We start from the raw sequence: 114,558 nt of genomic DNA on the forward strand, positions 1-114,558 counted from the left end.
ATTTCCACTGTTACCTGTAGCACAATATTACTTATAATGTCATATTTTATTTCATAAATTGCTTGCTGGTCATTGACCGTATTAAAGATATTTGATTTGATTTTTGATATCTGGAGAGCCGAGGTGCCTGGTGTAGCAGCAAAGCAATCCATATACTGTAGTGTACCTCATCCCTGCAAAGTACTGATCCCCATAAAGGTCAAGGACTAGCATAGAAAACCACACAACATCACCTTAGATGTTATAATTATACAATTTATAAACTGTTCATCATTACAAAGTGGTCGTGGAAAGCTCTTTGTTCATTTACAGTTATATTGTTAGATTATTAGACTCATTAACTTTTGCAAATAGCGTATTTATTTGACTGCTGCATAATCTCATCTTTGATAGCTGTGACTTGATCTTCCAGTTGTCTCAGCTGATCAGCCTTGTTTTGTTTAATCCGGTTCAGCTCCTGTATCTTATTTTCTAAATCTGAAATTAAAAAAAGAAAACACCAGGTGGTTACGTATAATTAAGTAAATAAAATCCTTGTAAATCACTGCACCCCCCCCCAAAAACCTGAGTTTCCAAACTTTCTTTTTTGAAGCACCTCTTTTTCATATTGGCTTGGCAGTCAAGGAACCTCTGCATTAGGGCTGCCATCTTGCAACCCAGACACCAAATATGGGCCTTTAAATCTCCTGGGGCAAGGAGGGAGGCGGAATAATGCAGCTATAGTTCCTTTTCATTTCGCAGTCCTGTCTTCCACACCCGCTTCCCTCCCTTGGTTAGCAGAAACTCTGATCTGAGGACATAAGAAGACTGGCATGTTCTCTCCCTCCTGGTCTTTCGTTCGGGAGCTTCAAAAGCTTTCTTCTGCCCAAACATCACAGCAACCAATGCCAACAGACATCGGCACACTTAGGGATCTGCAGAGTTTGCGCAGTTGTGTTAACAGACCTCAGCAACTCAGCATTTTGGCTAATCTACTTTATTTACATATAAACACACACAGAGCACTGCAACATCTCTCTAGCATCAGACAGCAAAGAGAGAAAGAACAAAGGACAATAGTCTCACTTCACGGAACACAGTAACACAAACATCCTGTCTCCGTCACTTCCCACTCTGTGGAGTCAAAACATACACCGTCATGTGATAGACAAAAATCCCATGACTGCAATCACAGAGCAGGAATTCTAACAGTGGTACTTTGGTTTACGAACTTAATCCGTTCCAGAAGTCCGTTCTTAAACCAAAGGGTTCTTAAACCAAGGTGTGCTTTCTCATAGCAGCGGGGGACTCAATTTACAAATGGAACACACTCAACAGGAAGCGGAACATGTTCTGCTTCCAAGGCAAAGTTCACAAACTTAATCCAAGTTGTTCATAAACTAAGCTGTTCTTAAACCAAGGTACCACTGTAATTGGCTTTTTCCACTGAGCCACTATTTTGTACCTGGCTTGTATTGGTGCATCTCAATATATTGCACAAGCATGGAATCTCCCTACCCCTGACTCAGAACATTCCCTGTGGCCGTGTATTGTAGGAAAAGACCAGTGGTGGAAGACAAGCTATATTTCTGGAATGTTTTTCCACCACTACTGATATTCTCATTGAGGGACCCCCGATAATTCACTGAGGAACATGCAAGAATCCTTGAGTGGATATGTAAATTCAATATATATACCTGCTATTCTTTTCATTTTCTTTTCAGTCTCTTTAGCCAGTTTCTCAGCCTCATTTCTCAACCGATTCAGTTTCTCTAAGGTTTCCAAAGGAAGGCCTTTGGCTTTGAGCTTTTCTTGTAAACTGGCATATTCTTTTTTAAGATTAGCAAATTCCTGTAACGAGAATATTTCCCAATGAAAAGTGTTGTTGTTTTTTATACCTCTGCTACGAAATTTAGTTGTCTGGTTTTTCTTGCTTGCTTTTTAAAGGTTTAATCAAGTAACAATTTTTATGGCCAAAAAATAAACATTGTCACTGAAGAAAAAATACCACTAGGGAAGAAAAATAAACATACTATTTCTGGCAGTAAAAATAAATAAATAAATCTCAGTAAGTAATCCAACATGTTCAGAAAGAGGGAGAATCCCACTATCCTATTTGACTTTCACCTTCAGACTTCATTAATGCTGTTATTATACATACATTCAAAACAAAAAACAAAGCAGAATACCCTTCTGACTTTTATTCTTGTGAATTCCAACAAAGAGAGTAAAGATCTCAGGTCAATCAGAATCTGAATGAAATTAAAGTGGATTAATGGCACACAGCTAACATTTTATTCTTGCAGGGGTCCTGGCTTGCTTGCAAGGCCCATGACAGATGTAGATTCTCTTCCTTTCCTGTCCTCTGCCATGATGATAACAGGTTGAGATTATTACAGCATGGGATTGGTTGTACTCTACTCAAATATGGTATCCCGGCTTTTGCACTTATTTCTTTCCACTAGGGATTATACAAGAGATGCTTGAGCCAATGGTATATTTGCCTACTTCATGAATTGATTAAAATATTTTATTTGCAACAAACCAAAATGGTGTTAGAGATAGGACAATATATTGGCTTAAGGCCAACTGAGATGTCAACCCCCACCCCCATTTTAGCCGCAAAATGAGCCCCTCCATTTGACATGTCATGATATGGTTTACTCTAGTCAATCCCATACTGAGACTATGCTTGTGTTGAACTTGTGATATCAGAGATTTGCAACAGCTTGAGGTCATTGACTTTTTAAATTTCCTTCAGCCTAGGTTCGCTAGTGATCTGGATGTAGAGTAATTCAGTGCCTTTAAACTGTAGCATTTGTCTGTTTTTTTTACACAGTTGCCAGTGTGAAGAACACAATTTTGGGTGTTCTTTAGGTGGGATTCTCAGAACATAAAGGTAAAGGGGACCCCTGACCATTAGGTCCAGTCGCGGATGACTCTGGGATTGCGGCGCTCATCTCGCTTTACTGGCCGAGCATGACTAAGCTGCTTCTGGCGTACCAGAGCAGCTCACAGAAACGCTGTTTACCTTTCCGCCGGAGCGGTACCTATTTATCTACTTGCACTTTGACGTGCTTTCAAACTGCTAGGTTGGCAGGAGCAGGGACCGAGCAACAGGAGCTCACCCCGCCGCGGGATTCGAACGGCCGACCTTCTGATCGACAAGTCCTAGGCTCTGTGGTTTAACCCACAGCCCCACCCGCGTCCCTCTCAGAACATAACCCCTGCGTAAATTGTGAGCTTACAGCATTACCTTATTAGTTGCTACAGCTTGATTCTGTGCTTTTTCAGCCTCTGATTTAGCATTGGTGACTTGGCCCCTGCTCATCTGCAGTTTTGTCTTCAAGGAAGCGATTTCATCTTCCAGCTCTGACTGCTTTTCTGAAAAGTCCACTAATTCATCATCTGTCTTGTCCATGTGGTTCTCAGCCTGCAGAAGAATCATCATATAATCAATGGGATACTTCTAACTCATTACCCAACAAGACAATTTTGGAGGAGACCAAGTGAAATCAATCGGCTTAAGTTACTTAGGGTCAGTGATTTCAATGGGCCTGGCTCCTTCAGATGCACAAAACAGACTAAGCAAGGATTCCATAGCTATAATCTAGTGTGAATGGGAGGTACATTGTTTAAATAGCAAATCAAGTTAGCAAGTTAATAAATAAATCAACAGGGCATGGGGGGGAGGTATCCTAAAAGCTGGCATGCTTTTTAAAAAATGCATTTTAAAATTGTTATAACCCAACCTGGTACCTGCTGGTGAAGGATTTTTAAAATACAAAAATCACAGATTTATGTAGAAATGGGATAATTTATGTAGACTTATGGAGGGGCACATATAAAACTGTCCTGGTATAAAAAATGCTTTTCCTCTGTCAGCACCAGTTTGGGAAGGAACATTGTTATCTAAGCAACTCATTCCACCAGGCTATTCCCACCCACCTGACTGATATGGCCCACAAAGCTGAGACAGGAATAAGCTCCAAAATGGGAATGGTAGGGCTTAATCAACAGGAGCCATGTGGGAGTTGGCGCCTGGTCCGCCCCACTACTATGCTGAAGTTCAAAGTTAAGAGAATTAACTGTAATAAAGGGAGTCTTTTGAAAGCGGAAAATACTTGGCAGCTTCATTCTGCCCTCCCCCCTTTAAGACAGAAATATGTGAAAACACGCAGCAAAAAGAACAAGAGCAATTTTGTTATTTGCAGAAGCTGACAGGAATATATTGATGCAAGACATCAATAACATTAAAAAGAAAAACCCACAGACTGCTTTGATATTGGGTTGAAATAAATGTTAGTGAAATTCTCTTGTTGGCACATTCTCTTACTCGCTTTTGACAAGTCTCTGATGAAAGTTAACTGTAAAGAAGATACCTTTGCGATTTTTGTTTTGGTTTCTTCTATTGTTCCATTTAACTTTGCAAAGTCATCTCTGGTTTGCCGTTGAATATTTTCAATGTCTTTCAAGCTGCTTATCAATTCATCAGGTGTTGGGAGACTTTTTGCTACTTTCCTAAGTAATAAAAAACCCCAGATCTTCAAAAGTATAAAAACGGCACTGAGATATAGACGGTTAGATATAGATATGCAACACACACACACACACACACACACACACACACACACACACGGAGCTCTAACAAACAATAGGTTTTTGCCACAAGGAGCTTACAATAAAAATAGAGGATGAAAGAAAGAGGCAAGAACATTAGTATAAGAGTACATTTATAGAATGTTTAGATGACTTAGTTCACATCGGTCTACCCATTGTGGGGCTGAAAATGCACTTCAGAATGTAAAACAAAGGCAGACCGATAAACAATTTTCTATGATTTAGGGATAGTTTCCAAATCACAGACACAACACAGTGGTCCAAAAGTTAGCCAAAGGCTACTTGAGAGATTGTTGGGGGTGGCATGAATGCTGTTCATGTTATGACTGGGTCATAAGCGCAGCATTTATGTCCACCCAATATACCAGTGCAAAACTCACTGGAGTACATGGGCATGTTGAGGGTGCAGGATGGGGCTCCCTTGGGTTTCCAGGATCCCAAACACTCTTGTTCCTCTGATATTCCCGTGAATCAGAACTGAATGTATGTCCGGCCTGGAGATGGCATAGCTAATTTCCCTCCCCTTACAGTCAATGGGGAGGTGGAATGGGAAAAGGGACAAGTGAGGAAAAGCTACTCCTTCATCTCCAATTCAGCATGGCTTTGCATTCAGCATGGCTTTGCATAGCAGTTGCTCAGCCGCATCCAATCTCTCCCACCCAATGGCAGGACTGTAAAGGAAGACAATCTTGTACTTACTCAGCTTCTTGTGCTTTCGCCAATAGTCCCTGTGCCTCTTCCATTTGCTCACTTAACCCATTCACCTCTGTCGGGGAGACCTCGCAGTGTGCCATGAGGCTCTTGAGTTTGTCGAGCACCATCCTTAGCTCTTCGGGAGACCCTGGCAACTGGAGGCCCAGGACGTAGTTTGCAACTTTCTCTATGTCTTCTGGTGGGGCACTCTCCTCTTGGAAAAGTGGAGAAAGAACTGTTTAAGCCCCAATATCCTTGGTCTAACATATAATATGAATATACAGATATATCTTGGGAGAAAAGCAATGACAAACCTAGACAGCATCTTAAAAAGCAGAGACATCACCTTGCCAACAAAGGTCCGTATAGTTTAAGCTATGGTTTTCCCAGTAGTGATGTATGGAAGTGAGAGCTGGACCATAAAGAAGGCTGATCGCCGAATAACTGATGCTTTTGAATTATGGTGCTGGAGGAGACTCTTGAGAGTCCCATGGACTGCAAGAAGATCAAACCTATCCATTCTGAAGGAAATCAGCCCGGAGTGCTCACTGGAAGGACAGATCCTGAAGCTGAGGCTCCAATACTTTGGCCACCTCATGAGAAGAGAAGACTCCCTGGAAAAGACCCTGATGTTGGGAAAGATGGAAGGCACAAGGAGAAGGGGACGACAGAGGACGAGATGGTTGGATAGTGTTCTTGAAGCTACCAGCATAAGTTTGACCAAACTGCGGGAGGCAGTGGAAGACAGGTGTGCCTGGCGTGCTCTGGTCCAGGGGGTCATGAAGAGTCGGACATGACTAAACGACTAAACAACAACAACAGATATATCTAAGACAGGTGGATCAAAAAATGGGTTTTGAGCATACTTGCCTACGAGAAAGTTCTTCAATCTCTTGATGAGCAATTTGATGCTTTCTCTTTCCCTTTCTATTTGATCTTTATTTTTCTCCAGCTCTTCAGCCATCAGCGAGGCTTTCTTTTTGGTATCCCCAGTCATTTTCCTTATGCCTTCAATCTGTGAGTGTAGATAGATATGTAGACAGATATTTAAATAATGAACTGATCTCTTTAAAGTTTAACTTTCCCTGACAAAGCAAATTCATATTTCCTAAACCTGTTTCTACATTTCACATCCCTAACTGATAAGATGGTTCCATTGGGTGTAATAACGCTATTTGTTTTTGTAACTTCTGGGCCCATCTGAATCTGGAACTCTCTAAGCCATACTTAAGGAGCCTAAGGGTTGGGTCGTTCATTCATTTTTATTGGTATGCCATTTTCCCACAAAAAACAACCATGCTCAGAAGTGGCTTACAACAAAGAAACGGATGCATTTCAAACACTACGAAAACAAAGTCATAATAAGATGGCAAAACGAAAATGTAGTAGCATACAAAAACCTACATTTCAATACTGTAGATATAATAAGATACTGGCATATCTTGGGGAAAATTAGAATTTTGTAAAAACCTTTCGTAGCTCAAAAATAAGTTTACATTGAAACACACAAGATTGCTGTTACATGCGGTACCTTCTCTTCAGATCCTTGCATTTGGTTGGTCAAGTTATTTAACAACAGGACTGTCTGACGTCCTTCTCTGATAGCATTTGTAGAAAGAGGGAGTGCTCCATTGCAGTTTGGGCCGCCGCAATGTCTGTTTCCCTTGCTATCTCGGCATAAAGCCCCACCGCAATCTGATACACCACAAGGGAAGTTTCCTGGTAACCCACATATCTGCATCGAAACAAATGTACTGGTTGAAGGAAGCAATAATACAACATGATATTAATGAAATGTGCTAGAAGAGAGCTCGAAAATGTTACATTTGTATGCTCTTCATCTACCTCAGAAAGGTGAAATATGAAGCCTTCTTTTAAATTAATGGTTTTTCAAAAACTTTCTACCTTGAGAGAACCCTCCCCACATTGATTTGCAAAGCAATCTGAGCTATGGATTAGGGAGGGCTGCCATATGTCAGGATTTTCCCGGAACTTCAAAGGCGGAATTGACGTCTGGGTGGGAAGTTCCGCAAGGCGGCGCTTTGTCCTGGATCTTAGGCAAGTCAACCACAAAGATTGCGTTTTTGTAGAAAAAAGCTCAACAACTTTCAGGGTGTGCACAAGGCACTAACTAGGCCTGTTGTGCCTCACTGTAATCTAATGTGAATTGAGATTTGCTGTGCAGCTGCATTTTGCAAAAGAAAAGAGAAGAAGTGTCACATTTAACTTGGCCCTGAGAACACACTTTGGAACACAATCAAGTTTCCTCTGCAGCAGAAGCTGTATGGTGGTAAATGCCCATTGTAGACCCATTGAAGTTAACAGACATGACTAACTTACGACCATTCATTTCAATCGTTCTAGGACGAGTGTTGGATACAACCCATAGGCCCAGATTCAACTAACCTAGCATGCTAGCGGAAGCCAGTGCAACAGGGCTTTCCCTTTCCGCTTCTCCCCACACCTCTCCCCACTCTGCTCTGGGGGGTCAGGAGAATCCACAGAAGAGTGCATTGGTAGAGGGGACGGGTGCTAATTCAATTTTGCAAGCAGAAATGTTTGCACTGACAGAACAATCGGAAAGACTGTGATGTTGAATTCCTCCCAAAGTCTCTAAGGACAGCATTACTAATGTTTCCAATGAGGAACCCTTAAAAAAGTTTTTATGGCACTCCAGAACACTGGACACAATGATAAACGCATTTTCTTCTCTTGCAGACGTTAAACCCTGTCCACACCAGACATGCATTCCCAGTAGTAACTGTGAAGAAGCATGTTTCTTATTTATACATATCAATATGAACCACATTTACTACAGAATATGACTTGTTGGGGTTTAATGGGGCTCACTCTCAACCAAAAATGCAGAGTTCTGCCACTGTGGTTTACAGGTTGGCTTTCTTCGTTTCCACAATTTATGCCCCTCTCTATCGGGTCAAAGCCTTCCAAACTGCCTAAGAACATATATTTTTTCAGGGCAATTTACACAATAAAACAAATACGTATGATGTCTCACCAGCCATGCTGTGATGGCTGAATTATTCATTATGAGCAGTAAAGTTATACCTTCTGCAAGGAACTAAGACTTACCTTTTCATTTAGATGTTGAATATCTGAAATGTTGAACAACTTCAGCTGCCCCAGCGCAGCACTTTCTTTTGAAACTAAATCATCTAACATGCGAAATGTATTACTCCTGGTTTTTCCTCCGTGTGTTAGGACAGACTTTGAGCCACTGATCCTCTCTCCGGCCGACAACGTTATTTGGTAATAGTTATTTATTTTGTTGAGGGAATCTGAATCAAATGACAACATTACTTTGCCTTGTTTCACTTCATATATTGAAGATGGGACCCACTGAAATAAATGGGCTCTCCTCTTTGAGATCCCAGCTCAGGGTGTGTGAGGTGTCCTGTTGCCAGGATCATGGTATGTGAGGAGGGAGTTTAAATCCTTTCCTCCTCTATCACAGATCTGATGGAAATGATTTATAATGAAATTAAGAAGGTGCTTAAGTGTACCTTTCATAAGAAACCAGAGGCTTTTCTCCTGGGCATGGTAGGCCAATTGGTGTCAAAGAAAGATAGGACGTTTTTTATGTATGCTACAACAGCAGCAAGAGCTCTACTAGCAAAGTATTGGAAGACACAAGAACTACCCACGCTGGAAGAGTGGCAGACGAAGGTGATTGACTATATGGGACTGGCAGAGATGACGGGCAGAATCCGTGACCAAGGGAAAGAGACGGTGGAAGAAGATTGGAAGAAATTCAAATTTTATCTTAAAAATTCTTGTAAAATTAGTGAGTGTTAAAATGTTATGGGTAAAGCATAGCAGATTTGCAGAGATAAATGATTGGACAAGAGGAAAGAAAAGGGTTAAAGAAAGGAATTTATAAGTAATTTAGATCAGGGGTTGCTGAAAAAGTTTAAAATAGGGATGCAGAAAAGGGAGGCATGGGGAAGTCGTTGAAATTGGGTACATGAAAAAATTTATGAAATTATACATGTTTATATGTTTGTCTGTCTGTGTTTGTTGTTTGTAGTGTCTTATAATATATGTTGAAAAGCCAATAAAAATTTTATTAAAAAAAATAATATCACAGATCTGATGAAAATCATCCAGCCCCTACCCAAAGCTGCTATCAGCCCAGAGATGGAAGTTTGCACTGGCACTCATGGAAATTCTCACTCCTGGGGTAATAGCAGCTTCAGAAAGAAAATTTCCCCAATTCTGTGGCAGGAGGAGGAAAGAGTTAATCCACTTTCCCTTGCACCACGGTTCTGACAAAAAAGGGGTCCGACAATAGCCATGTGGGATGCAGGTGGTGCTGTGGGTTAAACCACAGAGCCTAGGGCTTGCCGATCAGAAGGCCAGTGGTTCGAATCCCCGCAACGGGGTGAGCTCCCATTGCTCAGTCCCTGCTCCTGCCAACCTAGCAGTTCGAAAGCACGTCAAAGTGCAAGTAGATGAATAGGTACCGCTCCAGCGGGAAGGTAAACGGCGTTTCCGTGCGCTGCTCTGGTTCGCCAGAAGCGGCTTAGTCATGCTGGCCACATGACCCGGAAGCTGTACGCCGGCTTCCTCGGCCAGTAAAGCGAGATGAGCGCCGCAACCCCAGAGTCGGTCACAACTGGACCCTTTACAATAGCCATTGAGAGCGAAGCACACACATACGCTTTTGTACACTTTATCTGCTTAAAACATAGGCTAGGTCATGCTTCCCCCCCTCCCCCAATTCAGAGAAGAATGCGTCAAAACATAGTATTTCAATAAAAAATGACAGGATAGATGTGGATTGTGTACACTGCTTCCGAAACTGGTGGTGGATTCAAAGTAAACGGGAGTGTGTACACAGCCCTGCACACACAACTTCAAGTGATGCATTTAAACTAGATGCATTTAACACATATGTAGGCAAACTAAGGCCCGATGGCCGGATCCGGCCCAATCACCTTTTAAATCCGGCCTGCGGACAGTCCAAGAATCAGCATGTTTTTACATGAGTAGAATGTGTCCTTTTATTTAAAATGCATCTCTGGGTTATTTGTGGGGCCTGCCTGGTGTTTTTACATGACCAGAATGTGTGCTTTTATTTAAAATGTATCTCTGGGTTATTTGTGGGGCATAGGAATTCGTTCATCCCCCCCCCAAAAAAAATATAGTCTGGCCCCCCCATAAGGTCTGAGGGACAGTGGACTGGCCCCCTGCTGTAAAAGTTTGCCGACCCCTGATTTAGCATTTAGTTTATACAGTAGTCAAACATAGAAACACAGAGCAGTGTTTGCGTCCATGCCTAGTGCTGCTCTCACGGTCAAACAGAAATTGATGTGCATGATCATCACATGTCATTCCCACTTCTGTGGGAATGACAGAATAATCTGAAACTATTATTTTGCTCTCGACCAAAACTCTTCAGGGGAAACTGAAGCTTACATGGGTTTCCCACCCACACACCCCAGTTCCAGTTGTGGTCAAGTGGAATACACTCAGAGCTGCTGACTTCTTTTGCTTTCAAAGGAATTCACTTGCAATGAAGGGTGCAGTCCAGTGCCCAGTTTCCGAGAAGGAACCCACACTGAACACAGTGGGTCGTAAGGAAAAGGTAAAGGGACACCTGACTGTTAGGTCCAGTCGTGACCGACTCTGGGGTTGCGGCGCTCATCTCGCTTTATTGGCCGAGGGAGCCAGCGTACAGCTTCTGGGTCGTGGCCAGCATGACTAAGCCGCTTCTGGCGAACCAGAGCAGCGAACGGAAACGCCGTTTACCTTCCCGCTGGAGCGGTACCTATTTATCTACTTGCACTTTGATGTGCTTTCAAACTGCTAGGTTGGCAGGAGCAGGGACCGAGCAACGGGAGCTCATCCCGTCGTGGGGATTCGAACCGCCGACCTCCTGATCGGCAAGCCCTAGGCTCTGTGCTTTAACCCACAGCGCCACCTGCGCCCCATATACAGTGGGTCCTACTTCTAAGCAATTATGCATATGATTGCATTGCATGGTTCCTCCTTTGCTCCTCTGTTAAATGGGTTTGCAAAGGACTAAACTGGATTGACATTAATTGCATGAGTGCAATTAACATGCACGTTAAAAAATAATAATAAATGAAACATGAGCTGCAGAAGGGCCTGAGCATTCCTGGGATTGCAGGACCCAGGCAGACTTCTCAGATTTAGCTTGCTTTCTGAAACAACGCAACTTCGTTAAATTTGGAATGACTGAAACTATATCGCTATGGGACATTCAAGCTGCTCAAGAAGACTAGCAACCGAGTTTTCACCTTGATAGATTAAGTGTTTCAATTTAAATATAAATTCTGAAGGTCTGAAACCTCTGCACTACAAGGGCTTGTGGTGATGTTCCCCCCACCCCCATGTAATTTAATAAAGTTTAATTATTGGCCCTTCCTACCTTGGAGGTGAATGTAATGATTCTTTTGATGCAGCTCAGACATCTTTTGCAGGGTTTCAGACAGATGGTCAGCATCTTTCCTAATGCCTTCTATCATGCTGTTGAGGTCAGGGAACTGGTCCAGAAAGCCAGGTTGCCGATACATTTCCAAAACCTTTTGTCTAGAAAGAACAACAACAGATCAGCAGCCATCTAAGATTTAGGGTTAAACTTAGCATCCTAACCTAGTACACTGATGGGTTTTTACTAGTCTTGACTATATTCCTGGGAAATCACAGCATCTTGAACCCAACAGTTTTTGGACAGGATTCCTGCTTTGAGCAGGGAGGCAGCTGCACTAGATGGTTTCCAACTTCCCTTCAAACTCCTAAATTCTAAATTTTCTGTTACTGAATCTAGATGCACATCACTTTAGCTTGTTACGAGGATGGCATTCTTTTTTGTACTTTCTGTATTAGGCAGATTCTACATTAATATGGGTATGACATTAGGGATGGACGCATCTGTCGGTTTCAGTCTTCTCAGTTTCTCATTTATCTTATCTTCTCATTTACCTTAAATTCAGCTCTCTACATTTCTGCAGCAATCTGCGATTTAAAAATAAATCCTCGTGAAAATTATCCAGCATTTTAGTGTTAATTTCTCCTAATAAACACATCCTTGTATGCAGTTTTGACAGATGTGCAAATTTGTTGAGCAATTTCGCCTAATATGGGGCATGTATGTTATTTTCATGAATATATTCATTTTTAGGCACAATTTCACCTAATATATGTATTTTTTTTAACACTGGTTGGAGAACTGCACCGCAAAATTCAGGAAAGCGCAAATTTCAAAGGATGGCCGTGTTTCAGGTTCTAGTATTGTTTTGGGAATTGCAAATTTGATTGATTCAGCTTTAAATGCAAAAAACTGAACTGAGTTCCTCTTTTATCCCTATTGCACATTCAATTTAGCAATAGCTGTCTAATTCACTTTGGTAATATTTACAATTGATGTATCCCAGACTAAAAAAATCCATAGCATCAGTTGGAAAGGCAGCACATGCTAAACGTAAAGGAAATGCCAGATTGTGGTACCACAGCTACCCTAAGATTGGAGGCAAGCCCCAAATATTTATAGGTCTGTTTCTGGAAGTGTGACATCCTCTGACGACAGGTGGAGTTAAAAGCAGCACTGGGGGTGTGTGGGAACCCCATAAAACTTGTATGTCAGTCTTCCATCATTTGATGTTCCAGGTAGACCACAAATGAATTGGTATTTCTGGGGCATCTTTCCTTCATTTTGTGAAAAATAATGATTTTATTTATTTTACTCTTCTGGCCTTTGGGTCAGTTCTACCCCAGTTACAATGAAAGTGAAAAAACAAAATTGACCCTGAAAAAAGGTCATCTGAGGTTATGTGTTATCATGCTTAGCTCATGTCAAGGCCCAGATGCATTCTGGGGAAATAAAGATGATGGCAAGTGCTGCGGCTGCTTTCGTCAGAGCACTGGGCCAGCAAAGAAGTTTTTATTAATGTAAAGAAAGGCCACTTTCAGCTGCAGTGGGCCATATGGGGCCTAGCATTTTAGCCTACCATATAAGGGACGCGGGTGACGCTGTGGTCCACTCTGGGCAGCTTCCAACAAAGGCCAAAAATACACTAAAATGTCACACATTAAAAACTTCCCTGAAGTTTTTTTAAACCACTGGGCCTCTTGGGCTTGCTGATCAGAAGGTCAGCGGTTCGAATCCCCGTGACGGGGTGAGCTCCCGTTGCTCGGTCCCTGCTCCTGCCAACCTAGCAGTTCGAAAGCACGTCAAACTGCAAGTGGATAAATAGGTACCGCTCCGGCGGGAAGGTAAACAGTGTTTCCGTGCGCTGCTCTGGTTTGCCAGAAGTGGCTTAGTTAGTCATGCTGGCCACATGACCCGGAAGCTGTACCCCGGCTCCCTCAGCCAGTAAAGAACGATGAGCGCCGCAACCCCAGAGTCGTCCACAACTGGACCTAACAATCAGGGGTTCCTTTACCTTTACCTTACTGGGTGCTGTAAAGGTAAAGTAAAGGTAAAGGACACCTGACAGTTAAGTCCAGTCGCGAATGAATGTAGGGTTGCGGCGCTCATCTCGCTTTACAGGCCAAGGGAGCTGGCGTTTGTCTGCAGACAGTGTTTCTGGGTCATGTGGCCAAGCATGACTAAGCCGCTTCTGGCGCAATGGAACCCCGAAACCAGAGCAGTGCACGGAAACGCTGTTTACCTTCCCGCCGGAGTGGTCCCTATTTATCTACTTGCACTTTTTGGCGTGCTTTTGAACTGCTTGGTTAGCAGGAGCTGGGACCGAGGAATGGGAGCTCACCCTGTTGCAGGGATTCAAACCACCGACCATCTGATCAGCAAGCCCAAGAGGCTCAGTGGTTTAGACCACAGCGCCACCCGCGTCCCCTGGGTGCTGAGGTCTGGTAAAAAGAGAAACTTTGACAGAGTTCTTCCTCTAGGTCCCTCAGTTGTTCATTCCCATTTACCTGTACCTTAGCTTTTGAACTGAATGAGCAACTGATGTAAAAAGACAAGCAAAGGACCCTGCTGGAACTTTTGTTATTGTTCTTGCTACAGGATGGGTGGATTAAGAAGCCCCATTTATGCCTCAGCATGGGTGAAAGCAGCTGAACTGAGTATTATTGGAGGAGAAACAAGATGTGCAGCATTTTAGGGAGCTGAATCTGGACCCCAAGCTTTCAGTAGCTTCTCCACAGCCTGTGACCTGCTTAAATAAATATCTGTTAAATGATGAACAAATGAGCAACTCCTGTCTAAGGAAACGCATCTCACCGGATGTAGCCATGCTCCTTCTTCATGCTCAACAGCACCTCTGGCAAGAGGGTGGGGCTTTTTAGGATTCTTTCTATTTCAGAAATTGTATCTTCATGGCCTTTGAGGTCTACATCACAGCCAGGCATTGTCTGTCTCTTATCTCCCAGCGTTGCGGCAAACCTCATTAATTGTTGGGTTTTCTGAGACAGGGAAGTAATGGCGTTATCCCACTGATCAAAACAAACGTGGCAGCGACGGCAGGAAGGAAATTCCTGCATGTAGCCCCGAGCACATTGGTCACAGAATCTTCCAGTGACCCCAACACGGCAGTTGCAGGCTCCAGTGTCTTTATCGCACCCGGGTGTCAGAGTGCCGTCCGTGCTACACTTACACGCTGGCAAGGGGGGGGGGGTGAAAGCACAGTATGTTATAACTGCTGATAATTGACGAATGAAGTTATTACAATTATAATTACAGTACATTTATATGCCACCTAATTTCCAATATGGTTTCTAAGCAGTTTGTACGTGCAGAACAGATTTCAAAAAAATATACAGTCATACCTTGGAAGATGAATGGAATCCGTTCCGGAAGTCCGTCCGACTTCCAAAATGTTTGGAAACCAAGGTGTGGCTTCTGATTGGCTGCAGGAAGCTCCTGCAGCCAATCGGAAGCCCCATTGGATGTTCGGGTTCCAAAGAACATTCGCAAACTGGAACACTCACTTCCGGGTTTGCGGTGTTCAGGAGCCAAAACGTCCGAGTACCAAGGCGTTCATGATCCAAGGTAAACATGCATAATTAAAATACACAATAAAACAATTTCACCCAGACCTTAAAATAAATAAATAAATGAAATGAAATGTATAAGTTATATGTTAGAGAAATAGGATAGAAACAGAATAAGGTCATTCATTCATTCATTCATTTAATGTATATCCTGCCTAATTTTTTGAGGAAACTCAGGGCAGTTTACTCATCAAAATCTGACAATATAAAAATGCAATCTCTAGAGCTAAACTCAATCAGAAAGTCAAAGCATTAACATAAAAAACCCTAAAAGAACAATACAAATTCTAAAATAGTCATCAGAATAATTATTAAAAAATCAGAGTAAACTAGCAAATAAATAATCAGATTTTAAAAACCAATATACGGAAGAAAGAAGTCCTTAATGTACCCAGGTCCCAAGCTGTTTAAGGCCTTAAAGGTCCACCAGTACAGATCACACAAAACTAGCATGATGGAATAAAAATACATAGCACGTATAAGCATGTTGTACTGGTTGTCATTTCTGAATGATTTTCATGGACAGTCCCTTCTGGAGTGCAATACAGTACTCCAGTCTGAAGGTTCCCTGAGACCATTCCTTATGTGGAAGCAAGATTGGAAGGAATTGAGATAATCAATTTCATCTGCAGCTTGCATTACAATCCACTCATTCGCTTGCCCCAAAAAAGAGTTTCTAGACATTAATAATAATGATAATTTATATCTCGCACTTCCTCCCAAAGGAGCCCAAGGAGGCAAAATCAAAACAACTAAATAATACAATTAAAAATAAAATAAAGACATCTATAAACATCTAAAACATTGCAATGATTGTTCAAATCTGAGGGGTACAAATATTCTGTTTTCAATTAAAAGAATGTTAGGATTTCTGCTACATACTACTACAGTACTTACAGAAACAATGGATTTGAGAATCACCAAAATAATTTTCATCGCATGCGTCGCAACGTCTTCCAGTATAGCCCACTTTACACAGACATTGACCTGTGAGCTGCAAAAAGAGTCTACAGTGAGAAACAGGCTTAACCGACTCCCTGGCTTTTTTGCAATCCCCCCCCCCCCAATGCTACTTAAACTGCCAACTCATATGTATGTCAGCACTTCTTTTCAGGGTTTTTTTCTGATCTCTAGCTCTGAAAAAAACCTTAAAACTTGCTCTTATTTTTGCATTTCCATCAACAAAGCAAAAATAGTTTCTTTTCAGAATGTGTGAGTTTTCAGATTACTGTCTTAAAGAGCAGGGTTTTTTAAAAAAATAATTAAAGATTTTCTTTGTTTACAAAAGTATGTGCATTGTCTCTTTTCTCAGGTTGCAAAGTCTTTTCTGTGTGCAGATGCAAGTAATGGACTACATGGAAATGGCAGAAATGACCAGCAGAATACGAGATCAAGGAGAAGAGCGGTTGGAGGAGGATTGGAAGAAGTATAAAACCTACTTACAAAAACACTGTAAAATCTTTGAATGCTGATGACATTGAAATGAAATGAAGGGGTTCTAGTAAATAAGGGAAACAAGAGTATGAAAGAAGGGATAGACATTGGATGAAAATCGGGAAAGTATAATACGTGAGGGAAATTACTTAAGGATAAAACTAATAAGAATGAATTTGCTGATCAATTTTTAAAGTGGAATACAAGAAAGGGAGGCGGGTGGAAGTCAGGAAAATAAGGCAATGAATGATAAGAATCTGAAAAGAGGTTCTTCTCTTTTTTCTTTTCTTTTTTTGTGCTAAATGTTTTAATAATTTTTTCCTTTTTTCTGGCTTGTTATATTTTTTCCCCTTTTTTCTATTTGTTGTGTTTTAATTGTTGGTATTTGTTGGTGTTTTAATATGTATTGTTTTTCTTCTGTATGGTATTTTTTTGTAAAACTTAATAAAACATTATTTTTTTTTAAAAAAAAGCAAAGTCTTTTCTGTATATCAGTTACATATGATGTGAGGCGTTAGTGTTGCCTACCTGAGACATCCCTGCCCCGCTCCTGCTTGCACGCAAATAGGAGTTGGCAGGCTGCTCCGATAGGCGGCATGAAGCCTCCCTTCACAGCTTAGTTGCTGGGGTCAGGGAAGGTGGAGGCAGCCCGGAAACTGCATCTTTGAGCTCCTGCACCACCACCATAGGGCGACTTCCAAGCAGTTCCTGAAGCCAACCAGAGCCAACTGCTCTGGGCTGCTGAGACTGCCACTGCTGCATTTCCCGGGGACATTAGATGAAATCCGGGGACATTCACCACCGGGATGAAATTTACGGCATGTAATGCCTTAAGAGAAAATATTATGAAGATGATCTATAGGTGGTACATAACCCCAGTCAAGCTTGCAAAGATTTACCATTTGCCTGACAATAAATGTTGGAAATGTAAGGAAAAGGAAGGCATATTCTTTCACCTCTGGTGGACGTGCCCGAAGATTAAGGCATTCTGGGAAATGATCTATAATGAACTGAAAAAGGTATTTAAATATACCTTCCCTAAGAAACCAGAGGCCTTTCTCTTGGGTATTGTCGGCCAAGGGGTGTTAAAGACGGATATAACTTTTTTTATGTATGCTACAACAGCAGCAAGAATACTCATTGCAAAGTACTGGAAGACACAAGATCTACCCACCTTGGAAGAATGGCAGATGAAGGTGATTGACTACATGGGCCTGGCAGAGATGACGAGCAGAATTCGAAACCAGGGAAGAGAAGCAGCGGAAGAAGAATGGAAAAAATTTAAGGACTATTTAAAGAAATATTATAAAATTAATGAAAGTTAAAATGATGTTGGATTAGAAAATAAATGGTTACTATTGGTAATGGATAAGACAAGGAGAATAAGTAAGATCAAACTAAGTTAAAATAAGGGAAGATTTGCTGAATAAATGATTAGAAATTGGAATACAGAAAAGGGAGGCATGAGGAAGTCGGAGAAGTAAGGTACAAGAAAATAAGATCTGAAATTGTACTTGTTTTTTTGTTTTTTTGTTGTGTTTATTGTATTGTATTGTATTGTTTTGTTTTTGTTGTTATAAAAAAACCCTTTAATAAAAATTAATAATAATAAAAAAAAAAGAAATCCGGGGACATTCTGGGGTTGGAATTTGTCCAGGGACTTATTCGCAAATCCAGGGACTGTCCCTGGGAAACGGGGATGTCTGGTAACCCTTATCCTGGCCCACTGTTTGAGAAACAGCGGGTAAGAGGAAATCCTTAAGACAAGGCATTAAAATTTAGCGACATTATAATTTATAAATGGAGACTCAGCTCAATAGCCTTGCCTGATCACATAAGTTGTTCTGGGAATGTCTTGGATTGCAGTCACAGATGCGACATCCGGTTCCTTGGACCATGTTCCAGTAGCCAGCAGCGCACTGATCACACTTGGCGCCTACCACATGAGGCAAGCAAGGGCATATTCCCGTCATCTGATCACACATGCAAAAGCCATTTCCAGATGGGCATTTCACTGGGTCCACACCCAAAGGATTGCAGTTACATTCTGTAAAGAGAACAGTTAGTTATGGAAATATTCCCTTTATTTAAAAAAAAAAGGAATGTTCTACCAGGAATTTAAGTTACCTTACATTGTAAACATCAATTTATCTGTAATAATAATAATAAATTTTATTTATACCCTGCCCTCCCCAGCCAAGACCGGGCTCAGGGCGGCTAACAATCAATAATAAAAACAAGTTTATTAAAATACAACATTAAAACATTAAAATGCAGCCTCTTCACAGGAGGAGGAAGGTAAAAAGAAAGAGGGGGAGGGAATCAAACTGGCTCCAAGCCAAAGGCCAGACGGAACAACTCTTGTCTTATAGGCCCTGCGGAAAGAAATCAGATCCCGCAGGGCCCTGGTCTCATGAGGCAGAGCGTTCCACCAGGCAGGAGCCAGTGTTGAAAAGGCCCTGGCTCAGGTTGAGGCTAATCTAACTTCCTTAGGGCCCGGGACCACTAGGGTGTTGCTATATATGGACCTTAAGGTCCTCCATGGGGCATTCCGGGAGAGGCGGTCCTGTGGGCACGAGGGTCCAGGCCGTGAACTCTGTTCTCAGCTTGTTTTCTTCCTGTCTGTCTAGTAGTTCTTTGTTCTTTACTTCCATCAGGAACATGTTCCCCTCTGCTTTCATCCCTTTCTAGTGGAGTTCCTTGGGCTTCATTTTTTGGTCCCTCTGCTGTTTTCTCTGCCTCAGAATAGCACTCCTGCATCTTCTGTCCTTGACCAAAACCCCTTCCCCTCTGCTCAATCCTGAATCCACATCTGCATCTCAAACATTTACCACCTCAGCTGCAATATGTCCAAGACTGAAATTCTCTGAAACTTTCTTTCCCAGAGTGCCCTCTGTGTCCTTTGTTGTCATCACTATCCAGTCTGTCAACTAGGCATGAACCAGGTCAACAGGCTTCATCTCGGAGTCTTCCTGTCCTGTATTTCTTATATATCTGTCACTTTCGTTGTAATAGTGCTCCCTCCATAACAGACAAATTTGTTCCCGTGGCGCTGTGGGTCAGTGCATCTGGCTATTAACCAGAATGTTGGTTGCTTGAGCCCACCCAGGGATGGCTATAGTCAGAATTCACGTATTGCTGGGGGGAGGTGGACTAGATGACCCTTGGTCCCTTCCAACTCTACAATTCTGTGAACTATATTAGAAACTGGCAGGAAAGTGCCTATCCTGCAATGTCACTTCGAAGTAGGTTAGGGATGGTGTCTTAAGCTCACAGCTGCATGTGTAAACCAGGTACCATATTTTTCACTCCGTAAGATGCACCTGACCATAAGACACACCTAGTTTTTAGAGGAGGAAAACAAGAAAAAAAATATTCTGAACGAAACAGTGGGTGCGTGATTTTTGTGGTTCATGCTGTGGCCATAGACATGTGATTTGACAGTGAGTTTGGGGTAGCCCAATGCAAAAATCCTGAGGATCCATGTGGATTCGTGCTTTGTAACCACGTTTTTGCGCCATTGCGGCCCCACAAAACAGTGGATGCGTGTTTTTTTGGGTGTAGGCTGCAGCCATGTACATGCTATGTGATCTGATGGTGAATTTGGGGTGACCCAATGTAAAAATCCTGAGGATCCATGTTCTTTTACCTCCCCCCTCCCAGGCAGCCTCCTTTATCGCTAGCGTCCCTTATCTCCCTCCCGATCGCTTAACGATCAGCTGCTTCCTTTCAACACTCCCTTCCCTCTTGTTTGCCTTAGTGTCTTTTCCTTAGCTGGAACAGCTTTTTGCTCCTCCTTTTCTTCTAATTTCTCTTCTCATTGATTTAGTCTTCCTGTCTCCTCTCCTTGCAAGTTTGCTGTCTTTACCTCTCCCCTCCCAGGCAGCCTCCTTTATTGCTAGTTTCCCTTATCTTGCTTCCGATCGCTTGTGATCAGGAGCTTTGTTTCAACATACACTTCCCTCTTTTATATATATATATATATATATATATATATATATATATATATATATATATATAATGATCTGCTTTTTGCCCCTGGGCAATTCGGCTCCAGGGACCACGCATGCGCTCCATAAGACGCACAGACATTTCCCCTTACTTTTCAGGAAGAAAAAAGTGCGTCTTATGGAGCGAAAATTATGGTATTTTCAAAACTGAATTCTCTGTACGTGCCTTTTGACTCTCCCTATCAGCATTGGTCCTAGAACACCTTTAACCAACTGTGTAACCTTCTTTCATCTTGCCATCAATTGCTCTACTCCCAAACATTCCACCTTATGCAATAATATTATAGCCAGAATAGATCATGCTACTAAGGAGAATCCATTATGTTTTCATTAACGTGCATAATTCATTCTAGCCACACATATTTTATTTTCCTTTATGTGCTCAGTCCTTGATTTGTAATCTATAAAAGTTGTTTGCTTACTTCTACAGTTTTGAAGGAATGCAGATCCAAAGTAACCTGGTTTACAGAACTCGCAGCTTGGTCCATGGGTGTTGTGCAAGCATTTCAAACACTCCCCAGTGTCCTTGTCGCAGGAGTCTGGATCTGCCACATCAATGTTATTATTACAGGAGCATGGAAGACATTGGCTGGCTACTGCATCTGGATTCCTGTAGAACCCACCAGGGCATTCATCACACCGATCACCTAACAAACCAAAATTCACACACAATTGCTGGTGACAGTCAGACACGGCTCACCTTTCCAGAAATAACATTACACCAGCAGATTCCATAATATAAATATAAAGAACCCTAACTGTTAAGAGTTAAACAGATAAATAAATAAATATAGGTTAGTTCTATCCAGACATATAGAAGTTACATGTGTTTTATTGTTTAGTTACTATTGATTTCAATCATCTTTTGAATTTTTTAAAAAACAATATTTTGTTTTATATTGTTGTAAATTGCTCAGAGGGACGCGGGTGGCGCTGTAGGTAAAAGCCTCAGCGCCTAGGGCTTGCCGATCAAAAGGTCGGTGGTTCGAATCCCCGCGGCGGGGTGCGCTCCCGCTGCTCGGTCCCAGCGCCTGCCAACCTAGCAGTTCAAAAGCACCCCTAAGTGCAAGTAGATAAATAGGGACTGCTTACTGGCGGGAAGGTAAACGGTGTTTCCGTGTGCTGCGCTGGCTCGCCAGATGCAGCTTGTCACGCTGGCCACGTGACCCGGAAGTGTCTCCGGACAGCGCTGGCCCCTGGCCTCTTGAGTGAGATGGGTGCACAACCCCAGAGTCTGTCAAGACTGGCCCGTACGGGCAGGGGTACCTTTACCTTTACCTTTAAATTGCTCAGAGGGTTTTTTTAAACAATCGAGTGGTATATTAAATTTTGTTAAAATAAAACCCACAAAGACACACAAATAATAAATATTTGGAAATACTTGTGCTAGTGTTTCCTCAAACTTTTAAAAATGGGTTCTCCACTACCATACTTGGAAGGAACTTAACTGTGCATTCCTATGCTGAACTCAGAAGTGAGTTCAGCAAGAGTTGTATAGGACTGCAGTCTTAAATGTCACTGCCCCCAAACCTAGAAACTTCACTGAATATTGCATCTGTTTAGTTCCTCCATCAGTACTTGGGAATCTTTAGCCAGTGGTCCACCAGGCCTCCCAATCTGGCCTATATTTTGGGAGTTTGGGCCAAACCATATCCTCCTACCCTATATCCCACAACGCAAACTTTTTTTAAAAAAAAGGGATACAGACAAATAGCCAAAGTTAGAATGGATTGTGATTTTCCTCAGTCTCTGACAACATAAAACAGAAATTGTGAAACTCATAGAAGATGTCATGGTTCCTACCTGAATAGCCCACAAGACAGTTGCAGACTAGTAGCAAAGTCCAAGGATCTTGGTAACAGGAATGGGCAAAGTACCTACTGCTTGTTGGAGAGTCTGGGCACATGCATGGACGACACGGCTCTCCTTTGAGAGGGTTTCCATAATAACCATCTACACATCTGCCAAAAAGAACAGTGAATATGGAGAATAAGGCTATTGAAGGCTCCTCGCCATCATGGCTATAATCTTCTTCCAAGGTTTGAGGCAGTAATGGTTCTGAATACCAGTTGCTGGAAGCCACAGGATGGGAGAGTTCCCTTGCGCTCGAATCCTGCTTACGGATTTCCCACTGGCATCTGGTTGCCCACGGTGAAAACAGGCTGCTGGACTACATGGCCCATTGGCACGCCCACGGAGAGCCTCAAGGTCCATAAATAGCAACACCCTAGTGGTCCCGGGCCCTAAGGAAGTTAGATTAGCTTCAACCAGAGCCAGGGCCTTTTCAGCACTGGCTCCGGCCTGGTGGAATGCTCTGCCTCATGAGACCAGGGCCCTGCAGGATCTGATTTCTTTTCGCAGGGCCTGTAAGACAGAGTTGTTCCGCCTGGCCTTTGGCTTGGAGCCAATTTGATTCCCTCCCTCTCTTTCTTTTTCTTTTTCTTTTCCTTCTCCTTCTGCGATGAGGCTACATTTTAATATTTTAATGCTTCAATATTTTAATGTTGTATTTTAATCTTGTTTTTAAGTTGTATTCATTCAACTTGTTTTTATTATTGCTTGTTCGCCGCCCTGAGCACGGCCTTGGCTCGGGAAGGCGGGGTATAAATAATAATAAAAAATAATAATGATGATGATGATGATGATGATGATTATTGCGTTTTTATGAACCTATTTCAAAATGGCATCAGAAGAAGGCAAGAACATAAGAAGAGAGAGCTCTTTCGGATTTTGCCAAAAGGCACACCCAGCCTAGCATTCTTTTCTCAGAGTGGCCAACCGTCTGGTAAGATTGCAACCAGCCCTCTCTTGTATTTGATTCATACGGCCTCTGAACCTGAAAGTAGCATACAGGGTTTCTATTCCATAAAAAAACGCAGCAACGGTTCGCCTTTCCTTGTTTTGTGGCTGTGGCACTACTGATGTAACTGATGGAGTGGACCCACTGCCTATGTATGAGCATGTGGTCCAGCTACGCCCCTATCTGGACAGGGATAGCCTAACTACTGTTGCCTATGCTCTGGGAACCTCAAAGTTAGATTACGGCAATGCGTTATACGTAGAGCTGCCTCTGAAGATGGTTCATAAACTTCAGCTAGTACAGAATTCAGTGGCCAGGTTGTTCACTGGAGCAAGATAGTTTGAGCATATTACACCAATCCTGGTCCAACTGCACTGGCTACCAATTAGTTTCCGGGCCCAATTCAAAGTGCTGGTTTTCAACTCTAAAGCCTTAAATGGCTCAGGACCGCAATACCCCAAGGTCCGCCTCTTTCCATATGAACCCACCCGGAGCCTGAGATCATCTTCTGAGGCCCTTCTTTGTGTGCCTCCTCCTCAAGAGGTCCGGAGGGTGGCAACACGAGAACAGGGCCTTCTCTGCAGTGGCTCCCCCGTCTGTGGAATGCTCTCCCCAGGGAATTTTGCCTGGCGCCTTCATCAGACACCTTTACGCGCCAGGCAAAAACAATTCTTTTTAAGCAGGCCTTTGGTTGATCTGATTGAAATCCTATGACCTTTTAAAACGTTATTATTGGGTTGTTGTTTTTATTTTGATTATACATATTGTGGTTTTATATGTTGATCTTGTTCTGTGAAATGCCCTGAGACCTCTTGGAAAAGGCAGTATATAAATTCAATAAATAAATAAAAATGTGTGTGTGCATTTACACATAAAAAATAAATGTGTGCATGCACAATGGCAGCACAAAAGCCATCGTGGGGAATGTGAAGTTGGTCTGTACCCCTATGGCCATCAGGTCTACCCATAAACATTATTTGCCCCCCAACCAAAAACCCCATCTCTGCTATTTTCTATCCCTGCCACTTAAAGATGTGCATTAAATTTGCATCTTCTCAGTGTCCACCCATCCATACCTTTCACAGTTGGCTCCAGCTGTAAACCCTCTGCAGTCCAAGCATGCTCCAGTCTGAGCGTCACACAGTTCCGCAAAGCCATTGCAAGGGCAAGGCCGACAATGGGGAAATCCAAAATACCCAGCCAGGCATTGACTGCACCGTCGGCCATCTGTTTCTGGCCGGCATGAACATTGCCCTGTCACCTGGTCACACAGAGCACTCACGGATCCTTGAGGATGGCAGTCACATGCTTGACGGAAAAGAAGCAGAGATGATACTTAAATGACAAATTCTTGTGTTATCTTAATATAAAGCCCTCAATGTGACATGACCAAGATCTCTGTATAGACAGGTGTCTCTTGCTCTTTGTTGACCATATGATCAACAGTCCATACCTATTCTCATAAAGGGCAATGGGAGACCAGTCAGCCTTCTCCCCATTTTACAGATGAGGAATGTTTGACGTGAAATAATGACTTGCCTAAGACCACCCAGAGTGTTCACATTCATCAGGAGATTTCAGTTCAGGTTTCCCAGGTTCAAGGAAAACAAAAGTCTGCCCACATGACTTAAACATTGTTGTTTTTTAAAAAGGAAATAGCTTAAAATTTTAAAAGCACAAAACAAACAAACAAACAAACAAACAAACAAACAAACAAACCACAACTGAAAGCAAGTGGCAATCGGTACTTACAAAGACAACCTTGAGACCCAAAACTATGGCTTCCGGCTGAGCATTTATCACAACAGCGCCCCATGACATTCGGTTTGCATTGACATTGACCTCCAAGTTTCTCGCAGTTAGAGTTTATTGACCCTTGTGGATGGCACCTGCAGGCTTTTAACAGAAACATGCTTTTTCATACAAACAGATGATTGCAACCAAACTCTGCATTTATTAATTTAAATTATTTGCATTCTCCTCTTCTTCAGGGTAGTAAATCAAAAGGTAAAATACCGACAACAAAACCTGAATATTTTTTTTAAAAAATAATAAATAGCAGGAAAGCCGGAAAGCCAACCAAGACTGTTCTGATCTTAGATTAGTTGAAAATGTGACACTGCCTCCACCTCTCAGTCCAGCTTTATTAACTATGAACCCTAGAATTTGGGATCCCCTCCAAACTGGTGCCAAAGTTTTGTACTCATTTTGCACTGTCCCCTCCAAACTGAGTAATGGGCAATTCAAACCGAGGTTAACCCCCAAACTCCCAACATTGTCCGATTCACGCCAAACTGGGGGCAAAGTTTTGCAATCGTTTTGTATCACAAACCATGCACAAACCCTCCAAAAAGTAAACCCCCAAGTGACCACAGGCCACAGGTATCCCTCCAAAACCCAAGATTGTCTGATTCCCTCCAAACTGGTGCCAAACCTTTGCAATCGTGTTGTACTGTTTTGTACTGCAAACCTCATGCTTTGTGAAAGGAAACAGCAAATGGTCAAAGCAAAAGCCAGTACATTACAGAACTCTGCTATATACTGTGGTATCCTACCCAGCAAGAAACAGGCTATTGAAATTTTGTACCATTTGCAAACATCTTTCAATGGCATGGAAAACAGTTTTAGTGTCTCTTAAATTTTTAAGTTTATTTTAAGAAGTGAGAACAACAAAAGATACTTTCACTTTTGCTATTCCTTGGAAAATATTGGCAGCATGCAAAAGCAGGAAGAGGCGATGGTACTGATACTTACAAACTGCTCCATTGTGAATACGGGCAGACAGACTTGCTATTAGTTTTTCACATGCTTCTGGTAGGATATGTGGTCCAATTTCTGAAGCTATTTCAATGCAGTGATACTGCTGGTACTCTTCTAAATCATTTTTGTCGCAAAAGTTTTCCACTGAACTGATTCTAGGAATAAGTCCAAGCTTCAAAATTGACAAAAGCAAAGAAGTTTTAAACAACTGCATAGAGAAGTATAGTTCAGGGCAGGGGGATCCCTTTAACAGCTGAACTGGATTAATAATATATTTTTACACTGGAGTTGTTATTATTATTGGCCTAAGCAACCTTGAATTGCTTCCTGCTTCCTTTTCTAGTCTGCCTTCCTTTAGTCACTTACACTCCCCGCTGTCTTAAAGGCACACAGCTTCCAAAATCAGCGATGCCCTATCCGTTTTATTGATTAGTGTCTGTAATGGCGGTTGCTGGCCACCTGACAGGTAGGATATAAATAAGGGAACGGGTAGACAGATGGATGAACCAACCAACGTCCCAAGAAAATGTGATCAAACACAAAAGAAAAGTTGCTACGCAGCACAGATACTTACTGAATCAACCAATATGGATGAACGGGTCCCTGGATCAGAGGCGGAAGACTTGGAAAAATAGACATCTACAAAATATTCTGTTCCTGGTTCGAAGCATGCAGCAGCAGGTAGCAGCTCCATTCTGTTTAATTGAAAAGTCAAAACAAATTAAATAATTCTGTCATTCTTTCCACCAAGGTTTTATGACGCTCATTTGCTGGAGCTATTCGTGTGCATGAGTAATAGAACAGTAACAGAACAGAAATGACCAAGTGTTGGAAGACATAAGGGGAAAGGATGGCCCCTCTTGGGTTTCTCCGCCAATATATCTTCTTTGAAGAAACAAACAGATAATGACCGCACCCCACATCAAATGGGGGGTGCCTTTTGCATGGTCACACGCAGCCCCCCTGGATCTTGAAGCATCCCAGCATCCAAATCTACAGGAAGGAACTCGACATTTGTTGTTGTTTAGTCGTTTAGTCGTGTCCGACTCTTCGTGACCCCATGGACCAGAGCACGCCAGGCACTCCTATCTTCCACTGCCTCCCGCAGTTTGGTTAAACTCATGCTGGTAGCTTCGAGAACACTATCCAACCATCTCGTCCTCTGTCATCCCCTTCTCCTTGTGCCCTCCATCTTTCCCAGCACCAGGGTCTTTTCCAGGGAGTCTTCTCTTCTCATGAGGTGGCCAAAGTATTGGAGCCTCAGCTTCAGGATCTGTCCTTCCAGGGAGCACTTAGGGCTGATTTCCTTCAGAATGGATAGGTTTGATCTTCTTGCAGTCCATGGGACTCTCAAGAGTCTCCTCCAGCACCATAATTCAAAGCATCAATTCTTTGGCAATCAGCCTTCTTTATGGTCCAGCTCTCACTTCCATACATCACTACTGGGAAAACCATAGCTTTAACTATAGGGACCTTTGTTGGCAAGGTGACATTAGGCATGGCCTTTTGGAATGGATGTTGGATGGCAAAGGGCCTTTTCATGTGTAGGTAGTCTTGGCGGCGAGACCGCGATTTTGTGGACTCGGGTGGTGATTTCAGGCTTGGGCGGAATCCTTTAATCTATCTTCCTAAATGGGGGGTGTGTGTGAAGCAGCGACCCACGCCCCCCTTGCAGCGGTGATCCCAGGGTTCCCCGTTAAAGGGGTCTTGAGGGGAGACATTGGCCATACGCCGAGAGGTTGTCATTGCTCGTCCCTGCGACGGCAGTGAAACGGGAGGCTCTCTGCTTGAACGTATGTTCTCCAGAGCCAGCCCAATCCCCGCACATTCTGGATAACCCTGATGTCTCCCAGATCCCCGGCTGGGGACTGGGAAGGATAAACGCCCAATGCCTGAGCCAAGGTCTCCCTACATCTGATACTTAATAAAGTTGTGGCCAATTTTAATTCCATAGCACGTTGTCTTGAGTCATTATTCTGCTTGGGGGTCGCCTGGGGTCAGGGGGACTCCACCTGTCCACGCAATATACAAACCTTGATGTATATGGTAGAGCAAGTGAGTGTGGTTCTTGCAGGGCCGCTGTGTTCCCGCAGTGTTCGCTTCCTCTAGAACCTGAAGTCTTTACAGCAATGCTTGCTATCCAGTCTTCTAAAGTCTATGTGTTTGGGAAGAAAAAAATAAGTTGGTTTTCATACAAAGTTGAAACATGCTTGATTCTTTCCGTGCCTATAAACAAGAACATCGTGAGTTTAATTGACCAGGGAACAAGGAAATCCAACAAGAGTTGCATAAATGCTCTTGTTCCACCAGAAATTTACACTTATAGTCGGTGACAATCCCCTTCTGCAATACACATATATGGCATCCATACAAACGCAGATCCTAAGATTTGGGCATTATGCAGTGTCTGCATCTACAGTTCTACGATTTTCATACGTTGAGAAATGTTTGCACCACAAAACTAATGAGGGAAAGTCATGTAGTGGTGACTATTAACATGACAAAGATAAATCTGAAGATCAGGATAAGTTTTGTGTGGTTTTGTTCAATATATTCCACATACACAATTTTAATATGGTCCATATTTTGCTTTACTTTAAAGTCTTTGCTCTTTTTTTGAGGATTTGAATACGAGTTGAAACCACCGTGGAAAAAGTGTAAGAATTACCTCTGGCTCATAGCGAATGATGATATTAAAATCCATCGGGAAAGGGATGTTGTTGACGGTAAATCTTAACCCCGCTCCATTCCGAACTCGTGCAAAACCCGGCCCTGACCATGTCACAGGTTTTCCAGGAACAGACTCTCTAATAACAACATCCAGAGCTGGGTTCCTGCCAAACAGAAGTGAATCCTGAAAGGATAGATTTGCGTTTTAAATATCACATTTATTCAGGAAACAAAATGAATCCTGTCTTGCTAGGTGTAGAGCAACACACACCCTTAGCCAGGGTAGCCATGAACTCTTTCATTTCCCCTCTTCAGCCATCATTTAAGCCTACTCTTGAGTGGAGGGTCCCTACCAGTCCCATAAGTCCTTTGTGAAAAGGGAAGATGAGTTAGGCCAGCTTCAAGTTCAACAGTAGTATGAATAATTGAAGTTAGGCCACTAGGGCTTTCTTACTTACAATCAGGGCGGATCTACACTCTTAGTTTATAACGTTAAAAATGTGTTATTAAAATGTGACACCAGAGAGCACTGCAGAGCAGTGAGCCACCACCAATGGGAAACTGCATTAAGCTTTTTAAGCATTATTAAATATAACGTTCTAGAAGATCAATGTAGATCCAGCCACAAATAAATACCACTCATTTAAAAAAAACCCCAGCATCTAACAGTTAAGTTAGTGCTATATAACATTCACAAATATACTCATACCTTGGAAGTCGAATGGAATCCGTTCCGGAAGTCCATTTGACTTTCAAAATGTTCAGAAACCAAGGCACAGCTTCTGATTGGCTGCAGGAAGTTCTTGCAGCCAATTGGAAGCCGCAGCAGCCCTGGCGGATGTTCAGGTTCCAAAGGATGTTTGCAAACTGGAACACTCACTTCCGGGTTTGCAGCGTTTGGGAGCCAAAACGTCCAAGTACCAAGGAGTTTGGGATACAAGGAAGACTGTACTCATTGAGTGTTGCAGAAACCTGGCTACTATCTCCATCCAGGTTATCAGCAATATCCCTTATATCTCAGCAGACTAACACATAATCAGGAATATGTGTGAACTATGCAGAACATAAATAGTTTTTTAAATTTTACTTTACACCCTTGATATCTTAGTATTTCAGGCCAACATGTCAGTGCATTATGACCAGATTAATTACATTTCTTTGAGATATCTTAAATCTTTTGGAAATGTTAACAGCATTCTGAAGCCTTTCTTGGTGGGGAGGGGGAATAATTGCATAGGATTGGGATGGATTAGAGGAATGTCCCATTCATGAAGACTGCAAAATAGGAGAAAATTGTGTACACAAATTGTGTAGACCAATGGTCCATCTAACCAAAAAATGTCAGTCTTGACTCACAATAGTGAAAGATCCACAGGCTCCTAGTCCAGAGATCCAGGAATTGAATGCGGAACTTTATACATACAAACCAAGCGCCAGGAAATTCTCAAATCCTCTCACCAATAACCTAAGAGGTTACTCATTGTTTTGCACAAGCCATAAGCTACAGATAATGCGAAGTGACTCAAATAAGGCACATATATTACAGTTCTCCAAGGATCCTACTCCAGACTTTTAAGAGATGGGTTTCCCTTCCTTGAAATCCCTTACAACCCAATTAATGGGACATTTGTGTTACCTGTCCAACGGCTGCTTTTCTTATGCCTCGTTTCTTGTTTCTGTTCAATACGATCTTTCCATTTTCAATTTTGAAATCATAACCTTGTTGCCGAAAATAGACATCACACCATGGTAAAGCTGTGGGCTGAACCTTACAAACAGGTGTTTTAAGTGGTTTAAGTGTCAAAATGCTGGTTTTCTTTGGTTTTTTAGTTGACACACAATCAAACAATGGACAACTAGGAAAGTAATGAATCTGCATAATTAATAGTCTAAACCATATATTATTCTCCATGTCAAGGAACTTTGTACTACTAACCTACTTACAAAGAGAACTCTGCTTAACTTGGGGTGGGGATCTAAATCCAAGAAAATCAAGCTTCTAATTCTTAAACTGTAATCATGTTAATTAAGGAAGGGAATAAAAAGAGAAAATTAAGAAGTGGGCACAACTATTGATTAGCTATGAAGTTTTATAACTTTAGGGCAGTGGTGCTGGTGGATAATTGTGCTGTTTCTATTGTTAAACAATTGGGAGAAAAGAAAAGAAATAATACTTGCCTATTTATTGCCAGTCAACCAGAGATTTACCAGTAGATCCAGATCTACCTTCTGTCCACTGCCAGATTCCAGCATGCAGGTTGCTCACCAGGGCAAGACAATTTGAGCATATAACGCCAATCTTGGCCAACTGCACTGGCTGCCAATTAGTTTCTAAGCCCAATTCAGACAGTTGGTATTGACCCATAAAGCCTTAATGGTCAGGACTGCAGTACCTCAAGGACCTCCTCTCTCCATGTGAACTGACCCTGTGATCATCCTCTCAAGCCCTTATTCATGCGCCCCCTCAAAAGGTCTGGAGGATGGCAACATGAGAACAGGGCCTTTTCTGCAGTGGCTCCCCATTTGTGGAACGCTTTCCTCAAGGAGGCTTGCATGGCGCCAACATCATTTATATTTAGGCATCAGGCAAAAACTCTCCTCTGTAATCAGGTCTTTGGCCTTTACCTATCTATGACCATTTAGAAGTGTGCAGGATGTTTTTAATGTATTTCCTTTCCCCTTGGTTTTAATGTATCTTGTGTGAGGTTTTCTGTCTGTCTGTTTGGTTGGCTGTAAGTCGCTTTGGGTTGCCCTGGACAAGATAAAGAGACTAACTAACTAACTAACAAACAAAGAGAAACACAACCGTGCTTAACATCTTACTACATCCCATACATGGACGGACTTTTGTGATAACATCGTCTATAAATATTGTAAATAACATAAAATATACTGCCATTCGATCGACGTCTTTCATTCTTCCCCTCTCACTTCTGTTTCTGCTCTGACTCCCCTCTTTAGGTTTGATCTATATTACCACAACTGCACTTTGAATATGGGAAAGGTAAAGCTAAAGGACCCCTGACAGTTAAGTCCAGTCGCGGACGACTCTGGGGTTGGGCGCTCATCTCGCTTTACAGGCCGAGGGAGCCGGCGTTTGTCTACAGACAGTTTTTCCGGGTCATGTGGCCAGCATTACTAAGTCGCTTCTGGCACAACGGAACACCAAAACCAGAGCAGTGCACGGAAACGCCGTTTACCTTCCCACCAGAGAAGTACCTATTTATCTACTTGCACTGGTTTGCTTTCAAACTGCTAGGTTGGCAGGAGTTGGGACCAAGCAATGGGAGCTCACTCTGTCGCAGGCATTCAAACCGCCGACTTTCTGATCAGCAAGCCCAACAGTAGTTTAGACCACAGCACCACCCGCATCCTCTATGAATATGAATATGGGAAGTAACACCAAATAAAATACCAAAGGTGAAGATCCTGGGAGTGGCATCGAGTCTTCAGCTTCATATATATAATAGTCCAAAGGTAAGAAGAAGTAGCCTGGGGCTGGCTCAGAACACTGACGGCCCACGATGTTCGGAAGGCACTCACACTGACCATTAGTAGGTGTGCACCTAGCAGAAAAGAGAGGAAGACGAAACAGTACAAAAACTGCACAACTATGGACAAATCACAATACATTCTTTCTTTATGTTTGTATTATTGCCCTATATTAGCAGAGGAGTCTCCCAATACAGCTAGTAGCCTGTTGCACTGATGCTCGAATCCAATCCATAAATTCACTCTTGCCATTTCCAATGACTCTAATGGCAAAGGAAAGAAGGGCAAAAATCTGCACCACTTTCAGTGGGAGCTGGTGGCCCAACATTTCTTAGATGTTAAAGGAAGCATTTGAAATGGGAATTCATAGACTTACAAGTTGTTGTGGGCGCCACCAATGTCGCAGCCACAGGGAGAACATCCGTGTAGATTGCTCCCAAGGCCCCAGTATCCTTGCTGCAGTAAAATAAAAACGGAAACCGGTTAACCCCATTTGACATTAAAAACCGTTTTACTTACTGAACCTTTTGATTCCGTTCCATTCTCCGGGGATGGAGAACCTGTGGCACTTCAGATCTCATCGGGCTCCAGCTTCCATAAGCTCCAGCCAGTATGGCCAATAGGGCTGAAAGATGGAAAATGAAGTCCAGCAATATCTGGAGAGTCATAGGTCCCCTACACCTGCTAAGGAACATTGAGCGTATCAACAGATTAACATGGAAAGGGGTGCAGGTGGGAGGACCTTGTTTCAAAAATGGAAAAAGGCTAAGTAAAGAGTTGGGTTGAATTTTCCTGCTTTCAGCCCTAGAACGGACTCCCACCCTCTCGAAAAGTGGCATGTGCAACACCCAGATGGGCTTTTCCTGGGCCTGTAACCTAGCAGCAAGCCATGTTTCTTGGGTTCTCCCTATGGCAGTACACTAACTCTGATCCCCATTTCCTTAAAGGTAAAGGTAAAGGTACCCCTGCCCGTACGGGCCAGTCTTGACAGACTCTGGGGTTGTGCGCCCATCTCACTTAAGAGGCCGGGGGCCAGTGCTGTCCGGAGACACTTCCGGGTCACGTGGCCAGCATGACAAGCTGCATCTGGCGAGCCAGCGCAGCACACGGAAACGCCGTTTACCTTCCCGCTAGAAAGCAGTCCCTATTTATCTACTTGCACCCGGAGGTGCTTTCGAACTGCTAGGTTGGCAGGCACTGGGACCGAGCAATGGGAGCGCACCCCGCCGCAGGGATTCGAACCGCCGACCTTTCGATCGGCAAGCCCTAGGCGCTGAAGCTTTTACCCACAGCGCCACCCGCGTCCCCATTTCCTTAGCAATTTGTAAAAGACAAAGAATTCTCAGCTGAATACCACGGATTGCCACTTTGACCTTTGCTTCATCACTTCCATAGCGGAAGAGATTTTTCAAAAGGTAAAAGACAAGCCCATGGGAACTTTTGTCAACGCAGAATACTGCAGTATCTGTCTCCGAACCTCTCGCAGGTACCTACAGGGCATTCCTCGCAATGTTGTCCAGTGGCAAACCGCTGGCACAGACACTCTCCAGTCACTGGGTCGCAAGCAGAGAAAGACAAGCTTCCTGAAGGGTTGCAGCTGCAGGCTGAAAAGACACAAAAGCAGAATTGCCATCTCTGTGAGGCTCCCTTCACATGCAGCGGGGATGAGCCCTCTGTAGAAATAAACCTTCTAAGGCAGAAAACACCCTCTGCCTCCAGCAACCTTCATTCCAGGGACACAAATCCCAAGGGATGTGCTGGCAGGACACCTGACCTCTCTTACCACTCAAGAAATGGGTGTGCATAACAATATATAGTTTTGAAAAAGCCATGGAATAGAATGGACTTCCATTTGTTATGTATTTCTGACACTTTTGCAATTGGCAGCTAGGGTAAAATGCACAGCTAGGGGATGTAAAAGATCCTTTCCCCCCTTCATTTCCTCTGAGTTTTATAACACAGTGATACCTCAGGTTAAGTACTTAATTCGTTCCGGAGGTCCGTACTTTACCTGAAACTGTTCTTAACCTGAAGCAACACTTTAGCTAATGAGGCCTCCTGCTGCCACAGCGCCGCTGGAGCCCGATTTCTGTTCTTATCCTGAAGCAAAGTTCTTAACCTGAAGCACTATTTCTGGCTTAGTGGAGTGTGTAACCTGAAGCGTATGTAACCTGAAGCGTATGTAACCCGAGGTACCGCTGTACAGCTTTTGCTTTAAGGGGGGGAAAAGTTCTACAATCCCTTGGTTGCAGTACTGAACCAATGAAGTGATTGTGGCCTGGTTAAACCATAGTTTGCAGCGAGCCATAGTTCAATGCGAACGAGATGCATACTAGTGCGCTCATGTGGTGCTCCTGCTACACCACAATGAAACAAACAAGAGTCTGGCTTCTCACATTGCCTTGACCTGGGCTTGCAGTCTGCGTTTCTCCTGCAGGAGCAGGGGAGGAGGACCATGCAAACTTTAGGGCAGTGTTCACCAGCATGCTTGCATTTGCCAACACCTTGAACCAAGGTTTGTTTCAAACTATGGCTTAATGCGACATATAGACTGAGCCACAGTTTTAAGGCAGGTGTGTTCTGATACTCAAAGCCTTTAATGGGGAGGAGGAGGAGAAAGAAAGAAAGAAAAACATACGCTGACAGCCCAGAGGATCACTTCCACTCAGCCCATAGTAGTTTGGCTTGCACTTGTCGCAATGAACTCCTTCGACGTTTTCCTTGCAGTGGCATTGGCCAGCAGTGGTTCCAAGAAATGGGTCTGTACGATCCTCACACAGCCCATTGTACAATGTACCTTCAGGGTCACATTCACAAGCTATGGACAGATAGGCAGTCACAGATGTAAGTGGAAAGCAGTTAAATGGAAGCATTCACAGGCCAGAAATGTTCGCGAGTCATTGCAATAGTCAGCCTTGATACGGCTAAGCTCACCCCTATACCCTTTTAGTGAAAAGCTCAAATTTAATATACGTTTGCCTAGGGAAAGGGTTGAATTATGAATTATTTGAATTATGGTGCTGGAGGAGACTCTTGAGAGTCCCACAAGAAGATCAAACCTATCCATTCTGAAGGAAATCAGCCCTGAGTGCTCACTGGAAGGACAGATCCTGAAGCTGAGGCTCCAATACTTTGGCCACCTCATGAGAAGAGAAGACTCCCTGGAAAAGACCCTGATGTTGGGAAAGATGGAGGGCACAAGGAGAAGGGGACGACAGAGGACGAGATGGTTGGACAGTGTTCTCGAAGCTACCAGCATGAGTTTGACCAAACTGCGGGAGGCAGTGGAAGATAGGAGTGCCTGGCGTGCTCTGGTCCATGGGGTCACGAAGAGTCGGACACAACTAAATGACTAAACAACAAGGGAAAGGGTCTGAAACTAATATTACAGAGCAGTCGACTCCTTGACTGTAACAGAATATGAAACAGCACAATTGCGAGGAGTGCAAATTGTACGCATTTTTATACTCCTGTGGAGTCAGACCTCCAAATCCAAACAGGATGAATATGATGAAACAGGGATAATTTGCCAGAAAAAAAGATTGAGTGTGGAATGAAATACATGGGCCATGTTTAGGGCCTACCTTGTTGTCTTAAGGAAAGAGGAGCCCTATTCAGGCAATACAACCACAAAGGAGCAATATAAGTACAGAGATGGGATGAGATGACATCTTTAGCTTCTTCCATTGCACAGCTCCTTCCAGTTTACCTGTGTTCTGTACCAGGGAGCCTTTTCTATTTATGGAGGATCCATGTGCAACAAAGAACCCTGGAAGACCCCAACTTCGTAACACAAATGGCAGAAAAGGCTCTCCATTGCAGAAGTAGCACTAGAGTATGGGGCAATATAAGAAGCTATGATGAAGCCATGCTCCACTCTAGAATTTTTCCACTTGCGTTGGCTGCTCATGGCTAGAGGGGATGTTGACCTATGTCTTCCTCCCAGAACTCATTTTTTGGTACTCTGCATCTTAAAAGGTCTTTAAGAACAGAGGTGTTTCCCATTGCATATGTGCCTGATCATTCCTAATCTAGTTCAGATTTCCCACATTTTCTAAATCAGCTCATGTACAACTTGCTGGTCTATCGCCGATACGAAATACTTGATTTGTAAGCAAATGCCACGAGTTGGAGCCAGACTGTGCAAACTGAATTTAGATCCCATTGAGATCAATGGGACGAGTAAATTGTTGCTTTCAGTAGGAATGGCATTTGACTAACTGAGTCCTGGGTCCAGCTCTATGGGTCATCATCTAGGGAAGGTCACACACTTACGGATACATGCACGAGGGTCCGAAATTGTCCTCTCTGGATCTTGATAAAAGAAAAGCTTGCAGCGATCACAGTGCTGCCCCATGGTATTATGCTGACAATCTTCGCATACCCCACCACTGATGCGGTTATTAGAAAGGTACACGGCCATATCAAAGTGGCAGCTTTCAGAATGACCATTGCACTCACACTCTGAAACAGAAGACAAAAACAGAGGCATACGTATGATGTAGACAGGAACAGGGACACCGTGAACCCAATCCCTTAATGGTATGTTCATCCAAGTATATGAAAAACAGACTCTGAATTCTACCATCGACCATAACATCCTTCTGGACCGTCTTGAGGGGCTGGGAGCTGGGGGCACTGTCATACAGTGGTTCCACTCCTTCCTCCTGGGCCGTGTTCAGAAAGTGGTGGAGGGGGATGAGTGTTCAGACCCCTGGGCTCTAACTTGTGGGGTGCCTCAGGGTTCTGTCCTCTCCCCCATGCTTTTCAACATCTATATGCAGCCGCTGGGAGAGATCATCAGGAGGTTTGGGCTGGGTGTTCATCAGTATACGGATGATACCCAGCTCTACCTCTCTTTTAAATCAGAACCAGTGAAGGCGGTGAAGGTCCTGTGTGAGTGTCTGGAGGCGGTTGGAGGATGGATGGCGGCTAACAGATTGAGGTTGAATCCTGACAAGACAGAAGTACTGTTTTTGGGGGACAGGAGGTGGGCAGGTATGGAGGATTCCTTGGTCCTGAATGGGGTAACTGTGCCCCTGAAGGACCAGGTGTGCAGCCTGGGAGTCATTTTGGACTCACAGCTGTCCATGGAGGCAGAGGTCAAATCTGTGCCCAGGGCAGCTGTTTACCAGCTCCATCTGGTACGTAGGCTGAGACCCTATCTGCCTGCTGACTGCCTTATTATTATTATTATTATTACTCTAGCTTCAATAACTTTGCATGAGGAACCGTGGATAGCTCTTAAGTGGAGAGGCACTTTCAACAGAGAGTTCAGCCTATCAATGCACAGCACTTCCAAGCACCGCACGGCGATGGCCGATTGCTACTTGCAAGACTGATAACAACGAAGTAAATCACTTTGAGGTACTTTGGCAAGCATTTTCCTGCGATCCTTCTGCTGGCCTCCAGGGAGCATCGTTGTAGAAATCTTTGCACCTCTCACAGGACAAGCCGTCTGTGTTGTGCTCGCAGAGGCAGCTCCCATGGACCTGCAGCATGTCAACAACAAATTAAAAACACAGAGTTATCACACGTGCTTTTCTTTCCTGGGATGTGATTCAACAGAAATGTCTCTCGTTCATGTCCTGCAGAAATTAACTGGGTGTGCATAGCTCAGTTGGTTAGAGTGTGGTGCTGAGAACACCAAGGTTGCAGGTTCGAATGGGAAAGCTGCATGTGCCTACATTGAGGGGGTTGGACTGGCTCAGTGGTGTCCAAACATTTTTCAAAGAGGGCCAGATTTGATGAAGTGAAGGGCCGTGAGGGCCGACCAAAGGGCCAACCAAAGTTGTTGACCTTTTTTTAAGGATTGAAGAGTTGAGGTTTTTTTTTTATTATTTTACCCCAAAGTTGTTGAGTTTTTTTCTCAAAGATATGATCCTTCAGATAGGCTTCACCAGAAGTGTTCCAGTTTTGCACAACACATCTTCTGAGCAAAGGACATCTATCCAAGCGACATGATCTTGGCAATTTAGCAGCAGTGCTCTCAGGCGTCCACAAGGATTTGCGCCAATTTTTCTCACCCACAAAAATGGAAGGTTTCCCTGGGTGAGGAACCTCGTGGATTACATTTGTCACATACTGTTCACTGCTTCTTATCCAAATCTTTATCGTCTTTTTTATAAGAGCGACCTCTTCCTAAGGTAATCAGCCCAATCTACACTCACATAGGCAGCATCATAATGGGGGAATTCCAAGATCTCTGCTGGATCACAGTCAGCTCTCAGTTCTGGCAGCTAAAAGGGGAACTTCTCAACTTATTGATGTAAACCTCCAAAATGTATTTTGTATACCGTATTTTTCGCTCTATAAGACGCACCAGACCATAAGACTCACCTAGTTTTTGGAGGAGGAAAACAAGAAAAAAAATATTCTGAATCTCAGAAGCCAGAACAACAAGAGGGATCACTATGCAGCGAAAGCAGTGATCCCTCTTGCTGTTCTGGCTTCTGGGATAGCTGTGCAGCCTGCATTCGCTCCATAAGACGCACACACATTTCCCCTTAGTTTTTAGGAGGGAAAAAGTGAGTCCTATAGAGCAAAAAATACGGTAGTTAAGTTCCTACCTCTATTTTCAGTACATTTTTTTTTTTTTACTTTATTGCTATGGCTAGCGGCTGATGCAAATAAAGATTCTTCTGATCTGATCTGGCCATCAACACATACAAAAAAGGGTCATTATCAGCAAGGTTGGAGAAACCCCCCTGAGGTTTGTAGAAGTACAAAATGGTGGTGTTGGGGGAAGCAGTCCAATGAAAACTAAGCATGATCAGGGCCCACAGAATGCCGATTTAGGCTTGATACATGCTATGCTTTTAAACCACATTCAAAGCACATTTTCTCCCTCAAAGGATTCTGGGCACTGTAGTTTTTTATGGGTTGCTGGAATTGTAACTCTGTGAGGGGTAAAATTATAGTGTTCAGAATTCGGCAGGGGGTGGGAGAGTAGAGAAATAGTCTTTCAATGTGCTTCAAAGGAATAGTGCAGACACAATCTTACTTTTAGTGGTAGTGTTACAGAAGGGAACAGAAAAAATTAATTAATGGAATGGAGTATGTTGGGAGAGGGCATTCGTGACTGGCTGGCTGGCACCATGAACAGGAGCACTTCACGCAGGAACATTTTGCTGCAGGTTGCATTTGTAGAGGAATAATTTTTACATTTTTAAATCACTGGTCACTTCCCTCGCTCTTTCTTTCTTATACAAGCTATTCTAGGCAAGTTAAGAATTATTGCATTGATCTATAGAGAAACAATTCAAGTCTACACACAGCACTGGCTATTAACTGAATTATATCCACATAATTACAGCTGTGGCATTTCCCTGCTATTAGCAAAATATGATCTAACTACTCTTAGGAATATCTTTGCAGTACCTAACAGAAGCTGGATTCTTTTTGCCTCTAATAAAGTGTCAAGAATGAGAAGATTTGTGACGTACCATTCCAGGCTCATGGAAAACATCACCCCTCAGATTTTGCACTGGGCCACAGTAGCTGGCGTGGCCATTGCAAAAACAGCTTCCGCGAACTATCATCTCATAAAGCGCATAGTAGTATTTTTCCAGAGGATCACGCCGCTTTTGTCCGAGTAAAGTATCGCCAAGCGTGTGAAGCTTAGTAAAGTTTATTCTCAGGTTTGTTAAGGTAATGAGCTCTGTGAACAAGGACAAGAAATAATTGGTTAATTGGCCTCAACATTGAGTTGATGCAATTCAAGCACAACAGCAGAGATCATTCAGGGTATGACTTAAGGGTTAATTCTGTTATTAGAGGGTGGAGGCGGAGGTGTTGCTTAGCAACCAGGCAGAGTGGCATGGTCTTTGCTGAGCTAGCGCATGTTCTTTTTTTTTAATATTTTTTTTAGGATTTTCTTGTTTTACAGAAGTGTAATGCCTCGTATTCCCCCCCCCCCCATGTAACATTTTTACAAATCCGTTTCATTTCTTGAGGCATTAGGGGGAGAAGGAAAAAAAAGGAAAAAGAAAGGGGGTGGAGGGAGGGAAGATGGATGGGGGTGGGGTCGGGGGCGATGTTCCTATTATGCTTAATGTATGTAGAGTTTGGTGTCAGCGTTGTTTGTGTTGTTCACTTGTGTTCCTTTGGTGGTGAGAGAGTTTGGGGTTGGCCTAGGGTGTGATTGTTTGTTTGTGATTGGCTGTGGTGATCTTTGTTTTCGTGTGTGAGTGAGGTGGGTGGGTGTTTTGGATCAGGTTAGCCATATTGATTTGTATGCTGTTGGTGGATTATTGTCATTGTCTTGTTGGGCTGTGTATGTGATAAAGGGGAGCCATGTTCTGATTGGATGTCTCCCTGCTATGTACAAGGTCTGAACTGAGAAAGGCAAAACCTCTCTGTTTCTTTCTCCTCAAGTTCTATGCCGTTTTTGTTCAGTTTTGCGCAGTAAAGTGGTTTTTTTTCCTTTTCTCTCTGAACTGTCTGTTTTATTTATGCGATTTGCTAACAATGTGAACATACAATGCTGCCTTATATACCAAGTCAGACATTTGTCCCCACCATGCCTAAGACTGAATACTTCAGATGGCCATGCCCTCCAGAGTCTTATCCACCCTTTCTACCTTGCTCCATCACAAAATTCAACTTGGTACTTTCTGTGTAAAGCAGGTGTAGGGAAAATTTGGCCCACTTGTTGCTAAACTACACTCCCATCAGCCACAGCAAGCATGATCAATGGCCAGGGATGATGGGAGTTGTAGTTTAGCAACATCTGGACTGTTAAAGGTTCATCACGCCCAGTTTGCTACTGAGCTTTGGCCCTTTCCACTTAAAATACCCAAGTATAGTAGCTCTACCATAGTTGTAAACATGCCAATCTTCGCTGAAGGCAGCAGACTGCCATGACAGTATACATTTAGGGGTAGCCAAGGTGGTATTATTTCAGATGTTGTTGGACTTCAACTTCTATCAGCCCAGGCAGCCTAGCAAGCGGTCAGGGGAGATCAGAGTTCGAGACCATCAATATTTGGATCTTGGCTATTTCTGCATTAGTATTTTGCATGAAAGCAAAAGAATTTTTAAAGGCATTATGAAACTCCAAACTACCTTGGATGTATGGGGCGTAGGGATCTTCTATTTCAAAGCTGGGATCCAGAGCTTTAAAAACAACCTGTAGAAATGCAATGAAGATTTATGCTGTCATTGTAAAAGTAAATGACTTACCGTATTTTTCCGTGTATAACATGCCCCCATGTATAAGACGACCCCTATTTTTTGGGACCGCAACAAAGAAAATTGGGGAGATATTGCCTAGAGTTGTTCAGTTTTTGGGGGTGGGGTGGGGAGATTGCCCAGAGTTATTGAGCTGCCAATCGCTATACAGCTTGCCCTCAGTGAAAATCGCACACATCGCCGCGGCCACCAATCGTCTGTACAATAGCTGCCAAAAATCAACACCCAATTGCCACAGCCACAGCAAATCGCCAGCAACCAATCACGCGCCCAATTGCCGCTCCCAATCTCCTGCTGGCTGCTGCCACCAATCGCCTGTCTGCTATCCGTGTATAATACAACCCACAATTTTTGCCTATTATTTCAAAGGAAAAAATGTCGTCTTATACACAGAAAAATACGGTAACTGGAATATGTTCTTACACAAGAAATGCATAGCTAAGGACTACACCACTGAAGCCGAAATAAACATTAAGTCTAATCCTTACGATGAAATGAACTCGAAGAGCAGGCATACCTCCCCTTCAGTAGAGGGCTCGATATCCGAATATCTTGAGTCACAAACAACATCTCCAAGAGTGGTGGCTGGCCTCGAAGGAATATCAGGGAAAGAAGTAGCACAGTCTTGCGCAAAATATCTAAATACTTTCCAGGTTTGACCATAATCTGTGGAGCGCTCCACCAACATTGCTGCAGGCCGAAAGGTCTGTGAAGAGAGAGAACTTCATTCAGATCACTCCCACCATAATGGCCACTTCAGTCCTCAGTGGCACCAGGGGGAAAACCTGCATCTGTGGACTCCCAGATGTGTCCTCATTTATAGTGAGCTTGTCTTGGGCAGGATTCAAATTCTGACATGCCACTACAAATGTTTCTCGAGCATTCGCTAAATTATAGCGAAGCTACCCAGCGATAGATTTTCCTTCCTCAGCTCCATGTCCAAACTCAAATTATCTAAGAGTTATGTTAATTTTAAATTCCCAGTTGTGTTAACAATGGTTTCATGTTAATTAAAGTGACTCTTAAATAATGTGTTTTATAAAGGATATAAAATTCCTATTTATTGCTGCTATGATGAAAAGCCACTGAAACGAATAAAAAGAATACCCCCTCCTTTGGCAATCCTCACAGAACTCTAGCCCGATGGTTGCCATTAATCTGATTTGAATTAATTTTATAATGAAATGATTTTAGAATGTTGTATCATTTTACTGTTGTTAGCCGCTCTGAGCCCGGCTTCAGCTGGGGAGGGCGGGATATAAATAAAATATTATTATTATTATTATTATTATTATTATTATTATTATTTACAATGGCATACAAAATAATAATAATAATAATAATAATAATAATAATAATAATAATAATATGCTTATCAGTGGATGAACATGACTGGCTTGCCATAGACTGCCCATGCTTGGAACTCATCAAGGTTTTGATTTGTTTCTTTGTTTAGCATTACCTGCTTCTCAATAGACATTCTTCGCAAAACTGTGTTACAAAATACACATCGAAACATAACCAATAAAAACAGAATTCAAAGCTACTTAAAACATATATTTCATAATACCAATAAAAACCAGCAAAGCAAGAGGGGGGAATAGCCCAGTGTAATTTAAACATACAAAACAAGATCACAACACCATTTCGACATCTCAGGTTACAGTTCACCACTGAATGCCATGAGAAAAAGTTGTGTCTTCACAAGACTTGTAAGGATTGAGGGATGGGCTTCTCTGCTTTCACCAGCAAAAAGGCCCTATTCCATGTGCCTGCCAGCCTAATTTTCTTTGTAGGCAGGTCTATGAAGCAGATCTTAAGGCATGGGCTGGTTGATTTAAACAGTTCTTTAAATAACTGGGTCCCAAACTCTTCAGGGCTTTGAAGTTCATCACCGGCACTTTAAATTAGGTCTGGAAGTGCCATTGTAACCAGTGGGATTGGTCCAATATAGATATAATATGTTCCATAAGGAGCCTAAGATTTCCTATTAAAACTGCAGAGTGGAAGGGGGAAAGGACCTTTTTCTGCCTCCCCACTTCCAGCTCCTGTCCGAAGACCCTCTTAAGAATATTAGTGGGGTGGGCAGGGAAGGACTAGACTGTGTGAAAAATGAACAAAATATTTTAGCTGCAGTTCATTCATTTTCAGCACCGTATTCTTGTTATAAAAAAGTGCACTTAGACATTCCATTGTCGCACCCACAACCTCGGTTTAAGGTGCCGTTTACCTCCTAGCTTTAACATCTCGGTTTCTAACACTGCCTCATGCAGAACACATTGTAGTAGTCAGGCCTGGCTATCACTAGTGTGCGGATAACTGAGACACTGTCCATATTCTCTTGAGAAGGGAAGGCAAGGCAGCTGAAGCTGATAAAAACCAACCCAGCTACTGCTGTTGCCTGGTAGCCTTGAGCTCAACAACACTGCTAAAATGCAAATTTGATCCTTGGGGGGGAATGTACTCATAACAACCCTTTATCTGGGTTTTCCCCACCCACAGCACTTCCATCTTATCTGGATTCATCTCAGTTTCCAACCCAAACTTGCCTCAAGGTGCCAATTCAGAAGTTCAACCGTCTCTTTAGGATGAGGAGATGGAAAAGAGATGCAATGTTGAGTGTCATCTGCATACTGATGACACTTCAACCCAAACCTCCAGATGACTTCCTCATTAAGATTAACAAAGTACGAAGATTTGAAGTCCAATATCTATCACATAATAGCCAATCCTTCACGTAATAACCAATGCCTCCATCTGACTCTTACTTAAACTCTAAAGGACAGCATATGCAAGGGTTATACTTATCCTAAAACAACACTCTGAGGTAATCTAAGCTCAGAAATAGCGACTGTCCCCAAATCACCCTGGGAGCTTCATGGGCAGGTGAGGATTTAAACACAAGTACTTTAGCCACAGGGACACGGGTGGTGCTGTGGGTTAAACCACAGAGCCTAGGACTTGCCGATCAGAAGGTTGGCGGTTCGAATCCCCACAACGGGGTGAGCTCCCATTGCTTGGTCCCTGTTCCTGCCCACCCAGCAGTTCAAAAGCACGTCAAAGTGCAAGTAGATAAATAGGTACCGCTCCGGCGGGAAGGTAAACGGTGTTTCCATGCACTGCTCTGGTTTGCCAGAAGCGGCTCAGTCATGCTGGGCACATGACCCGGAAGCTGTACGCTGGCTCCCTCGGCCAATAAAGCGAGATGAGCGCCGCAACCCCAGAGTCGGCCACGACTGGACCTAATGGTCAGGGGTCCCTTTACCTTTTTACTTTAGCCACAACACACAGATAGCACATTAAACAACAACATACATTGCACCTCTGTGGAACTCCTTGGGCACATTTCCTAGTCAACAATTCAGCCGGCTTGATTTTCCAAAGGAGTTCACATGGTTTAATTAAAGTCACTAGTCTATAAATCAATTTAAATATTACATGGTTATGTAGTTATGTGCAGGGTACCTTGAAAGTCAGGATAAGGTGGCTGAACTGAAACAGATTTTCTAAATCCAGCCTGATGCTGACATGGTCAAGACCTGAAATGGAATGAAAAAAGTGTTAAGTAGTACAAACTATCTATTTTATCTGATGAGTGTAGGATATGGCAAACTATACGAAAGAACATTAGGTGGAACACGGCTGGATCAGACCAAAAGCCTACCTTGGGTCCACAATCTTGTTTTTCACACGACCAACCAGAAGCACATGGGAAGCTCAGGAGCAGGAAGTGAGGGCAAAATAACTCTCCACTGTTGTAACCCAGCAGAGGCACCAGCTTATGAGGGTGATGGGGGAGCCTGACATTGTACAGTGGTATCTCTGGTTACGAACTTAATTCGTTCCGGAGGTCCGTTCTTAACCTGAAACCATTCTTAACCTGAGGTACCACTTTAGCTAATGGGGCCTCCGGCTGCCGCCTCTGCTGTGCAATTTCTGTCCTCATCCTGAGGTAAAGTTCAGAATAAATGCTCAATAAACAGCTGATGTAGAATAACCTCCTTGTAAAACTTTGTGCAAACAAATCAGGATGAATGCTCCATAAACAAGTCATCTGGAAATGACCTCTGGCTGTTTCCAGCCAGGTGTTTATGGTGAGTTTATGCTGACGTATGCAAGGTTTCTTTTTAATATTCACTCATTTTGAGCATAAACATGGGAGTCTCCCTTCAGCTTTAATCAAGATTTACCCTTTCCGTGAAGGGGGGGGAGAGATGTTTTTAAAAAACCTGTTTCCAATTACTTGTTTGCAATATCTGAATGACCCGTTCACAATATTAACCCCTCCATTCTGAACCCCCCTCTATAATGCGGCTGGAGGTCACAGTAAACTCAAATTAGTCTAAGAAACGAACACAAATGAAAAGCCACTCACCGTTTTCAGACTGCCACCACTTCTTTCGATCTGGCTCAAAAGTTGTGATAACATTTTCAATTAAGTGACTCTCAGCCTGGAAAACTGGATTATACGGGTATCTGGAATCACAGGTGAAACATTTCTGCTCATCCTAGAAAATGAATGGTAGGCAAGATGAATGGTTATTACGGCTACCAGTAACTCGTGCCCGGTGGACAACTGAAGCAGCAGTACAGGATCAGACAGCAAGCAACACCAACTACAGTGGTACCTTGGGTTAAGTACTTAATTCATTCTGGAGGTCCGTTCTTAACCTGAAACTGTTCTTAACCTGAAGCACCACTTTAGCTAATGGGGCCTCTTGCTGCCGCTGCGCCACCAGAGCACAATTTCTGTTCTCATCCTGAAGCAAAGTTCTTAACTTGAAGCACTATTTCTGGGTTAGCGGAGTCTGTAACCTGAAGCGTCTGTAACCTGAAGTGTATGTAACCCGAGGTAGCACTGTACTGACACTGTTGAGATGCTATTCCGAGAACTGGGAAGCATCTAATTTAGCTCTGAGCATAGGAGATCCTTGGAGAAATTAAGGAAGGAATGGGGAGATGGGCCGGCTTCCTAGATTGCAAATAGAGGCAAGAGGTTGCTTTAAGTGTTTGGGGTGGATGGGGCTAATCTGCCTTCTAGGAATATGAAAGGGATAAATCTGACCAACAACCCCCCCTCCCAGTGAGAGAAGTGGGCACTGAAGCCAAGATAAGAGATTAGACCGGTCCTTGTTCACTAATTCTCCTTTCTCCAGTACTGATTTCTGTGCACCAGCCTGTACAAAGGTAAGTAGCTTAGCCGGGGATATTTATCTGCTGCCAAACAGTGTAGGAAATACTGGAATTTGTTTGCTTGGAGTTCATAGGGAAAGTTCTATTGTATGCAGTGGGGTTTAGTACTGAATAAGCTTAAAGCTACAGTCCTATGCAGACTTAAGCGTGTACACCACTGAAACCAATAGGGCTTAATATTTCTGAATAAGCATGCATCAGATCAGGCTGCAAACAGCAACAGCCTCAGTTCTATTTGACCTCAGACAGTAAGTCTGAGCCCTGATTAAAAGGTAAAGGGACCCCTGACCATTAGGTCCAGTCGTGGCCGACTCTGGGGTTGCGATGCTCATCTCGCTTTATTGGCCGAGGGAGCCAGCATGAGTAAGCCACTTCTGGCGAACCAGAGCAGCGCACGGAAACGCCGTTTACCTTCCTGCTGGAGCGGTACCTATTTATCTACTTGCACTTTGACGTGCTTTCGAACTGCTAGGTTGGCAGGAGTGGGGGGGGGGGAGCTCACCCCGTCGCGGGGATTCGAACTGTCGACCTTCTGATCGGCAAGTCCTAGGGTCTGTGGTTTAACCCACAGCACCACCCGCATCCCTGAGTCCTGATTACAACTTGTTATATGGAAAGGGGCAGGGGAGATGCCTATACAGTGGTACCTCAGGTTAAGTACTTAATTCGTTCCAGAGATCCGTTCTTAACCTGAAACTGTTCTTAACCTGAAGCACTACTTTAGCTAATGGGGCCTCCTGCTGCTGCTGCGCCGCCGGAGCATGATTTTTGTTCTCATCCTGAAGCAAAGTTCTTAACCCAAGGTACTATTTCTGGGTTAGCGGAGTCTGTAACCTGAAGCGTATGTAACCTGAAGCGTATGTAACCCAAGGTACCACTGTATTGTAGCTGAGGATGATTAAAAAACAACAACCCTTCAGTGCTCCTAGTCCAAACAGGAGACCTAAGGATATGTCATAAGATCAACTATTCTTATCTCAACTATTTTTCTCTCTCTTTTTTTGGAAAGAGTTAAAAGTTTAAAGTGGTGACAAATGATTGAGTGTCGGACCGCGTAGGAAGCCACTTGCCTTGAAGTCAGGCAGAGTTTAGGGAAGAAATTCCTTTATGACAAATTAAAAGCATTCAAGGATGATTAATGCGATGCAGCAAAATTTAAATGTATGGATTATTCAAGGATGAATGAGAGGAAAGCCTCTTTAACAAGTTTAGGCTTTGATTGTCTAAATGCCTTCTAGATAATTGTTTTAATCATGCAAGCACCAATAACATATTTACGAGTATGGTTCTGATTTAGTGGTTTTCATGATTACGCTGAAAATTATCTGGCATTAAAGGGAAAAGACTATATAGGATCCTGCATGGTCCGTGGAGCCTTTATGGCAGGGGAAGCCAACATGGTGCCCTCCAGATGCCATGGACTACAATTCCCATCATGCCTGGCCGCTGGCCATGCTAACTGGGGCTGATAGGAATTGTAGTCCAAAACACCTGGCGGGTGCCAAATCGCCCTATCCCTGCTGAATGGAGCTTCGGAGCCCAGTGAATATATTTCAAGGTTTGCATATAAAGTATTCAACAGTTTGTTTGTGTGTGTCAGGCCTAGGCTGGCTAGATACAAAAGAGGTGAGTAACCCACACCTGCTTAAATTCCTGTTTCAGCACAGATATTAAGAATGCAGGAGTCCTGTCCTTTTTTGCAACTGGTCACTCTTATTATTATTATTTTTTTAAAGTAAATTTTATTAGTATTTTCCACACAACAGAAAACGAAAAACGAAAAACAACAATACACAAAAACAAACATATGAAAAACAAATCCAAATCTTACAAATTAATAGTAAAAACACTAAAAAGGAAAACAAACGTTGACTTCCACCAGTCCCACAGCACCTCCTTTACCTCTCATTGTATCTTCCTGTTTTCCTTATCATCTCGACCCTAGCATCTAAATATATATCCCTCTTTCTTATCCTCTCACTTCACAAGGTTATTGCAGACTCAGCCAGATTTCTGTCCTCGAACCTTGTCTTTTAAGTTATTCATTTAGGCACCCCCATTCCTTTTTCACTACACTTTTTGGTTTTTGTCTTATTATATCTGTCAGTTTGGCTAACTCTAAGTATGGTCACCCTTATTCAGGCTTCAGGTGCATTAATTTAAATTCAGCCTTAGCTTCAACCAAGGTTGGGGAAGTCATTCCCTTTGATTTCAGTTCTTCTGTCTAAACCAGGGATGGGGAACCATTGGCTATTGCTGGACTCCAGCTCCGATCAGAAAAGGTCCATGGCTAACAGTCACTGAAAGTCTTCCCTGCAAGGAATTTATCTAGCCCTTTTTAAAAGCTGTGTAAGCTATTGGCCATCTCCACATCTTGCAGTAGTAAATGCTGTATGTTAATGATATACTAGCGTGAAATAGTACGACGTTTCCTCTGTTCTGAGCCTACCGCCCATCAATTAAATTGGGCACACTTGAGACATTGCATTTTCTGACAGCAAATATACTGACAGTCGTCCAATGAATTGATCATTAGTAGGTTTGCTCTTTAAGAGGGGGAAATCACACTTCAAAGAGCTATTGGTGCTCTTCCCCCCCCGCCTCTCTTTTCAGGTTAATTTAGGTAATATGCGTGCACAGCATATGTTCCCATGGGCTGTTGTGTTCTGTGTGGACATAAAACTCAGTGCGTTGAAAACAAACATTAGCACACAGCCACGATTACTGTAGGCACAACCCGGGCATGAGACGTATTGCAACTGCCTCTTGCATTTTTAGCACCATTCGGTTTTCAGTCCTATTTATAGGACTGAGACACCAAGTGAGCGTTTGCAAAAGGTGGAGTCCCTCAGCCTGCAGGTGTGCATAGACAGGTATTACCTGGTGCTACCTCCTTTCCAAGCAAAAGGTAATGTGACAAGCATCTGCATGCCTGCTTAGCAAAGTTTACCAGGTAGCATTGATTCCTGAGCTCGCAAGTCCTCCTGCAAATGTTTTGTTTTCTTTTGCTCTTTTAACCACGCTGAAGGGGAAAAAAATCAATCCAGGGTTTTAATCTAGCAGAAATTATAAATTTCCAACACCCCTGATCCAGAAGCTCTAATGCATATGCAAGTTCAGCGCTGTAGATGGAGCATTTCACTTCGAAGAAAACTCTGCAAGTATTCCAAACCGCTTCAGCAGTTTTTGGTCACAACGTTGTGTACTTCTGAATAATGCAAAAATAAATAGGGATTTCAACAAAGCATCAGTCTTTGGAACAGCAGGACACATGGCACTGGGGGTTGGGGAGGGGCTCAGATGCAAAACTGGGTGACTCCACTGCACAAACAGCTACATCCCAGCCGCACAAAGGTACACACACACACACACACACACACACACACACACAAACACACAAACATTCTCCATCCAGGCCAACAAAGCATCGAAACAAACCGGACAAGACAAGACAGGTTGTCAGGCAGGTTGTGGAAGCACTGAGCATTTTCCCGACCAAACTCAAGAAGCTCCCCACATGCTCTTAGAAAGCCGGTTTAAAGAAGGCATAATGGAAGAGGACTCTGGCTGGATGTTACACACTCTCTAGGGCAGACTTCCTCAAACTCGGCCCTCCAGATGTTTTTGGCCTACAACTCCCATGATCCCTAGCTAGCAGGACCAATGGTCAGGGATGATGGGAATTGTAGTCTCAAAACACCTGGAGGGCCGAGTTTGAGGAAGCCTGCTCTAGGGCTATTTCCCGTTTAAACGTTGGAGCGATATATAAAATAAACTCACCTCCAGGTAGCCGATAATGCAGTATTTTTGAGGCTCAAACAGTCCGCATGTGGATGAAGCTGTTAGGCTGTCACCGCGACCCACAAGTAGATCTCCAACAGGCTGGTGACAGAAACCATTTTCACAGGGAATCTGGCCAAGCAGGAAGTCTGTCAGCAGGGCTGTCCACAAAAGAAAGATGAAGCATAGTAAATGTTATATGGACTGGCACTTATGTGACAGCAAGGAGCGAAGGCAGGGGCCTGCCAGGCTGGCACACGTCTTTATGATAATTTCCTCTCTGGGCAACCTCTAGCCGTCAAGTAGCTTCTTGTGTGCCGTTGTTGAGAATCCACCTTTCAAAGCACATGGCTTTAGGCTATCATCAGTCTGATAGCTCCTGGTCTCCGCGTTGGAATCTCAAAGAAATAAGAAGAAAGCCTCAAATTCTGCACACCCAGGATACCTTTAAAGCACTTTCAAAGAGGTGTTGAAATTTTGGGAGGTTGGATAGTTACAGTGGAACGGTCTCGGGAGTGGGGTACACATTTTATTCTTTTTTATTTATTCTTATTACTTTGTCAAAATAAAAAAATGGAAAATGAAAAGGAAGAACTTTCTGATATAAGAGCTGTTCAACAGTGGAACGTTTTCCCTCAGGGGGTTGTGGACTTTCCTTCCTCGAAGGTTTTAAGCAGAGGTTGAATGGTCAACTGTCATGGATGCTTTAGATGAGATTCCTGCATTGCAGGCACTTTGACTAGATTACCTTGTGGGTCCCTTCCAATTTTATGATTCTATGAAATCTTGAGGGGTCTTTTTGTGTGGGGAGCTGCCAAACACATTTAGTGTGCTTCTTTTTAGCCTTCAGCAATCTGTGATGGGCACTAGGAAATGTTTTTAAAATCTCCAAACAAAACTCAAACATTCAGTCTCATATGGAGAGAAATACCGTATTTTTCCTTGTATTAGACGAGGTTTTTTGACCAAAAATCATGTCAAAAAACTGGGGTCGTCCAATACACGGATAGTGGCATGGGGGGGAAGAAGCGGTACGCCTGCCAGCCAGCAGGTTGGCGGGAGCACAACTTCCCTCAATGCTGCCACGAGCGGGAAACAATCTAGGGAGTGTTTCCTGCCTACAGCTATGGGGGGGGGGAGAAGCTCAACAACTTTGGGCCATCTCCCCTCATTTTCTTAAAATTGAGTCCCCAAAAATAGAGGGGGTGTCTTATACATGGGGTGTCTTATAGACGTAAAAATACAGTAATAAGCCACAGTTTAGTACGTTACATGTGCTTTAATATGTATAACTGATAGGTATGTTTTTTAGCTGTATCTGTGCTTAGCTCATGCTGTGAGCTATCTTGGGTCCTGCACTGGGAGAAAGGTGGGATATAAAACAAACAAACATGCATGGAATTAATCTGATATGGTCTTCCCTATACGGTAGCTAAAATATGCAAGTTTGTGGTACCCTCTGCCTTCTGATCTTTCTAAATAACCCCTGCACCCATGCCTGATTCATCATTACCGTATGTTCTGGTGTATAAGACGACTTTTTATCCCTGGAAAATCACCCCAAAAGTCAGGGGTCGTCTTATACGCCGGGTATACACATTGGGGAGGAGGAGAGGGATCCGGTGAGCAGAGGCACCCCTTCTGCCATCGCTTCTCCTCCCTCGCCACAGAAGGGGACGCGGAAAGTCCTTCCGAGCACGGTGCTCACCCGCCCGCCCGCCTGCCAACGCCTTGCCTCAGGCTGCTGCTGCTGCTGCAATGGCAGAGGCAGCAGAAGGGTGCACGCTCTGCCCCGGCGGCGCTCAAACTCTATAACTCTAAAACTCTAAAATTGAACAGCAAAAGTTGGGGGTCGTCTTATATGCCCAGTCGCCTAATACGCTGGAATCTACGGTACATATGACAGGGATGAGGAACCTGTAGCCCTTCAGATGTTGTTATCCTTCAACTTCAAAACAACCCTGGCTAATGGCCAGTGTGAAGTCTACAGTGAAGTCTGGACTCTGATCTTCAATGAGGAGGAGAATAAACAAACCTCAACCGTTAGATTTCCGGTGATGTGAAATGTAATAAACGGCATGACAACAACTTGACGGCAAGCCCACCATTCCGAAGGCTTCAACCGGTTCTAACTGAACCCCATAAACAGCCACATTTTCCAAACACTGATTGAAGCTGGGAGAGCCCAGAAAAATGGAATCTAGTTGCTTTGGACAAAGACCTTGCCTGAAATGACTTTGAGCATTTTTCTTCCACTGAGCTAACTTTCCTTCCAGGGATTTTGCTTGTTGAAACATGTTCTCAGCTGAAACACTGAACAGGTCTGGGGCCCTTACAGACTTTTTCTTCTTAGTGCTTCTTGGCTCAGCTTGTTATGATGGGGCATGTGAGCGTCTTAGAAGTTTGTACAGCTTGCAAAGAAATCTAGAGATGTTTTTCATACAGTTTTCGAAACACCTGCTCCACGCTTATGATGAGATAAGCACAGAAGCTGCCAATTATTTTGTTTACTTCTCAAGACACACTTCTAAAAGTCAACACTCTTTGCCACTGCATGTCTATCTGGGAGTCAAGTCCACTTTCCTGCTGTTTATCCATCTAAGGCCAGTTCTAATGCCAGGCAGCCTCATCTGTCTCACAATAGTTGCTCAATTTTTTAGCACAAGGACGCGGGTGGCGCTGTGGGTAAAAGCCTCAGCGCCTAGGGCTTGCCGATCGAAAGGTCGCGGTTCGAATCCCCGCGGCGGGGTGCGCTCCCGCTGCTCGGTCCCAGCGCCTGCCAACCTAGCAGTTCGAAAGCACCCCCGGGTGCAAGTAGATAAATAGGGACCGCTTTCTAGTGGGAAGGTAAACGGCGTTTCCGTGTGCGGCTCTGGCTCGCCAGAACAGCGATGTCACGCTGGCCACGTGACCCGGAAGTGTCTCCGGACAGCACTGGCCCCCGGCCTCTTGAGTGAGATGGGCACACAACCCCAGAGTCTGTCAAGACTGACCCGTACGGGCAGGGGTACCTTTACCTTTACCTTTATTATTACTGCAAAGAGGATAGATGCAACAGAACTGAAACAATACAGAGGGCAGCCCCTAAACATTAATATTCTTTTTGAAAAAGGATTCTGCTACACATACTGTATAACATGAAATGAAACCCAGGGTATGGAATGGAAGGGATGAATGGAGCAAGACAGATAGAAGCTGGCTCAGTTCTATGCCGGTAATTTGCACCATCCAAAACAATATGTTAACTAAAACAGAACTATCTTTTGAAATCCGCATACCTTCGAATTTTGCAATGCAATTCTCCAGCCAATTAATTTGTACAAAAATGCATATACAGTGGTACCTCCGGTTAAGAACTTAATTCGTTCCGGAGGTCCGTTCTTAACCTGAAACTGTTGTTAACCTGAGGTACCACTTTAGCTAATGGGGCCTCCTGCTGCCGCTGCACGATTTCTGTTCTCATCCTGAAGCAAAGTTCTTAACCCGAGGTACTACTTCCGGGTTAGCAGAGTCTGTAACCTGAAGCGTTTGTAACCCGAGGTACCACTGTACTAGGGTAAAGTGTATACAAAATGCATCTATTTGTGAAAATAACGTATGATGCATCTTATTAAGGAAAGCTGGTTTGCAAAAAAATGTGTATATTAGGCAAAGTTTCATAGAAAAATGTGCATTTTGGGAGATGACTTTTGATGACTTTTTCTTTTCTTCCTCTCTTTTTAAAATAGCAAACAAATGGGGAAATGTGGAGAACTAAATTTAAAATCGGGGGGGAAATTAATGAAGAATTGAGAGAAGCTGGACAGATTTGCCCATCCCTAGTATAGGACAAAGAACACAGTTGAGGCGAAGGCAATGCCTGACCCTCATTCTAGACCCAGGGATCACTTGAGAGGCAAGTAAACTATGCAAGGAAGCTGAGAGGACACGAATACCAAGAAAGCAGTATGAGGTAAGAGGAGACTGAAATAAGCAGCCAAATCTTTGGCTGCAGACCTCTAGGGCTTGAAAAAAAGGATCCCAAAAATCGTTTTCTGGAAAAACTAATAGAGGATTGTCAAAAAGAAACTACATAAAGTGGTACCTCGGGTTATGCTTCAAGTTACATACGCTTCAAGTTACATACGCTTCAGGTTACGTACGCTTCAAGTTACATACACTTCAGGTTACATACGCTTCAGGTTACAGACTCTGCCAACCCAGAAATATTACCTCGGGTTAAAAACTTGGCTTCAGGATGAGAACAGAAATCGTGCTCCAGCGGCGTGGCGGCAGCTGGAGGCCCCATTAGCTAAAGTGGTGCTTCAGGTCAAGAACAGTTTCAGGTTAAGAACGGACCTCCGGAACAAATTAAGTACGTAACCAGAGGTACCACTGTAGTTAGATCCGAAAGTGAGTAGTGAACAGTACCATTTTGGGTAAGTGTGCGCCACAGGACCAAAGTATGGAGGTTATCTGGACTACTGTGTCAGGGGACGGGCAGTGACATAGTGTGGGATAGGCAGGCAAGAGTTCTCCTGACCCTGTTCAGTTGTGCCACAAAGCCCTGCTCCCCATGTCCGTTGTGGCAGCCATCAATAAGTTACAGCACGGTTGGGGGAATCAGCGCTCACCTGACCTGACCAGTGTCTGAGTCGCTGCTGCTGCTTACCAGGAAGGAGAGGGTTAGGGGCAAAGTGGCAGGGAGGTGACTTCCTGGTAAACAGCAGTGGCTCAAGCGCTGGGATGATTTTACAGTGGTGCCTCAGGTTGAGTACTTAATTCGTTCCGGAGGTCCGTTCTTAACCTGAAACTGTTCTTAACCTGAAGCACTACTTTAGCTAATGGGGCCTCCTGCTGGCGCTGCGCCGCAGGAGCACGATTTCTGTTCTCAACCTGAAGCAAAGTTCTTAACCTGAAGCACTATTTCTGGGTTAGCAGAGTCTGTAACCTGAAGCGTATGTAACCCGAGGTACCACTGTATATCTCCTCGCAGACACAGATAAGTGTGTGACCTGGCGTGTAGCACTCTTTGCAACTGCCACTAGGAAAATTAGAGCAGATAATAATACCAAGATAGCCACCAACTGTAAAGGAGATGAATTTATTTGACCCTACAGTGGTACCTCAGGTTAAGAACGGACCTCCGGAACAAATTAAGTACTTAACCAGAGGTACCACTGTATCTACATCAAGCTATCTTCTATCTTTATCATCAAACTCCGAATATAATTGCACATTGTATTAATTAACATTATTTTTTAATATATTGGTGGCCATGTGACAATTTTAGCCTATAAATTTTATTGTTTAATGTCTTAACCTGTATATTAAGGTACTGTAGGTAATGTCTTGATAATATAAATGTTTTAATTTTTTTGTATTAATCCAGCATATTTTCTTTTAATTGTTGAATGATTCTGTGTACATTGCGGCAGCCTTTGGCTATGTGCAATAAAACTGACTGACTGACTAGTGGCATCCATGCTGCGGGCTGGTCACCCGCGTTCCGAAGGAGCTGCAAATGGAGAGATAACGGGGAAATGACGGAGCGTATTTAAAGTCCTTGAACTTACTGAGTTTGAAAAGGATGGCCAGCGGAAGCCATTTCTTGGTGGGCATCTTTCAGATCTAGACTAAAAACCGGCCGTTGTCCTTGTGACGTCCCCCTTGGCCTGAGTATCAGTGGTGGGACCTGCAATGGAAAACGTTAGTATGTTTAAGGCTTCCCAACATTATTAGCATGTGTTCAAAATCAGCGCTGCTTTTCTAGAAAAAGAGGTGCCGGAACTCACCATGAACGCCTCCCTTGATAATAATAATAATAATAATTTATTATTTATTCCCCAGCCACTCTGGGCGGCTTCCATAAAAACCAAAAATACAGTAAAATATCACACGTTAAAAACTTCCCTGAACAGGGCTGCCTTAAGATGTCTTCTGAATGTCAGGTAGTTGTTTATCTCTTTGACATCTGCTGGAAGGGCGTTCCACAGGGCGGGCGCCACTACCGAGAAGGCCCTCTGCCTGGTTCCCTGTAGCTTTGCTTCTCGCAATGAGGGAACCGCCAGAAGGCCCTCGGCACTGGACCTTGATCTCTCAGAATGGCAATGGCGCCCACCTGAGAAGTGCCGGAACCGAGTTCTGTTTCATCCCAGTGCTCTATCTGTTTTAATTCCCCCCACCTGTTTGTTGCTATTACCGAATTTGGTAGGCTCTTGGAGGACCAGAAAAAAATCGCTTGGGGGCTGGGGGAGAGGACCAGGGCCCTCAAACCGGGAGTTAGCAGTTGTTTAAAAAGGTAAAGGGACCCCTGACGGTTAGGTCCAGTCGTGACCGACTCTGGGGTTGCGGCGCTCATCTCGCTTTATTGGCCGAGGGAGCTGGCGTACAGCTTCCAGGTCATGTGGCCAGCATGACTGAGCCGCTTCTGGCGAACCAGAGCAGCGCACGGAAACGCCATTTACCTTCCCGCCGGAGCGGTACCTATTTATCTACTTGCACTTTGACGTGTTTTCGAACTGCTAGGTTGGCATGAGCAGGGACTGAGCAACGGGAGCTCACCCCGTTGTGGGGATTCGAACCGCCAACCTTCTGATCGGCAAGTCCTAGGCTCTGTGGTTTAACTCACAGCACCACCCGCGTCCCCTAGCAGTTGTTTAAGTGATAGTAATTATTATTTTTGTTTTAAATGATAGCAAACGTATAATTGTACATATAATAAACATATACAGTGGTACCTCGGGTTAAGTACTTAATTCGTTCCGGAGGTCCGTTCTTAACCTGAAACTGTTCTTAACCCGAAGCACCACTTTAGCTAATGGGGCCTCCTGTTGCCGCCACGCTGCTGGAGCACAATTTCTGTTCTCAACCAGAAGCAAAGTTCTTAACCCGAGGTACTATTTCTGGGTTGGCGGAGTCTGTAACCTGAAGCGTATGTAACCTGAAGCGTATGTAACCTGAGGTACCACTGTAGATTAATTTTGTGCAGACTTATGTTTATGCCTGAAATCTTTTAAGTACTTAGCTAAACTGCTGCTCAGCGGTCAGCTCCACTGAGTTTAACGGAGCTTACTCCCAGGGAAGTGTAGGATATAGGTTAGTACATTGATTTTGTGCTGGGTTAGTACATTGATTTTGTGCCTGCAAAATCTTTTGTCGTCTGCTTTGATTTTTTTCTAAAATCAAGTGGTGTACAAATTACAGGACATAAATAAAAAGAATAACAACACATCTAAAAAGATGTAAATATGAATTTGACATCATGTTTAGTTTCCACACTGTCCCTGCTTTTTCTCCCATAGAGTTTATATTGCATGGGCATAGATGGATTTCTGCACTGTTGGAAAGGAAATTCTTCTGCACAAACAGTGAGCCATGTGGTCCGGGAGTTATCCCTGATAGTCTCATGAAGCTGCTACATTATAATTACTTAAATGTCTGCCCCACCCTTCCTAAGCCCACGGCTTGCCATCCAACCCAATTAAAAGCATTACGAAACTTTAAAACGCTTAAAAACACATTTTAACACAGCAATACATCCAAGCACAATGGTTCTAAGCTAGCAGGAAACCCATTGCCTTTCAGCACCAAATGTGAACAGAAATGTTTTCAGATGATTGAGATGGGGACAAACACAGCTCACCAGGGAGAAAGTTCCATCATTAAGATCCCACCACGGAGAAGGCCCTGCTGTAGGTCACAGCTCCCTAGGCAACACCCATTAGGCACATGACTAGTGGATGCCGCGGCCATTGGTGGCGTGTCACATGACATTTCACACAATGACACCAAATCACTTGTCTCGCCATTTACAAATATAACCATGAACCCAAGGAAGAGGCTAATTCTTTCAACATGCAGATCTCTTAAATTTAATAGTAAAATAGTCTTATTATTTAATCTTACTAGAAAATCATCCCATTCTAGGCATGAAAGTGTTCAAGGATCTGGAAAGTGAGCGCGGTCCCAACTAAAGAGCACTAGCAACTTAAGTTGACAGAATATGCACAACTTGCAGATTTAACACATAGAAGAAGAGAGCAAGAAGAACATACATTTAAAGAAGATTGGAAAACATTTATTGAGTACATGGAAAATGACTGTGTACAGCTTAAAACGCTGGCAGCATTAAGATAAATTCAACAGAGAAAAGAATTCTTGATGGATGTAAAAGTGGAAAATTGATTTGAATGGTTATACTAAAATATGCAAGGATGTAGGATATGAAAAATGAACCATGGAGGAAAAAGAAGGGAAGTCATTGGATATTTGAAAGTTTGTAAAATGCTTATTTGAAATTGTAAAACAGAAAAATTAATTTAAAATATTGTTAAAAAAGAAAGTGTTCAAAGATCTCTTAAAAGAAGAATGGATGTCAATACATTTCAAGCGAGGGAAAGAAAGCCACGCACAAAATATTCATTATTATATATTGAAACAAATGGAGAAGTTGTTCTGATGGAGATCCATGCAAATGATTGAGGTCTCAAGCCTAGAACTGATAAGATGAATCAGGATGGCAATACTAAAGGAAAAGCAGTGCTATTAATTACAGTGATACAATACTTCTGCACCACACAAAGAGAAAAATGCAAAATGACCCCTGTCAAAGTCGCATGTGATGGATAAAGGCATTTCTAACTGAACTCCAGCTTCTTCTGCAAGTTTATATGTAGCTCTTGGGAGTTCCTGGCACATTAATAAACATGTTAACTTTGTTCAAAAGGAAACAAAAGATTCTTCCAGGAAACATGTTGTATTTTTTAGTGGAAAGAAATAAGGACCACCATGAGAAAGTAACTATGTATTTTTTTGCTAAGATGAGGAATTGATTCCAACTGATTCAGAAAGGAGCATCCTTGCTCAAATAAGTGCACAGGATGGGTGCTAAGAATATAATACTTTCTTCCAATGTTTCTTTTATTTTTCTTTGTGGTGGGAGGAAAATTATTAACAGAAAACATGAGAACTTTATACTAGACTTTTCACTATCGCAGAACCACTGAGCACTAATGGCAAAATTACATTCGACAAAATAATGAGATCTCTACAGCACTAGTCTTCAACTGGTGGGCCAGAACCCACAAGTGAATTTTGGCCTGATGCAAAGTGGATCACAACGGAAGCACTACTCACCATTCAAATATATGGTAAAAGTTTAAGAAATGGGTCCCCAAATGTATGTTTGGGTTATAAGTGGGTTCTGGGTCTGAAAAGGTTGAAGACACCTGCTCTACAATATTAAGTTTTGAATCCTTTTGCCTCAAGAGTCCTCATAGCACTATTTCTAAAGAAAGTTTATAGCTGTTGTGGCTAGTAATGTTGAAACATAGCAAAGATTCCCCTCATAAGCTGGAAATCCAGAGCAAGTATCGTTGCAAAGTACCAAAGACCCAATACTTTGTTTAGGACCACAACTGAACAACGTGGCAACGTTAGAAAGCTTGGTATGTCAGCTGTAACAATAAGTTTCTGCTATCTTGCTATCTTAAGCTGACATTTGACATTAAGATTCTTGTATGTCTAACAATACTTAGAACACAGCACAAGCTGGTGGTCATTAAAGTGCTCTCTCTCCTTATAGGAGAAGCCAGCTTAGCTGGCTTAATGCAGACATCCCATATTCCAACAACTCAGGAAGAACATTGAAGCTTACAAAATGTCTTACCTGGTCTTTGAATTATAAGCGATTGTAGAAACAGGTACAGCAAAATGAAGGCAGGGAAGTAAAGTCGTAAGTCTCAGATAGAGCTAAAAGAAAGAAAAGTGTTTTCCCCTCAGGCACCTGGGTGTAGATGAAAATGAGAGCTAGTCTAAAACCTGCCAAAGAGGTGATTTGTTAAGCTATCCTGCCTGGATTTTTTTGGCAAAAGCAGATGTGTGTACTGAAGACGGCATTGGATTCATCTGTAGGCAAAGTGGGAGGTGTCATTAGTTTCATTTAGTTATAGAAGTAATTAGGGGGAAACGCCATTGAAGCATGTGAATTAAGGTTTTCAGAACAGCACTAATAGATTTATAGCATATTATTCACTAACAGCCTCGAACTCGGCATTGCTCATGAATTTTAAGAAATTTTAAAAAATGTGTTTTGAAATCAGTGGTTAAAATCAGAGCACTTTGAAAGGTTCAGACCGTCATTGGGACTCAAAACGGCATCTAATTGACCTAGATTAAAATCTGCTCCTTGATCTCAGGAATCATCATGCAAACTTTGGTTACGATCTCTTTAAGAGGTGTCCAAATGCTTAGTGAACAAACAAAAAGCTTTCCAAAACCTATAGTAGATATGCATCTACTATATTAGACTAGCAGAAAGTTCTTGGTGCTGCTTGGGAATTTGAAGAAACCCCAAAATCTGTGATTTTTAAATGGGTAGTGTAATTTGTGAGTGGAGGGGCTGTGATTGTGCACACATATGCACGCGCGCGCGCACACACACACGCACACACACTGATGCTCAGTGCATCTGTTGGCAACCAAACATAGGTGAAAACCCCCCAACTCCCCACCTCCTGCAGCCTTGTCTGTAACTATCACACCGAAGTCAAATTTCAGTCCGCCATCTTGATTCAAAATGGCGCCCAATGTCCAAACATAGACAAAGACCACCACCTCCAAAAGCGGGTGCTTTTGCTGGAAATCTCAAAGGTATTTTAAAGGCTACCAAAATGGAGAGACAGGACATAACTGTGAAACCATTGATTTGAAATTAGTCCACTTAGGCTTGCCCCTCTGGCTATTCCCCACTCCAATGGTTTGTGGATGACACCTTTTTCTACATTCAGCTACAGTAAAACAGTAAATAACCTTATGTGCACCCTGCTTCTCTGAATGTTGAAAATTTCCTGGGGTACAGAGCTTGCCCAGGTTTGGTTCCCACTGGAAGAAGGTCAATGGAGGATTATTGAAGTTCATTTTTGTTGTTGTTGTTTAGTTGTTTAGTCGTGTCCGACTCTTCGTGACCCCCTGGACCAGAGCACGCCAGGCACTCCCGTCTTCCACTGTCTCCCGCAGTTTGGTCAAACTCATGCTGGTAGCTTCGAGAACACTGTCCAACCATCTCGTTCTCTGTCGTCCCCTTCTTCTTGTGCCCTCCATCTTTCCCAACATCAGGGTCTTTTCCAGGGAGTCTTCTCTTCTCATGAGGTGGCCAAAGTATTGGAGCCTCATCTTCACGATCTGTCCTTCCAGTGAGCACTCAGGGCTGATTTCCTTCAGAATGGAGAGGTTTGATCTTCTTGCAGTCCATGGGACTCTCAAGAGTCTCCTCCAGCACCATAATTCAAAAGTATCAATTCTTCGGCGATCAGCCTTCTTTATGGTCCAGCTCTCACTTCATTTACACAAATACAAATTGAGCATAGGTAGACACTATCAAGCCGAAAGCCAATGACACTGCCCCAAATCAGATTTCCAGAGGACACCAAGCACCCTCAAAACATTGTTAGCTTTGGGCAGGCACCCCCAAACTCAGCTTTCCAGATGTTTTTGGTCTACAATTCCCATCATCCCTGTCCACTGGTCCTGTTAGCTAGGGATGATGGGAGTTGTAGTCCCAAAACATCTGGAGGGCCGAGTTTGGGGGATGCCTGGCTTTGGGCATCTTTAGCTAGTATATTCTGCAACATGTACAGTGGTGCCTCGCAAGACGAAAATAATCCGTTCCGCGAGTCTCTTCGTCTAGCAGTTTTTTCGTCTTGCAAAGCAACCCTATTAGCGGATTAGTGCTATTAGCGGTTTAGCGGCTTAGCAGCTATTAAAGGCTTAGCAACTTAGCGGCTAAAAGGCTATTAGCGGCTTAGCGGCTTAGAAAAAGGGGGGGAAAGCGAAAAAAATTGCAAGACTCGCAAGACGTTTTCGTCTTGCGAAGCAAGCCCATAGGGAAATTCGTCTTGCAAAGCAGCTCAAAAACGGAAAACCCTTTCGTCTAGCGGGTTTTTTGTCTTGCGAGGCATTCGTCTTGCGGGGCACCACTGTAATTGACACAACAGTAGAGCACCGAAGGTGGATTTATATGGTCCAGCTACGCTTCCTTGCAGTTTCTTAGTTATTCTGTGATGCTTCCTCAGGTGCAACATTTGAGAAGTGCTCTTGCACCAAAGCACAACAAACGTGAGACAAACCCCCCCCCCCTTTCCACCAGAACGTTATAGAAACTAAGGGATGGCTCGGTCGGTGTAGCATGAGACTCTTAATCTCAAAGTTGTGGGTTCAAGCCCTACACTGGGTGAAAGATTCCTGCGTTGCAGGGGGTTGGACTAGATGACCCTCTTGGTCCTTCCCTATTTACTGTATTTATTTATTTATATTTTCAAAAACAGGAACAGAGAGCATATTTAACCCCCCTCCCCTCCCCCTGTCCCACTTACAACTTCGTACCAAATACAGCATGTGTACATAGACCATTATGACTTCCCTTCCACCCTTTTCCTGGTTCCTTTGCTTTTCAACCACTCCGAATAATCCACATCTTTTTTAAATCATTGACCAATTTGTTATCTATTAAAAACTCTATCTATTTCAACTCTGCTGGATTTACTCGAGACCTGCTAAGCTATGTATTTGTTTATACTGGTTCTCAAAATATTCCATAAACATTTTCCTTTCCTCCTTTTAATCCTTATCTTCGTTTTCTCTTATCCTGTTCGTCAGACCAGCCAGTTCAGCATATTCGAACATTTTACACTGCCATTCTTCCTTAGTGGGTACTATCCTTGTTGGGATATCCCTGCCCTTAGTGGGAAATCCCTGCCCTGAGGGGAATCATAGAACTGGAAGGATCATCTTCGTCCAACTTTGCCCACAGGCATCCTTGGTCGGGCTCGAACCTGCAACCTTCTGATGAACAACCGAAACGCGCTGATCTATTGCGCCACAGGGAACATTTCTCTCCCGGCGCGTTGGGCTGCGCACACATGCCGCCAGCGACCCCTGCTGGCTCCGGGAGGGAAGACTCTTGCGCCGCGGACGGCCGCGCGTTTCGACAAAAGAGCCGGACGAGGGCGCGGAACCTTACCATAGAGCCTCGGGTAGAGGCTAGAGAGGCGCCCACTTCCGATCCGACTTCTTTCCCCCTCCGGGCGCGCCGCTTCCGGTGAGCGCGGGCGGGGCGACCGGCGGTGCCCTGAGCCGCTTCCGAATCGGTCCGGCTGGCTGGCATCGCCGCCTTCGCCGGAGCTGCCGGGCGCTTCACCTGCTGCCTCCGCCGCCCCGATCGCCGTCGAAGACGGGCAGGAGGTGCCGGTGCCGCCGGCCTCGCTCTGGACCGGGTGGTGATGCTGCGGGGAAGCTGAGCGCGGGAGGCGGAGGGGGAACGGGCGCCTGACCCGCCGCGATCACCGAGCTCCCGCTCCGTTTTCGCCCACCTGGATGCCCCTCGCTCCCTCCGAGGCGCGCAGACACCCCACGCCCCTAAGCAGGGGAATCGAGGTACACATATCCCTCCCCCTTCCCCATGTTCGTGGCTTCCCCGACTCTTAAATCTTTTGCCCCCGTGACGCTTTCACACGTGACGCCGGTCGCGCTTCTTTCCGCACGTGTGAACGCCGCTCCTGCGGATCAGAACGGAAAGGGCTTTCGGGATCGCGTCGCCGCCGAAGCGGGTTTCGAATCTAGGACGTGGGGACGCGCACGCAAGCAGCTTGTCATAGGGTTTGACATGTTAGAGACCGGGAGCAACTAGAACGTGGGGATGCGCAAGCAAGCAGCGTGTACAGGGTTTGACATGTTAGAGACCGGGAGCAACTCCTTCCTTGCCTGTGCTGTGTGCGAACGGTGTCCTGTGATGGATGGGGTGCGAAAAAGACCCAGTGCGAAGCGTGTCGTGTATTAACCATGGTTGTTTTCAGTTAGTCAGCGCTGGACTTGTTCCATTACTAGTGGGGCATTTTGAGAAAGTGGATCTCGCGTGTAGAACTTTTCTGGGAAATGGGAAGATGGCTTTGCAACATCATTGGAATCTGCTCTGGTGCGTGGGCATAGGTGGTGGGGGAGGCGAGGCTGCTAAATCAAGACAAATCAAGACAAATTTGAGGTGGTCTCCCTCTATCAAAAATACTGGCTACAGCCATGTTCTTGTGCATAGGCTCCTCCACCAGACCCGTTGAGCTGCATTTCTCTTAACGCGCAACATTGAAAAAGAGACTTGCTCTAGCAAAAGGACTCTTGGGCCAGTGGATGCACAGCGTTGCATATGACCCCAGACCTGTTCTAAATCTCAGTCTGTGAAAATAAACTGGTTTGTAAGGTCAAACGTAAATCCTAAAATGTAAATGGCTTCTGTCTTGCATTAATACTATTCCTCTGTGGGGGGGGGCAGTGTAAGGGAGGCAAAAAGTGCCCTGTGTGAAAATTCCTTTTAATTCTTCTCCCCCATAATAACAACTGATTTAATTCACATTCGAAACTGAAGGTCATCATTTATGAAAAATCCTTGAGGGCACTTGTCCTTTCCCTGTTGCTTTAATAACCGTTAGGATTTCTGAGAGTATAAAGATGTGGCCAATGAACTGTTCATATACACTTCAATCTTGCCTGGAATGTTTGCAGTTTTTATGAGTTGGAGAGTTTTTATAAACTTCTCTCCTGTTTCTTGCCTCTCTCTCCTCTTAAAAGTGTTTATTTTCCTGATATGCAAATTTGCTATTCCTAGTGTCTTCCCCTTTGATCCATTCTTTCATCATTCCGTTATCTTCTCTTCCTGAATCAGTACCCAATACCGTATAAAAGGATGTTTGCCGGGGGATGTTAATGTCTTTTAAATCACAGTATTCATTTCTGCTATTGAAGCAACATGTGCAGGCTACACTTCTTGTAAGAAATGGGTTTGCAATCTGGTCTTTAGAACAGATATGTAGTGTGTGTGTGTGTGTGTGTGTGTTTGTATATATAATGTAAATACATTTCACTGTCCATCCACTGGATTTGCAATGTAATCCCATGTACACATTACTTTGGGAGTAACTTGCATTGAGTTCGGGTGCAAATGCTTCTTCAAACAGACTTCAGATTTGTCCGATAATGAAACCTGTTGCCTTGGTTACTTGACAGATTGCAAGAATACTTTGTTTGCTTGCTAAAGGAGTAGCGAGTTGGTCTCTTGTTAAATATTGGAGTCTTAGGTAGAGTGCTGAGAAATAGATGAGAGAGAGAGAGAGAGAGAGAGAGAGAGAGAGAGAGAGGAATGAAAAAAGAATTCCTAGGTTCCTGTGACAGGCACATTTCCTCCTATCTGGCTTTGTCTGATAGGTGGCTAAAGATAATTTGGCAGCTGCTGATAGGCTGCCGTGGCAGAGGAGTGTGTTTTGTGGGGGGGAGACAGGTAAGATGGTTGCAGAACAGGATTCCTGTTTGACGTTGAAAAGTTAATGTCCAGAACTGTTTATTTTAACTGACTCACATTGTAATTATGGTTGGACACGTTAGCACAGTTGTATAGCGGGCCCCCAATCCATTATAACGTTGCCTATTGCCTTTTTGAATTCACTGCATGAAAATTGCTTCTTTCACAAATGCTTTTCAGAGGTAGGAAGAGAGTCCCTGTGCTCAGTAGGAATTTGCAGCCTCATTTCACCTTCTGCTGTAGGGCCAGCGGATGCTTCTGATGCAACAACGGTCACAAGCGTTGACTCCTGTCCTGAACTTGGCTGAAGGACGCTAGCATCCAAGACTTGCTGTAGCTTCTTGGTGGCACATGCTTATGCTTGGACAGGGATGGGGAACCTGTGATCTTCCAGATGTTGCTGGAGTTCAAATCCCATCATCCCTGACTGTTGGGCAGGATGTCTGGGGCTGATGGGAATCGGAGTTCAGCAGTGCTGGTTTCCTGCCCTTGTGCTAGGGTGACAGAGCCATTGTCACCACCTGTGTCCATGGCTCAGCCCTCAACTGCATAGATCTGTTCTCCAGCTCTGCGCAACCTGTGGGTGCTGCTGTAGTGGAACTAAGGGTGAGTTACGGAGCCAAGTGTCCTCTTGCAGCGGGCCAGTGGAAACTAGCACGCGATTTAATGCTTTGCAGCAAATGTGCGAGAGGGCATGAATTACACTCCCTTGAGAATTCTCTGACCTGGGATCTGATCTCCGTTTGCTTTGAAAGAACAGGAAGGAGAAAGGCTACGGAATAAACCTCTTTGGCCTGCTAAAGTTAGCCACGATTGTGTCCCAATGGAGCATGTGAGTCACAGCCAATTTAAATCCCATTGCTTTTAATGAAAGCCATGACTAACCGTTAATTGGATCAGAGCCTTTCTCTAATAACAGTTCTACTGGCTTCTTACATTTATGTTTCTGTTAGGCTTGGCAAAGCGGTGTCATGTGGTCAACGAGTCCAGCTAATCAAAACTTACTTAGAATGCTGCTTTATTTCTGTCCCCTTTTAAAGCCACTTAGTCCCTGCAGGATCTAGGATTCAGGTTTAAGGGGGGTAATGGCTCTGGCGGGAGACCCTCAGCTCTCACCTGTGGCTCCTAGAACCTGTCCGCATGCAACAGCGGTCACACCCCGGGAACGGCTAAACCAGGTGAGGGTATCTGATGGGTCTCAAGCCCTCGGTGAGTTAAGGACTTCCCCTTGCATGAGAAGACAGGCTCTGGAGACTTGCACTAATGCCCATTAGATAAATAGCAGGGATTTGGTAACACTGGAGAATTTGTAGTGTATTTGGTGCCAGGATGGATTCTGTTTCATCCTGCACTAAAAATATTGCTTGGGAAGGTGAGAGCTTTGTAATTCATGATTATAGGTGCACTGTGGATTGATCAGTGATTTTTTCCCCCCTTGCCGCTTGTGCGTTTGCCCTCCTAGGTATGTGACATCATACTGGGTTCATAAGGAAAGGGTTAACTAATGGTAAAATGACTAACCTATAGGAACCCAAGGGGAGGAGTTAGAGTTAAGAAGTCAGTCTGGAGTTAGAGAAGGGAGAGGGAGGATAAGTCTTTGGGTTGGGCTAGTCTGATGTGAGAGAAACTGTTAAGTTGAGATAATCAGTCAGAAGGTATTAGGAAGGTATAAGCCGGTAAAGAAACTAAGCATAAGAAACTGGCAAGAAAATTAACTGAGAAACCATACTTGTTAATGCTTACAAAATAAACTAGTTTATTTGATTTAATTTTAACAACTGTCTGGACTCAGTGTGTACCCGAGAGTAACGGGTTGGTGGCAGCGGGGAAGCGAGCACAGTGGTGGCACAGGGATCGATAGGCCGTCAAATGTCCGGGGACCCTGTGTGATCGCTACAAAACTCCATACCAAACAACCACATGGGAGTCCATTTCATCTATATACAGTGGTACCCCGCAAGACGAACGCCCCGGAAGACGAAAAACATGCTAGACGAAGGAGTTTTTCGTTTTCTTAGCCGCTTCGCAAGACGCATTTCCCTATGGGCTTGCTTCGCAAAACGAAGCTTGCCCCGCAAGCTCCGGGGATAGCGGGGAAGCGCAGCGCGTCTTCCCCGCTGTCCCCGGACCTCTTTTGAAGCAAGGGGCGGCAACGGGGAGAAGCGATTCTCCCCGCTGCCCGTTCCCTTGCTTTAAAACAGGTCCGGGGACAGAGGGGAAGGCGCGCGGCGCTTCCCCGCTGTCCCCGGACGGTCTCCATAGGAACGCGTTGATTGATTTTCAATGCATTCCTATGGGAAACCGTGCTTTGCAAGACGAAAAACTCGCAAGAAGAAAAAACTTGCGGAACGAATTAATTTCGTCTTGCGAGGCACCACTGTAAAAGCATTTCATTGCAGATAGTCTTCCAGTGTAATCAGAACCCTGCCAATATAGTGGATTTCAAAATATGAAAGATCTCAGCTATTCCGCATCTTCGTTAGCCTCTTCCCTTTCTCTCACTTGCGTTGTCCATTTATTAAATACTTTAGTGCCCACCTTTGTGCTTTTTGAGCATTTAAGGTTCCCAACTCTAATTTGTGGGTTGCCATCTGATTGGATTTTATTCTGATGCTGATCTGATTTTAGGATATATTTTAATTGATTGCCTGATGTTATGTTATGTGTTATACATTTGATGTTAGCCACTTTGAACCCAGTTTTGGCCGGGGAGGGCGGGGTATAAATAAAAATTATTATTATTTTTTTTTTATCTTGTCTTATCTTATTTTGACCTGCTTCATTTCCCTCCAAACCTGGTTATGAATTATTTAGCCTTCTCTGACTCCAATACATTTCAGCATTACCAGGTGCCCAAATAAGTTGCAGCACCTTTTCAGTTCCAGTGGCTCTGCTGTCAAAGAGAATTAAGTTTCCAAAATGCAATGGGGTGGTGGAAGCAGAGCATCTCCCTGAGAGTTTAGGTGCATTTGAAACACCTTTCATGACCTTAGTCTCTTCCTTTCAGCATCTCTGCTCATTATCCTGTTGCACGACCTCTGCAATACAAATAAACGACTGCAAGAGGAACTGAAGGCCAAGGTAAGATTGTTCATTTGCTAGAATCTTTCTTTCTTTCTTTCTTTCTTTCTTTCTTTCTTTCTTTCTTTCTTTCTTTCTAAAACTGTGTTTCACAAGTGGAATTGTGTTTGAGTTTTAATGTGTTTGAATTTCCAGGGACACTTCCAGCAAAATGATTTTAAGCCCAGCTTGGTAACTGCAAATGAGGAAAGCAAATAGTAGTGGAATTTACATAATTCATGCACGCTTTGTATTTTAAAAGCTTTTTAGGTTGTGAAATCTAAAACAGCATAATGTGGGAGACTTCATAGCTGTTTCATAACTGCCTGAATGCAAGCTATGTTAAAAAAATAAATACCATTTAAATATTCTTGCCAGGATATAATCTTCTGGCCAGAGCCATGTGTTACCTTGGACAGCCACCCCCCTACCTGATCTCCTTGGTTGAATTCTGACTCCCACCAGCAATAGCCAGCATGTCCAATGGTCAGAGATGGTGGAGGGGAATTGCCAGAAGCAGTGTTAGAAACTCAGATATATAAGCTAGGTGCCAAATGGCTCCTTAAACTGGGGTTACAGTTGCCAAAATGTTGCCTAGTTGTCATTTTGGGGTCAGATGGCTTGAAAGTTGTATTTTTCAGTGCAACTTTTTGGTTCCTGAAAATCGTTCTGTGCAGATAAAATATAACGGATAGAATTCTACAGGAATGGGTTATTAGTGTGTGAAAACAGTCAAGACTGAAGGAACCCCAGGCATGCGCCGCATGGTCGCAAGTGGCCAATAGCCAGGTGCGAAATGCGCCTGGCGAATTTTTGAATGCAGGCTAAAAGCATCAGAACTTGAGGAAGGCTGATCTTGGTTAGCAAGTGTTCCTAAACCCATCTTTGCTTGGTAACACGAACGCTTGAGCAGGTGGGGAAAAGCAGTGCTTAACCTTTCTGTTGTGATTGCTGTTCATCTGCAGCCAACCCCGTCGGGGTTGTTTTTCCCCAGACAGGCTCCACACTTGGGAAGAAGCCTAGCTGTAAGGACAAATTCATAGTACATGCACTAGGTTCTGTGATGGGATGATGAGCTGCTTGTGCGTAAAATCCTAATCCCTCAGAGTTTGGCTAAGTCCCCAAACCTCTGTCTGTGATGGAGCTCCTTAAACATGACTCCATCAATCGCTCGTTGAATCGGACAGTGGGCGTTTACGGAACTTCTTCCAGCATAAAAGCTCCTTAACGGAAACGCGTCTTCTGGACTCTCGGCGTGACAGTTTCCGCCGAGGAGTGGGTGTCCCTACAGGAGGTCCTGAAATCTCCCCGCTGCTCCCGCTTGAAGTGTCTCTGAGCCCTCCCTCCGACTCACTTTCCCTTGGAACTCCACTTCTCCCCCTGCTGGTCCCCTCCTCCGCTGAATGGTCTCTCTCACCCTCCATGAGCCCTTTCACCTCCTTAGTCTCAGATGGCAGTTCCCTGACATCCACCTCCCCTCCAGGGCCCCCTTCACCCCCTTCCCTCCCCTCCTCTGCGGGAGGCGAGGGAGCAAAACCCCTGAAGGAACCTCCCTCATCTTCCGAAGTTTCGAACACTTCCCTCCACCTTTTGCTGTCTCCGGTTTCCAAGTACTCCTCCTCATCGGAGTCTGTTCCTCCTTCCAACTCCGATTCCCTGAATCCCTCCAGTTCCTCCTCATCGTCGGTGGTGCCAAAGTACTCCCTCCGAAACCTCGCTACTGGCTGAGGTTTCCTGGGGAACCTTTGGTGAAACGTTTCGATCAAGATCTCGTCACGGACCTCCTCTGCCTTCACCCAGGTGTTTTCCGACTCCGGTTCCCCTTCCCACGCGACCAAATACTCCACCTGATTACCCTTCCACCTGGAGTCGATGATTTCCGCCACATGGTTGCGGCTTTCCCTTTCTTCTATGGCTGGCCCCCGTGTGGATACCCCTTCACCTTCCCCCCTGTATGGTGACAGTAATGACCTGTGGAATACTGGGTGCAGTTTCATGTGGTTCGGTAACCGGAGTCTGAACGCCACTGGGTTGACCTGTTGGATGACCTCAAATGGTCCCAATCTTTTGGGTCTCAATTTCTTGCAACCCCCCTTGAACGGCAACCCTTGGGTTGATAGCCAGACCCGACTCCCCACCCTAATTGTTTCACCTTCCCTTCTGCTCTTGTCTGCCTGCCTCTTATATTCTTCCTTGGCCCTTTCTAAGTTGAGTTGGAGTTGACGATGGATCGCTTCCATTTCTTCTACAAAAAGTTCCGCGGCCGGAACACTCCATCTTTCCCCTCCTTCCCCTGGAAACGCCCTGGGGTGGCACCCATAATTAGCCAAAAAGGGGCTCATCCCGGTGGACACATTCTCAGCATTATTGTAAGCAAATTCCGCTAGTGCCAACTTTTCGACCCAATCGTTCTCTCTGTCATTGACATAACACCTCAGGTATTGTTGGAGAATACCGTTTGCTCTCTCCGCCTGCCCATTGGTCTCAGGGTGCCTGGCAGTCGAAAAGTTGACCTCTACGTGCAATAAGCTCATAAGTTTCCTCCAGAATCTGGACGTGAACTGTTTCCCTCTGTCGGAAACCACCCTCAAGGGGGCGCCATGCAGTCTGAAAATATGTTCTACAAACAATTTCGCTGTTTCTTCCGCCGTGACTGCATGTGAGCAAGCTACAAAGTGACCCATCTTAGTTAACAGGTCTACTACGACTAGTATGGCGGTTTTCCCCTGGGATTTGGGCAGATCAGTCATAAAATCTATCGACACCGCCTCCCACGGTCGTTCTGGTGTGGGTAACGGTTCTAATAACCCCGCTGGTGCCCGCCTTTCTCCTTTGGCTCTCTGGCATTGGTCACACCTTCTCACATACTCCCGTACATCCTCCCTCACCTTGGGCCACCAAAACTCCCTGGTCACCAACCACATGGTCTTGTGTTGCCCAAAATGCCCCGCTGTGGGATTGTCGTGCAGCTGTTTGAGTACTCTCCCCCTCAATTCCCCTTCGGGTATATATAGCGCCCCTCTGTAATACAATGCCCCGTTTCTTTCTTCAAAACCCCCGGGGCCTTCTCCCTCTCTCCTTAGACCTCTGAGCTTGTCCTGGGCGTACTCATCATTTACCGTTCCCTCTACCAGTTCTCTTTGCCCCACCCAGGCCGCACCACACACCCAGTGGTCCTCTGGGATAATATGTCTCTCTTCCGGCGCTCCCTCCCCCTCCAAATATTCAGGTTTGCGAGAGAGAGCGTCCGCTCTGATGTTTTCTGGACCTGGCACATAGCAAATTTCAAAATGGAATCTGGAGAACTCCTGGGCCCATCTCACTTGTCGTTGGTTGAGCACCCGTGCCGTTCTCCAATACTCCAAATTCTTGTGGTCCGTACACACTTGCACCTTATGCTGTGCGCCAATTAGTAAGTGCCTCCATCTCCGGAACGCTTCGTGAATGGCGAGTAGTTCTCGGTCATATACCGTGTAGTTCCTCTCGGATTTGTTCAGCTTACGCGAAAAGAAGGCACACGGTCTCCATTCCGACTTATTGCTCCCTGGCTGAAGCAGCACCGCCCCCACCGCCCGGTCTGAGGCATCAGTTTCCACTCTCATGGGTTTTTGTAAATCCACATGCAGGAGCTGTTCTTCCGAAGCGAATGCCCTTTTCAATTCCTCAAATGCTTGCTCCGCCTCCGCCGTCCAAACGAATTTCTTCTTGCTGCTTAGACAGTCCGTGATGGGAGCCGTTAAGTGGGCAAAGTTCTTGATGAATTTACGGTAAAAGTTCCCAAACCCTAAGAACCTTTGCACATCCTTTTTCGTTTTCGGTGTCTTCCATTCCAGCACCGCCTGGACCTTGCCTGGATCCATGGCTAATCCCTTGTCTGATAAGCGGTACCCCAGGAATTCCACCTCCTTGGTGTGGAACTGACACTTCTCCAATTTCACCCACAACTGGTTTGCTTGCAGCTGGCTCAGCACTTCCCTGACATCCTTTACATGCTGCTCCTCATTCTCTGAATATATCAGCACGTCATCGAGGAAGGCCACGCAATTCTTGTAGAGCAAAGGTCCCAGTACGTGGTTCATGAGCGATTGAAAACAGGCGGAGCCTGATTGTAATCCGAATGGCATAACGAGATATTCAAACGCCCCCAAAGGGGTGAACATGGTGGTTTTCCATTCATCCCCCTTCTTTATTCGTATCAGGTTGTATGCTCCTCTCAGGTCCAGTTTCGTGAATATCTTTCCCTTCCTCACCCTGGTCAAAATGTCATCAATCCTGGGCATGGGGAAAGTCACTGGTTCTGACACGGCATTTAGGGCCCGGTAGTCCACGACCAATCTCGGTTTATCCGTGTTTTTTTTGTCCACAAAAAACACTGGGCTCCCCCCCACCGCTCTGGACTCTCTGATGAAGCCCCTCTTCAGGTTTTTATCAATAAACTCCCTTAACTCCTGCATTTCCCTGTCTGACATGGCGTACAGCTTGCCCACGGGGAGCTGGGCCCCAGGGACCAGATTAATTTGGCAGTCAAAGTCTCTGTGCGGTGGTAATTTATCTGCTTCCCTTTCACTGAAGACCTTGCTCAGGTCAGCGTATTGTTTGGGCACCTTCCCTTTGTCCGCCACTTCCGTCCCTGCTAGAGAGGCTTTTGCCCCTTCTGGCACCTTTCCCTCTCTGCAGTGTTCCAGACAATGTGCTGACCCAAAGGAGACCACTCTCTGATGCCAGCCCACTAGCGGGTCATGCAACGCTAGCCAGCTCATTCCCAAAATGACTGGAGCCCCTCCCAGGGTGGCTACATTGAACGCTATCCTCTCAGTGTGCCTGGCCACCCTCATAACCATTGGGACGGTTTGTAGGCTGACTTCTCCTCCCAGCAGCTCCCTCCCATCGATCGTGGTGACCTGCAGGGGGTTGCTTAAAGGGAGTGTCTGTATCTGGTGTTCAGCTGCAAACTCCTTACTCATAAAATTACAGGAGCTGCCTGAGTCCAGCAGCGCCTTAGTCTTTAGTGGGTATCCGTTTGCCAGCTCTAGCAACACCTCTATTACTAGGGCTGGTCTTGGAGGTTCCGGAGTGGGCACTTTTACTGCTCCTTGGCCTGTCTGCAGTGCCCTGACAGAGGCAGACAGGCGTTGGCTTTTACTGGCTCCTGGACTTCCTCCTCCTTCCCCCCAACAGCTCCAGCCATCCCTTGCCATTCCTTTCTTTGCGGGCAGACTCTGGCAAAGTGACCTGGCTGCTGGCAGAGATAACATTTCTTGGCGCTCTTTCCCTCCTTCTTCCTCCCTTCACTGGGATTTGAAACTGCGCGCGCGCGCACTGTTCCAACTTCCATCGGCTCTCCTGGCGGGAAACTTGGTTCTGGAATCTCTGGAATGCGGAAATCCCTCCAACGCTCTCCTTTCCCCTCCCGCTTCTCCAAGGCTCTTGCCTCCTGGCGTGCTCCAATGGTCAGCGCTGATTTGGTCAGCTGGTCCATAGACTCCGCCCTGGGCGCCCGGGAAAGTTCATCTTTCACCGCCGAAGAAAGCCCCTCTTCAAAGAGCATTTGAATGGGTTCCGCCGAAAGGTCCCACCCCAATCTATGTATCAACATTGTAAACTCAGTCCAGTACTCACGAACCGATCGGCTCCCCTGTTTGCACGCCATCAATTGTCTGCGCACCAGCCCCTGTTCAATCTCGCTGGAAAACATCAAATCCATGGCGCGAAAAAACTTCCTCGCGTCCTTCAGCATGTCACTATTCCCTGCCATCAGGGGTCTGACCCAATCTCTCGCCCCTCCTTCGAGATGGCCAATCACAAACGCCACTCTCGATGCCTCGTCGGGAAAGTCATTAAACTGCAGTTCAAGAGCATACTGCATCTCCGTCCTAAAGGCTTGGTAGTTCCTGGGGTCCCCCCCAAACTTCTGCACCATTCCTGGCATCTTTCTTGCTAGTGTAGCGCCTTTTGCCTTTTCTGCATCCTGCGCCCTCCTTTCTTCTAGCCTCGCCGTTTGCATTGCTAGCTGGAGTTCCAACACTCTGTACCTTTCTTCCAGGCTTGGACCCTCTCCAGCTCCTGCTGCTCCTCCGGCTCCGGCTGGGTTACTCATGATGCCTCTCTGCACAAGCTGCTTTCAGGGACTGTCCGATTGCTGTGATGGGATGATGAGCTGCTTGTGCGTAAAATCCTAATCCCTCAGAGTTTGGCTAAGTCCCCAAACCTCTGTCTGTGATGGAGCTCCTTAAACATGACTCCATCAATCGCTCGTTGAATCGGACAGTGGGCGTTTACGGAACTTCTTCCAGCATAAAAGCTCCTTAACGGAAACGCGTCTTCTGGACTCTCGGCGTGACAGTTTCCGCCGAGGAGTGGGTGTCCCTACAGGAGGTCCTGAAATCTCCCCGCTGCTCCCGCTTGAAGTGTCTCTGAGCCCTCCCTCCGACTCACTTTCCCTTGGAACTCCACTTCTCCCCCTGCTGGTCCCCTCCTCCGCTGAATGGTCTCTCTCACCCTCCATGAGCCCTTTCACCTCCTTAGTCTCAGATGGCAGTTCCCTGACAGGTTCAATATTATTCTGCCATATTCGTTAGATGTCAAGGTTGGCATAACTGAGAACGGTCAGCATAACTGGCAGGTAAAAAGAAAACTGGGACTTCCATGAATGATTCCACCAAAGTGGCTGTCAGAGCAAAATAGCTCCAGGTATCTGTTTACACTCAAAGAGGAAACGTCTTTTTAGTTAACGTTGACACACAAATTCAGTTTTTCCTGATTTGCACTCACAGTTATAATTTGTAGTCATGGTGTCACCTGTAAGCAGCAAGAAAATCACAATAGCTTGTTGAGTATCTCAAGGGCAACAGAGTTGTGGGAATAGTTAAATAACAGCATCTGTTTCCAGGATCTTAAGTTGTGTATTATTGGGCTAGGTCACATGATTCTTTTTTGCTGACCCATAAAATGTTACCGGTAAGTCTCCATAGCCATTCTTATCACTAAAAGGGCCATGGACTCTCAAGTGAAACAGAGAATAGTGACATTGGCAGGAGATTTTAAAAAGCGTGAGGTTGGTGTGTGCCTCGAAAAGAGACTTAATCTTGATTTAATTTCAGGCTTCAAATGTTGATAGTTGCTTTAGCCAACCAAGAAAATAACCGTTAATGCTGATGCCTGATATCTTAGGGCAGGGTGCCTTTTCACTTCAGTAATTTTATAGAACTGGGGTTATTAAATCCCGGAGAGTTTTCTACTCATCTTGCCACCTCATTTCAGTTGCGGTAGGGAATGTTCAGAAGCTCAGAAGGAGCGTTTTTTTAAAAAATTACAATTTTATTACCATTGGGCTTTCCTCTCTTAAATACAGAGTGAATATATGAAGGAAGGCGTTGAGGAATCTGCTGAAGATGAGGCGACTGAATCGGAAGAAGACTTTGAATTTAATGAAGGAATTGGACGCCTTCCCAAAAGTCCCTGAAAGCTACATAGAGACCACGGCAACTGGAGGAACAGGTAAGCCCTGCTGGCAGATTAATTTCCGTTTTTAAGAATTATGTTCAACCAAAGTTGGGCAAGCTGCATTAGCAAAATAAAAAAGGATACAAATATTTAAAAGAGCAAGCTGTCACACAGTGATTTTCAAACTCCACGTTAAAGAAACATGCCAATATAGTTTTAATATGGTTTGAGAAAGGTAATGGAGGCACCGCGGCCCAAATTGGTTCTACTCGGAACTGCACCCAATTTTCTCCCTCTCCTTTTTTTAAAAAAATATTTTTTTTGCTCAATTTCCACATAACAAATTATCAAACCATATAATCACCTACATAATTCCCCCCCTTTCCCCCCTCCCCCAAGCACTTCCCTCAGCTCCTCTCCCTGATTTCACTGCACATATTTTCTCTTCATATTATAAAAGTGTATATATCCTTACATATCTGTCCATCATGTTATCAACAATAAATTGTTGTATTATTTTACTGTTGTTAGCCGCTCTGAGCCCAGCTTCGGCTGGGGAGGATGGGATATAAATGCATTTATTATTATTATTATTATTATTATTATTATTATTATTATTCAGTAATGGTGTTTTAATGGGATGCGGGTGGTGCTGTGGGTTAAACCACAGAGCTGAGGACTTGCTGATCAGAAGGTCGGCGGTTCGAATCCCTGCGACTGGGTGAGCTCCCGTTGCTCGGTCCCTGCTCCTGCCAACCTAGCAGTTCGAAAGCACCTCAAAGTGCAAGTAGATAAATAAGTATCCCTCCGGCGGAAAGGTAAACAGCGTTTCTGTGCGTTGCTCTGGTTCGCCAGAAGCGGCTTAGTCCTGCTGGCCACATGACCCGGAAGCTATACGCCGGCTCCCTCGGCCAATGAAGTGAGATGAGCGCCACAACCCCAGAGTCGGTCACGACTGGACCTAATGGTCAGGGGTCCCTTTATCCTTTACCTTTAATGGTGTTTTAAATGTAGCGCCTTAACATAAAAAAATTGCTGCTTCCTCCAAGTGTTGTTGGTAGCAGTGCTCAGAATGGCACAGGTCTTGGGTGGCTTGGAGGTTGATTGTCACTGACAAAGAGACTCGGGTCCAGAGGAAGCTGACCAGAACGGGGAAGGATTTAGAAGCCAAGTATGACGAGGAGTATGTTTAGCCCAGAGAAGAGGCGATTAAAGCGAGACATGATCGTGATCTTCAGATATGCAGAAGGTGGAGCGGTCTTGTTCTCTGTTGTTCCAGAGGGAAGGACAAGGACAAGAACAAATGGTTGGAAATTGCAGGGGAGCAGATCTTGGCTGAACATCAGGAGAAAGCTCCTGTCAGGAAGGCAGATGTTTGACAGTGGGAGCAGACCACAGTGGGGGATGGTTGCCTCTCCGCGGCTGGAGGAGTTGCAGCGGAGACACTGATCGGTCAGGGCTGCCCATATCTGCATCTTGCATTGAGCACAGAGGTTTAGGATAGATGACTTTCAGGGTGCATTCCAATGCTTGCGATTCTCAGGCTTTTCTCCACCAGGGAGGAAACACAGAAAAGGACTAGCCGTGCACAGAAAATACTTTGGCGTGGCCACGCGCGAAGGCCCTGTTTTTTGTGTACAGTGGTACCTTGGTACTCAAACAGCTTGGCTCCCAAGCAAATCGGTTCCCAAACTCCACAAACCCAGAAGTGAGTGTTCCGGTTTGCGAACGTTTTTCAGAAGCCGAATATCCAACGCAGCTTCCGTAGCTTCCAGTTGAGAGCAGGAAGCTCCTGCAGCCAATCAGAAGCCGAGCCTTGCTTTTCGAACAGTTTTGGGAGTTGAATGGACTCCAGGAATGGATTAAGTTTGAGAACCAAGGTACCACTGTACAGTAATGACTTCATTGGCATGGCATATAGCATCTTGAAGGTAATCTGAGGTCCACTTTTTATGTTTAAATCCTTTGCTCAGAAGTCAGCTTCAGTACCCACCTGGGATTATCCTGAAACTCACAGAGTCCAGCTCCTGTTTCTCCTTTAACCTCTTAATGAATTCTGATTCCAAGGGTTGGATTCTGTTTTTTAGTGCACTGATTGGAAAGACCAGCGACTCTAGCAAAAGGAGATAGTGCACTTGGGAACAGCCCCGAGGGATTTCCATGCCCAGGATAGAAAATCCAAATGGCACTCCTCCATTTAATAATGAATAAATGATTTGCCATTTGCTTCCCTTTCATCATATCTCAAAATCTACCATCTGAGACAGGTTTCCAAACCCTACCTGATGTTGGTGCTGGCCTTGATAAATAGCTAGCTGCTAATTCACCTACGTAGCAGTTTCTGGGATACAACTGAGGGGATTTGCCAGAGTTTGTAGGCGGCGCTAAATGAACAGAAACATCATTTGTGGCTGCCTCTTTTGCCCTCTTGCACAGGCAGGCTATTACTCCAAAGTCCCCAAATAATACCTCCCTCCCCACAGAATTTTGGGGGGTTGTGCCACAGGACTTGCTCCCCAAGAAGTGTGCGCAGCCTTGGATTTCTTTTTGAACGATTAGCATTGTTACATTTTGCTTGCCCAAATCTTTTTTGTTCTTGTTGCTTGTGACCAAAATGGTCAAAGGCCTGGAAACGATGCCTTATGAGGAACGGCTAAGGGAGCTGGGCATGTTTAGCCTGGAGAAGAGGAGGTTAAGGGGTGATATGATAGCCATGTTCAAATATATAAAAGGATGTCACATAGAGGAGGGAGAAAGGTTGTTTTCTGCTGCTCCAGAGAAGCGGATATGGAGCAATGGATCCAAACTACAAGAAAGAAGATTCCACCTAAACATTAGGAAGAACTTCCTGACAGTAAGAGCTGTTCGACAGTGGAATTTGCTGCCAAGGAGTGTGGTGGAGTCTCCTTCTTTGGAGGTCTTTAAGCAGAGGCTTGACAACCATATGTCAGAAGTGCTCTGATGGTGTTTCCTGCTTGGCAGGGGGTTGGACTCGATGGCCCTTGTGGTCTCTTCCAACTCTATGATTCTATTCTATGATTCTAGACCATTGCCTTTTAGGAATAACGATTGTGACTTTCACCTAAGCGCTCCCCTTCCATATCCTCCAAGGGGCATCATGAGAACTGATCCGTCACACTGAAGAATTGGAAAGGGGAGATGAATTAGGGGACACAAGCCTGGGCAGTGTGTCTGGAGGTCCTGGGCTGCCTAGACAAGACCCTTTGTGGCCTCGCTGATGTGGTCCGAAGGAAAGCAGAGCAAGACATTTGGCACCAGCTTAGCTGCCAGAGTTGCCAGAAGGAAGCTTGCAAGGCGCCATCTGGCAGCCTCAGGATCTCCACTCTCCATTTGTGTAGGGTTTCTTCCTCCTGAAGATATCCCACAAGGCAGCAGAGGTTTAGGATCAGTTTTCTTTCTCCTAGATGGGCTACTTTCCCAGGTTTTCGAGGCCAATCTGACTCTCATTTCCCTCGACGGCACATGCAGAAACTGTCTTCTTGACTGCTGGACCCACTGCTGGCTTTGTCTGCTCAATCCGCCAGAGTCTGTATTTGTATGCAGGGGTCTCTAACTCAGTGAAGGTTTGAGACCCCTTGGCCACCCACTTCTGGTTTCGTCGCCCAGTCAAAGCTGTTCCCGGGTGTGGCTGCTGTCGCATGCAGACAGCTTCTAGGAGCAGAGTAATTTTTCCTGAGTTTGCGTTGCTGCCCTGAAGCAGAGTAGGGAGAAACTTTTCAAACTGCATTGCTTAATATATTAATGTGTTTAGTAGAAAGTGTGTTCCACATTCCCTTTTTTCTCCTTGCAAATTCAGTGGATTTTGTATTTATGCTAGCTCTTTCTTTCTTTCTTTCTTTCTTTCTTTCTTTCTTCCTTCCCAGTTTCTTTAATAGCGTTTACAACGATGGCTCTCTTAACCATAATGGAGTTTATGGTCTATCGAGACACCTGGATGAAATATGAATATGAAGTAGATAAAGATTTTACAAGGTAATTTTTCGCTCACTTGCTTTTCAAGCCTATGCGGATTGCATGCTGTTTTACGCTTCCTAAAAACATCTTGGCTGCCCTAAGGCAATAGCTTTCAGATTTCCATTTGAATCCAGGATGCCCTGGTAACAGCAACGCCCAGCTGCTTGAGAAGCTGAAAAACAAAATTATTACCTATCTCCTGGGGCAAGAAGAATTGAGGAGAGGAAGCATGGCATTTAGTCAGAGTCCAACAGATGTGACCAGTTACCTGGGGATAATTCATGTTATTCTGGCAGCGTGAGAGCCATTACTGTGTGGCTGAACTCCATGCCTTCTCAGTAATGTCTGTAGGAAGAAATCACATGACGATTGATTTGGTTACTTGTAATATGAACGTTGTCCTTGAGCTTGTGATCAAATCCATCACCTAAGCCCATGTTGCTGGTCACATCTGTAGGAATTAATGTGCTTTCCTGCCTTTAAGAATCAGCTGCCGTGCTGGTTGGGCAATGTATATACCAGCACTTAGTATTTAAAAGTCTGACACCATTGGATTTGCATGTTCTTGCAGTTATCCATTTGCTGCTGGCCATGGTTAAGAGTTAAAAATGGCCTGCAGGATTGTCCAGTCATTCCCCTCAAGGGTGAAGTCTCCTTGCCCTTTCCCACAAGACTTCACCTTTATTTACCTATTATTATTTCGATTTATTTAATTTATATACCGCCCTATACCTGGAGGTCTCAGGCGGTTCACAGAACAAAATCAAAATATAAAACCAATGTACCGTATTTTTCGCTCTATAGGACGCACTTTTTCCTCTCCAAAAATGAAGGGGAAATGTGTGTGCGTCCTATGGGGCGAATGGAGGCTTTCGCTGAAGCCTGGAGAGCGAGAGGGGACGGTGTGCACCGACCCCTCTCAGTCTCCAGGCTTCAGGAAGCTATCCGCAAGCCTTCGGAGCGCGGCAGGAGTGCCCGCCGGGCTCTGAAGGCTTGCGGATAGCAGCCTGCAGCCCGAAGCCCAGGGAGTGCAGCGCTGCGCTCCCCGGGCTTTGGGCAGCTATCCGCAGCGCTTGCCGCCGCTCCCGGACCTGTTCTGGGGGCTGGGGTCGGGGGAAGCTTGGGCAGAGGGAAGCATTCACCCCCCCACGAAGCCCATCGCCCAGTCCTTCCCGGCTAGCTTTTATAAGCCAGGATGGGCAAGGATCCAGGAGACAGGTGGTTGGCTTCACTCGTCCAAGCAGCCTGTCCGCATCCTCGGAGGTAACAGATTGGAATTGATCCCACTCAACTTGACTAGACAGAACTCTAGCACTCTCCCGCCCCGGCCCTGCTCCCACGGTGGAGTCTACTTCTTCCCGAATCTGAGCGATTTTATCTGCAAAAAACTTTGCAAAATCATTGCAGGAGATCATGTGGCCCGTACTGGGCCCCGATGTCGTAGGTGACTGGCTATTTACCATGATTTTTGAGCCGCTTGAAGCCCTGACTTCAATTCTTGTTTATGGCCCAACCCAAGTTCAAGTTAACCATGGTTATTCTCGGTTCTTTAACGATGGTAAAAGCTTGCAACGAATTCGTAATCGATGGGAAGAGAGCATACAATCTGCGACTTGCTCCCAGTCTCTTAAACATGGCTAACGGGTCGCCTGCCTTGCATCCCCCAAGTTGAGAAATACTAATAATATTCAGATCAGAGCACATTTTGCCACGTGTCTGCCTGCTGTGCATCGCTTTGGGGAGTCGTCAGCGTCTTGCCTCTCTGTTGGAAGCCGATGTGATCTTAATGCTTTGGCAAATAATAGCTGTTGTGCATTTTGGCTCCTTGCTTTGTTGTCATGGAGATAATTGGCTGATGTCAGCATCAGTCTAATGAGCAGGAGGTGCCTGGAAATTTTGAGATGCTGTACCCCTTGGTAAGAAGTCCCAGGTGAACTATCTTGCCTTGTTTGATCAGGGAAGTTTTTAATATGTGACATTTAGTGTATTTTTCATCTTTGTTGGAAGCCGCCCAGAGTGGCTGGGGAAACCCAGCCAGATGGGCGGGGTACAAATAATAAATTATTATTATTATTATTATTATTATTATTATTATTATTATTATTATTTAAATGTGGGGTCTCCTTCCTAAATCTATTGACTTGCTTCAACTTCCTGTTCCTTATATAAAAGAAGAAGAGTATTTTAAGTGTTTCTGCCTTTCCACCTTATCCGAGGCTCTGCATATCTTTCAATATTCCTTCCAACCTTTTAAGAAGCACTGTGATAGTTCACGGTATTACGCACACGGAAGTCACTGAATGTAGGTACTTTCATAGGAGTTTCTTCCAATTTCTTCAGACGGTTCTGTTCAACTCGCAGATACAACCGCATTTCTCCGGTTCTGATTTGTACGTAGAGACGTTATGTCTTGCTTTAAATAGAAATGCAATCTTGGTTCCTTTCCTTACTTCCTCTTGTGGGTGTGAACCCAAGCAGAAGTGAAGCAAATTATAAGCATTTCCGTTCAGATAGCTTAATTGAAGCTTTCTGCAAGGAGAAATGCTTTGCCAACATGAGATTTTGCAGTAGTCATTGGCCTCGAGTGCAAAATGATCAGCATTTTAACTGGACATAGATAGAGGACCAAGCAGAATGTTCTTTACTCGGGAGCCACAAACAGCAATTTGAAAGAGGAGCAGGAATACAATACTTTGCGGTCATGAGATGTTCACTGCACTTCTGGGGCAGCAGTCGTGTGAGACATAGCCCAGACATAATCGTTTGTATCCTACAAACTGTGATTTGGGAGATTAGGGACTTAGCTCGTGGTTTGCATGCAGCGTTATGTGCAAACTGAGGAAGGACAAATATGCAAGAAGCGAAGTCACAGGGAACCAGGCAGAGGGCCTTCTCGGTGGTGGCGCCTGCCCTGTGGAATACACTCCCATCAGATGTCAAAGAAATCTGAAGGCAGCCCTGTTTAGGGACGTTTTTAATGACTGATGTTTTAATGTATTTTTAATCTTTTGTTGGAAGCTGCCCAGAGTGGCTGGGGAAACCCAGCCAGATGGGCTGGGTATAAATAAATTATTATTATTATTATTATTATTATTATTATTATTATTATTATTATTATTTATTTGTTACAGAAGTCAAGAGGTGACGCCCACCATTCTTTTGCAGTGTGGCAAATGCCTCTCTAAATCTGCCTTTAGCCTTCTGGCTCAGAATTCACGGTACACACTCGTAGTTCCGATACAAATGATCTCCTGTCTCCTATGAAGCGTGTGAGCCACTGTATGCCATAGGAATTACAGTCGTACCTTGGAATCCAAACCCCCTCGCGACTTGAACGCTTTGGCTCCTGAACACCACAAAGTGAGTGTTCCAGTTTGCGAACGTTCTTTGGAACCCGAACGTCCGGCGCGGCTTCCGATTGCGTGCAGGAAGCTTCTGCAGCCAATCGGAAGCCGTGCCTTGGTGTCGGAACGTTTTCAGAAGTTGAACGGATTCCATTTGACAAGCAAGGTACGACTGTATTCTACAGCAATCTCATGTAGCTTTTGTGAAATTGACATGCTGTGTCTTCTTTCCCCCCCTAGCAAATTAAGAATCAATATAGACATTACTGTCGCAATGAAGTGTCAGTGTAAGTATTCTGATGCAATGCTGTTCATTTTTTCAGTTTGAAATTACTGTTTTTGTTATGGAAATAGGAGGGCACTATCTATTACCCACAAAAACGTGAGCTGATGCCAAAAATTGTGTCCCCGGGACTGTGTGATCACTTACCTCATGGCACAGGGATGTTAATTTTAGCAATAATTTCTTTTTTAAATACACACACACATATTTTTTTTCTTCCTTTTCCCTTTTTATTCAGTATTAATCCAAAAGTGATGTTAAAAATATAATAAATAATAATAATGGAAATATATTATATATAGCTTTCTCGATCTACATAATAATATCTGTAAAGTTTTACTGGAATGGATTATAATAAAATGTGTGGATTTACATTTTCTAGTACTTTATTACACTACCCCATTTTTCTATAAAACAAACTTAATGTGGTAAATCTGCTCAGAGCAAGTGCTTTCCATATTTCTAAGTGCAGACATTCCTTAATTCACAAAGTAAACCTGATTTTTCTGCTTTTTCTCTGGTATAAATCCTCATTTACTAATGCTCTGGACTAAGTTCAACTTTGCTAAGCGGGATGAGCTTTGCATCACATAAAACTTTAGATAATAAGACATTTGTGGTTTTTTCTGTTGCCTCTAACTATTCTGGTTTTTACTTGGAAGAGGAAAAGGAGAAATAATCAACCCAGTTCTGTCTTTAGGGGGGGAAAAGAATCCATTCTTTTCTTACTGTAAGAAAAAGAAAAATAGAATTGCACATCGGAGCTAATATAAAGCAAAATGTGCTGAAATAATCCCCATATACATTGTGGCAGCCTTCTCCTGAACTAATGCATTGTAAAATTTGTTTGCCCTTTTTTACTTATCAGACGTGCTGACAGCAGTCTGTAGCAACAAACCACGCAAGGCGTTGCTTTCATGGAAAGACTCTGACATTTCCAAAGTCCTCTTTAGGAAGAAACGGGTCACTTAAGGTGCTGCAATTGGGCGTCTCAAAAAACTCACCATTGCACAATCTTCTTTCATGTGTGCGGCGCCAAAGGTCGCTGTGACAAACTGAGATCTCCTTAAGAGGCAGAAGGAAGGAAACCCGACATTTTTCAAGACAAACCGTTAGAAAAAGAGCTGTTAGATATGCCAGTTTTACCGGCCTGTTTTTATTCTTACCTGCCTGCCTTAACATTTGAACTTTTTTGCGACAGATATTGGGGCCGACGTTCTAGATCTGGCAGAAACAATGGTATCCTCTGCGGATGGATTAGTTTACGAGCCAGTAAGTTCGCTCCATTCTATTCATAATGACCGCTCCCCGCATAAAACGGGGGGCGCCCTTTGCGTGGACGCGCTGGAGCGGCTCCATCAGCATAGGCTTGGCTTCGCCTTCCCTCAGGTGGGATACCTGGAGGTCTCCGCCTAACTCAATCAGTTGTCCAATCCCACCTGGGGGAAGCGTTGCCAAGGAGACCAGGCCAGGTAGGGGAGGGACTACCTGCCCACACAATAGAGGGAGGATCTTACCTGGGAATCCTCACTTGGCTCCAGAGCCGGCCCATCCCCCCCCAACACTGGATAACCCTGATGTTCCCCAGATCCCCAGCTGGAGACTGGCAGGGATAACGCCCAATGCCTGAGCCAAGGTCTACCCACATTTGAAATTTAATAAAGTTGTGGCCAATTTAATCCCATAGCATGTTGTCTTGAGCCATTATTCCACATGACGGGGTGGGGGGCTTCCCGGGATCTGGGGGACTCCGCCTGTCCACGCAAAATATACAGTTAGCCGCTAGTTTGTTTTCAAATGTAGAGGGGAATAGAAAACTACTTTTCATTTTAATGAGCCTAGGCAAAGATCCACAGTTCGCAGAGGCGCTGTGCGCAAGGTTTAGGTGTGTAAAACAAGATGGATGAAGCTTAGAGAGTGTGCGTGATGCCTGGGTCCACCCCTGCTATTGTTGGACTACAACTCCCATTATCCCTAGCTAGCAGGACCAGTGGTCAGGGATGATGGGCATTGTAGTCCAATGACAGCGAGGGACTTACCTTACCAAGTACCATAAAAGTCCCTGTTCCAAGAATATTGTAGTCCCGATTTTAGACTGGGGAATGGGGGAGGTGAGGGGTGTCAAGAATAGCAAGGATTGAAGGCAAGTTCATGCATTAACATAAGCTTAGTTTCATTTGAGGATTGATTATTGCTATGGGGCTGAACATTTTCCATTTCTTCTTCTTCTTATTTTTTAAATCATAAAATCTAGTAATGTGAGGGATACAAAACCAGTTTCAAATCTGTGACTATCTCTTTTTAAATCTTTCTTGTTGCTGTTTGGAAAATTAAGATATTAACACGGTGTGTGAAATTAACACGGCATTCTTTATTTTTGGTTTGGTTTGCGGAATGCTTTACTGAATGTCGATCTTCTCCATTGCAGGTAATATTTGAGCTCAGTCCTTTGCAAAGAGAGTGGCAAAGGTAAGAAATAACACAGGTGCAATACAGTGTATGTAAGCAGGCCGAATAGGGGTGGGTGTTTAAATTTGACACACACACACACACACACACACACAGTTTCCACTTAAAACTAAGAAATAAAAATAAACAGCTAATAGCTCACAATGCACTTAGGGGCCTTTTGCAGTTGAAGTGACCGCTAATTGCTGCTGTGCAATTTCTGCAAATGGAGCTGGCATAGATTGTCATAGATCAGTCTACTGCCTGGTTGGGAAAACCTGCGTCCCTCCGAATTTTGCTGGGCTGTAACTCCCATGATCCTTGACCCGTGGCTGCGCTGACTGGGGCTGATGGGAGTTGGAGTCTTGCAACATATTTGGGGTCAAAGGTTCCTCATCCCTGGACTGCTGCAGCGCATTGTTTGTAGGGCTGCCTTTCGAAAACAGCTCGGAAACTTTGCTTAGTTCGGTATACAGCTGTTGACTAGAACCAGTCTGATGGAGCGCATCCCACCGGTTCTTAAGCAGCTGTACTGGCTACCAGTTTGCATCAGAGCGCAATACAAAGTGCCGGTCTCCATCCCTCCGGTTGCTTGGTATCCATCTGTCTCGGAAGACAAGGGAGGAGTGTGCCTTTGGGGGTGAGGTCAAGCTGTTGGAAGGTTGCAGCGCTTGCTGTGGCTGTACAGACCGATACAGGAGAGACATGTTTCGTTGCAGCTGGGGCAGATGAAGGCGTCTGGTTGTGCCGCTGCAGCTTCACCACTGCTTTTTTCCCCTCTGCGCTCCTCCCAGTGATTATTTCGACTTGACTTGACTGCCTGCCTCCAAGCACTGCGTTTTTTAAGGGCTCCCTTGCTCCTGCGTTAACGTACGGTGGTGCTGAGAGCGTCTTTGTGCAGTGCGGGCTGTGCCATATGGGGCTCAAGTTTGGGAACCATCCAAAACTGGGCGAAGGGATATTGCGTTAGCAAAAACTGTGCCGGTGTAGCCCCACACAACACAGCCCTCCCTGCTTTGGGGATGAGCGAGCTGGAACACGACTCTTCTGCTCATACAGTGAGGGAAAGAAGTATTTGATCCCCTGCTCAATTTGTGCGTTTGCCCTCTGACAAAGAAATGACCAGTCCGTAATTTTAATGGTAGGTTTATTGTAGCTGTGAGAGACAGAATAACAACAGGAAAACCCCCAGAAACCCAAAAGACAAAAGTCAGAGATTCTGTCTCTCACAGTTACAATAAACCTACCATGGTTTTCCCAGTAGTGATGTATGGAAGTGAGAGCTGGACCATAAAGAAGGCTGATCGCCGAAGAATTGATGCTTTTGAATTCTGGTGCTGGAGGAGACTCTTGAGAGTCCCATGGACTGCAAGAAGATCAAACCTCTCCATTCTGAAGAAAATCAGCCTTGAGTGCTCACTGGAAGGACAGATCCTGAAGCTGAGGCTCCAATACTTTGGCCACCTCATGAGAGAAGAAGACTCCCTGGAAAAGACCCTGATGTTGGGAAAGATGGAGGGCACAAGGAGAAGGGGACGACAGAGGATGAGATGGTTGGACAGTGTTCTCGAAGCTACCAGCATGAGTTTGACCAAACTGCGGGAGGCAATGGAAGACAGGAGTGCCTGGCGTGCTCTGGTCCAGGGGGTCACAAAGAGGCGGACACGACTAAATGACAACAACCATTAAAATTACGGACTGGTCATTTCTTTGTCAGAGGGCAAATGGGCAAATTTAGCAGGAGATCAAATACTTCTTTCCTTCACTGTATGACTTTTGGGTGCAACTTTGAAGGCTTTTTCCTGTCTCAAATTTTTGTCGCTCGCAAATAAGAGTAGCCAGTATCTTGTGCGTGTTTGTGTATAGATGACTAAATGCTGTACAGCTTGTTGTGTCCATGTCACACATGGAGTGGGGAACCTGTGGTCCTCCAGATGTGCTTTGGACTCAAGGATGAGGTGTGTTGGGCATCAAATAACATCTGGAAGGCCGTGGGTTTCCCAACCCTGCTTTTACGCGGCTGAATTCTTTCTCCGTTACCCATCTGAATTGCAGGATGCTGCAGATAATTCAGAGCAGGCTGCAGGAAGAACACTCCCTCCAAGACATAATATTTAAAAGTGCTCTAAAAAGTGCATCGACGGCACTACCACCAAGGTAAACGTTTGCGGTTCGCAGTTCATCCTTTGCTTCAAGCATTTACTATATGCAGGGGAATTAAAAATAATAACAATTCCCGTATTTTTGCTCCATAGGGCGCACCGGACCATAGGGTGCACCTAGTTTTTAGGGGGGGAAATCAAGGGGGAAAAAAATATTCCCCCCCCAGCCCCAAAGAGCAGCGTACAGGCTGCCCGCAGCCTCTCCCTGCCAGAGGGGTTGCACGCGGCTATGGCACAAGCCAAGGCAGCCAGCAGGATGGATCCCGCTCGCTGTTTTGGCTTCCTCTTTAGCCCCGCGCAACCTCTCCCTGCCGGGAGAGGCTGTGCGGGGCTAAAGAAGCCATAGCCACGTGCAGCCTCTCCCTGTCGGAGGGGCTGTGTGCGGCTATCCCTGAAGCCTGGAGAGCGAGAGGGGTTGGTACGCACCGACCCCTCTCGCTCTCCAGGCTTCAGCGAAAGCAACGCGAAGCCTTTGGAGCACGGAGGGAGCGCTCCCTCTGCGCTTCGGAGGCTTAGCGTTGCTATCGCTGAAGCCAAGGAGCCTGCATTCGCTCCATAGGACACACACACATTTCCCCTCAATTTTTGGAGGGGGAAAAGTGAGTCCTATAGAGCGAAAAATACGGTATATACATGTGGTCTTATGCATGTTTCTTCAGAGACAAATGCCATTGCCATCAAGGTGTTTTTAATATCGTCATAGTGATCTGCAGGTTACTCACTTCTGTAGTCTCCTCCCACAGAAAACAATGCTACGCTTCCTCATCAGCAAGTTCCAGTGAAACTAATGGCTCTTAAATGCGTTTTTGAGGAACTTAAGGGGCAGGGAAAGGAGGCGATTTGACAGTTCTGACATGCATTCTAAGATAGCTCAGGCCTGTAAGGACATTCTTCCTGGATGTTGCCCTTGTTGGCACTGTGTCTCTTTTTGCTTCTGAAATCAAGCGTGCCCTTTCTTTTTTTCCTGTCATTGGCTGAAGTCAACAATGATTTCTGGGCTCCTGAGGAGCTCAGCTTTTGGCTTCTTCTGCCGTTTGTTTGCCCAGTACTGTAAATAGCGTAACTGGTGACACAGAAATGCCCGCGGTGTGTGAAAAGTAACGTTATCCGTGGCTGTAACTCGTTTTCCTTCTTCCATCAGGGAAGACAAGTCATTGCAACCTCCAGATGCCTGCAGAATTCACGGGCAGCTGTATGTTAATAAAGTCGCAGGGAACTTTCACATAACTGTGGGCAAGTATGTTCATTTCATTTACTGAAAACACTATAAACCAACTCCTCCCTCCGTTATCGGCATGTTGGGGGCTTCTCTTTATGATGGACAGATCAGCAGTGAGCTCATATGCATGTCTACCTTGAAGCAAATTCATAGAATTATAGATTTTTAGACCTGGAAAGGGACCACGAGCTATGATTGTGTCCTTCCTCATCTTGCCCAGCCCCCTGCAATGCAATAATCTTTTGCCCAACGTGGGGCTCAAATCCATGACCCTCAGGTGATTCACACACCCCCTTTTCATAACACTGCTTTTGATTATTATTTTTTAACCCCTGTGGGATTTTTCTCCTCTCAAGATTAAACGTTTTTGAATATCTCACTCTACCTGTGAACCCCTTGGGATGGGAGTCAGCAAACTGGTCCTGCTTGCAAAAACGTGGGCAAGGACTTCACTAACAGAACAGGGCTCCCCTCCTCTAAAATTGGCTCGGTGGGGTCTGGAAAACCTCCAGAACAGTACACTGCGGAGGGTGGATCATTCTGTTGGGCAAGCTGACAGAACGATTGCCAAAGTGCTATGCCGATTTCCTAACTTTCTGTTTAGCCTGCCACTGAGGAATCTCAAAGTCACATGCTTGTTTCCCCACTGTGAATAATGTTCTTTTTCTCAGACCTTTAGCGTTAGGGTTGTATCCAGTGGTTGTGTTGGCAGAAGGCAGCTCAGGCAGCTAATAATAAAAATAATAAAAATAATAAAAATAAAAATAATATAATAAATATTTATACCCGCCCATCTGGCTGGGTTTCCCCAGCCACTCTGGGTGGTTTACAGCGCATTAAAAATTGTAAAACATTAGTCGTTAAAAATCTCCCCATACAGGGCTGCCTTCAGATGTCTTCTAAAAGTCAGATAGTACTGTGTGGGCTGTGCCAAATGGGGCTCAAGTTTGGGAATCACCGAAAATTGGGCAAAGGGATATTGCATCAGCAAGAACTCTGCTGGTGTAGCCCCACGCAACACAGCCCTCCCTGCTTTGGGGATGGGTGGGCAGGGACATGACCCTCAGCCCAGTATACCTGAAGGAGCGTCTCCACCCCCATCGTTCTGCCCGGACACTGAGGTCCAGTGCCGAGGGCCTTCTGGCGGTTCCCTCACTGCGAGAAGCAAAGCTACTCGGTAGTGGCGCCCGCCCTGTGCTGTGGAACGCCCTCCCACCAGATGTCAAAGAGATAAACAACAACCTGACATTTAGAAAACATCTGAAGGCAGCCCTGTTCAGGAAAGTTTTTAATGTGTGACATCTTAGTGTATTTTTGTCCTTTGTGGAAGCTGCCCAGAGTGGCTGGGGAAACCCAGCCAGATGGGCGGGGTACAAATAAATTATTATTTATTATTTTGGTTGCTCACGATTAAGAGTAGCCCGTATGGAGTATGTCCACTAATAAGCCAGGCACAGTGAAGATTTCATTTACCAGATTCCTAAAACGCTTACACCGAATTACATTGATGCCATCTGGCAGCAGTTTTGCCATGCACTTTGAACACTAGACAAAACTGCCTTGGTCCCTGAACATAGACTTGTTTCACGGGCTCCACTGAGCAATGTTAGGTCTTTGGTTGCCTGCTGCTCTTCTGTATACACCAGGGGGTAGTGATTCTCGCGATCTCCAGGTAAGCTGGTCTCCAAATGGCTGTGTCCCCTTGTAAGTGGTGCTTCGCTCTGCCTGTTGAAGTTTGTCCTCCTTATCACATCCTTTTGATTCTGAAACTTTGTTCCCTCCTCCCTCTTTTTCTCTCTCTCCTTAGGGCAATTCCCCACCCAAGAGGCCATGCACACTTGGCAGCCCTCGTGAGCCATGAATGTGAGTCCCTTTTGTGATCTTGCATGAATAGATTGTTAGTTATGAGATGTTTGGGGCAAATACGTCTAGAAGAAAAACATTTTGAGATACTCCATCTGCAATGTGGCACATACAAAGAGCTCTGCCTGCGTCTTTCGGACCAGTTCAGACCTACTGCTGACACCAGGTTTTGTTGGACAGATACAGTGGTACCTTGCTTCTCAAACCGAATCCGTTCTGGAAGTCTGTTCCAAAACCAAAGCGTTCCAAAACCAAGGCACGCTTTCCCATAGAAAGTAATGCAAAATGGATTAATCCGTTCCAGACTTTTAAAAACAACCCCTAAAACAGCAATTTAACATAAATTTTACTATCCAACGAGACCATTGATCCATAAAATGAAAGCAATAAACAATGGACTGCAGTCGCACAATCAATCAGTAGCTGAACTGGGATCCACACAGTCACAGAAACAAAACAAAAAAGCCACAAAAATGCAAAATAAATAGCAAAAATAGACAGACCTCAGCGTAACACTCAAAACGGAAGTGTGGCACCCAAACCAGAGCACGTTCGGCTTCCGAAAACAGTTCGCAAACCAGAACACTTCTGGGTTTGCAGTGTTTGGGTTCCAAGTTGTTTGAGTACCAAGGCGTTTGAGAACCAAGGTACCACTGTATTGGCTTGGGTGGGGGTGTCATTTTGTATGATGATGAACACCTCTCTCTCCCTCCCTTCTTTCATGGATAAATCTGTCCCTTGCCCACCCCCTACCCAACTTCTTCTTAGTTTAAAATTAATTTTTCATTAATAACAATCCAATGGAGGCCACATTAATACAATGCCAAATCATATCAAATCACAATACAAAGGAGCCAATTAAACAGTTCCGAATTAAACATTTTTGGATGACTTCCTGTGTTCCGGCTATCAGGAGTTGATGTTATTTCTTGATCCTGCACCAATTTTCTTAATCCACAATTCCGATCTTAATCCTTTGTTCTAGCAGCCACTGATAGGATGACTTTCGATCGTGTTTAATAAATCCAAATCCATTAACTTGCAGAGGGGATTTATATCCTGTAGCCGTGTGAAATATTTATTTACCTTCTTCATTTCCTTCATGTTGTGATCAGTCAATTTTATTCAACATGGCCCCTACTTTGAAAGCTCATTTCTAGGTTTGTCACAGCTTCATTTTGTCTCTCTGAGACCGAAAGCAGAAAGAAGTCAGGCCGCGACTTCTGGCTTACTTTCAGTGTTTATCTCCTTGTTTCTTCTGTCGAACTGGCGTCTCACCAAAGCCATCATAAATCAGAACTAGAGCTCTCTTTAGCTGGCAATGTTACAAATCATCCCAGTATTTCACACAGTCTATTCTTTCAAGCACTCCATAAGGAAAATTGTAAGTTCTTGTTGAATCCCTCTTACACTCTATATATGGTTATAATCAATTAATAATTTCCTTCCATTAATAATCCCCCTACCCAACTTCCATCTTTTGTGTGGTCATTGGCATTTGGAATAAAATGAAACCAGGTGCACCCCTTTACCTGTTTTAATAACGGCGATCCATAACATTGAAATTTCGTAAAGGGGAACAAGAGGGATCTGTGGGTGGAAAGACCTGGTTATTATTATTTATTATTATTTCTGGAGTTTATATACCGCCCTATACCCAGAGGTCTCAGGGCGGTTCCCAGAATAAAATCAAAATATAAAACCTCAAAATATATACAGTGGTAGCTCGGTTTACGAACTTAATCTGTTCCAGAAGTCTGTTCTTAAACCAAAACCGTTCTTAAACTGAGGCACGCTTTCCCTAATGAGGCCTCCCGCTGCTGGTGCCCTTCCACCATTCAGATTCTGTTCTAAGACCAAGGTAAAGTTCGCAAACTGGGACACTACTTCCGGTTTTGTGGAGTTAGTAAACCAAATTGTTCGTAAACAGGACTTTTCTTAAACCAAGGTCTACTGTAATCAAAATAAAAACAACAACCCAATAACCCCCCCCCCAAAAAAGTCACATTTTAAAAGGGCATAAGATGTCAATAAGATCAACCAAAGGCCCGATTAAAAAGGAACGTTTTTGCCTGGCGCCTAAAGGTGTATAATGAAGGCGCCAGGCAAACTTCCCTGGGGAGAGCGTTCCACAGACGGGGGAGCCACTGCAGAGAAGGCCCTGTTCTCGTGTTGCCACCCTCCGGACCTCTCAAGGAGGAGGCACACGAAGGAGGGCCTCAGAAGATGATCTCAGGGTCCGGGTAGGTTCATATGGGAAGAGGCGATCCTTGGGGTATTGTGGTCCTGAGCCGTTTAAGGCTTTATAGGTATAAACCAGCACTTAGAATTGGACCCAGAAACTCATTGCAGTCGGACCAGGATCGGTGCAATGTGCTCAAACCGTCTTGCTCCGGTGAGCAACCTGGCCGCTGAATTCTGCACCAGCTGAAGTTTCTGAACCATCTTCAGAGGCAGCCCTACCTATAACGCATTGCATAATCTAACCTTGAGGTTCCCAGAGCATAGGCAACCGTAGTTAGGCTATCCCTGTCCAGAGAGGGGCGTAGCTGGACCACCAGCCGAAACTGATGGAAGGCACTCTGGGCCACTGAGGCCACCTGAGCCTCGAGCGATAGCAGAGGATCCAGGAGTACCCCCAAGCTATGAACCTGCTCCTTCAGAGGAAGTGTAACCCCATCAAGAGCAGGCGATCTCTTACCCATCCGGTCTAGGGAACCTAACAGCGCCTCAGTCCTATCTGGACCGAGCTACAGTGTGTTGGCTCTCATCCACGGTTTCAGGCTGAACTGAGCCATCTAATATTCCGAAACACAATGTCTGCTGTGTTGTTTAGTCGTTCTTTATTTGAGCATCCTGCTCACGGTAAGTCTGTGACAAATCCTCTCTTATCAGCAGTCTGACGTTAGCGTAAATATTTGCATCCTTTTTTGCATTCTGGAAGACTGGACACACTTGAGCTCTCTGTTTGCTTGTTTTTTGAACTATCAATTCTTTCTTGATTAAAAGATTTGCATGTCTACACAAACAGTATGTACTATCTCTTAACAGGTAAAAAATAAATTATAAAGAAAAAAAATAAAGAATTAACAAAGATAAGAAACAACGAAATCAAATTTTTAAAAAGAGAGACAAAGTTATTTACATAGTAAAAGTACTCATCAGTATAATCCTTCCCGTCCTTCTCATTATACTGTTTGATATAACATTCTTTTTTACACAGGTTTACATTGTATAATATCATTTCTTTCTGCTTTGTATACATTTCTTTCTGCTTTGTATACATTTTTTATTCTTTACAAATATCACTCATTTTCTGCTAATATGAAGTTATTTGTACAATAGAGTTTTACATAATTCTTAAATAATATCCATTCTCTAGTTGTTTTTTGTTTCGATATTCCTCTAACTGATCCCGTCAGTTTTGCTAATTGTAGATATTCTAACATGAGTATCTGCCAATCTGTAATCTCTGGGAGCGTTTAATTCATAGAATCATAGAATCATAGAGTTGGAAGAGACCACAAGGGCCATCGAGTCCAACCCCCTGCCAAGCAGGAAACACCATCAGAGCACTCCTGACATATGGTTGTCAAGCCTCTGCTTAAAGACCTCCAAAGAAGGAGACTCCACCACACTCCTTGGCAGCAAATTCCACTGTCGAACAGCTCTTATTGTCAGGAAGTTCTTCCTAATGTTTAGGTGGAATCTTCTTTCCTGCAGTTTGGATCCATTGCTCCGTGTCCGCTTCTCTGGAGCAGCAGAAAACAACCTTTCTCCCTCCTCTATGTGACATCCTTTTATATATTTGAACATGGCTATCATATCACCCCTTAACCTCCTCTTCTCCAGGCTAAACATGCCCAGCTCCCTTAGCCGTTCCTCATAAGGCATCGTTTCCAGGCCTTTGACCATTTTGGTTGCCCTCCTCTGGACACGTTCCAGTTTGTCAATGTCCTTCTTGAACTGTGGTGCCCAGAACTGGACACAGTACTCCAGGTGAGGTCTGACCAGAGCAGAATACAGTGGCACTATTACTTCCCTTGATCTAGATGCTATACTCCTATTGATGCAGCCCAGAATTGCATTGGCTTTTTTAGCTGCCGCGTCACACTGTTGGCTCATGTCAAGTTTGTGGTCAACCAAGACTCCTAGATCCTTTTCACATGTACTGCTCTCAAGCCAGGTGTCACCCATCTTGTATTTGTGCCTCTCATTTTTTTTTGCCCAAGTGCAATACTTTACATTTCTCCCTGTTAAATTCTTCCAGTTCCTTTCTACAAGGGTTCTAGCTGCTGTTATACCATATATAAACATACATATGTATGTATGTATGAGCTCTGTGTTTGGACTCTGGGTTGTCGCTTTGTGCGGGGCTGTGGGGATTGAAAGAAACCTTTAAAAATACGCTTTAAAAAGGTAGTTAGAAGCCTTACTTGCTTGAAGTTAGCTGTTAGAAGTTGTTTGGCTTAGAGTGAAATTCTCAGGGACTGCATAACTTGAAACAGAACGGCCGCTATTGGGGGAAGCTAAGCAGCGCTGCTAACTCTGCGGCTTTTGTTCTGTTCTGTTTTTCAGCGTACAACTTCTCCCACAGGATAGATCACTTGTCTTTTGGAGAGCTCATCACAGGGGTTATCAATCCTTTAGATGGCACTGAAAAGATTGCATCAGATCGTAAGTGTCGCTCACCTCACAGAAAGTATCTTTCATGTCGTTCGATTTTTAGCAATGTCTTCTTTCATTATTTATGTTCCCTGAATTCTTGGTAGAATGTGATTTTGGGGGGGGGGGGAGGGGGGTATTTTTCTCAATTGTATGGGCTGTAAACTGCCCTCAGTCGAAGCAATATCGAAAGGCAGTTTTAAAAAGTAAAATAAAATGTTCCGTTCAGCCTTACTTTACAGTTTTTATTTCCTATTGCACGCTTGATTTTCTGGCCTATCTTTCAGTCGTTAAAAATCCATCTTCACTTAAACTTTTAACAGTACACTTTTGACATGAAAGCCCACCCCAACATCAACCCCCCGCTCAAAATAATCCTAATAGTTGTTGGTATTATTTATGAGGTTGTTTTTTTTAATCCCATTCAAAGAAGAGGCTCTGGGCAGCCATAAAATGCAAATATCATAAAGACTAAAGTGTATTTAAATTCTGGTTGAGCCTTTTACTGATTCAGAAGTATATTTTGTGTGTGTGTGTGTGTGTGTGAAAGAGATACAAAAAAACCACACACACAAATTTATTTAGCAAATAACCCAATACTTTTAATCACGATGGATTTAGGTCAGTGGTTCCTAACCATTTTTTGGCCATGGCCCACATAAAGATAAAGGTAAAGGGACCCCTGACCGTTAGGTCCAGTCGTGACCAACTCTGGGGTTGCGGCGCTCATCTCGCTTTACTGGCCAAGGGAACCGGCTTATAGCTTCCAGGTCATGTGGCCAGCATGACTAAGCCGCTTCTGGCGAACCAGAGCAGCGCACGGAAATGCCGTTTACCTTCCCGCCGGAGCTGTACCTATTTATCTACTTGCACTTCGTGCTTTTGAACTGCTAGGTTGGCAGGAGCAGGGACCGAGGAACGGGAGCTCACCCCTTCGTGGGGATTCGAACCGCCGACCTTCTGATCGGCAAGCCCTAGGCTAAGCATCTGTAAAATCCTTATGCCCCCTCCCTGTGGCATATAATTCTTATTATTCAAAAAGTGAACTCCTATTCATGTGGAGGAAGCCTAAAAGGCCATTAACTTGGTCTAAACCAGCGGTTCTCAACCTTGAGTCCCCAGATGTTGTTGGACTACAACTCCCATCATCCCTGAGCTCTGGCCTTGCTAGCTAGGGGTGATGGGAGTTGTAGTTCAACAACATCTGGGGACCCACAGGCTGAAAAAGGCTTGTCTAAACGTTCTCAAATTGCCCCCCTTAAAAATTGCTCCCCTGTGGGGCATGTGCCCCACATTGGAAACCACGGGTTAAGGTGGACCTAGTAGGGCTTCCAGTAGGCCTCTGGTTTACCATTGTGAGAATAGGATTCTCTTTTTTTTTTTTAATGGCACATTCTTTTATTTTATAGCCAAACATATTCCCCTTCGAGTCTAATTCAGCACGCTGCCTTATGTAACTGCTTAAACTTTATTTTATATATATATATATAAAAATATTTATTGGAATTTTCAAAAAATAAAGAAAAAACAAAAAAAAATTAAAAACACATAAAATTTACATTTCTTACTGTCAATGACCAATTTCCTTGACTTCCCCACACCTCCCCTTCTTGTATTCCAGTTCCAATTTTTAGCTCAGCAAGTTCTTGTCCCCAAACTTTACCTTATTTTCTCTAATTCATTTTAGTTAACCAATTTTAACTTATAAACCTCAATCTTTATACATCAATACTTATTCTTAAAAATCTTTTTCTAAGGTCGGCCCCAATTCCCTTCCCCGAATTCCCCATTTTTATGTTATTGGCAAAACAAAATTAAATGAAACAGAATATAATTGTACACCCTTTGGATTCCCAAAGCCCCACCACCCCCTTTCCCGGTTTCGAACCCCAACAAAAGTCCATCAGTCCATCTCCTGTCAGCCTGGAGACCTCACGTCTGAGGCTCTTAATTCTCTCTCAATTTCTCTCTGCCGGTTTTTTTGATAGTCCTTTATATTGAACTCCAAATCTCGAAGAAGCTCTGTCCCAGTAAGGTCCATGTTTCTTCCAGCCAGGCCTCCATATTTAAAAGTGGAGCCAAAATCTTGTTTCTTACTTCTCTTAAGTCCAAATGTCCCAAGAGAATAGGATTCTCTCCTGGATCCAGCCAAAGGCCCCTGATTTCCCAGAATCCTGTTCTCACAGTGGCCAAGCATCTACTCAACTTGTGATTTCCAGAAGCTGGCACCCAGAGGTATCCAGGCTACATTGGCTTGCGGTCTAATCCAGCAGGGCTGCTTCCTTCCAACTCTATGATTCTTCAGATCTTCTGAGAATGCAGAGCTGCAAGGGGCCGGGCCTGAATGTTGCAAACCACAGTATTGGGCTACGGTTCAAGGTGGTTGCCTTTATGAAAGTTTTTGCTTGTTTTTAAAACGCTGCAACCCACCTCGAATCACATCGGTGCCTGCAAGTCTGTGCCGACTGTTTCTTTCCCAAATGGGGAGTCTTGTTTCAATAGGTACCTTTTTTTTCTTTTTCTTTTTGCCTTTTAGACAACCAGATGTTCCAGTACTTTATCACTGTTGTGCCAACGAAACTTCATACGTATAAAATCGCAGCGGAAACCCATCAGTTTTCAGTAACAGAAAGGGTAAGTCTGTGTGGGACGATAACTTGGGGAATGCCGGTGTAAGCTGTATATAAATCTTGCTTTTAAAAAAAATAAACGTATCAATAAAATCTCTCTCTCGTTATATTGTGACCTGATTTTCTTTTTCCAAAAATTCACGAATTCAAGCTCTCCCTAAAGCTTTAAATGCTATCGAAAGGTGGTAGTCAACTGTATTTTACTCAGAGAAGACCCACTGAAATTAATGGAGCCAACTCCGTCATGTTTGTTAATTTCGGTGAGTCTTCTCTGAGCAAAACTGAAGCAAGAGACCATCTTGACTTAGTCCTGGAAGACCTGCTGCCTGCCTTGCAGGCCTTTTCCTCCTGGCCTGGGAGGGTGGGGCCCGGACTGACTCCAGCTACAAAAGCTGAGGCTGCTGAACAGACTCTTGGACTGGGGTATTATTTTCTGATACTAATTTTTTTGTATCTTTATTCTAGATCTTACGTTTGATGTAGAAATTGTTCAATTTGGTTGTGTGCGTGTTTCGCTGTTTTATTTATTAAAACAGCAAATGACTTATTATTGACAAATGCTACATTTGTTACGCTTACTGTATTTTTCGCTCTATAAGACGCGCACCAGACCATAAGACGCACCCAGTTTTTGGAGGAGGAAAACAAGAAAAAAATATTCTGAATCTCAGAAGCCAGAACAACGCAGTGAAAGCAGCAATGCCTCTTGCTGTTCTGGCTTCTGGGATAGCTGCGCAGCCTGCATTCGCTCCATAAGACGCACACACATTTCCCCTTACTTTTTAGGAGGGAAAAAGTGAGTCTTATAGAGCAAAAAATACGGTAAATTATGTAATTTTTGTGTGTGTTGTAAGCTGCCTTGAGCACAGTTTTAACTCTGGAAAGGAGGTGTGCAAATAAAACGAGCGATTGCTTGCTTGATTGGCGCCAACAACGTGTGAGTTTTGCCACCCTCACTAAATAACATTTCATTTCAGTGCCACCTCTCTGTTGCCAAGAAGATGCTCACAAGCTCTGTTTTCCTGTCTTGTACAAGCGAGATACTCTGTCTTTGTTTGCACACGATCTAAAGTTCCTAAATTGTGTCCGGCTTTCCCCCCTGTTGCCAGGAAAGAGTGATAAACCACGCGGCAGGCAGTCATGGAGTGTCCGGGATTTTCATGAAATACGACATCAGTTCCCTTATGGTGACGGTGACAGAAGAACACATGCCCTTTTGGCAGTTTTTAGTGAGGCTTTGTGGCATCATTGGAGGAATCTTTTCAACGACAGGTATGAGCTCAGGTTATGTTGCAAGAGTTTCATGAAGGGCCTGTTTCCTCCTTTTGCTATTTGAACTGTTTCCATCCTTACATGGCATAAGCAAGAGTAGGTTCTCTCTCTCTTTCCCCCTTCTTGTTATTTGTTCCCTAACTCCCACCCTGCTGACGACAGTGTCACTGCTTTTAAATCAGTGGTATTGGAGTGTCTCCACCCCATCGTTCTGCCCGGACACTGAGTTCCAGTGCCGAGGGCCTTCTGGCGGTTCCCTCACTGCGAGAAGTGAGGTTACAGGGAACCAGGCAGAGGGCCTTCTCGGTGGTGGCACCCGCCCTGTGGAACACCCTCCCTTCAGATGTCAAAGAGAAAAACAACTACCAGACTTTTAGAAGACATCTGAAGGCAGCCCTGTTTAGGGAAGCTTTTAATGTTTAATAGGCTGCAGTGGTACCTCGGGTTACATACGCTTCAGGTTACATATGTTTCAGGTTACACACTCCGCTAACCTAGAAATAGTGCTTCAGGTTAAGAACTTTGCTTCAGGATAAGAACAGAAATTGGGCCTGGTGGCGTGTTAGCAACAGGGCAGGCCCCATTATCTAAAATGGTGCTTCAGGTTAAGAACAATTTCAGGTTAAGAATGGACCTCCGGAACAAATTAAGTACTTAACCCTAGGTACCACTGTATTGTATTTTAATATTCTGTTGGAAGCCGCCCAGAGTGGCTGGGAAAACCCAGCCAGATGGGCGGGGTACAAATCATCATCATCATCACATGGGAGAACATCCACACACTCCTTAACCACGGGAGAATTTCAGAACTCTCACATGCTGCATTTTCAGGTGAACATGTTTTAAATGTGTACCTGAAATGCAGCTGCGGCCCTCCAGATATTGTCAGATTCCCAACTCCATCAGCCTAAACTAAATCAGCTTAGGTTTATCCAGTGGCCCAGGATGATGGGAGTTGTAGTTTAGCAACATCTGAAGGGTCACAGGTCATAGAGTGTGAATGTGGTGAGAGCCTCTTCCTTTAAATTCCGGGGAGTTTACCTTAGTGAAGACCTCACTTGGAAAAACAATATCACTCAGGTGGTTAGGAAGGCCCAACAGAGACGCCATTTCCTCAGGGTCTTGTGGAAGAACAATGTTAAACAGCAATTGATGACCTCCTTCTACTGGTCCACAATAGAAAGTGTCCTCTCATATTGTATCACAGTGTGGTACATTGGCTTGACAGCCCCAGACAGAAAGTCTTTACAGAGGGTGGTGAACACAGCACATGATATCATGGGCTGTTCCCTGAGCCCGCTAGATGGCATCGCAAGGGATCGTTGCCTTGGGAGAGCGAGAAAAATTTTCAGGGACAATTCACACCCCAGCCAGTAATAATAATAATAATAATAATAAATTTTATTTATATCCCGCCCTCCCCAGCTGAAGCCGGGCTCAGGGTGGCTAACAACAATAAAATAATAACAACATTCTAAAATCATTTCATTAAAATTAATTCAACTCAAATTGATGGCAACCATTAGGCTAAAGTTCTGTGAAGATTGCCAAAGGAGGGAGTCAGGCTGTGCCCTGACCAAAGGCCTGGTGGAACAGCTCTGTCTTGCAGGCTCTGCAGAAAGATGTCAAGTCCCGCAGGGCCCTAGTCTCTTCTGACAGAGCGTTCCACCAGATTGGAGCCACAGCCGAAAAAGCCCTGGCTCTAGTTGAGGCCAGTCTGACCTCCCTGTGGCCTGGGACCTTCAGGATGTTTTTGTTTGAAGACCGTAAGTTCCTCTGTGGGACATACCAGGAGAGGCGGTCCCGTAGGTACGAGGGTCCTAGACCGAATAGGGCTTTAAAGGTTAAAACCAGCACCTCTTTAATCTTCTACCCTCGTGCAGGAGATATAGAAGTATAATCAGTCGTACCAACAGGCTAAAAAACAGTTTCTGTCCGTGGGCTGTTAGGCTGCTGAACGGAAAATAACACAGTACAACTGACTTTTGGGGTTGGTGTGTTGTGCGACAAGCACACAGAATACAATGAGATCGAGTGTTTGTGGGGAGGGAGGCTCGCTTAATTTCATTGTACATTGACAATAAAGGTATTATCGTTGTTATTATGTATGCCAAATGGTACCTTGACACGAGGTGTGCATGTCAGGATGGGTTTCCATTCCCTGTTCTGTGTGTAGCCGGTAGTTGAACGTACGAAATGGTTCTCATTTTATGACTGATTGCAAAGCTACGTGAATAATGAAGGAGCAGCATTTCCATACGTCCAAATTGTTCTCCCTTTTGCAGGAATTTTACACGGCATTGGGGGATTCATAGTGGAAATCATCTGCTGTCGTTTCAGACTGGGCTCTCATAAATCTACATCTGTAAGTGTATTCTGAGGAACGGCTCTCAGTGCTTAAATATGTGTTTTGCGTGCCAAAGAATTAAAAAATAATAATAATAGATGGTGTCCTTCGGACTGAGAATAATAGAACACACACTTGCCATTACTAGCAGCCCAGTGGAATTAAAAGTCAATGGGGACGTGATCCAGACCATTATAAACTACTTTAAACTCAGACAGGCTACAAAGTGCCTCAAGGAAGCCAGATTATGCAGCTGTTTGTGTATGCTTATTGAGTGTACTTCTGCTTCCAATATTTCATTTTATAAAGCCACTGAGAATGCTAGCCTAGACCAAGGAGTCAGAAAAACTGAGATTACTTCTAGAGGAGGATTTTAGAGCAGGTGATAATAGTAGCCCTGGGATGGAGACTGGGAATCCTGCAGAGCAATAACACTCCTCATTATTTGAAGTACCGTATTTTTCGCCCTATAGGACGCAATTTCCCCCCTCCATAAATGAAGGGGAAATGTGTGTGCGTCCTATGGGGCGAATACAGGCTTTCGCTGAAGCCTGGAGAGCGAGAGGGGTCAGTGCGCACCGACCCCTCTCGCTCTCCAGGCTTCAGGAAGCTATCCGCTCCGACCCGTTCTGGGGGCTGGGGAAGCTCGGACTTCCCCCGCCCCCAGCCCCGCAAGCTCTGAGAGCGATGGCGAGGTTGCGCAACCTCGCCTTTGCTCCCGGACCCCCAGCCCCAAGGCTAAAAACGAAGCCAGGAAAGCGAGCAGGATCCATCCCGCTTGCTGTCATGGCTTCTTTGCTCTTTGGGGCTGGGGGGGATATTTTTTCCCCCTTTATTCCCCCCCCCCCAAATAAGTGTGTCCTATGGACCGGTGCGTCCTATAGGGCGAAAAATATGGTATTGTCCAGCCATCTCTGTCAAAAGAGGCTGATCTCCAAAAATCTCCCATGAAGCTGTATTCTGTTCAGTTCTTCTCGTCATAGTCCTGCTTTTGTCAACAACAACAACAACAACAACAATTTATTATTTATACCCCGCCCAGTTTCCCCAGCCACTCTGGGCGACTCCCAATCGAATATTAAAAACACAACGCAGCATTAAAGATTAAAAACTTCCCTAAACAGGGAATTTTAATTGCCACTATCCTCTAGATCTGGCAAAAGGAACCAATAGAGAGAATAATAACTCCTCTCTACCAGAAAGGAAGATCCAGGGATACACTTGCTCTTCTGGTTGTGAAACTTGCGGAATCTGGTTTTGACGTTTCCAGATCTGCTACCCAACACACTTTCTTTGGAACAATCATTGGTACCAACTGGGGGGGGGTGAATACTCCCATATATATTTTTGTTGGTTCCATGGGTACTTTATGACCCATGGGCTCTAGGGAAGGCAGATTATCCTTATGCTGAACCCAATGAAATGAAAAATTGGGCAAAATGTTCTTTGGATCTGATCTGGTATTTGCAGCTGGAAAGGGAGTCTTTTGTCTGGTCCATAAAGATTTTCCAGCAAATATTTAATTATTGGCTAAAAACTTGAGGCACAGTTGAATTTTAGTCCACTGAGAGAAAAATCCTGGCATCAAAATATGAAGTTTACTCCGGAAACTTGGCTATTCAGAGAACTTCTAAAAATAATAAGAATTTAATTTTCAGATTTTAAAAATTTACAATTATCAAACAACCAACATAGAAAGGGAATTCTGAAGAATCTCCTGAGCTTCCCTCCTCCCCTTTGTGGGTCCTTATTTTAACCACTTGCATCTTGTCTATTAATCCAAATCTATTAAAACTCCATTATACCCAAAATTCAACATAAAGCTGCAAGTGTTTTTCCAACCCTACTAATAATTTTAATTGTTTACAGTGGTTTTTAAGGTAAATTATATATTTTCCCCATTCCTGATTAAAATTTTGGTCTTCCTGATTTCTGATTCTTCCAGTCATTTTTGCCGATTCAGCATAGTCCATCAACTTGATCTGCCATTCTTCTCTGGTCGGGACTCGTCTTCTTTCCTTATTTTAATAATATTTTTTATTAATTTTAACATATAATTTATAAAATGTACCACAAAACTTATCACTTATACAATCTTTTTAGACTTCCATTAGCACCTCTGATGATCCACCGTTTTAACCACTGCTTATGCATTTCTTAACTTTATATTGCCTTTACATCTCTTAACAAATCCTCCTCCCCCTTGTCCATTTTTACAATACTTCTAATAATACTCTTCACAAAACTTCTTGCAACCCTACTGTAACGGTTATAGGGGTTGCTCGTGCGTAAGTTACTGCCACTCTGGGCTTGGTTGCCTGGTTAAACCTTTCTTGTCTGGACAGCCGTTAGCTCCGTGGCTGCTCAGTCACTAGCAGAATCCGTCAGTGGGCGTCTCTTGAATTTCTTCCAACACAGAAGTTCCTTGACACCAAGTCTCCTCCTACTCTCCCTGCGCGAAAGTCTTCTGCGCAGGGTGGGCGTGGGCAGCGGAGGATCTGTGCTCTCCCCGCTGGTCTCCTGCGGGGAGTCCTGGAGCCTCTCCACCGATTCCCCCATCCGCCCCCCTTCACCCCTGGTGTTACGCTGATTGCCTTCCCCAGCAGATGGGCTGCCTCTCCTCTGCTGGGCCCTTCTCCAGCATCGCTCGAGAGCCTTGCCTCCTCCTCTAGCTCCGATGGCAGTTCCCTGACACCTACAAACGTCGTCTGTTCTTCACAATTACTTTTCAAATAGTCTGTAAATTTACTCCAGTCTTCCGTGAATTTCCAAGACCTATTATTATTATTATTATTATTATTATTATTATTATTATTATTATTATTATTACAATTCTTTTGTGAACTGTGTTGAAGTTTTATTACAACCGGGTGGTCTATAAATCTTGTGAAATAAATACAGAAAATCCCCTACGCCTCATATCACTGCCTGCTGCTGAGACTGAGGGCCTGATGCAACACTGGGCCAAGCAGATGCTCGCACCAGTGTGCCCAAACCGAGTTCCCTGCTGCAATTATGGGGTTTATTTGTGGAAAAATATTAGGCAGATGCGAGGAAGCGGGCGGCAGTAAATGAAAAACAGATAGAACGAATAAAGTGACATTTTTTTCTGCTTCGCTTTATCCTTTGTAGGTCCCAATCCCAGATGGCCACCTAAACAACCACGTACCTCTGGTGACAGAAGACGCTATGCAGTAGCACCTCCTTCAGAAACTCTCTCCCTTTCTTTCTGCCTGAGGCAGAAGACATTTTTATAACGAAACATTGTGCAATATGTTAAGACCGTGCTAATGGGCAGCAGAAATAATCAAGCCTTTGAAAAGGAAAAAAAAAGGAAAAAGCAAGCAACCAACCATATCTGTGTGACTTGTCTGTCCTCTTAAGAATTCAGAAAGAGGCCATGGAATCTTCCGGAATGAGCAAGACTGTGGATGTGTCTGTAGTTCAGAGAAGGACTCGACTGTTCCACATAAACAGCATTTGGGCCTTGAAATATCAACTCTCTAGATTCCAGGTTTTGCCTATTTCTGACCAAAAACTATGCGCAGACGTGTGAAATGTGTATTTTTCAATATACAGTGTAGCAGGATAATTAACAGAACTTGCTTCAGAATTGGAAGTTTCATTATGGGTTGTTTTTTTAAAAAAGAAAACAGCAGCAGCAGGTAACATAAGATGTATTTTAAGTGCTATATTTGGAATATGGAAATCAAACACATGAAAGGAAGCAAATTGAAACACACTACCGAGAGTGGGTGCAGTTTTTTAAATGGGGCGTCGCTTGCTTGAAACAAATGGTGTTGGGAAAACAACCCCCTGGCTTCTAGAGGGAGAACAGATAAGGCAGAAAGTCAGGCTGCCTCTTCATAATTTCATAGGTTGTCTCGAAGAACGGGGGCTTTATTTTGCTGGGGCCCGTGGATAGGCGAATGCAAAAGCTGATGGGGGTTATTCAAATCTGGAAAATTTCTGTAGATTTGGGGTACATTTAAAGCATTTCACATGCCTGAGCGCTAGATGCAAGTTCTCCTGAATGTACAGACGTCTATAAGTGTTCAACGTAATTACAGAAAAAATCAGAATGGAGTCTACTCGGAAAAACCGATGCATTTAGGCAAACTGAATGCTTGACAGTTGCAGCCCCAGTGAATTCAGTGGGGCTTATTCCCAGCATAAAAGTTGCTAGGTTGTGGTCCTGTGACCTGAGATTGGTGCATATACCTGCATTGAACTTAAGAGATGGATATGACAGGTTCTCATTCAGGGCCCTAGGACATATATAGCAAACTTCAGCTGGCTAATATCTATTTCCCAAAGACTTCTCTGAAGAACTTGATGAAGAAAGGAAAGGTGGAACGCTCTCAAAAGCATCCCTTGCATTGCAGAAATTAGCATATAAATTTAATGTGCAATGCTTGGTGCTACTTGAATATCAATGGGACCAAAGGGCTTATCTTCCATATTAGATGGACAGACCAAAGTGGAAAGACCAGTCAGAGTTTTGATGTAAAAATTGGGGTTTGGCTTTTGCTGCCAAACTCTCCAATGGGACTCTTGTGTCCCCTTTGTCCATGATTGGTCAGAGAAGAATGGATGGAGGCAGGATCCAGTGGAAAGCAAGGCAGATATTAATTTTTCTCTTGCAACAGATTTCCCTCTCCTCCTTCCAAGGAGGGAGAGACCCTGAACAAAAGTGTGCAGGAACCTTTAAAGACTTTTGACATTAGCCAAAGACCACCCCAAAATCATCATACATAAACCATAGGAGGTCGTCTGCCGCAGAAATCCTGTCTGCCAGGATACCTGATAGTGGTCCCTGGTTGCATTCATTACCTGGCAGCCTGGCCATTCTTTTGTGATGGTTAAAACTTTAGTTCCTGAATCCAGGTCCCAGGCTCACCCTATTCATACACAAAGACAGGAATTGTAAGCGAAAAGACAATGGGAAACCTTTCCTCATTTCCCTCCCTTCCTGCGGAGGAATATTTGAGGTCATTGTGAGAGTCAAAATGGCTTGAGGATTGCTCTCCTGTACTATTTCAGACACATGGTTTATACATATTTAGATAAGTGTGTATTTATGAATATTTTTTCTATATTTGAGACCTTAAAATTCTTATAAGAGTTAGATGCTCAAGGATAAGGAAAATCAGATAGCACTGAATATGATGGTAGCTATTGAAAGCCTCTTTCCACGACAGTATTACTCTCTGTAACTCCAAGCAGATAGCCGAAGACTGGGGTACATGGGGTATGTGTGTGTTTCTCATCCCGATTGTCAAACCACGTGGGAAATGGCATTCAGACAGCTACTGGGTAGAATGCTGCCTTGCAGACAACATTTTCAATGGCTTTGATGCCAAGGTGAAAAAACGTGAAGTCCTGAGTGATGGAAAAGTGTCTAGTGTTCATTGAAGTAGATGTTGCTTAACAATGTGGCTAAGATGGTCTTTGAGCTGGGAAAGTTGGGTTGACGCCACCCCCAACCATAACTTCGCTAAAACTGGTCTATCTTCCCAAGTTTGCCCATCTGTAAAATGGGAAATGGTATGCAGGTGGCGCTGTGGGTTAAACCACAGAGCCTAGGGCTTGCCGATCAGAAGGTCGGCGGTTCAAATCCCTGCGACGGGGTGAGTTCCCGTTGCTCGGTCCCTTCTCCTGCCAACCTAGCAGTTGGAAAGCACGTCAAAGGGCAAGTAGATAAATAGGAACCGCTCTGGCGGGAAGGTAAACGGCGTTTCTGTGTGCTGCTCTGGTTCGCCAGAAGCGGCTTAGTCATGCTGGCCACATGACCCCGGAAGCTGTATGCCGGCTTCCTTGGCCAGTAAAGTGAGATGAGTACCACAACCCCAAAGTCAGCCACAACTGGACCTAATGGTCAGGGGTCCCTTTACCTTTACCTTTAAAATGGGAATAAAACTGACCAACCTGCAAGCTCCTCGTGAAGATGAAGGTCATAAGGATTTAATAGTGTGTCGAAAGTATTATAAAATGATAACCACATTCTCAGAATGATATTTTATGAACAAAGGATGCAACATGCACTACATTTGCCTGAGAAATGACCACCTAAAATAGCCTCCTGGTTGCAATTGATTCCTTTCTCATTCATAGCACTTTGAAATGCTCCTTGCTTGGAATTATGGCTGTGTTCTGAGTCTTTTTATCTGTTTTGTGAAGCCATGGTGTAGAGCAGGCTTTCCCAGACCTGAGTCTCCAGCTGTTTTTGGACTACAACTTACACCATTCCTTGCTAAGCAGGACCAGTGGTCAGGAACGATGGGAACTGTAGTCCAAAAGGAGCCGGAGACCGATGTTTGGGAAACCCTGGTGTAGAGATTGGCAGCATCACTCTGATCCATAGGAAGAACAACGCCATTGGGAAGCCTATTTTTGGCAGCATTGCTATGTCATCACACCTGCTCTTGTCCCTGGGAACAAGGTATCGTCATGTTGAACGACTTCCTAAATGTTGCCTGTAGTGAGTTCATGGATACTGAACCTGTGGCCCTCTAATGGTTGCTGTTGGACTTTTACTTCCTTCTGTCCCAGCCAGCAAAGCCAGTGTCCAGCGATGGTGCCAGCTGGGAGCCCAGCTGCACCCGGAGGGCTGCAGGTAGCACACACAGGTTCAGAGGTTCTTAACCCATTCTTACATAAATGCATGTAAGAGACACTGATTATAAGCAGACCAGCTGTGTTGGCAGTAGTATAATAATGTATTTTATATAAAGGTAAAGGGACCCCTGACCATTAGGTCCAGTGGTGGCCGACTCTGGGCTTGCGGCGCTCATCTCGCTTTATTGGCCGAGGGAGCCAGCGTACAGCTTCCGGGTCATGTGGCCAGCATGACTAAGCCGCTTCCGGCGAACCAGAGCAGCACGGAAACGCCGTTTACCTTCCCGCTATAGCAGTACCTATTTATCTACTTGCACTTTGACGTGCTTTTGAACTGCTAGGTTGGCAGGAGCAGGGACCGAGCAGCAGGAGCTCACCCCGTCACGGGGATTCGAACCACCGACCTTCTGATCGGCAAGCCCCAGGCTCTATATTGGCAGTCAAAAGGAGAAAGGCATCATCTGGAGCAGGTGTCATAGAGCAAGTCATAAGGTGATCTCATACGCAAGTGTAGAACCGTAGACATCTTTGGACTGTGGTCAATTTCAATGGGCAATATCCAACCAATCTGGTCAGCGTGAGGATTTCTGCTTGTTCAGTGGAGCCCCACCCCCATGAACCAACCCCCTTAATCTGTTATGGGGTTTTCCCTCCCCACCCCGAGAAAGCAGATTTTTGTTTATGTAAATCCCTGTACTGATGGAACGAGTTAGTTAGATACAGCCTGCAGTTCTCCTCTGAGTATGACTTAATTTGGAAGTTGCCCATAACCATTCACTTTTATCTTGCATTTTCCTTTGCAGCCTTAATCCTCCCCCCTCCCCCCAAATATTCTAATAACACCGGTAATGGTCAGAATTACAGAAGTGCTATGGAGCAAATACAGGTTATATAGGGTGACTTACTCCACTGATCTTCAGCATAGTTAGAGTTTTCTTGATGGCTCCAAGGAACAAGCGTGTGAAATGTTCTCCTGCTTTCATATATTAGAAAAATATTTTAAACCAGTTAAACTCCTAAGGCTTTTTCTCTATGTAGAAAGTAGCCTGTGTATTCATCAAGGACCCAAAATGATAGGAAACGCCATCAGCAGCTACTGCATTGCATGCTGTCTCTGCGCAGGAGGGGAGTTTTCTAACGGAACTTCAAAGTGAATTGTTTTCCGGCAAGAAAGCAATCCTGCAGAAACAGGATTCTTAAGATTCCAGACTTAATTTTTGCCCGAGGATCTTATTTTGTTTGTTGACTGCTCTCCGGTTTGAGATTCATCTGCAGGAAATGAACTACTTTCATTTACTTGCAAATTGAATGCAAACTAACAGCTGTTGGTTCTTGACAAACAGGGCCAAGTTTAGGGATAAAAGCTTCTGAAAATGGTCTATGTATGAACTTTCAGAAGGTTTCAGGTGGCTTCATTTTGAGGTCTGCAAGGTGCTTATTTATCAAGGTGGTCTTCCAGCTCTCTTTGAGAAACCTCCTGCTTACTGTATCACACTTCCTCCTCTAAACATATTTCACTTTGAACAGGACTCCTTTTCAGGTGAGTAGTTGGGTAATATATTTCAGGATCATGCTTTCATCCAGCCCAGAGCTTCCCAAACTTGGGTCTGCAGTTGTTTTTGTACTACAACTCCCATCATCCCTAGCTAGCAGGACCAGAGGTCAGGGATGGTGGGAATTGTAGTCCAAAATCACCTGGAGACCCAAGTTTGGGAAACCCTGATCCAACCGTAAGTTAACTCAGACTGACGATGCAACTTATTTCAGTCATGGCATAGGTCACAACAATGGAAAGATTGTACAGAACATCTGTTTAGTGGTGCAAATAGTCGCCAAACCAACAGAACTGGGAACAGCTATTTCAAAATAGAATTTATTTTTCCGTTTCAATTTGAGATTTCGGAAGATAACTAGGAAAACATATACTGTGGAATTTTCTGAAGATCAAGGCAATGTCTTAATTGCATTGATTCTTGAAACCACTGGCTGTGGTTACATAGGAAATCTCAAAACCACATTTTATTAATGTTTGAGAGCACGGGGCAAGGGCAGACAAGAAACCATTTTAAATATGATTACGTTAGTGACCACCGCAAATCTGGCAGCTGCTGGCAACAGTGTGCCGACATTTATACTGTGCCATTTTTCCTGTGGGGCACATATTGTTGATATGTTTCTTTGCCTTACAAGGACACCTGTTCAGCAATTTACGGTCAACGTCACCATACCTGAAACGAGAATAAAACAGGAGAGGAAAACGTGATGAGCTGATAATAAAAATACTGTTTTTAAAATTGAACAGTGCTGAAGGGTTCGAACCTGTGTTTTTTAAGCACTTTCTAGCACGTGTGTTTGGGGAAATTCTTTAAAGCCACAGCTGCAAAGATTAAAAAGACTGGCCCCATTCCAGCTCTAGCTGTATGTCCTGGGCATCCCAATCCCTATCAGTGGAAGCAGCCAAATTGTTCAGTGGGTCCCCTGTGAAAACCATGGTCCAAATGCCACTGCAGCCGTGTGCCTTTCGCATGCTGAATCGAGAGGACCATGTGCTGCGGAAATGGCTGGAAAAAATCACTACATTCTACTGTGTGATTGTCTAGCAGAATTGTTCCCCACAATCTACGGTACCTTCACCTCCCCTGTTCAATACAATGTATGCAGCTTATTCTAGATGTCTATGAAGAAGCACCAAAATCAACTTATTTTGGCATTCCCCAACACACTTTGCCATCAGGATTTGGCCTGTGCAGCTGTCTGCATTAACTGTTCCCTTCACAGGAACCGGGTTACATTCATTTACACCTAGCAAAGATAGTAAACACGGCCGAAGCATTGGACGACGTGAAAGAGCATCAGTAAAGAGCTAAGTTTTTGAACTATAATAATAGTTTCCCCAGCCACTCTGGGTGGCTTCCAACAAAACACTAAAATAAAATAACTGTTGCTCTTGTACTGTGATTTTATCTGATTTATCACAAAAGGGTTTTCTCTCCTGCTTCTAGAAAATGCCCAAGAAGTATTTTAAACTTGCACAAGAAAAAAAGGCCTATGAGCCTCAAGGAACAGCAGTTTCTTGGTATTTCTTGGATAGGCTAGGTTTTAAGAAGAAGAAAAGGGGGAAGTAAACGTTTTCCCAATCTGGAAAATCCAAATAACGAAAGGTAGCAATGTTGGAGTTGCCTCCGAGCAAAACTGTGGGCCCCAAAGCCCGATTCAGCATGATTGAATTCAGCTGATCCTGTTCTCTCAAAATTGTGATTCTTACAACTGCAGTTTCGAATCACAATTCGGATCACAGCTTCATTATGCTTATACCGCAGGAGCAGCTTTTAATGGTGATCAAATTTATCTCCCATCCCAGCTACAGGCAATTTGTTTGCCACACGATTCTAGAAAATGGCCTTCAACACAGAATGCTAACAAAAAATAACATTGCCTTGTATTAAGTGCTTGCTGTGTGTCCAAGCGACAGGGTCAGGAATGAAAGCTTTTATTCAGAACTCTTGCTGTGAGAGACACAAAATTCAGCTCACCTGGTAGTATTTATTTTGAAACTGACATGAGGTTGGTACTGAAAAAACAAATATATATAGAGAGAGATCTCATTATTCAGCTGCTGCAAGCACATTCTGCACCTTTCTGCAATAGTAATGGGCATTGCTGATAAACTGGGAGGCTTGCTATTCCTACAAAATAAAACTAACGCGCCTTGGGCCCTGCCCAATCCACTTCAGGCTATTTGCTATCCAATCCTCTCTAGGTTTACTCTGAAGTTAGCACCTGGGATGATTCCCAGGTAAGTGTGTGAGAGATTGCAGCCCTTATCTCTTAAATGGGTTGGTAAAATCTTATTTGCAATGTAATAAATGCAGATATATTTATACATACATATATATTTATACATGCATATATTGGGTGGGGGGCAGGCTTTAAATTAGGTGGGGCAGAACCTCAGTTACTGAAGCATTTTATTTTTTTGACTTACTTGATTGGGGGGGCTTGCCCCTCCCCTGTTGTTGTTGTTTAGTCGTTTGGTTGTGTCCGACTCTTCGTGACCCCATGGACCAGAGCACGCCAGGCACGCCTGTCTTCCACTTCCTCCCGCGGTTTGGTCAAAGTCATGCTGGTAGCTTCGAGAACACTATCCAACCATCTCATTCTCTGTCGTCCCCTTCTCTTTGTGCCCTTCATCTTTCACAACATCAGGGTCTTTTCCAGGGAGTCTTCTCTTCTCATGAGGTGGCCAAAATACTGGAGCCTCAGCTTCACCATCTGTCCTTCCAGGGAGCACTCAGGGCCGATTTCCTTCAGAATGGATAGTTGATCTTCTTGCAGTCCATGGGACTCTCAAGAGTCTCCTCCAGCACCATAATTCAAAAGCATCAATTCTTCGGCGATCAGCCTTCTTTATGGTCCAGTTCTCACTTGCATACACCATAGCTTTAACTATACGGACCTTTGTTGGCAAGGTGATGTCTCTGCTTTTTAAGATGCTGTCTAGGTTTGTCATTGCTTTTCTCCCAAGAAGCAGGCGTCTTTTAATTTCATGGCTGCAGTCACCATCTGCAGTGATCATGGAGCCCAAGAAAGTAAAATCTCTCACTGCCTCCATTTCTTCCCCTTCTATTTGCCAGGAGGTGATGGGACCAGTGGCCATTATCTTCGTTTTTTTGATGTTGAGCCCCTCCCCTAGGCTACGCCTATGAGTCTCCTCTGTATAATCCACCATAAGTTTGCACCACCAAGAATTAATAATCCATTCCTCTAAGGAGATGCTACAGCCAGCCTCCATGTGAAGATCTCTCATTAAGCAGGGGTGAAACCTGCCTTTATTTCACCCGGTTCAAAGACCCTGTTTGGCACCTACCCACTCCACATTTGCGTACACACATTCACAGGCTGCGAGCCTCAATGGTGCCCCTCTGGAGACTTCACCTGGGGCAAAAAAAGGCTACCTCCCCCCATAGCTACAGCTCTGGATTCAGTTTTCTGCATTGCCGCTTCTAATTGATCTTCCTTTAAAACTCTTACTTGTCGCATATGGAACAAAGAAGAAGAAAACATACCTGGAACTGTAGGGCATTCTGTACGAAAAGGGAAAAGCAAAAGCCAATTAGTTATGAGCTATACGCGGGTGGCACTGTCGTCTAAACCACAGAGCCTAGGGTTTGCCGATCAGAAGGTCGACAGTTCGAATCCGGCGATGGGGTGAGCTCCTGTTGCTCGGTCCCTGCTCCTGCCAACCTAGCATTTTGAAAGCATGCAGTGCAAGTAGATAAATAGGT

General features: G+C 44.3%; 2 protein-coding genes across 4 annotated transcripts; one reads left to right on the forward strand and one right to left on the reverse strand.

Annotated features, from left to right (window-relative positions):
• Positions 1-234: 234 nt before the first annotated feature.
• On the reverse strand, positions 235-60,506 carry LAMB4 (laminin subunit beta 4). 2 transcript variants are annotated; one of them, XM_053406117.1, is made up of 35 exons: positions 60,269-60,506; positions 56,175-56,293; positions 50,620-50,780; positions 46,022-46,154; positions 45,112-45,185; positions 42,164-42,352; positions 41,521-41,584; positions 39,900-40,114; positions 37,826-37,946; positions 36,730-36,918; positions 35,093-35,272; positions 33,949-34,058; positions 32,831-32,910; positions 32,378-32,528; positions 30,599-30,730; positions 28,961-29,146; positions 28,326-28,447; positions 26,867-26,987; positions 26,287-26,464; positions 25,285-25,428; positions 24,609-24,840; positions 22,536-22,693; positions 21,155-21,379; positions 18,549-18,769; positions 16,186-16,282; positions 14,519-14,894; positions 11,705-11,865; positions 8,383-8,588; positions 6,824-7,027; positions 6,163-6,307; positions 5,299-5,506; positions 4,362-4,500; positions 3,236-3,412; positions 1,677-1,830; positions 235-477 (listed from the first exon to the last, which is right to left on the reverse strand). In XM_053406117.1, exons 2-35 carry the CDS (start codon positions 56,218-56,220, stop codon positions 338-340), a joined length of 5,439 nt encoding a protein of 1,812 aa, XP_053262092.1. In that variant the 5' UTR covers positions 56,221-56,293; positions 60,269-60,506; the 3' UTR covers positions 235-337. The 2 variants fall into 2 exon arrangements, with proteins under 2 accessions (XP_053262092.1, XP_053262093.1); XM_053406118.1 differs by lacking the exons at positions 41,521-41,584; positions 42,164-42,352; positions 45,112-45,185; ... (2 more) ...; positions 56,175-56,293; positions 60,269-60,506 and having other exon boundaries at positions 37,816-37,946; positions 39,900-40,017.
• A 3,195-nt stretch (positions 60,507-63,701) lies between these two features.
• On the forward strand, positions 63,702-106,268 carry ERGIC2 (ERGIC and golgi 2). 2 transcript variants are annotated; one of them, XM_053406180.1, is made up of 15 exons: positions 63,703-64,032; positions 68,952-69,025; positions 76,356-76,501; positions 80,332-80,440; positions 84,007-84,053; positions 85,251-85,321; positions 86,478-86,518; positions 88,553-88,654; positions 89,801-89,896; positions 91,686-91,741; positions 96,320-96,418; positions 98,943-99,040; positions 100,146-100,308; positions 102,594-102,673; positions 105,788-106,268. In XM_053406180.1, the coding sequence occupies exons 3-15, from the start codon at positions 76,396-76,398 to the stop codon at positions 105,851-105,853; spliced, it is 1,134 nt and encodes a 377-aa protein (XP_053262155.1). In that variant the 5' UTR covers positions 63,703-64,032; positions 68,952-69,025; positions 76,356-76,395; the 3' UTR covers positions 105,854-106,268. The 2 variants fall into 2 exon arrangements, with proteins under 2 accessions (XP_053262156.1, XP_053262155.1); XM_053406181.1 differs by lacking the exon at positions 88,553-88,654 and having other exon boundaries at positions 63,702-64,032.
• Positions 106,269-114,558: the final 8,290 nt, after the last annotated feature.

Source organism: Podarcis raffonei, chromosome 10, assembly GCF_027172205.1.
Source record: "Podarcis raffonei isolate rPodRaf1 chromosome 10, rPodRaf1.pri, whole genome shotgun sequence".
In the NCBI taxonomy this organism is placed as follows: domain Eukaryota; kingdom Metazoa; phylum Chordata; class Lepidosauria; order Squamata; family Lacertidae; genus Podarcis; species Podarcis raffonei.

Excerpts from the sequence above, each read along its gene's own strand:
- LAMB4 (XM_053406117.1), bottom strand. The coding sequence starts at position 56,220 with ATGCCCACCAAGAAATGGCTTCCGCTGGCCATCCTTTTCAAACTCA. Across the intron at positions 30,731-32,377 it reads TCCCAGGATCTTCACCTTTG|GTTCAGCCCACAGCTTTACC; the intron begins GTATTTTATTTG and ends CCTGTTTGTAAG. Across the intron at positions 22,694-24,608 it reads GCTGGAGCCAACTGTGAAAG|ATGTGTAGATGGTTATTATG; the intron begins GTATGGATGGGT and ends TCTTTTTGGCAG.
- ERGIC2 (XM_053406180.1), top strand. The coding sequence starts at position 76,396 with ATGAGGCGACTGAATCGGAAGAAGACTTTGAATTTAATGAAGGAATTG. Across the intron at positions 80,441-84,006 it reads GTAGATAAAGATTTTACAAG|CAAATTAAGAATCAATATAG; the intron begins GTAATTTTTCGC and ends TTCCCCCCCTAG. Across the intron at positions 84,054-85,250 it reads TGTCGCAATGAAGTGTCAGT|ATATTGGGGCCGACGTTCTA; the intron begins GTAAGTATTCTG and ends TTTTTGCGACAG.